This window comes from Bidens hawaiensis, unplaced genomic scaffold (genome assembly GCF_021521415.1).
Source record: "Bidens hawaiensis isolate Kalapana, Puna unplaced genomic scaffold, B.hawaiensis_p1.1 tig00029414_1, whole genome shotgun sequence".
NCBI classification, from domain to species: Eukaryota; Viridiplantae; Streptophyta; class Magnoliopsida; order Asterales; family Asteraceae; genus Bidens; species Bidens hawaiensis.
Genome location: NW_027494879.1, coordinates 31,610 through 163,902, shown reverse-complemented (window position 1 = coordinate 163,902; position 132,293 = coordinate 31,610). Strand labels below are relative to the sequence as shown.

The 132,293-nt window shown below is 36.3% G+C and overlaps 4 protein-coding genes and 4 pseudogenes across 7 annotated transcripts; 6 read left to right on the top strand and 2 right to left on the bottom strand.

Moving 5' to 3' along the window:
* Nucleotides 1-3,794: 3,794 nt before the first annotated feature.
* On the top strand, nucleotides 3,795-8,278 carry LOC143578982 (polygalacturonase QRT2-like; annotated as a pseudogene). The gene is made up of 9 exons (XR_013143373.1): nucleotides 3,795-4,052; nucleotides 4,178-4,309; nucleotides 4,626-4,793; nucleotides 5,637-5,657; nucleotides 5,875-6,082; nucleotides 6,546-6,627; nucleotides 6,731-6,839; nucleotides 7,837-7,953; nucleotides 8,039-8,278. The product of XR_013143373.1 is annotated as a polygalacturonase QRT2-like (transcript).
* A 9,071-nt stretch (nucleotides 8,279-17,349) lies between these two features.
* On the top strand, nucleotides 17,350-31,044 carry LOC143578978 (putative cytokinin riboside 5'-monophosphate phosphoribohydrolase LOGL10). The gene is made up of 7 exons (XM_077062406.1): nucleotides 17,350-17,496; nucleotides 17,656-17,753; nucleotides 18,435-18,465; nucleotides 18,560-18,659; nucleotides 19,383-19,453; nucleotides 20,160-20,303; nucleotides 30,994-31,044. The coding sequence occupies exons 1-7, from the start codon at nucleotides 17,350-17,352 to the stop codon at nucleotides 31,042-31,044; spliced, it is 642 nt and encodes a 213-aa protein (XP_076918521.1).
* Nucleotides 31,045-41,394: 10,350 nt separating this feature from the next.
* Nucleotides 41,395-43,678, top strand: LOC143578977 (protein neprosin-like). The gene is made up of 7 exons (XM_077062404.1): nucleotides 41,395-41,553; nucleotides 41,658-41,744; nucleotides 41,852-42,112; nucleotides 42,189-42,356; nucleotides 42,889-42,942; nucleotides 43,050-43,199; nucleotides 43,291-43,678. The coding sequence occupies exons 1-7, from the start codon at nucleotides 41,395-41,397 to the stop codon at nucleotides 43,660-43,662; spliced, it is 1,251 nt and encodes a 416-aa protein (XP_076918519.1). The 3' UTR covers nucleotides 43,663-43,678.
* Nucleotides 43,679-45,301: 1,623 nt separating this feature from the next.
* LOC143578981 (uncharacterized) lies at nucleotides 45,302-49,935 on the bottom strand (annotated as a pseudogene). The gene is made up of 12 exons (XR_013143372.1): nucleotides 49,545-49,935; nucleotides 49,317-49,443; nucleotides 48,705-48,832; nucleotides 48,551-48,620; nucleotides 48,344-48,446; nucleotides 47,508-47,625; nucleotides 47,331-47,412; nucleotides 47,191-47,252; nucleotides 47,011-47,083; nucleotides 46,836-46,919; nucleotides 46,665-46,746; nucleotides 45,302-45,655 (listed from the first exon to the last, which is right to left on the bottom strand). The product of XR_013143372.1 is annotated as an uncharacterized LOC143578981 (transcript).
* A 6,978-nt stretch (nucleotides 49,936-56,913) lies between these two features.
* On the top strand, nucleotides 56,914-59,375 carry LOC143578980 (DNA-directed RNA polymerases II, IV and V subunit 11). The gene is made up of 6 exons (XM_077062407.1): nucleotides 56,914-56,973; nucleotides 57,514-57,574; nucleotides 57,685-57,774; nucleotides 57,849-57,927; nucleotides 58,026-58,121; nucleotides 59,146-59,375. Exons 2-6 carry the CDS (start codon nucleotides 57,522-57,524, stop codon nucleotides 59,176-59,178), a joined length of 351 nt encoding a protein of 116 aa, XP_076918522.1. The 5' UTR covers nucleotides 56,914-56,973; nucleotides 57,514-57,521; the 3' UTR covers nucleotides 59,179-59,375.
* A 479-nt stretch (nucleotides 59,376-59,854) lies between these two features.
* LOC143578976 (disease resistance protein RML1B-like) lies at nucleotides 59,855-74,768 on the top strand (annotated as a pseudogene).
* Nucleotides 74,769-89,765: 14,997 nt separating this feature from the next.
* On the bottom strand, nucleotides 89,766-93,616 carry LOC143578975 (DNA topoisomerase 2-like; annotated as a pseudogene). Its single transcript, XR_013143371.1, has 9 exons — nucleotides 93,591-93,616; nucleotides 92,046-92,398; nucleotides 91,778-91,964; nucleotides 91,658-91,707; nucleotides 91,117-91,534; nucleotides 90,845-91,037; nucleotides 90,648-90,724; nucleotides 90,391-90,550; nucleotides 89,766-90,316 (listed from the first exon to the last, which is right to left on the bottom strand). The product of XR_013143371.1 is annotated as a DNA topoisomerase 2-like (transcript).
* A 16,047-nt stretch (nucleotides 93,617-109,663) lies between these two features.
* Nucleotides 109,664-113,014, top strand: LOC143578967 (putative zinc transporter At3g08650). The gene is made up of 5 exons (XM_077062399.1): nucleotides 109,664-110,211; nucleotides 110,306-110,590; nucleotides 110,681-110,809; nucleotides 111,122-111,219; nucleotides 111,836-113,014. The coding sequence occupies exons 1-5, from the start codon at nucleotides 109,750-109,752 to the stop codon at nucleotides 112,647-112,649; spliced, it is 1,788 nt and encodes a 595-aa protein (XP_076918514.1). The 5' UTR covers nucleotides 109,664-109,749; the 3' UTR covers nucleotides 112,650-113,014.
* The last annotated feature ends 19,279 nt before the right edge of the window (nucleotides 113,015-132,293 follow it).

Below are 132,293 nucleotides of genomic sequence, written 5' to 3'. Positions count from 1 at the left end.
GTAGGATTAAGGTTAAGGATTCTTATGGGCTAGTACTTTTAATATGCTATCGGGATTTATTTTGGCAACAAAAGTAAAAGTTACGATTATCATTGGTTACAGTGTAAATATAAATTATTAAAATTCAATTATTCTTATAATATAGATGTTTCTAACATTTTGTAAAATATGTGCCAACATTGACTTTTCTTTCGGTGGTGATCAAGATATTTTATGTAAAGGATCTCATGTTGAACTAAGGCCAATGAAGCGAAACATTGACAATGAGTGAACAGGTTAACCTTTTATTTTTTATGTTGTCATTATGGCAAAGTCGTGCACCAAACTATAAAGAAACCCCTCAAAGTTATCTAAATCTTTTTCATGATGTAAATAAAAAAAACAAGTTGTTCTTGAAGAGCATCCGTCTTAACAATTTAATGTTACCCTTTCCCTCTATATGTGGTAAAATTGATAAATTTATCAATAAAGGTAACACTCCGTTTATATTTAGGCTGAGCGATCAGAACATATCGTTGTATGGGAAGTCTTTTGCCATAAATTGATAACCAAAATTCTCTCAACTATACATATATGATACTGATAATGAAATTTTCAACAGGAGCATTCTCAGGTATGTTTTAACACATGCATTTGTTTTTTGTTTGCTTTTTTTGTTAAGTTCAATCTTTTTAAGGAACATCACTTCATGATACTAATAAAATCAATTTGTGTACAATAAAATTCAACACCTGGTCAGCATCATCTTTTGATTTGATGTTCTAATTTGTTCACATAATGATAGAAACATAGATGCTAACACATTTTTTCTACATACAATACAGACTTATTGCTTAATTTTATTATTTAAATAATCCTGTATATTACACGGGTTCTAAAATATGTAATATAGTATAGAAAATAAAGTAGACAACATAGACAGAAAAAAACTAAAATTATTTAAGAAATGATATGACGTCATTGAAAATACAACTTGATTAAAAATTTCTAATTTTTTAATTAAGTCAAGTATATGAACATACAATAATGCTTCTTAACAAGAATTTGTAATTTGTGAAGTGATCTTATGCCTACCTTTAGTCAACGTCAAAGTCAAAATTCAACCAACAGCAGCAAATGGAGTCTAACCCAACTCCTGGGCCGTTAATGGGATTTTGTCTAACGGCCAAACTAACACCGTTGACCCCTTATTTTCAAGTAACACGATCTATGTTGTATTTTTGTATACGTTTACAATGTATATCTAGATATTTATTTATCAATCATAAGTTAGGATTAAACTATTGATAAAATCCCATGTTAAAAAGTTAAAACCCTAAAATTATTAATATTAATATTATTATTATAGTCTAGGCCAATTTATTTGAATAATTATTACGCTTGATAAGCGATTAATTCTAAACAAGAAATCATGGTGTACTATACAAGTACTTTTATGCATAAAACCGTTGAAACCGACCGAAGTCAGCCAACTTAACCGTTCCATTCGGTTATGAGTAATTTTTTAAGCCCACCGTTTATTTGAAATTTGAAAGAACTATTGTTATGATTCCATGTAAAAAAGCCGAACCAAACCAAACCGAATTGTTTTGGTTGGTGAGCCTGTCTTGCCAACTTAGCTAATCAACAGGTTTAACTTAATTTTAGGTGAAAACATTTGCTGTTAAAGAATGTATAAGTGTATTGAATTGAATTTATTCTATCATTTAATGACGCGAACTTAACTAAAAATACTTTGATATGCATTTAAGGTAATAACAAGACGTTAATGAAATAAATAATATACAATTTAGTATAATTAGTTAAATTATATAAATGATTATTTCTAAGATAAATTACTAAGAAACTAGGAAATAACCAATGTAATACACGGGTGGTTAAAAAAATAGAATAAAAAAGTTAAATTTAATAACATACATAATAGCATACCTTATGATTCATAAGATAAATAATGATAAATAAAATTTTATAATTTATAAATATATAAAAACCTCATTTAATACAACATTTAAAGTTATATTTGTAACTTTGTTAGTAATTCTATAAATAGTAATAATATTAGGTGGTATCATAATTGACTACTTTAAGATTCTCTGTTATGGGGCGCGGAAGAGGGAGAAAGTGAGCGCGAAAGGGGGAGGAACACTGCCCCGAGGGGGGGGGGGGGGAGAGATTCTGAACGGCGTGAAAGATGTGTGGGTGGGCCATCTCTTTCTCCATCTCTCTCTCTCTCTCTCACACACACACACATATGTATATATATATATATATGTATGTGTGTGTATATAGGGTTAGGTTAGAATAAAAACCTACTTAAATTGTAAAAACTTTAGAAACTCATTATCAACCATATGTTTTTAATTAAATATTAAATTTTGTGGTTCACGATTAAAGTTAATAAAAAATGTAAAAGTTTATTTACATTTTCTCTCTCCTGAAAACATATATAAAAATTACTAAAAAAATGTAAAAAAAAATAGCAAAACATTTTTTTTATGTTTTTGATGTTTGTATTAAATGTAACAATATATATTACATGTAAAAAAAAAAAAACGATGTTATATAGGGTTTTCACGGGTTTTCTCAACTCAAAAGGGTTTTCAAACTATACTTCTCATATATATATATATATTGGGGCGCCCAAGGGGCTTCAATTATTAAACCATAGCGGAGCAAGCTTCGAAGCCCCGTGACTATAACATGATGATGATGTGACACTGTTGAGGTGCTCCGAAACCCTACCATAAAAACCAATCTAATTGAATAACACTTGGAATGTTTTTGTTTTAATAGAGGTAGATAGACATATGAAATAAATGACAACAAAAGTCTATTATAATTTCTGAATTATTAAAATATTAGGTATATTACAATTAAAGAGTTAATTTCCACACATAATCAACTTGCAATTCCACCCAAATCGAGTTGACCCAAAGTGCCGTAAACTATGTAATATGTATGCGTTGTTAGTAAAAATATTCAATTATTATTATTAATATTATTATTATTATTAATGTCTCACTAGTTTTTACATGTATCACATTTTTCTAATTCAAATAATTATGCAAGTTAAGCAAAAATTTAATTTTACAAAATTATATATACTTGAAGTGATCAATTTAGAACATTTATAAAAATATAATATTGCCGTTTTTGCCTTCATTTACATGATCGACACACAGTAAACTTTTTATTTTTCATTTTCTAGCAGGTGACACGTAGTGAATTCATCAACCGAAAATGTTGTTTGCTTATTATTCTTGATAAGATGCTAAAGTTTTAAGTTTTTAACACCTAACTTTTATATACTTGTTAATAATAATATTTATTGTGTGCGAATTTAAACTTTTGTTAAAACCTAATTATTATTATTAAACTTTTAAAATGAGAGAATAAAAAGTGATAAATACACTATTAATATTTTCCTTTTCCACCATTACCCCATCATCTCAACTAAACGCTTTCACATCTTTTATGGATAATAAAGGTGTAAAAAATACTTATTAAAGACTAAAAAGATCACCTTTATTGGTATACAAATAAATTCTTATTTTAAAATACCGAAAGAGTTAGAAACATAAAAGTAAACACAATTGCATAACATAACATTGTCCCTCAAGTTATTGCTAGCCTTTAACCACCTTACATTCTAACTCCATACCCTCATCATGATCCACATTTTCTTAACTAATAAAGCCATCATTTTTTCTTGTTTCACTTTCTCCCTCTCTCTCTCTCTCTCTCTCTCTCTCTATATATATATATATATATGTGTGTGTATGTATATATATGTCCATAACAACATAGAATTTCAACTCCATAGCTCTCTCTTTATATCTCTCTAAGTGGGTCCTTTGAGCCAAGAAATGTATCTACATAAGCACTTGGTTATACTACTAACAATGTTGGGGTCAACCTTCTTATGTTCTTCTTACAAAATCCACCACCCTATCAAACCAACAAGAAACCTATTGCCACAAGGCTGGTCCAAGCTGCGGCGGGTCAATGTCGACCATTATGGAGCCATGGCTAACGGCTACGATGATTCTGCGGTATGTTCGATATAAAATCCGTAGCAACAAAACACATGATGAAGCATGTGTTGCCCCTTGCTTTTATGATATATGGCATGTTCTCATAATTAAATTAAAATGGTTTTTTAATTTTTACTTTCTAGGCATTTATGGAAGCATGGAGGAGTGCTTGTAGTTCTTTTCAAGGCACTGAGTTTGTGGTTCCTAGAAACTAAGTGTATCATCTTAAGCCCATCACATTTTCTGGTCCTTGTAATCCTAATTTCAAAGTCAAGGTAATTGCATGTATGTATTTATGAATTATGAATGCATGTATGTGTGTGTATATGTATATATGTATGTAAGCATCCACATGCTATATACATTTAAACTTGAGTTATATGAAAGCTGATTAAATAAATGAACACACTGTTGTGATCAAAGAATATTATTATGAATAATACAACTGACCAGAACTGTGATGTAACAAATCCTTGTCAGATTTAATCTCGGAGCTAAACAATATCTGTTAGTGACCTAAGTTTTGAAACTGCAAATTCATGCCATTTTGATGATACAAAATGTTTTTCTTTTATTGGTTCAATAAACAAGATTTATGGGACAATCAAAGCTTCTTCGCATCGATCTGACTACGAAGAAGACCGAAGACATTGGATCGTGTTTGAAGATCTTGAAGAGTTTACTGTGGAAGGAGGAGGAACCATTAATGGAAATGGAAGAATTTGGTGGATTAAATCTTGCAAAATTGATGAAACTCAAGTAAGTAACGGTTAAGTTTCCACTTTTCATTATGTATGACAAAATTTCCAAGAAACCACCAATAATAATATTTTTTTTAAAACGACTAATGGGTAAAACCCGGCTACCCGGGATAGGGATAACCCAATGGCGAATTAATTGACTAGCTCAGTAATATAAGATGGAAATACTTAACAAATAGAATTCCGTTATAAACCAAAATTTTGAAATACAATATCTTGAATATATGTACACATCAAAATTCAAAAACCAAAATTTGATAGGAAAATACATGTGATGGATCCAAATTTGTTTTTTTGCAATTAATAATCATTGCAATTAATAATATTGATTTTACTTTTCAAGTTTATATGGCTTTTAATTTATATATTCCTTGAAAATATATCTTATTTAATTTTAGTAACTGAAGAGAACGGCATAATCCTTTATTTATTATGTAAAAAAGTGTTTAATTTTAGTAACTGAAAAGAACGGCATAATTCTTTATTTATTATGTAAAAATATTTAATTTTAGTAACTGAAAAGAACGGCATAATTCTTTATTTATTATGTAAAAATTACATAATTATAATATTAGACATTTTAGAGGAGTATAAACTATCTGAAAATTTCAAAATATAATGTTGATAAAAAATTCAAAACTACTGTGATTAGTTTATGTTAAAAGAAATGAAAGAAAAATAAACAATCAAGAGATAAGGTTTTCCAAAAAGGAAAAAAAAACATGCATATTTCTATAGTATTAGAACTCTCACAATAATGATTTTTATTCTATTTCAATTTGGTTGTACTATATTTCTCCAACAATATATAATTCTAACTATTTGATATATTTGTTTGCAGCCCTGCATAGGTGCACCAACGGTACGTTTGCAACCCTTCAACCACTATGCGAGCGTAAAATAAAAACGAGTATTATATTTTAAACACTAGACTAATAGATGTTTTAACACAATAAAAGTTTTTAACCAGTGTCAGTTGACACCAATCTTGGTGGAAGTGTCTCTGATCTTAAACAAAATATGCAACTTAGGATAAAATAAATTAATATTCTGGAATTGAAAATTGTATTTATTTGCAGGCAGTAAGTTTCAAGAATTGCACGAATTTGAGAGTAAATAATATAAGGATTAAAAATCCCCAGCAAATGCACTTAACTTTCCAGAATTCAGTAAACGTGATGGCTTCAAATCTTAGGATCATCGCACCTGCTAATAGCCCCAACACTGATGGGATACATATAACTGCTTCTCAAAATGTACGGGTCTTCAATTCTGTCGTGAGAACAGGTATGTAGCTTATTAATTATGCAATTTAAGAGTTATTTTTGGTTAGCATGTCACGCTCGTTTTATAACCAGTATTATTATGTTGAGAACTGAAAAAACCACATAACCGCACATACAAAATGGAGCTAAACTGTTTTTTTTTTTTTTTAATTTATCCGTACCCTTTATTTTATCTCCTCTTCTTATTGTTTTATATTTAAAGAAATTGTGCATATACATGTGTTAACATGTATATGCATTTAGGCAGAATACTACAAATACCATGTTATTTAAAAGTAATTAATTTGTATGCATATTAATACTGAATTATATGTACGCAGTCAAGTGATATAATATACAATATACAGTGGATTGGTTTAAATGGTTTTTACAATTCTTAACATATTATTGGTTATAAAATGCTATACGTTTATTTACGAAGGAAGGAGGTAATAAATGATTTTTGTGGATTACATCATTTGCAGGTGATGATTGTGTTTCAATCGTAGATGGATCACGAAACATCGTAGTTAATAAACTTACATGTGGTCCAGGTCATGGAATCAGGTCCAATATTTTCTTCAACGTGCTTTATGTCATAATATTTTAATGTTAGAAATATTTATTTATTTTAAAATCAAGTAATCATATATTTGGAAAATATTTTCAGTATTGGAAGTTTGGGAAAGAACAATTCAGAGGACAGAGTGTCAAATATATTAGTTGATCAAGCAATAATTTCAAATACCACAAACGGAGTCAGAATTAAAAGTTGGCAGGTAATCCACCTTTCCTCCTAATTCCTTTTATACTTTATATTAAAGTCAATAAATTTTTATGTTTATTCTATATTGTTTAAAAAACAATACATCTCATATACTTAAAATACTTTCTAAATATCATTAGGCAAACACAAATCCAATCGAGAAAGCAAAAAAATTTTGGGTCGAAGACGAAAATTTTTTAGGCCTTAATTAAAAGAAGTATTTTGTTGAGTTTAAACAATTTAATTTTGATATGAGCTTACTTGGTTATAATTTAGGGCGTGTAAAAAACTTTTTGTAGACTAGAACCCATAAATAACCTTTTGGTTGGGAGTAATACCCCTTTGCCACTAGACCAAGCTAGTGGTTATGCAATTAAGTTTAAACACCAAATATACATATTGTTTTAATAAAAATACATATAATTTAAAAAAAAAACGGGCCTAGCGGGGTGTCGGGCCTGTGGCCGCCGACCACCCAGCCCCCCTTAGGGTCGGCCCTGATAATCATGAGTGGGCTTGGATCAACTTCACGTCGAAATAAAAAATATGCTTAGCTAAATGAATCAAGTTTGGGTTAATTTGTGGGGTTCACAGATTTAGACACTCATAATTATTTTTAATGTGTTTTATGTACGACTGTTGGAAACTGTACACTAGTTTAAAGTCAAGAAAAAACGAGTATCAAGTTATAGAATTTTTAGTTGTATAGTTGTAAATTTACAGTAGTGATATACAAAAGGTTACAAAAAAAAATTTATAAACAACCATGTATGATGAGCTTGAGGATACATAAGTTGTGTTAATTCGTATTAATCATCAATCTATCATAATTTACGATCGAGTTCTTGGTGTATCCATCTTCCTAAAGTGACTTGTTCATGTAAAGATCTCTCTATAAGTGCAACCTGTTTAATACCCTTCAACTAAATTAACATCACTAAGAATATATTTGCAATTAACTTCTACCAAGAATTAATAATGTAACTAACTAGTTATCATTATTAATGCAGGGAGGGTCTGGATATGCCAAAAATATTAGATTCCAAAACATCATAATGCATAATGTGACTAATCCAATTATAGTAGATCAAAACTATTGTGATCGCGAAGAAGAATGCCCAGAACAGGTTACAACTCCGAGCCATAACACATTCTTTATCTTCTCATTCATTTGATTCACATATTCATTAGTTTATGATGTTTTGTTGGCAGTATTCTGCGGTACAAATGCAAAATGTTGTTTATAGGAACATAAGAGGAACAAGTAATTCGGAAGTAGCCATAAACTTTAATTGTAGCAGGACATTCCCATGCAAAGCGGTTTTGTTGGAGAATATTGTTCTAAATCGTCAAGGGAACGAGGGAGACATGAAAGCGTCATGTTCGAATATCATGTTAACGACAAGAGGGAAAGTTGTTCCGCGTTGCTAATGATTGAAAGTTTAGAACCTACGAAAATGAGAAGGATTTGTAAAATATTTAGGACATGTTTTGGATTAAGTTTGAAAACAACTTATTAACTTATTGGTTTTTTTCAAAAAGTCAATAAGTTAAAAAAGTATTTGGCAATCACAAAAGTCCCTTTTATTTTAGTTATTTTGACAATGTTAAAAATTTGTTCTCAAGAGGCCAATAAGTCAATATTTGTTTTCAAACTCAATGCCAAACATGACTTTAGTATACATTTATGTTTGTGATAAATGCGTTGATCCAAAGACTATTGTAATATTGTGTTAGTCATAATACAAATACTCTTAGCGACTTTTCTAAGTCTCACGTGCACACTAGTAAACAAAGAAGTACAATAAACAATGACTAAATCCGTTGGTAATGGTTGTTACTCACACAAAACTGTCGGTACATGGTCATCAGAAATATGATCGTGGGTAATGTCATTTGCGACAGATCACTAAGGACTTGCAAGAGGGATCAACGGAGCACAAGTTTGCACAAGGATGGTTGAAAACTTTTGTAAGATCATCCAAAATGATCATTCTTGATAGATTAACATTGAATACCAAAGCGACGGAGTGCCGACAAACAAATTACTCGCATGTTATCGACATAATCCTTTAAGTTATACTTGTTGGGAAAATAATGGTTTAACTTTAATCAACCTTTATTGTTTTGATAATGACTAAATTAGTCTAATATGATATTAAAAAGTATTAGTTTATCATTGATGCTATATGTCACACACATGTCCCTTAACAATTGATTAATCATCATTTGTCACTAATGTAGGTCCTCTAGATGGATCTCAAGACTTGACTCGGATCAATCCGTGTTGTTGGTTAGCGGAAATCACCAACGACACTCGGATCTCGGATCTTAGTTTGTTTGGTTTATTTTCTAAAAGAGAGAAAATGAGAGAAGTGGGTGAGAGAATTTATTTTCTTAAGTTGTGAAGAGTTAGAAAAGGTTATGGAGAAATGGGTAAAGTGCCCTTTATATAGGGTCCCTATTTCTCCAAAGTTTACACAATAAACTTACAAAATAAACGTACCGAGTACGTACTACACCGACTAAAGCAAAATAAAACGAAATATACAATCCTAAAAACAATATATAATATTGGCCTTACAATCTCCCTCTAGGATTAAGTATGTCGTGGAACATTCGTCAAGTTCTTTGCTTCGTCTTTATTTCTTGAAACTTAGTACTTGTCTTGATCCAGGATCTTGAACCAGATTGGATCTTGAACAGTTCTTTATTTTCCAGTCTTATAGACTTGAACTTCAATCTTATTTTCTGGGAAGGATCGGCAACAACAAATTTTAGAAACATCAGATGCGGGAGGCTCGACATCTAATTTTCTCTTGTTGACTTTCTTGAGCCGACTGGTTTCTTTCCTTGTCTTCAGATACAATCAGTTCCTTTTTAGGTTCAACCACCAACTTTCACGTTCTCGTTTTCTTTTAAGTGCTTCAACATCTGCAACTCCAAGCAGACTTGATCTACCTGTCCATGTATAACTGCACAAAACTTAGAACGAATAAGATTCGTTCACAGACCATCTCGAGGGTCAAAGAAGAATTTGTTCACAGACCCTCCCAATTTCAGTCTCTCAACTTGTAAATGATTTGTTTAAGTCCCAGATTTCCAACAAACATTGCATGGACGATCTTAACAACAAAACACATTATTTTGAATAAAACAAGGTTTAATAAAATATGTACGAACATAATAAAAACTTAAAATCTTTTTGGCATTTTCATATATTTTAAAATAGTGAAAATATATACATAATGTTTTGAAGTTGAAACATAAATAAAACAAAATCAAAATAAACAATAAAAGATAGGAGTAAAGATAAAATTAATATTATATATCAATAATATTTACAGAATTTTCTAACAAATTTAATATTTTTGTGAGAAAGATCACAACAGGGAATCACATTATCTGTTAACGTTCTAGATCACACTTCTATTTGGACATTATTATGCCAAGAACCCAAAGTCGATTGTAGATATAATTTGTCAACTTTAAACTTAACAAGTATTTTGATGTGAACATGATACGTTAAGGTACAATTAAGCACAATGCTTGTGTGGTCCCCATTTAATCCGACAAATTACGGACTCCATCATACCTCGGGCTTAATTTGCTTTCACATGTCACCTCAACTTGACTTAAACCTTTCTTAGTTGATCACAGTAATCTTATTAACACACTCAACACTTTGACTTTGTGCACTTGAAACTTTGTACACTTAACACGATCTAGAAAGATTAAAATAAAGCAGAAGTTCAGGCCATAACAATCAGGTCGGATAATACCATATTATCGCGCAGAGAAAGTCCAAGGCTTGAACAAAAGAAAGAAAATAAAACAAAGCAGAAGATTCAGGGCCTTAACAATCAGGTTGGATAATACCATATTATCGCGTAGGAGAAAGTCCAAGGCTTGAATCAAAATAAATGAAGAAATAACGCAGAAGTTAAAATTCCTAGAACTGACTCTTTTTCTTGATTTTTCTTTTTCTTTTCTGACTCTTTTGTTTTTCTTTTTCTTGCTTTTCTTGACGCTTTACTTGACTCCTTTCTTGACTCAATAAAAATTAAAAATGACACTAATTTTTCATAAGGCAACTGTGATAAGGTAAAGAGAGGCTTGGGTATGACATGTTTAATTACATTTTAGCCTTCATTAATATGACTTTAGTTGGAGTCGGCAACCGCTTCATAACCTGTAACCACTAGCATAGGCATATATTTAAGTTTATATCACTATGACACTTACTCATTTGTCAAGCCTATCTACACATCAAGCAATGATCTTGTTGGCTTTTTATCTACTCTTTTCATGTGCTAGAATCGTTAGAGATAATTTCTTATCATTTTCCAATGGTCAGATCAATTTCTCAAAATTTTAAAAATTTTAAATATCCGACTCCCTCTAAGCAGGAGCTCTCTCTAAACGGGACAATTCCTTTTAGATTTTCTTAAAAGTAAGATAAAGTCTTTTTGGTAAATCGAATGATTTGGTTTTGCTTTTCTTAAGATGAATTGAAAATCTTTTTGGTGAGTTAAACTTAACTCATTTTCTCCCTCTAAAATTGTGACATATTTGAAAAATATTTACAATTTTATATACAAAAAGATAGATAGTTTGCTTTAATCAAAATTGATCATGCCGATCTATTCGACCCGAAATTCAAATCGAGCATGATCGATGGTTTTAGTGAAAAGGTTAGCAAAGTTGTTGTCAGATTGACTATCTTAAGCATGCATTATCACATTGTATGACAAAGTTGAAGAGATTCAAACCGAGATCCAACAGCTGATGCTGGATCCATCACTTGAGAGAAGCAGTTGGACGAGGTTGGTTTGAGAAACGCTCAAAAAGTTGTTGTTGAACCATTTAAACCAGGCTTCCCTTCCATGAGGTTTGTCCTCCCATGTCGCTTATGAAAGACTCGAATCCGCCATCAAATGGTTTAGCATCAAATAACAAGAGTTCGTCTCCCATCATATGCCGGGTGCAATCACTATCTAAGTACCTAATACTATTGATAGTCCTCCTTGATTGACCCTGCATGCACTAAACGTTCAAATAGACATCGGTTCCCGGGATACTTTTGTCCCGGGAAGGTCAACCGTAAATCGACCAAACTTGATTTTATTTCCTGAAAACCATTTATTTCTTGTTGGAAGCTCACTTGATGAAGAGCGGTCCTTAGGAATCCAAGCAAAAACATGTTCCTTGGTTTTGGCAATTTTGGACTTCTCTTTTCTTGCTTTTGAAACTGTTTTTGGTAAATCCTCAGACTTTACAGTCTTTGGATCCTTTTTGATTTTATCCTTCTTGGTTTTCCAAAAATGTTTCTTTTTGTGTTTTAATTTATTTACTTTGGATCTCACATCCATTTCACTAGGTTCACTATCAGCTTGATCAGTCCTTGAATCAGGGCTACTAAAAGCTCTTTTTGGGGACTGACTAAGCCGCCTTTGAATATCAAGCTGTTGCTTGAACCAGTGCTTGCAATGTCTTGCAAGGTGAGAAGAGTGACCACACAAAAAAGCACTTTCTCCTAGGAGTGCCATAGAACTCGTCTGAACTATAATGTGGTTGGTGCGGTGGGAAAGGTGATCCTTGGAAAGGAACATGATTATAAAACACATTTGTGTAATATAGATCAACAAAATTTTTTTGATAATGACCATAGTAGTTGTTGTCACAGAAGTTGTATGACTGAGGATCTCTTGATTGATTGGTTGTTTGAGAAAATGATCGTTTATTTGGTGGAACATATTTACAAGAAGTACTTGCCTTTTCATTTTCAAAAACTTTGCTTTTACATGAATTATCCTCAGTCTCACAACTTGATGATGAACAACTTGATATGTTCACCTCAACAGGCTACTTTCGTTGACACATTTTTCAACAAAAGTTTCATCACAAACGGTTTCATAATCTGAGTCAGAAGAAGAACATTCATTTTCATTGCAAACATTTGTACAACTATCATCACTTGAATTTTCACAAAATACATAATTTGACCTTGACTTTAAACTTCCCAACATGGATTCACAAATTTTATTACAAACTGGATTGTTAATAGTTTTGGTTAGATCCACACATGATTCAAAACGTGGTTCTAACTTTCCTTTTAGCTTACAACCCAGGTTAACCGTCCCACATTCACCACCATTTAATCACCAGCTGCTACACAAGACACATTGATGTCAGATTTATCAGATGATGGGACTAGAGCAGCAGTTTGAGAGGCAGCAGGAACAAATTTCACAGGCTTTGGTATTCTACCAACCCCGTATTCCATTCTTCCTCTGGAAAAGTATTATAGCTAAAGTGGGGCAAACTAGTGTAGTTATCATTGAATGGTGGTGGTACGGCAGTGTAATCGTACCCCAACACCGCTTTAACTTTAGTACTTCTCTGGGCTCCAATAAGATCATCTAACTTCTTAGATGATGCCTCAAATCTTTCGACTTGTTTTTCCTTTTCTTTCTTATCAGAAACTTCGAGTTTTAATTTCTTAATTTCTTCTTTTAAATCATTAATTATGTCTTTATAATAAATGACATTATGCTTTTCTCGAAAAATTTCAAGTCTAAGATTAGCTACATCATCGTGATGAGTTTTAATCTTTTCAACGTAGATCTTGTCAGCTTTTACATATTCAGCATTTAACTGACGAAGTTTTGCATTTTCTTTCAAAACTTCGTCTTTATGATTTCTATAGTATGTGACTTTGTTGATGCATGCTTGAGAACAAAGATTGTGATTTACCTCATCAGCTGGTGATGTGTCGGGAATGATAGGACATGCATGACTACTTTTACCGGCAGCACTTGTCCCAACTTTATTACTTGTCCCAACTTTATTTTCTTTGGACTGATTGTTTATTTGGAGCTTATCTTTCATTATTTCAAAAGACTTGATGGTAGAAGCCAACTCTGAGAGTGTCATGGTATACAGATTTGTGGTTCTTTTGATGGTAACCACATTGATGCTCCATGTATAAGGCAGTGAATTCAACAGCTACATGTTGATCTGAAACAAACCATTGATAATACCGACACTTCTCATCTTGGTGACGAGTGACTCAAATCTGTTGATGAGAGAGGAAACTGATTCTCCTTTAATATGTGTAAACATGTCGAATTCTCTTTTCAATATTTCCTTTCGGCTTTCTCCCATATCCAGATTTCCTCCAAGCTTAGGTTCGTAAGACATTTTTTTTAACTCGATTAGATTTTTTTTTTTGAAAGAGAAAAAAATTTTACGTTTTTTTTTGCTACAGTACCGAGTTGCTACAGTGCCGAGTCGCTACAGTGTTTCGCATGAGTTGCTATAGTACCGAGTCACTACAGTGTTTCGCATGAGTTGCTACAGTACCGAGTTGCTACAGTGTTTCGCATGAGTTGCTACAGTACCCGATAAGAAGCGAATGCTACAGTACCCGTGCGAAGCGAAGCGGTTGCTACAACAGCCCCGTGCGAAGCGAAACGATTTGCTACAGTACCCCCCCCCCCCTCCCCCCCCGGCGATTGCTACAGTACCTCGGAAGCGACTGCTACAGTACCCAATGCGATTTTTTTTTTTGAGAATATAACACCCAAACTTCCAATAAGTCAAAAAGACTTTAGTCTAAAAATCAATAAATCGGCCTAGATCTGAGTTTTTAAGCCGAATCTGAGCTCAGACACAAAACTTAAAACACTAAAAACCTAGATTTGGTGATTCTCGTGTATTTCCAAGGAGTAAGGGACTCCAAAAGAGGCGAGTAACACGAAATCAACCTCAAATCCAACAAAAACTAAGATCAAAATCCGAAAAGTTTGACCCGAAAACCACAAAAAGTCAAGCCGAAAGCTCTAATACCACTTGTAGGTCCTCTAGATGGATCTCAAGACTTGACTCGGATCAATCCGTGTTGTTGGTTAGCGGAAATCACCGACACTCGGATCTCAGATCTTAGTTTGTTTGGTTTATTTTCCAAAAGAGAGAAAAGGAGAGAAGTGGGTGAGAGAATTTATTTTCTTAAGTTGTGAAGAGTTAGAAAAGGCTATGGAGAAATGGGTAAAGTGCCCTTGATATAGGGTCCCCATTTCTCCAAAGTTTACACAATAAACTTACAAAATAGATGTACCGAGTATGTACTACACCGACTAAAGAAAAATAAAATGACATATACAATCTTAAAAACAATATATAATATTGGCCCTAGAATAAGTATGATTAAATCATCAAAGTGTTTAATGAAGATTCTACATCAAGGATTGAAGTGTAAGGGCCTCGATCTAGGTTCCCTATAATAGGTGGACTTACTCATGAACACAATTATAATCAGAGAACACTTTCATTGCAGTAGAACTAATATTTAACATTCGATAATTCATACATAGAAACTTATCGCAAGAACATAGACATAAACAAAAAACTCTCAACTATGGATGGAATTTGTTTGTTTGGATAGTTGCCAATGGTCAACTCCTCACGTCCTCATGCATTAACCTGTGCGTACACTAAAAGTTAATTATTCTAAGTGAGTTCTGGTTTAACATAGGTGGACATGTTATCTTTATCCATTCGTTAACATTCATAATTTCATATGATAAAATATACATATGCTACATAAGTTGCCCTATCATGCACAACTTAACATATATCACACATTCAAATTTTTAGCATTCACATTCTAACCATGAGTACATTCGTAGTTTGTAGTATATCCCTATGCTCGTATTTGTGAAAACGTACAAGGGTCGTAGTCCTTCCATATGTTTACAGGTTCATGGTACGTACAAGATTCATAGTCATTCCTATATCACTACATTCACTTTACGGTACGCAAAAGGTTCACAGTCCGTCCCTATACTGGCACACACACACACATTGATGTACATAGTACATACAAGGTTCGCAGTCCTTCCCTATATCAGTACATACACAATAATTCACTATGAATCTTTGGGGACCTATTATGAGATTTATGGACACTATCTAATAGTAAGAAGTATAAAAAAAGAAATTCTTTATATATATATATATTCGAACCACTCTTGGTCATATTTCTCTTTATCAAGAAATAGAAGAAGCCATACAGGGGTTTTGGATTACACATTCACATTTATATAGTTTTCATGATACGTACAAGGTTCATAGTCATTCCCAACACCGGCACATACACATACACATTAATTTCATAACACCTAATTATCACACCTAACTAAACATTCATTGCACATTACTTAAAACATCACCTTTTCATTACAATTTCTTATTCATTAAATTTCAAACACAAGGCCAAAACCGATATTACTTTAAAAGTCATTTTGTGAGTATGCACAAAGCAACAAAACGTTAAAGGAAAAGGGGTCTAGAAACTCACATGAACTGCTTAACACGTTATCAAGTCTTGGAACATTTAGACATCTGAACAACTAACTGTACATGGTCTAAGTATAAGAACAAACATTACTTATCTCTATTTCGCATTTTTAGTCCATCACGCAAAACCCTATGATCTCAAGATTTACTGATCTCGTAATTATACTGCTCTCACAAACCTGGCTGGTCTCATAATAATTATCTCACAGACGACCATCTCGCAAAAGTCCTATATCGGAAATGCCCATCTCGCATATCATCCCATCTCGCAAAAGTACCTATCTCACAATTACCTAGTTTTTGCAAGATGCATGCTTTATGAGACGCCTAGTCTTTGCGAAATGTATAGTTTTCGAGATTGACTATTGTGCAAGATACTTACTTTTGCGAGCAACTTTCTATGCAATATACCTACTATACGAAATGCCATTTTTGAGAGATGCCCTATTTTTGCAAGATGCTTTTTATGCGAGATTCTAGCTTTTGCGAAATCATTAACTAAGCCTCGATTTGAATTCAAGTTTTATAGCTTTATGGATTAAAGGAGCTAGATCTATCACTATGCAATTTCCTATATTAATTCTTAACCAACAACTATTCCTTTTTAGCCAAAACGTACCTTACGAGACTTGAAAATGAGATCCGAAGGTTTTGGACCTTGAAACAAGTTGATGTTTTAATGATTCTTTGCTCTTGATAAGAGCTACACAATGATGAACTTGGGTCTTGAAATCGTGATTTTTTTAATCCATTAATTTTTATATTATAATAAAAAGGATCCGATTACAATAAAGGGGCAGGTAAGCGGGCAACAAGCTGCGCCGCCACGCACTTTGAATTGCAAAACTGATCCTACTGAACCAATTGAGAGAGTGTTGGATGCTTGAACCGACTGGGAGAGTGTTGGATAGGGGAGTAATGAAAAAATGATTTTACCCATACCAGCGGATTTGCCCTTGGATGAAATTTTACCATTGGTTTCCATGTGCTAGATGAGTATTGTTAATCAAGATTATTCCGGACCTACAAGGCTACAAGTGTACATGTTTTTTATTCTTTTCAGTAGACAAAGAGTTGTGTCTTCCTGCTGATAAAACACACAAACAACAAACTCTTCTCTCTCTTTCTCTCTGTCTCTATCTTCCTACACACAAAAATAACATATGGAAGGAAAAGGAGCATCTTCTATAGAAGAAAAAGAAGAAGAAAAAAAGCCAAGTAAATTGAAAAGAGTATGTGTGTTTTGTGGGAGTAGACCTGGTTTCAGAACTTCATTCACTGAAGCTGCCTTAGAACTGGGCCAAGAACTGGTAATTAATCCATTATAACCATACATACATATATATGCATGCCTATATTGATATATATTTTCTTTAGTTAGCCAATTGATACACACATAACTGATCGATCTCTTGTTCTAACAAATCTTCCTTTGGTGCTCATAAAGATTAATCTTTTGTTGTGTTCAGGTTAAAAGAAAGATAGATTTAGTGTATGGTGGAGGAAGTGTTGGTTTGATGGGTTTGATATCCAAAACTGTTTTTAGTGGAGGATGCCATGTTCTTGGGTAATATACATACACACCAATCTACAAACATGCACTAATTTATGCTTGTAAATTCTGCTTAACAAATCAATCAAGTTTGTTCGGTTTAAAAGTGTTATTAGCAGCACATGGTTTCTATTTGCAAAAAGTTTTTTATTTTATGCATGTTGAGCAAATCTATGAAAACTTGGAGGTATGTCCATTGATTCAACACATATATATATGACAACTGACAGTTACTAGACTCATCATTTACTTTGTTTCAGACACGTTTTTTTTATTTTATTTGAGAGGTGTAACATCTAACTTTTATCATTTATCAAACTACCTATCAATAGTGATCTCCTTTGTTGATAGGAGCTTAAGAATTTTTGCTTTTTATTATCTGCATAAAAATTTTTCACTCAAACACGATTAACTAGACTAAACACCGGTGTCCCAGAACACATTTGGGGTATTTGAAGTGGTACATTTTTATGTACCGGTATCACTTCTACGAACTGGCGATTTTAAGATTTACGTTCGTGCCACGATTGTTTTTCATATTGCATCACTATACCTGGCTTGTGTAAACAATTATCACATTCAACAACAATTTACTTTTTAAGCATTGCCTAGATTCTTTTCAAACAAGAAATTTCCTTAGAAAACAAAACTTAATTTATGTAATTAATTCACTTGCATTTTTATTTTTTCATGCAGGGTGATGCCTAAAGCTCTCTTCTTCCATGAGGTACTAATTTAACACTTCTTAAAAGTTAAAACCTCAAATAATTTGAATATAGATAGGTGCATAAATGCATGTGGTTTGAAAGTCTTTTGTGCAGGTATCAGGAGAAACAATTGGGGAGATAAAAGTAGTAGCAGATATGCATCAAAGGAAGTCGATAATGGCAGAAAATGCTGACGCGTTCATCGCACTTCCAGGTAAGCATACGAATCTTGGAGAACATATGAACAAGCATTGCATCATATATATGTTTATGCAACAAGCATTGAAAGTGCATGTAGTAATATATGAAAGAAGTCAAGAACCCATAGGTAAATACTTCAAAAAAAGCGAATGTTCGATAAATGCATTAACTCGTCAAATTAATAACTTTCTTAGACTCAAAGTGTTATGTTTTATTTTATCGTTATCAATAAATAAATAACCGAGTAAACAAAATATCTTTTACTTGACACAACAAGATGGTACGTTTTGGCGTTTAATGTTTAACCAATTAGTTAAAACGGATTATTCCAGTCCATTCACAATGTTTCAATTCATTTGACACGTCCAGATAAAAGGGTGCGCAATGTATAGTACTGTTCTAAATGTCTTTGAGAAAACTAGTATATAGGTCACATATATATGTTCAGATTCGTATGTGTATTTAACGCAACCTAATTAGGAAACAAAGATTACTCTGGACACGTTAATCCGATAATATTTAAATTGTAATGATTGTGGATCGTGTACTTTCTTCTGAATATAAAATGTCTTAAATATATATGTCTACTATATTTTATAGTTAATTAATGTGATGGTTGCACCATATCATATAAGTATATTAATTTTTAATACACTGATCATATCATTCTTGTTAGATTATTAGTATTTCATTTTCCTCATGTTATGCACTAATAAAAGTCAATATATTTGTTTAGGGGGATATGGGACCATGGAAGAGTTATTGGAGATTATCACTTGGTCTCAGCTTGGAATTCATGACAAACCCGTAAGTTAATTATTTGTTTTAAAAATCTCAACACTTGTTACTTTCTATTTATATTTATTAAAATAATCTACTTAACCATATAATATTACTAGTTTCACAAATAGTACAACTCAATATGAATACTATATGGATATAAGATAACAATTCTTTATTTATTAATAACTGGAAGCTAAAGACCTGTTTAACCAATCCATTAATTTGGTATCCGCTACCCAGTCATATAAATTCCTGAGTTCGTCACTTGTTTTTGATATCACTGACCCTTAGTCCAGCAGAAAACCAGCCCAAAGAAGCCCAAAGAAGAACTAGGTATCCTAGGTGATGTCAACACAATCATAAGCATAAAATAAAAGGGAATATAATAAAAAAAGGTGAAGAAAAAGAAATTAATAACTTTGGTTCGATAGACAATAATTGAATTGGTAATAACAAAAGTCCAGACACCTGAGATTATCCTGGCAAATAGATTATTCTTCTGTCAAAATGAATAGAACATTGTGACATGCTCCACCCACTTAGGAGTAAACCAACAACTGAGGAAACCTTCAGGTTGTGCACGGGGTGTTTCCTCCTAGGTGAGTAGGCGAGGTTATTTTTTTAGACGGAACGGCAGTATATTTTGCAAAGTGATCATGGATGTTCGGGGTTTGTTGTTCAGAAAATAATAATAATAATAATAATTAAACTAAAGAATGATTGATTACAGGTGGGGTTGCTAAATGTGGATGGATACTATAATAGCCTACTAGCTTTGTTTGACAAAGGAGTAGACGAAGGCTTCATTAAAGTTTCAGAAAGAAAGATTATGGTTTCAGCAATTACTGTCCAAGATTTGATCACTAAAATAGAGGTAGATTGCTTTATTTTTTCTATTTTATTTTAAAATAGAGATGGATTGCTTTACCTTTTCTATTTGTGTTTGCTTTGGTACTATATATTAGAAGAACTCGAAGAGAACCCGCATCATGTGGCAAGGAAACACAACACAATACATGAATCACACGATCATATAAAATACAAACAATTTTGAGAATTTAGTTAAATAAGAAATTGATTGTTTGCATAATTAGATCTCTAAAAGAAAGTCATTATTTATTGTGATAACTACAAAATCAAAGTTGTTTGAAGAAACGTGGATCGACTCACTGGTAGACGATCAACTTTCCTCGGGTGTGATTATGCTATTTCACCGATGGTTCTCTGGAATCTGGATTCTTCCACCTACAAAATGAACAGCACCGTAAACTTACCCCTCAGAAAGGGACAGAGGGGTCCTCTTTGGGGTAACCCTCCGGTGTGAGAATAAGAGATTGTAGGAGAAGATAATAATCTGAGAGTAAGGAATTGGAATGTATTTTCTAGCTTGTATTGCTTAATATTGCTTAATATTGCGTAATATGGCGTACCTCTCCTTGTGGAGTTGATGTGGTATTTATAGTGCTAGGGTTTCCAATGATTGGGTCAGACCCAATTAGGGCCTTTTTGGCCTCCTCCTATTGCTTTGCGCCACGTGTCCATAGGACACCTGGTGCTTTTTCATTGATTATTCTCTGACCCAGGTATTTTACCTGACCCATGTGCAATCACGTGGTAGCACATGGGTTTTGCTGAGTTGTCCACCTTTCATTGGTAGCTGTCAACATCAGCATATTCTTATTCCTTAAAGGATACCTTCTGGAATGTTGTCTGACGTGCACAATCAAGGTTGTCCTTATCCTGATTTGGATAAGGACGAGGTTGATTATGTGCATGTGTGATATGCACTTATCCTGAGGATGCGCGGGGTCTTCTCTTTATTCTCACGCGCAGATGTTTCATGCGCAGATGTGATATGCAAAAGCATATGTAATATACGCCACGCGCGGATGCGCCACGCGCAGATGTGATATGCGTGAGCATGTATGATGCGTGAGCATGTGATATGCGCCACGCGCGGATGCGCCACACGCAGATGTGATATGCGTGAGCATATATGGTGCGTGAGCATGTGATACGCGTGAGCATATGTGATGCGTGAGCATATGTGATGCATGAGCATGTGATATGCGCCATGCGCATAGGTTTTGGCTTTGTGCCTTCATAATATCTTGATTTCAAGCCTCTTGTCTGTCTTGTGGGTTGACCCGCCTCGCTCGGTGTTGAGGCGGGTACATACCTCTTCAAGCCCCCCCAGTCTAATGTGTGTCTTGTCTCGCGCGAGCGAGGTAAGATAGATATTAGACTTAATAGTTTGCTCTTTTAATAGGGTTTGTATTTTTCTTCTTATTGCTCATCGTTGCGCGAAATTCTATCCTTTTGGTTGAAACGAATCGTCCCTGTACGTGGTTGGTTGTTGCTGACATGCATCAGAGATGGAGACGTGTCAGACTTTTCGTGTGCTCGAGGTGCTACAGTTGCCTTTCATGTCCCCTCACACAGTGTCAGGAACACGTGTCGCGCTCGCGTTGGCTTACACCTGCGAGTGGTGGCGCGTGAACTCTGGCAGTACCTGTTTCGTTCCATTTCGTGTCCCCTCACACAGTGTCAGGGACACGTGTCGCGCTCGCGTTGGCTTACACCTGCGAGTGGGGGCGCGTGAAGTCTGATCAGTACCAATTTCTCTCTCTCCTGGGCCTATAAAAGCAAGCCCTTTGAGTTTTTATCCTTCATCTTCCTTGTTATTTCAGAGCTTTTTCCTTACATTTTGTTCCGATTGCCTGTCTATTGCTTCCAGACTTCCGTTCTTGAAGTATCCTCTGTCCGATTTTACAGTTGTATGTCTGATAGCCCAGACACCACAATCTCCCCCAGCCAACGCCGTGTGAAGTCGTTAGTAATGTCTACTTTGAAGAAGACCGGCAAGGGGAAAAGGGCTGCCGAGGCCTCATCGGAGGAGGTGGGGAAGGTCAAGGCAGTGAAGAAGTGGGATGAGATCCCCTGTAAACTGAGGCAGTCCGATTTTGACAGTCTTATCGCCTCTCAGGGTTTTCTCCCTGAGTATGGCTGCATGCTGCCGGCGGCTGGGCAAACGGCGACGGATCCGCCCACCGGCTATATCTCCCTGTATTGCCATTTTTTCACCCACTGCAACCTTCGTCTCCCGATGACAAGGTTTGTGGGTGCGCTGCTTCGATTCTATGGGATTCACATATCCCAAGTCCATCCGTTTGGACTTGTGCGCATGACTCACTTTGAGTTCATGTGCAAATCTCAGCGCGAGGAGCCTACCCCTCGGCGCTTTCAGTTTTTTTATAAGCCAAAGATCCAAGATTCTTGGTTCTCATTTATTCCTCGCAGTCAGAAGGTCAAGTGCTGCACTGTTTCCTTCAAGAGCCTTCATGACTGGTCTGAGAGATTTTTCTATATTAAGGCTGGTGTGATCCCCATCCGCATGACCAAGCGCGCGATCTCTTCTGCGCCCGCGGATGTGGGTGTCTTCAAGAACCCAACTGGCGCCTGGGTTAAAAAGTTGACTGCTGAACCATCCCCCGCCAAGAACATTTGCGAGGAGGCGCTGGTGGGGGTTGGTATGAGCAGGAGGTGGGCCGACAGCGCGACTGAGCCTGTTATCCAAGTTGACGGCTTGTGTAAGTTACTAACTCATTGCATTACTTCTGCGCGAATATAATTCGTTTTGCTGATATCATTTTGTTTTATGCAGTTAGCAAGGAGTACGTCCACGCCGCCTATGATGAGCATATGGAGGGTGGCTCTGTCGCGCTGGGCGCTGCGGAAGTTGGCTTCCCCGATCGCTTCGAAGACATGTTCATCCCTGTTGATCTGGGATTTTGTTTTGACAGCGACGCGCCTGGTAAACCCTTGTACTTATGCTTATGCCTTTAGAATACCAGATTTGGTTAACATTTCTGTTGCACGTATTGTAGATGCGCTCGAGAAATACGAGCTGGAGCTCGCGGAAGAAGAGGAGGAGGAGGAGGCTGAGGTGCCACAGCTCAAGCGTAAAGCTAAAGGGCAAACTGGCGCAGGGGCCAGTAAAAAACAGAAGAAGAATGATGCCCCTGTTGCTCAGGATCCTCCTATTCAGGCGAAGGGACTTAAGAAAACCAAGGGGTTTACCTCCAAGGTTTCTTTGTCTTCTTTGCCTAAAGGTGTGGGCAGTCCTCCTGTCCACACGAGGTATGGTGCCGCCACCTCCTCTCTTCGCGCGGCGGAAAAGGGAAGCGGCGCTGCGCCTGCTGTTTTCCCTTCAACAGGTATACTTTGTTTATACTTTATGTTTTATGAGCGCGATTCGGATAGAATTATTAATGAATCTTTGCTCACTCAAATGTTTGTAGAGCCGGCGACCTTGGTGGGTCAACCTCAGGCACAACCAGGTACCGAGGCTGCGCCGGAGGTTGCTTCGAAGTCCCTCGCTTAACCCTCAAAAAAGGGGAGAATGGACTTCATGGCGATGTTTAACTCGCGAACGGCGGTGCACCAAGGTATGTATTGCGCTTTTATTTTCTGACTTTTTTTCTCTTAGATCAAGTCATGAACCATTTCTCTTTGTTGATTTTTTCATAGGAGTCATAGCTGGCGTACAAGCTGCTGGCGGCACTGCTGGCGCCGGCGCCAGCGCCGTTGGTTCTGCTCCTGCTCCTGCAAGCACTGAATCTCCCCTCATTGGGATTACTAAGGAACAGGAAGCTGTTTTACGCGCTGATCTCGCGGCGTCGAGACCCCCCTCACCTCCTCCTGCGCGCAGCCCTCCTCGCGAGACTGGTTTTGATTCTTCCAGGTCGCAGGAGAAAAGGCCTGTTTCAGAGGAAGATGAGGAGGTTCAACTTGAAGACTCCGACGGCGGCCGCGCAAGCCCTGTAGCGCCACGAGATTTCGCGGCGCAATCTTCTCGTGGGGCTGGCGCTGACTTTTCTGCTTGCTCCCCGCAGGTATAAGTTCGTTTTGCTCCGCTGCGCGGACTTCCATATTAGCGTTTAGATGACTTAGAACATTACTTTGTGTTTGCAGGAAGCCGATCACATTTACCGCCCGAGATGGAATATTACTGAGGACAGCTCATTTCAGTCCGTGGGTGTGTGTGAGGACTTCTGGGCTCATTCTGTGCCTCCAGCTGAAAGGAGGTTTCAGGAGGACCGCGCTCGCGTGGACTTGCTCAATGACCATCTGTTCGCTGGGTCGGCTTTCTTTGCTGCCTCCCAAGAGCTTCGCTATGATTACGTAAAGGTACGTGATGCTCTTGCGGAAGCCAAGCAAGAGGCTAAAGTATCTGCTTGGAATCTTTCTGATGCTCGAGAGAGAGCTGAGAGACTCCAAGCAGAGCTCAGCGAAAACCGAGCAAGTGCCAACGCTGCCTTTGTGAAGCGCGGGCATGAGCTACAGGCTGCGCGGGAGAAGCTACAGGCGGCCGAGGCGGACGCGGCCAAGTACGCGCGGCGAGTGCGCGACTTGGAGCTGGACGCGGAGGCGCGTGACCAAGCTCTTGTGCAGTCTATAACTGACAAATCATCATTGGAGAGTGAGGTTGCGCGCCTGAAGAAGGAGCTTGCGGCCGCGCGGGCAGAGAAAGATGAAGCCTTGGCGACGGCAGCGTCTAGCCAGGAAGCACTCGATGCTGCGCGAGCGGAAAGGGAAGTGGCCTTGGCGGCAGCAGCGTCCGACGGAGAGGAGCTGAAACAGACCAAGGAAACTGTTGAGTTGTTAAACTCTCAGATTCCTGCTCTTGAGACGTCTGTTTCTTCCCTCGCGCAGGATCACCAATGGCTAATCTCACAGGGTATGACTCGTTGCGCTTACGCGATGAAATACTCAGACGAGTTTCAGACCCTTGTGATGGATTGAAACGCTGCCTCGCGCTTGGTGGGTCGAGCTGAAGGGTTCAAGGATGGTTGTGAATATAGCGTGCTGAAGAAGAACCCATCTGACTACCCTTATCAGCTCGACGTTGTCTGCGCGGACATGGCCGAGATGGGGGAGAAGTATTTGAATACTCACATTCCCATCCTTGGGCAGGTATTTTAACCTTAATGAGTTTACCTTGACTTATTTTCCAAGTCTTTTTGTACTCATACTTTTTCTTATGATTTGCATATAGCCGCGCTTGCTGACCAGCCCGACCTCGGCGCGCTAAAGAAGCTACTTGATGAGTGTGAAGGGGCTGGTGGCGGCGATGATGGCGCGGGGAATGCTGCCCCTGCTAGCGGCTCTGGCGTGGCCAAAGGACCCGCTCCTGACACTATTGTGATAGAAGACGACTCCATTCAGGACGAACATCTTGACTATGGTCAGTTTGGAGATGACGAGGAGCGGGCTGCGCCGGATGCTGAGGGCGGTGATGAGGAGGGCGATGAAGAGGCTGACGTCGACGTGGAGACTTGAGAAGCCCTTCATGTTTTTTTTTTTATTTGTAGTTTGTATCTCATCATCTTGTAAACTTGTAAACTTCAATGCTTTGGAATGAAATTTGTTTTTCCCTTATTCGCATCTTGCGCATTCCCGATTCATCTCTTTATATTGCATGTTTGCTTGTTGAATATAAGATATGCTTGCACGTTGAAATAAGAACAAGGTTGTAAGGAAATTATTTTACTTAATCCTTGTCATATTGTAAGTGATTTTGCAATATCCTGATTATGTTGACACGTGCCTTGGCGTTTCATTATTCCTCTTTTGCGCGACGTTATCGCGCATTTATTATAGGGAATTATGAGTTTTTTAGCCTTTACGTGTCAGTATGTGTTACTCAGATATCCATTACAATTTCATGCGCGACCTCGACCTGAGACCTTAACAACTATGTTTTGGCATGTGCTTTGCCTTAGTTGTGCTTAGGTATTTTTATGGTCAGGCTGCGCAGCATGTAGGATGGATGTTGTGAGTGATTTGAGCTAAGGCTCACATTATTGGGCTAAGGCCCTGAGCTAAGGCTCATATTATTGGGCTAAGGCCCTGACGTTTTAGAGTTAAGACTCGTTAACGCGTTTGAGCTTGAAGCTCGCGCATGTATGTTTTACTTCGTTTTATTTTTTGTTTTGATGTCAATACAATGTTGTCATATTGCTCAAAATTAATAAAGGGAAGTGTGAAACATGTATGCAAAAGGTAATAAAATCCACATTAAGAGAAGATAGCGCGTATCATTATTCATAATGGCTTAAAAAGCCTTGATTACAAACTTGACAATTTTTACATGAAACATTTTCTAAGCTGTGCCGCGTTCCATGCGCGCGGGATCTTCTTTTCATTCAAATCTTTTAAAGCGTATGCGCCTTTTCCCAATTCTTCCGAGACTTGATAAGGTCCTTCCCAATTGGGGGACATCTTTCCCGGGGGTATCGCGCGGCCAGCTTCATTATTTCGAAGGACAAAATCATTCTTCTTGAAGTGGCATTCTTTCACGCGCTGATTGTAGTATTTTTCCAGTTTTTTCTTGTTTTTGGCTTCACTGATGATAGCCGCCTCTCTGCGCCCTTCAAGTAAGTTGAGATCCAACCTCCTTTCGCGCTTGTTATCAATCTTGCTCATCATGAGCACTCTATGGGATGGGCATCCAATTTCTGCTGGAATCATAGCCTCCGTTCCATAGGTTAGGCTGAACGGGGATTCGCCGTTGCTGGTTTTGCTTAATGTCTTGTGCGCCCACAGGACATTAGGTAGCTCTTCGACCCAAGAATGGGATTCTCCCTCCAACCTTTTCTTCAGCCCATTTAGCAAGCTTTGGTTCGCGCGCTCCACTTGGCCATTCCCCTGAGGGTGGTATACTGAAGTGAAGATTTGGTTGATGCGCAATTCCTTAAGCCAGCTGGATATCTTCCTGTCAGTGAATTGTTTGCCATTGTCGCTCTCAATTTCCATGGGCAAGCCAAAACGGCATATGATGTGGCTCCAAATAAATTGCTTCATCGCCTCGGCTGTGATTTTTGCTAGTGGCTTGGCTTCAACCCATTTTGTAAAATAGTCTACCGCCACTACCAAAAATTTTACTCGCCCTTGCGCTTGCGGTAGGGGACCCACAATATCGATTGCCCATTTGTGGAAAGGCCATGCGGAGGTCACCGGAATCAAGTTGTTCTTTGGCGCATACCTCTTCATTGTTGTCTAATTATACATAAGATAAAAAGCACATGTTGGTGCCACAAATTGCCTTTTTAGATTGTTTTAAAGAAATAATTTCGGGAAATTTGTATGTTTGGAAGGTTGATCTGGTGGTTTTTTGAAACTTTTGAATGCTTGGCTTGCATTCTGTTGGATGCGCAGGTTCAAATCCTGTTTGTTTGTTGAATTGTTTCTTTTTTTTTTGTTTGTTTGTTTTTTGTAACCATTTCTTACATGTGTTAGAAGGTTTTTGCTTTTTGCATGTTTTTTTGTTTCACATATGTTGGAATTTAAATATCAACGGTCCGAAGCAAACCAAGGAGTCAACTCTCGGTGGCAACATCCGACTTTTACTGTTTGTTTTATTTTATTTTATTTTCTTCTGAAAATATGAACTTTTTTTTAGCTACGGTACCGAAACAAATGTAAAACGACCGAATTTGCGTCGACTTGTCACTGTAACGACCGTTTTTTACCAACGACTGAGTTTTACCTATTTTTATTTTTAAGATGCTTTTTTTGTTATCCTTTTGTTTTAAATATATATTTTTTACGTTAATGTCGGTAGCGTAATGAACCTAACCGATTGAATTCGCGCCGTTTTGATCATAAGTTATGCATGTGCCGATACGATTTTGGCAATTCACAGATTTATTTTTGGGTTTAGCGTCAGGACCGTAGCATGCTTAACCGCACCTGACCAAATTCGCAGATTTATTATTTGGGTTTCGTGTCAGAGCATTCATTGTTGCATCGCCGCAATGCAACGGGTAATTACCTGGTTGGTATTTATATTCAACAAGGATTGTCAATCCATTATTAAAGAAATGAAATACCCGAAGATATTATAATATAAGTAATGTAAAAGAAGAGAAAGCATTTACTTTTCAAATAACTCAAAACAAGGGGGGTTATGTAACTAAGGGTGGCAAAACAAATCCAAATGAGTTGTTTTGGGTTAATTTGGATAACTTTTAAAATTGAAATGGGTCAGGATGTATTAAAAGAATTTTACAAGAATGTCAAGATAGGTTGAGAAAATACTAGTGACTTTTGGTTATAGGTTAGAATGGGTTTGTTTATGGGTTAATATGGGAAAATACTAGTGACTAAAACAAGCTTTATCTAATTTTATTTCAAACAAAACCTACGGAATCGAATAGAAACCGAGAAATCAAAACCGAAATCATTGAAACCGAATATACACCGAAACCGACCGAAATGAAAAAAAGCAAAACCGAAGCGGAAAAAAACTGAAAAAACCGAACCTGAACCGAGATGTTTTTTTAATGAACGAGGAAGATGGGGAAAACATTTTAGTTATTTTACTTTTTACGTTTTTTATTTATATTTTGAGTTATTATTTTTTTATTAATTTTTTTGAATATTTTTTTGAAACCCTTTGTAATTTAACATTTACTTAGTTCAAGATGGGTTAACTTTACCCATCTTGACCCATACCCATTCTAAACCGAATAAAACCGAGAAATCAAATCCGAACAAAAACCGAAAACATTGAAACCGAATAGATAACGAAACAAAAAAAAACAAAAATGAACCGAAAAAAACCAAACCTGAAACCGAGACAAAGCTGAGTTTTTTATTTATTTTTTTATAAACGAGGACGACGGGTGAGACATTTTAGTTATTTTAGTTTTTGCGTTTTTTATTTATATTTTGAGTTATTAATTTTTCATTAAATTTTTTGAATATTTTTTTGAGAGGTTTTGAAACTTTTTGCATTTTAACATTTACTTGGGTTAAGATGGATTAACTTTATCCATCTTGACCCACACCCATCATAACCATCTATTTTAAAAATCGATCCTGACCCAAATTCATTCTAACCCATCATCCAAATCCAACCGAAGTACTCAACCCACTCATATTACCATCTCTATGTAAAACTTTCTACTAGACACAAAAAGTATGTATTCTTAGTATAAATTAAAATTAAAAAAAAGAAAAAGCATATACCCCATTTGCTTTTGCCCTGTCTTCGCCCCTCGTGGTCTTCAGTGGGACGCAGCCTTTTAATAATTCTAACTTAATGCAGTTGGTCGATAATAATTCTAACTAGAAAATAGTTGTCACCAGTCCTAACTTTCACACTATTTGTTTTCATTGAACCCTTATTAAAAAAATAGCTGTCACCGGTCCTAACTTTCACACTATTTGTTTTCATTGAACCCTCGTTAAAAAAAACTTGACGACGTTAAGTTTTTTTCTAAATTTCAAACAGTTAAACAAGAGTGAAATTTTTTTTTAAGTAAACTAACAAAAACTCGCATCCTCTTTTGAGTTTTGGAAAAACCCTTGCTTCATTGGATTTGAAAAACCAACCCTTTTTTTTGGATTTTAATAATCCCAACTTAATGTAGTTGGTCGATAATAATCCCAATTGAAAAATACCTGTCATGGTCCCAACTTTCACACTGTTTTTTTATTGAACCGTCGTTAAAAAAAACTTAACGGTGTTAAGTTTTTTTTCTAAATTTCAAATTGATGTTTTAGGGATTTCATTCGGAATGAGCATACGAGTCGGTTTATGTAAAACTTATCTTAAAACGGTGGTTTAAACGACTAAATGATACTTCAATTCCGGTGTGTAAAACTTTTAATAACAAAAAATGAGCACCATTTCGAGGTAAGTTTTACATCAATCAATTTGTATCCTTATTTCGATCAAAAGCCCTAAAACATCAATTTGAAATTTGGAAGAAACTTAATGTCATTAAGTTTTTTCTAACAGAGGTCCAATGAAAACAACTTATGTGAAAGTTGGGACCGATGACAGCTATTTTTTAAGTTGAGATTATTATCGGCCAACTGGATTAAGCTGAGATAATTAAAATCCTATTCGCCTTTTCTTTTTTTATGATGGGGAAATAGAGGGGCCAGGTTATTCTATAAAGTGGGACAAAAATGAGAAGAATGAGAATGATTTGTAGCATAATAATAATAATGAAAAATTAATAAAAAATAATAACTCGAAATTTAATAAAAAAATGTAAAAACACAAAAATATTTTCACCGTCTTCCTCGTTCTAAAAAAAATGTTGAGAAAAAAAAATCATTATGTATTTTTTTCTTTATCATTGTGTTTTTGTTTATTTTCGTCATTGATTGTGTCTTTTTTCTTTGATACTGTGCCTTTTTTTCTTAATATTGTGTTATATTACTCAACATTGCTATTGTTTCTTTTTTTTTATTTATTATTGTGTTGTTTGTTCATTTTTGGCATTACGTCTTTTTTCTGGGCATTGTGTCTTTTCGTCTTTTTTAGAATTTTTTTTGTTTTTTGGAAAAAGAATGACAAAGGAAACATTTTGGTTTTTAAAATTTTTTCATTTTTTTTATATTTTGAGTTATGATTTTTTTTTTTTGAAATTTTTTAATGATTTTTTGTGTAGCCATAAATCTTTCTCACACTTCCTATTTTTGTTTTTATTTGTATTTTAACCTTTTCATGAAATAAAGTGCATTCATATTTATGCATTTTGCAGGAATATGTAGCGGTGCATGAAGGGGTTGTATCAAAACAAAACTGGCAATAGTGCGAAATAGTCTACCCAAATAAATTTTATGTTGAATCATTAAATTTTAAACAATGTTGGCTTTCTCATGATCATGATTGAAATTATATAATCAAAACTGTATAGTATGTACATTATGAATAGAGTTTGTACAAATATTATACTGAAAGTTAAACTCTACTAGTGGGGCCTTGCCTAGCTTGGCACCCTATCATATCAATAGGGTGTGTTTAATTTGTTGAGAATGTACTTCTATTATTTTATAAGAGTTAAGTGTCATTTTGATATTCGTGTTTTGTTTAATTATGTAACTTATAATATATTTTTTGAATTTATTGTAAATGGCTACCTCATTTTTCTAAAACTTGCAATTTTAGTATTTTTTTCTAACCCGTCTATTTTTTTTGTTAAGTCGAGGATAAATTAGTAATTTCGATTATCAAATAGACGGGGTTAGAAAAAAAGTACTAAAATTGTAAGTTTTAAATAAGTGAGATAGCTATTTGCAATAAATTCAAAACCGGTACTAAAGTTACGTAATTAAACAAACCATGAATACTAAAATGACACTTAACTCATTTGATAAAAATAAAAATGATGTAAAAGCAAAGTTTATTTTATATAATCTAAAGTGGGAAGCCTTGTCATCCCAAATCATTAATCATCCACTTATTTTTTTTCTAATTCCACTACAATAGGAAGAAACTTCTTGTTTGTTGACCATTGACCAAAACAAAATCATATCGTTTTTCCCTTATTAAGTCTCATGTTTTTTATTAGCAAAAGATCCATGACATAAAACTATAAAAAGTTTCGTGTTAGAATTTGCATAACTTCATGGGACGGATTGCCTGCCTTCAAATCTTCTCTGCCGGGTATTTAGGTTATGATGAGAGACTTCAATGTTATCAGAACCGAAGTTGAAAGATTTAATTTAATTTCCATCCCCACCTGTGCTTCCAACTTCAACAACTTCATTTATAATGCTCGTTTTCATGAGTATAAGATAGGTGGAAGTAATGTCACTTATATCAAAACTAGGGGAAGAAAACGTAGCAAAATTGGTTTGTTCTTTGTTGACTTAGAGTTTTTAGAAAAATATCGGAGTCATCCTTAGTGGCACTTCAAGGAAATTTATCGGATCACTGTCCCATTCTTTTGAGTACGAGAACGAAGAACATTGAGCCACATGTGGCACGAAATCGATGGTTACCAAATCATTGAGGACATGAATACTAGCTTTGACTTTGTCCGAATCCTCCCGACAAGAATGTAGCTGCCAAATTGAAACTTTTTAAAGGCAAAACGTACAAAAAAATGGTTGTTGCAAACTAAGAGTCAAGGAGGAACCATTAACAGTTTAAAAAGAAATCATTGAGGCCCTTGAATTTATTAATTTCAGACACATAATTAACATATTGGAGAACCAAAGCATCCTTAACGATCATCTAATAGTTAACAAATCACCTCGTGGTAATTAAGTCCAACTCCAAGGGTACATACGATTTTAAAATTGACTTCAAAACGCTTTTGACTCTCTAAATTGGTCCTTCCTTGACTCTATACGCTCTCAAATGAACTTTCAGGTGCGTTGGAAATCATGGATCTCTAGTTATACCACAACACACAGTCTTATAGCAATATTACAACACCAACGTTTAAAGATGTCCATGTATAACCCTACATATTCATCTATAAGTGCTTGTATCTTTTTCATTGTAATCAGGAAGTAAATTAATACAAACCATTCTCATTCCTTTGTAAATACTTTTGATCAAATACTAAAATTTATGACATTCTCAGTCACATAATTGCAACAAGAAGACTCAGTTACACATAAAATTCATGACATTTTATGCCTTATAGGCACGATCTTTTCCTCACTTGTTGATATATATTCAAACAGTTGTCTAATGAGAAGCGGACAGTGAACGGTATGTGGGTATGGATGTTTGATGATGCATTGGACTTGGCAGTTTTAGTTATCAGTTAGGACTTGGGACAAAGTTTAAGGTAGCAAGTTGTGGAAGTGATAAAGTTGAACTAGTTGCGTTTACTCATTCATTAATATTCTTCTTTTTGATATTTAAATATCTTTCGAGTCATGAGAAATGTTGTTTTGACTATATATATGTAATGGCTTTTGCTAAGCATGGGTCACAACATGTCTCATTTCAATGTGTGTTATTTTAAATCATCTTGTTTACAAATTAAATAATATTTTTGATACTTGGCATCTACATCAGCATCAAGTCATCATCTTTTAACATTCACATTTTGATAAAAACACAAGATTTTAAAACCATTTTGATATTGTAAACTCATCGATATCTTAGATGTGCTGCCACCAAACTCTGATTTGTTTTCAGCCATTAAACATTGCCAAAAGGTTTTACATTTTGTGATCAAGATGAAAGGCTTGTGGATAGGGGCGGAGATAACCGAACCCAGTCTATTTTCAATTTTGTGTATATGTATAGTACCATATTAACGAACAAACGCATTCTTTTTCGACGAGCGAAATCATTATCATTTCAAAAAGAAATATTCCAGCCCACTGATTATGAAAAGTTTAGTTAAAAGTTTATTGCAGTGCAATCACCTGGAGGGACAATTTTTCATAACTATAGTAATTACTTGACTATTATAATTATATTTTAGTGCAACTATTTCAAACTAAAGTTCATCATATCATGAATTACTGATCAAACGAAACCCAGTCCCTACACTTCAGAATATATATCCCGAATACTTGCCCGCGTTCGATTAATTGTTCACATAACAAATCAATACATCAACACTTCAAGCCACTAGCATAACTAGTGGTAATGCAAGATGTAAACTTCCGGACTATGGTAACAAAGGTCATGAGTTTAATTCTCATAATTAGTGTTCTTTTTTTTTAAATAGAAAAAAAAATTTATTTGTGTTTTGTATGAGTCATTTTAGTAGCATGTTTATTATATTTATTTGTTTTGGGTTTTTGAAAGGTAAACTTATTGATAAAATTGTCAAATTATCTACTACATGGTTAAGAACGTGATTTTAGGTGCCCCCTTTTTAATCGTCCTAGGCCCCAAAATTTTAAGAGGTTCTCAGAGACGACCCTGATTACCTTTACAATTTTTCAAAAACTTATCTTATGTATTTTTTTTTCATTTGAATTGTTTGTTTTAATATAATTGGCCACCAAGTAATTTTATATTTTTAGGATAAAGGATTGCGGTAGCGCTTCATTTTTGATCATCGATAGTATGACACGTGTTGTAAAATTCTCTTCACTTGATACAAAACAATTGATCAGCTAACGGAAGACGAGTAAGACTTGAAATATATACCTAACTAGTGCTTAACGCGGCGGGTGGCATTACTTTGGGAAAATGATATAGTTTTATGTTTTGAAAGCACAAACTTATCACAAACTGATCACAAATTTACTTTTAACACATCTGCAACAACACTCAATGAACCCCGGTGTCCAACACCAATTTGTTTTGTGCTCATTTACAACAACACTAAATGAACTCTATGTTGCCCCAGACTCCCAGTAATGCTCCAACGAATCACTACTTAACTTGAAAAACATTTAAATAGTACTTTAGAGATTAAAAAACATAGATATTAACTATAAGAAAACATAAAGACTATTAAAAAGGTCTAAAATTGTCAAAGTTCGGCAGCAGCCACATAAAGGACACAAACCAAACGGACCTGATCACAACCTTTGAACACTATTCAAGCAATCAACACCCAAAAATCTCCATTAAAATGAGAATAACCTCATCTTTTCAGCCCATAATTAGATAAAGTCGAGAGGCTCACCACCCAGCCTTGAACACCATTCAAGCCATAAACCAAATCAGCCTTTTAACTTGCTTCAAAGGCCATATCAGCAAGTTCTTTCCGAACACTCAATTTTAAAAGCCTAGGGAAGAGGCATGAACAAATTTATCTGCAGGATATGAAACATCAGTTTTACTTTATTGTTGATATAATAAACAATATAATATATAAAAAGTAACCCGAGTCAAAGATCCTTTAATTATGCGATAAAAAAGTGTCTTCTAGTGTTTTTCTCCTGACATTTAACGCATCCGTACTATAAGTTCATAATTTAAACAATCCCAAATTAAGCCCACGAAACAACAACAAAAGCCTTATAAGCCAAACCTTCAAATTTTACACTTTATATGGATGAATAAAGTAAAAACCAATAATTTATAATTCCAAGTGATTTCTGTGTAATTCTATAATAATAAACAGAGCATAAATAAGAATTTTTTTCACCATTAAAATATTCTTAACAGTAGCATATTAGTATTCACAGCGTTACTAAAAAAATAACTCCTAAAAAACTGTTCTTCCAATGGGATATCCATCTATAGACACATCACAAATCCAGGTACACAAATGGGTTCTTCTTTGCTTAAAATAACTTTGGGTGAACCCATGATGTATCTTCTTAGGTTGGACTCACGAAACTCTTCCAGATTCTTATGAAGTATGCACAACATATATCATTTGGGTATGTAATAAAACCAATGCAATCTACCACCCTCTTTTGTTACTCAATGCCAAAACCCCCCTAATTTATAAGCATTAAGTAGTTAGCCAGTTATTTACAAACACTGAGTTTAGTTTAACCAATCTCTAGCTGAAATCGAGACTCTTTCCACACATATTTTGAGATTACGTTTAGCTTTGGCTAGAAATTGACTGAATAATAAATTTGTGATTCAATATTAAGTGAATATTCCCCAACATAGTGTCTAAATATGTGAGTAAGATATGATTTATCATAGAGATTAGAGGGAGTAACAAAATCTCAAGAACTTCGGTCTTTGCCTTGAGCTTGGAAGATTCAAGAGTCCAACTTGGCTGTACACGTTTCGTTGGTGGTTTAGGCCATAAATGAAATATAGTTTGTTCCATGTAGATCAGAGAACTTACTTGTATCCATTCGCTACATACATTTGACCCTACAAAACAGCAACAACTCCTAATCTAATTCAGTAAAGAAAAAGTAGAAACATAATATATATTTATTTTGCTATAAAGAATCCTAGCAAATGAACAATTTCGACAAAAACCTAGAGTCTAAATCCGCAATTCAATGAAAGAAGACAATAATCCCATCTAAATTAACACAACAAAAATCATAATTAATGTGTAGAAATAGAGAATTGAGGATGAATTTGGGCTGAGAGAAGCATAACCATCGAAACGATGGAGATGCGATGCAGATTCGACAAACGCCATGAATTAGGTCAAGCTATAAATGAAAAGCCCTATAATATAATGTCAAATACTATCAAACAACACTTGAAAGCGCTAATCTAACGCAGCAACTACACATATCAAATTTCATGAAAAACAATAATCAACAGAGATAGTTTGAGCCTGAAATCTGAGAAATTGGAGAGCAATTCAAAAGGTGAAAAAGGGAAGATGAAAGTAAAGAGCCGATATGGTGTCAAGTGGAAAGGGTAGAACACGTGTAGTTCAGAGAAATTAACTCATCATTAGTTCATTGTAGTGCAGTGGGGGCATGTAAATTACACATTAACACTTGCACACAGAAAGGTAATGAAAGCTTTTCAAAAAGTACCTTAAAATGAACGGTAATCATGAGTCTTAGCAAGTTCATAAATATATATATATATATATATATATATATATATATAATTTATTGTTAACTTACTATATTGTTTTTACAGCTCATAAAAAAAACCCCAAACGCTACCAAAGGCGTTCGCTATATTAAATTATTTTTTTTGCCATTCTAAGAATTTGATTTACTGTTTATAAAAAATCAAATACATACATAATGAAACCATCAACTTGATAACAACTAAATCCTACTTAATTGAGGGGGAAAATATAGCACTTTAAATTCTTAGAACCAAAAGCTAACTATACCGACCATAAATTTGGCTATACTAAAATGCTAGTACCTTAACGAACCAACCCCTATTGACTGAATCTATCTTTTATCCCCGCTGTGAAGCGCGGGCACATCTGCTAGTACATAATTTATGTATTAGTAATTTAGCTCTTATCACCTTGATAACTAGAGAACTACTATCAAAATTGTTTTAAATTCTATCAAGTTGATTTTGTTACCTTTATTTTATCTTATACTCATAGTAAAACATAAAGGAGTCATGATGCCTAGAATACATATACGCCTAAGTAATAATAATTTCTAAATGTAACAGTTCAAAAAGAACTAATGTGAAATAAAAAAATAATAATGATGATTTAAAATTGTCAATCAAGATTTATCCTTTACAATATTATTAAATAATTCGTTCGGTGACGTCACATTCACAAATATAGTATCTCAATTTGATTAAAAATAAATAGTTAGAATATTTAAACTCTTGAATAATGAGATTTATATTCTTTTATCCTAACATGAAAGTAAATACATGCTTGGTTAACTAAAATCCTTTTTATGGGCTAGCATATTTAGCAAACCTCAACATATAACAGAATTATACTAAACACGAGGGATACTTAAGAGAGAGAATATAGAAACACTAAGCAGGATAAAACTTAATTATCTTACCCTCAAAACAACAATATATTTTTAACAAAATAGGTTGATGCGTATATGCATAAGAAATACCGGCATACAATTTGAAATATAAATGTAAAATCTCCCTTTATTAGAGATGACAATGGATTGGGTTTGAGACGGGTTTAAGTATTCTCAAACCCATACTTGATTATTAAAAGTCGTCTCAAACCCAACGAGTATTTGTCAAGTAATTACCCGTCAAGTGTCGGACATACCTGACTAGTTTCTAGTGTATCCATTAGTTTATTAAAATATCCGTATCGTATACCCGACCCAAAACCCATTAGGTTTCTATCAGGTTTTGACAAAATACATCTAATAATTTCAAATCTGACGTGCGATTTATTATGTATTATAAGTACGATTATTAAACATGTCAAAATAATGAAATCATAAATTCCATGTTCGTATCTCAACCATCAAAATCAATGAATTCATATATTGAATACTGAATTTGCAAGTTTGTGTACATTCTTTCTTAAAACAAGTTTCTAATTTGTTTATGATTTGAGTTTTTCTTCAATAATCATTTCCAGCCCCTTTATTTTTTTATTTTTTTTGAAAGATTACAACACCCTTTTAAAATACCAAAAATACCTACTAAAATAATAATAAATCTAAGGTGGAGTCATTTCCCCTTCCCCGCCTCGTCTTGTTCCTAATAAAATTGAAAAACATATTTTCATGGCAGACACAATCACCCTCCGACCAACCATCACCATCTAACACCTCCGATTACCCTAACCGACCACCTTGTTCCACCATAGAAAACCCATTACCGAAACACTAACTCTCCACCACAAGCCACTACCATCTCCGCCGCTTTACCACCAGCTCTGTCTCTTCACCATTATCTTCCATCTCTGCTGCCATCATCACACCATAACCCTAACCAACCACTGAACCATCGCCACCCTCACATGACCTGCACATGTCATGACTTAACTGAAAATTTTAATGATCGTTAGTGTAAAGGACAAAAATCAAATAAACATGTTATAGAAATGTTATAGAAAGGACATCGGCATCCGTAAATCAACAATGTTAAAGGACAAAATTTGTATTTCTGTCTTGAAACAAAAAATCGGCCGAAAATATAACTTAACTTTCTAGTTTTTTAGTTTTATTTTTTAGTTATTTATGTTTACTTTTTATTGGTTTTTCTTCTAATTTTTTAGTTTATGATTTGTATTTTTTTAATTTATGTAATCGTTTCCACTATTTTAATTTATGCATGTTAATTTATTTTATAAATATTATAGAAGATATATTTTAAATATAAAAATTACATTAAAATAAAAAAAAATAGAAAATGAAGAATGATGCGTGTATACCCCTATGCTAAAGGGTGATGTTGAATACTGAGGGAGAAAGCTGATTGACGTGGCGACCGAGAGAAATTGAGGCCATTTACAAGCATCAAGGATAACAGTAATGTTTGATTTGATTCTTGCACTTGCTTTCATCAAGTCAAAACATATTAAGGCAAATGATGTCGTTGCTACACAACTTAGATTTTGATCTCGTTGTCGTTAAATAAGTATTTAGATACATTAAACTTTTAATACAAAACAATTATCAACATCGAACAATTATTGTAGATGAATTCAACTACTAGATATATTTAAAATAAATAAAATATATATGTGTGTCGGCAATCTCAGGTAAATGAGTCAATCTTATCGAGTAATCGGGCAAATTAGAAATCGCATACCCGTCCTAAACTCCAAAAAATTTCAAAAACTAATCCCAAACCCTATTGCCCTATTGGGACGGGTTTCTGGTATTCCCAGCGATTTCGAGTTTCACTAAGACCGTTGGCTATGGGTGCAGAAGAAGTAGGAAGGGGGCGCGGAAGGGGGAGGAAGACCGCCGGGGGGCGCCATCGGTGGGGGCGGGGCGGGGCGCGTTCTGGACGACCGGCGCGGAAGTCTCTCTCTCTTTCTCTTTCTCTTTCTCTTTCTCTCTCAACCAATTCCTTCACATTTCTTCTACATTCTAACGACGAAAAAATCCCTCTGGAGAAGATCTCAGTCCACCTCCGGCTGCTGTGTAACCTCAACAACCACCGGCAGCTTCTCCGGCAACGTACCTCACGGATCCGGCAAGTACATATGGTCCAACGGCTGTATAAAGGCGATGGAAACGCGGCAAAGCTTCTGGCAAGGGTAGGTTTTCGCGGAGGGGTTATGTTAAAGGGCTTCGATGGCCCCTCACCATAGAGTGGCATCATACCTTGGGCTTCGATGCCCCCGACGCCCACGTGGTGCTGACATGGAACTGTGGAGGGTCTTCAAAGCCCCCCACTATAGCAGATAGCCTAACATCCCTAGGTTTCTCACTTTTATATTAATTTAAATTAGTCGGTTTTAAAATTCCAAACCAAAGCGAATGATTCGGTTTACGATGCATAACAAAAACCGAAAAAAAATAGAAAATAAAAATAAAAAAGAAACTATATACAATTTTATACGCTAAATATCTTTTTTTTTTCGTAATGATAAACTTTTCAAATTAAGAAAATCACAATCAGTCTCAAAACGATTTTCTTAGGGTTATGATGCATTTGATTTTATTTAGGAAAGGTAGGCTTCCATGATATTAGTTTACTAGGTTAGTAACATGTGTATTACACATCCTGAAAAATAATATAATATTAATTAAAAAATGTTTATACATTCAATACACGTTATACATGAAATCAAACATGAAGTATATGCCATAGCATATGAAACAATTATAATTATTTAAAAAAAGTCCATAATGCCAAACAATTTAGTAAGGTGTAACAATTTCTCATAAATGATATTATATGTTACACTAAATATAATAGTGACAAAAGATTAGAACATAAATTGTTCATAGAGGAAATAATTCAATGGAAAAAGTTTCCATATAGTTTGAAAATACCGGTTGTTTCAACAAACTTGTAATTTTGAACCAAATATGAACCCGAACCGCTTGTTCAAAGTAATATAAAACTAAAAATACATGAATAATGAATTGGCCTTTAAGTAAGAAAGCTAGGGATGTGTCGCGTTGATTTCATGGTGTCCTTTGGCTAGGAAGGTATGGGATGCGTTGATGTCGTGGTGTATCCTTTGGTTTAAAAATAGGACAAAAAATCATTAAGCTGGTACAATTGGTGTAAATTTTCCGTGATATGTTCTTTTGGGTTTTGGCTCTCCTCCGGGATGTTGAGAGTGTTTTTGGTTTCGGCCTTATTAAAATAATGTTCACAGTTTAAAAAAAATGATAATAAAAAAAAAAGAGAGAAGGAAAAGAACGGTAGGCTTCTATGACGTACAATTAAAAGTAGTTTATTTTATGGTCAAGATAATTATAATTTAAAATTAAAAAAAAAAATACAACCGATTTAAACGATGAACAAATATAGTAGTTTTACTATCATCAAAATAATAAAATAGATAAGCGTTGCTGCTCTTTTCTAAGCATAAGTAATCAATTTATTAAATTAAATTACAGCAAATAAAGGATCATATAATGTAGCTTATTTTATTAAGGTTACAATTAAGCTACTAAACCTATCATAACCGTGATATATCAAAATAAACCTACACTTATCAACTTTATATCAAAATCATATATCACAATCTAAAACTATATATTTGAATCCTACTGATATTCCACTTCGATTTCCACCCTATATAAATACTTTGCATGGAAAAGTTATAAATACCCGTAAGTCAACCATACTTCCATAGCAACATACCACCATAGGCAGATACATACTTCCATAGCAACGTACCACCATAGGCATATACACAATGTATCTACGTACTTTCGGTTTCGTGGTGGTCTTGTACCTGTTCACCGTGGCATCTGTCTGTTACGCTGACAAAAATAGTTTTCCCGGTGCGGAGGAGAAAGTTGAAATTCTGAAGTATTTGAAGCGTGTTAATAAGCCCGCGGTTCAATCTATTAAGGTATATTATTCTTCTTCTTAATTTACTTTCTTAGTTTCATCATATTTTCTTGTTGTATGTTAGCGAACATATAAAGTTGTTATGATTTATAAATTCTTCGACAGAGTCCGGATGGTGATATTATAGACTGCGTCAATATTTATGATCAACCGGCTTTAGATCATCCGTCTCTCAAAAACCATACCATTCAGGTTTGTTTCCTTTTTACCAGCTACGAGTTTATGGGTATTCTATATAACAAGCAAAACAAACCAACTATTATGATTTAAAGACTAATAATAACAATTTGTTTTTACAGATGAAGCCAGATTTTCTTCCAAATTGGATCAATAATGACAAGACTGAAACGCCATCCATGATGAATGGATCAGAAGCTAGACCACCGATTGCACAATTGTGGCATACAAAAGGTAAATGCCCACAAGGGACTATCCCCATTAGGAGAACAAAGATGGAGGATATACTGAGAACGGGTTCGCTCAAAAATTACCAGCGCAAAAGGACCGGCTTTCTTACTGCTCACCCGGATATAGTTGGCCCTGATGGCGCCAATCATGAGGTAATTTAACCATATTTTGTATATACTTCACAATTTTCTTTTTCATAATTTTCTGGTATTGAATTGGTTTTTTTAGTATGCAACATTACATGCACCAGCTACTAACGGGCCGACACGTGGAACAAAAGTAACAATGAATATTTGGAACCCAAGGGTTGAAGGTGGTTCAGAATTTAGTTTGAGTCAGCTATGGGTAGTAGCAGGCTCTGACTCGAGTTTGAATACCATTGAAGCTGGTTGGCACGTAAGTTCTTTCTTTATTTATATCCACCAAGTAGGGGTACGTGTGTAAGAAACCAAAAAGACCGATTCGAAAACAAAAACGTACTTAAGGTTAGATTTTGGTTTTGCATGAAACAAAAAACCTAATAAAACAAACCGAACCGAATTTCAAGATTTTTATCTTTTATTTTAAGTAATTTATAAGAGTTTAATAGATATGTAACTCAAAAATTTGTTGGCCAAATGCAAAATAATCAATTATTTGATAATTAACAAAATTATTGATACCTAAATTTATTATTTTTGGACAACTTTTTTTCAGCCTAAAATTTTCAAGCTTAAATGGCAAAAACAAAAACCGAACTGATACCAAAACGAAAACAGAAAAAACTAAAGTGAAAAAACCAAAACTGAATTGTTTCAGAAATCCAAAAACCAAAGTTTAGGTTTTTGATTTGGTTTTAGCCCAAAACCGACCCGGACCAAACCATGCACACCTCTACTACCAAGTATTACAATATAAAAAACTTATTCTTGCAACCTGTTTAAAACAGGTCGATCCACCCCTTTACCAAGACTCCAGGACCAGATTATTCATCTTCTCGACTGTAAGTTTATGTAAATTTGTATTAGTTCAAGTATGAGGTTAAATTTATATAAATTTGATGTTGTATATGTATAAACATTCTTCTTATGAAAATTATATTTTTGACAGACCGATGGATATCATGGCGTAAATTGTTACAATCTTGCATGCAGCAACGGGTTTATTCAAAATAACCGTGACGTTGCGATTGGCGGTGGCATCACTCCAAGTTCACAAATGGATGATTCTCAATATGATATAACCATATCTGTTGCTATGGTATGTATGTATATATTATATATATTGTCTAAATTCTTATTTTCAAATAAAGTTTCATTTATTAAAACATAAAGTGCAATGTTTTTAATAGGCAACTGATGGGAACTGGTGGTTGGAAGTTAATGGCAAGGCAATAGGATACTGGCCAAAGTCATGGTTTACGTCATTAAGCGAAGGTGCATCCGAGGTAAGTTGGGGTGGGGAGGTGATCAACGAACGCTTAAACGGGCATCATACAACTACTGAAATGGGTAGCGGCCGTTTCCCCGCACATCAGCTAGGGGAAGCAAGTTATATCAAAAATATTCAAATACGTGATCCATACGACAACATTGTGGATCCTCCATATATCCAAACCTCAATTACAAATCCCACTTGCTATGATATCATTACCAACTTCGATCAGAAGTCGGGGAGATACTTTTACTTTGGTGGACCTGGTTATAATGCAAATTGCCCGTGAATTCGAACAACTGGTTTATTAGGTTTTGTTTATGTGCTGTTTTAGTTGTTTTCTTTTTTATGTTCTAAGATAATAAGTTTGTTTGAATTTTTGCTTGTGTCATATTTTTACTTTGTCTATTTATCAATTTATGCCATATTTTACTTTGTCTACTGCATATTCTATATTAAGTTTGAGTATACAATAATAGAACATTGTGATCATACATTAAAGGCAGGGCAACTGAGCGAGAACATGCTCGAACTTTAATCGGCTTGTCAGAGTTCATCAATAAGACGAAAACGAGTGGGAACCAAACATTCTCAACTAACAACCATCATTAGCCAAAGTTTGGTTCTGAAAGTTTAGCTAGTAACATTCTTTATTTAACAACCCATTGAGTCCATTGACAAAAAGATTGTGTACATAAACAAACACGAATCAAGTAACAAGATACTGCATAATGATTACTTTGTTCAATAGTTCTTTCTTAATATTTATTTCCAACTTTTTTTTACCATGGCTTGAAAGGAGTTGAAGCACAAATATGGGCCAGCTAGCATGAATCTATCTTATTACATCAACTCATCTTATATTTATACAAACCATTAAAACCAATTGGACCCAAAAAGAATATCACCCTAACACCTCATCACTAACCCTGCTCTTCAAATACAAAATTAGTTATTACCCGCACACGATTGCAATTTCAAGCGGCATTTTTTGGCTTGGCGGCCTCGGTTCTGACATAAGTGAGACTACGGGCGGTGGTCGGAGACGGGATGGCAGTTGGGCTCGAAATGCTATCTGATGACGGATTTTGAGCATCACGTTTCCACTGGAAGCTTCTAACACCGATTTTAAATGGGAGGCGGGACCTGTATACACTCGGGATCTCGCCTCTCGGGAATGAAACTCTACCAAATCTAGATGCTGCATATGGTAAGCCCCGTGTCCCACGGGCCCATGCATTGACCGGTGCCACAAGAAGTTGATCCGAGTTTTTCTTTACTACCTATAATAAATACACAGAAAAAAATCCCATATGACAAAATACTGTGACGCTTAACATAGGATTTAGTTTTCAAGGAACCTGCCTTTTAACACTCCTATATTATCTCAAGTGTTTATTATTGTCATCATATTAATTTTTAATATTATATTTTGTTTCTTGTATAAAATTTTGGGATGTTACATTTTTCTGCGTCTTCCTTTAGAACACCTGAACCATTTTCGAAAGTATAAAACCGCAATCAACTGAGTCGATGAAGATATTTATATTATTTCGTCATTGTATAAGTCGGATACATGATTAATAATCAAGTATTGTTGGCTGATTTTGAGTTTCTTTTTGTTGAGACGAAAAGCTCTATAGCATAGTTACAAGAAAACAAGAACTAAAGAACATATGTTAGATGCTTCTTGTGAGAAAACGAAGAGCTAAAGGATTACACTATTGTCCCCGCCTTTTATTTCTTACCTAAGCGTACACAAGTTAATTATGCGATTCTCACAATTCTCGACATAATATTGATTTCTAAACTAATGTCCTTTGCATACAAAAACCTGTGTGCTCGTATAAGTTTTCAGCAAGTTTGTTCCAAAACAAACAAAAACAAATTGCAATCATATCTTAATAGCTGAACCATTGTCTCTATGATTGATTAACATGCAACAAACATAATAACTGTCAATGAATTATAGCATTCGAATTTATCAATTTTCTTTTTAACTTGCAGGATCTATTTCCCAAAGAATGTCACCTAGGGAGAGAGCACAAACATGATACGAGTATGCTAGTAATAACTAACCGGTCAAAAGTTTATATTATGCTCACAAACTAAGCATACAACAGCTGTTCTTGTTCTTCCTTCACTATATAAGGCAACGGTAAAAGATTTTCTGAATCAGCAAATTTATCGATGCAAGTAGTCGAATACGCATCAACCGGGGTTGAATCCAGAACCGAATCAGGCATTGCTGTTATTGTCTCCTCCATCAATTCTTTGAACGTCTAAAAACATAATCAACCACATAAATAAATAAATAAATAAATCTCAGTTTCCAAAATGTTCATAAAAACTGTTCTAACATGTCAAATGGGTAAAAACTGAAATTGAAAGATCATTAAGATCTTCTAAACAGTTTATGAAGAAAAAAATTAATTTTAAAGGGCAATTTCATAATATCATATTTATCCAACCAGACTTCGAATTTCATACCATTGTTTTCGAGACCAGATCGGTCCGGCCAGTCCGACCGGTTCAACCGGGATTCGGTAGTCTAGCCTGTCCGAGTAGTCAAGAAGAACCGATCCACATAAGTTATGTGAAATTGGGAAATGTTAAATAAAAACAACTAATACTGCCCCAAAGGATACTCAAGACCTGTTAGATAATAGGAATGTATTAGGCCAACTGGGCTAGCAACTTGTTTGTTTAATTCGATAAGTAGCAATATATTAATACAAATAATTATTCATATGTAAACTAAGTTTACCTTAAAAAAACTTCACAATAGTTATTGTAAGAAACATTTAATCTACGGTATTGGACTATTAATATGTTCATAATTTGATTATAGTCTTTTTTTCAATTACATTCCTAAATATCTGGAATTTTTATTATATTTTACATATCGTGTAATTTCTATATAATTTATGCTGTTATCTGGTTCTTAAATCCGAGCAGGCCAGTTCAACCGGTCCGACCAATAAACCAGTGATGCATCCGGTCCAATGTCCAATCCGGTTATGAAAGCATTGTTTCATACTTATCCATTTTCATTGAATTTGTAACATGACCATTATACCCTTTCTCCAAACTCTCGTATAGTCGTATCCTAATATAAGTTTTAAAGGAAGGGAAGGGTATAAATATCATAAATTTGAAATAGATATGCTTGATATTGTGATTTGTCAATGGCTGAATATATGATATTGCTAATGTTTGTAAGGGTATATATGAAATTAATCCCTTGATAAAAGACCAAATCAATCGAGCTTATTCTCAAACTTTGGTTACCTTGCAATGATGGAAAGCTGAATCAGCTTTTCGTTTCCACACTCCATTTCCATGCTCCCCCCCAAAACAGACCATATAAAGGCTGCAGCATAACAAGAATATATATGCAAATCAGATATCTAAAAATGCAAAGTAATATTTAGGTGAAAATGTAACAAATGATGCTTGTACCTTAACCAAATCACGAAGACTTGGTTTATTATTCCCATATATTCCTATGACTGAATCAGCATACACCTGGTACTTTTCCAACACCTACAAAAAGTTAATGAAACCAGATATAAATGCATTTAAATACTTTGAAAACCGAGGTTATATAAAATTGAAAAATAATATTGCAATAAACCTGACGACGTGTCACACAGCTAGGTGGTGCGCCATAAATTGCAGTATCAACATTTCCTAACAAGGCCCATGAACTGTCAAAAGAGTTGTTAAGAACTTTAGTAAGCGTGAACTAACAGCACGTATACATATACATACATAAATAGATTCTTCATATAGAGAGAGAGCTAAATTTTCATACTTGTTATACGCAGCACGGCCAACCATAACACCGTGAGCTCCTTCGTTTTGTGCTGCACGTACCTAGTAATTCAATATCAATAAATGTAAGATTACAACTTTATCAACATAAAAAGAAAAACAGTAACGGTGAATGCTGACCTCATCAATGCTATTAATGCCTCCATTAATTGTAAACCGAAGGTCGGGAAAGTCACGAAGGAGAGCATAATAGTACTCGTATCTGTACCATATGCAGCCAAAACCTCATGACAATTATGAATATATATATATATATATATATATCAGCATCTTTAAATCAATTGACTAATTACATACTTTAAGGGAGGAATTCTTCTATTATCAGCAGGGCTTATTCCATTCAATAAAGCCTTTCTTGAATGTATTATAAAATGTCTAGTTGGTGATTGAGATGAAACTTTATATATGAAATCACCTGCAAAACAAAAGATAAAAAAGATCAGTCAGTTTCAAAGTTGGATTATTTGTTCAACATATAAATCTCCTAAAACATTTTACTTACAAAGTTAGATTATTATTAGAATTGTAAAATTCTTGATCATCATATTTGGCATACTAGTTATTTATTAGAGTTTAAAATTTTGAACAAAGAAGTGTTGTGTTTAGGCTTGTAAACAAACCGAACAAACACGAATGGAGCATGTTCGTGTTACTTCGTTTAAGTTTAACCGAACAAATGCTCGAAGACAAACAATTAAACGTACAAGGTTCTCCTGTTTGTATTTGTTTGTTAAAAAAAATAAATGTGTTTGTTTATGTCCGTTTGTTAATAGTTGTTAATGGTTTAAACGAACGGTTCACAAACGTAAAAGAATGAACATAACTGAGCTAAAACCAATTAAAAGTAAATGTGAACAAAAATATGTTGGGCCTAAAAGTCATTAAAACTAGACTAAATGGTAACACGCCTAAAAAAATTATATGCATATTAACGAATGTAAGTGAATGAACTTAAATAAACGTAAATTAATAAACATGGATGAAGAAAAACGAACGAACTAAAATAAAGTAGCGTAAGCGAGCACCTACAAACATAAATGAACAAACGAGGTATCTGTTCATGTTCATTCGTTAAACTAAATGAACAAAGAATCCTGTTTATGCTCGTTTATTTGATAAATAATATGACTTACAGAGTTCATTGTATGAATCATGGTCATCAACACCAATACGACATTTAACACTAACGGGAACATCCGTATTAGCAGCAATGACATTCATAGCCTCAGCAACAAACTTCCCTTGCAAATATTAACATAGTTAAAATAACACAAATAGATGTTCTGCATTAGTTATAAAGCCATGTGATGTAGCTAAAGAACGCGGGTCAAACTTCAAACCTTTGGGTCAAGCATAAGGCGCACACCAAAACACCCATGTCCTGCAACCTTTGGACTGGGACACCCACAACTGCCAGAAGAAGAAATTGCATCATATAAATGAAAAAAGAGGATGACATTATAAAATATATTTTATAAAATTAATTAAACGTACTTCAAGTTAATCTCGTCATAGCCATAACTGTTTGCGAGCTGTGTTGCTTTTGCCAGATTTTCCAAGTTATTTCCACCAATTTGAAGTACAATAGGATGTTGGTCTGGTGAAAAGGCTAAAAATCTGTCCTGATCAATCAAAAAAAAAATAAAGTTAAAAGTCTGCAAATATAGAACAAATCATGAACAATTAAAAGGTGAAAATCGTCACAATTACTTAAAAATAGATTAAACCAGATGGGCAAAAAAATCAAAAGTCAACCAAAGTATACCTTATGATGAATACAACTACTATTCACAAACTAGACTTACTGAAGTAATTTCATTTTGTGATCAAATCTGACGGACTAACTTTTCCTAAATTTAAAAAAAAAATGAAAAGAGCACATTGTGTGTGAACCAAGCCCGACCAGGTTCCAAGATGTACCAAAAAGTACAAATACCCTAAGTAATCACTCTTCACGTTTAACAATATCATACGCACACAAAACTATGTACACACACACACACATATATATATATATGTATATGTTTTATGTCAACATAATCTCCATTCACCGTATCATCAACTTTGCACAAAACACAAGCACAACCAACTAAAACACTCGCGTACCAAATTCTTCTCCTGGTAAACAATCGTCTCTGCAGCCAGCATTTCCGTATAAAGCCATGCGTGTTTCGATATAAGGCGAGCCATTTTCCTGTAATGATTGTCCGTCCACTCCATCATCGGAGCAACACTGTCAACAGATTAAAAAAAACAAATCAAATTTATTCACAAAAAAACAAAGCAAACTTCCAGCTCGTAAGACTATAACATATTCTTATCATCAACATTTACCTGAACCAAGGAGGTAAATACTGTTCCACAACCATGTCGAAATTTGAAAGGCGCCGATGCTGCTTCTGATCGTGTGTATGCAAGTTCCTTGGTTTAGCAGTAGAAATTCCAGAAATGATTACGTTGGGATGGAATCTGCGATAGGTTTTTGGGGGAAAAGAATAATAAGGAGGTTTAAAAGAAGAAAGCAAAGCATGTCCTGCAGACTTCATGATGGTAGCATGAACAACCTATCATCAATTGAATGAAACTACAATTAACAACTGCCTAAACCCTAACCTAACATAAGTGCTGCTTAAACCTAACTAATTGTCCCCAATTTCTAGTGTAAGATGCAAATAATAATATCTACTTAAAGGTAATGCTAGTTATCTACTTCAAAATTGATAATAATATGTAAACATGGAGTGATTATTGAACATCAGAGAGTGAAAATGAAGATAATAAATGAATGACTGTAAGGAATTAGGGTTTTACGTAGCAAATCTGGGGTTGATTTCAGCCCTTGATGGATTGGCCGCAAAAGTCGTTTTGAAGGCTGGATTTGGGTTTTAAAGTGATATCCTATAAATACGTATCCACCCAAGTATATTATTAGGGTGTATCGTTACGGCCCCTTTTATCTTTTAGTTCATATGTGTTAGAGCGTTGCGGCGGCTTAGACTTGATCTGTGAAGGGACTCTAACGTCTACGTTGGTTATCTTGTTAGAAATTTGAAAGGAACCGCACCCTCTTTTTTTAGCTGCTTTTAGCTGATGGTAACTCGGTTGGTATCATTTTGTTTCGTTACAATACCGTCAAAAAAAAAGTTATGTGGCCAAAGTTGAAATGCTAAAAGTATTTGTGTTAAAAGTGTAAAGGCGCAAAATTTTGATGACTAAAGTTTGAAGGAAAAATAACTTTAGTGTCCAAAGTTAAAAAACTAAGGGCATGTTTAGTTCACAGGAATTCATGAGATTTCATTCGAATTGAAATTTAGATTCCAATCCTTAGTGTGTTTGGTTGGGAAAAAGAGGATTTGGAATTGGAATTAGTTTCCAACCAAATCATATACTTGATGGAATTCAAATTACATCAATCTCTGGAAGGATTTCATAGGAATGTTGTTGAATACCATAAATAACCCCAGCCTTTACCACCCGACATAAATCGTGGCCGCACTAATCAACACCGCCACCCATTGGCCGCTACCAACCGACGCAGTAGCCACATCACCCACCACGGCCCGACACTCAGCGACACCGTCACAAATCAGTGAGTTTTTATCATGTTATTTGTAGTTTGTGAAATAGTGTGTATTAATGTGTGTGTGTGTGTGAATATGTGCATTAGATCTCTGCATATTATGTGTTTGAAGGGACAATTATGTCTGTATATTTTGTGTGTTTTAAGGGGCAATTTTGTCTCTTTGTGCATTTTTACATTCCAATTACATAAACAAATATACTAACCAAACACACTAGGGACTTCAATAGAATCCTTTCAATTCCAATTCAAATTCCAATTCCAATTCCAATTACAAAGAATTCCATAAGCCAAACACCCCCTAAAAGAATTTTCCATATGTCTCTTTAACTTTGATGGCCGAGTTTGCCAAACAACCCCCAATTGTGTTTGGTAAAGCAGTGCAAACACCACACAAAGTCGGTTCAAAGGATTCAAATGCCTTACAGAAGCTGAAAAAAAATGGCCATGCATTTGCATCCCTCCATCTATCTCCCTCCAAATTCTAATTCTTATGCATAATGATTAGCATTACCTAATTGTATTAGAAACCATCCATAATCATTACAAACTATAGTTACCATCAGTTACATACAAAGTTAATCGAAAATAGTGAAATTTATCATGAAAAAAACAATGGTAAAGGACAAACTTACTTGAACAAAAACACTTGCTCAACAAAAAACATTAATCCACATCACTGTTAGTCAAAATTAGGCATCAGCACTATACTAAATAAGTGCGACGAAAGGTGGTTTAGGGTATTTACTCTGATTCCAGCTACACATGTAATCATTAAGAGCAATTAACTACATTAATCAAGATTACTTTTACTACCGCGGTTTGTGTTCAATATTTGCAAATATAAATAGTTATAAAAAGTTTGTGTTTAAAAGTTGGTGTTTACCGACAACGTTATTATCAAGGGGGAAGAGGCGGTATGTTACGATCAAAGAGATGAGTGTTCAGAGGTGCAATGGCGGTGAAGATGGACGAGGTGGATTTGAAAGTGGGGGGGCTAGAGGTGGCAGAGATGCACATGGACGCAAACGGTTTGGTTGCAAAAATACCAAGGTTCAAAAGATTATGGTTTTCACGTGGAGGATGAAAAGACGCAAATGCCCTCGTTTTATTAAATTACTAGTGGAATATACGAACATCGTTGGAGGAATGGACGCCAGCAACCACAAGAACGCAAACTACTCATTTTTTTCTAAAGAAAAGGTGTAAGCAGTTCCGGCCTGTAACCACATGGAGACAACTACAATTAAAAATAGAGGATTTCTTAAAACTTATTTTCCCCTAATTGGAAACCAAACCAAAAGGTTATGTGCGTTAGTTATCAAACGTATATGCACATGACTTGTGTAACAGGCGAATGGCATGTCACATGTCGGATCGTATTGGGCACATATTTATTAATGAAATATTAAATGGTCATCCTAGAAGGTGCTATGAAATATCTAGACTGGGCGTGGGCATACTGGTTTTTAGACAGCTATGCGTAGATCTTGTTACTAGATACATATTGAAACAACCTCGTAATGTGTGCATTGAGGAGTTGGTCGGAATCTTCTTGATGACTTTGACTCATGAGTGTACTAATAAGTTTGTCCAAGAATCTTTTAATCATTCTGGAAAAACCATTCATCGACATTTCTATAAAGTTTTGGAAGTCGTGCTTAGGATGAGTGCTGAAATCATCAAGCCAACCGCAAGCTATAATGGATGATGTAACCACATATATATTAAATAATACTCGGTAGTATCCAATGTTCAAAGTATTATCTAATGTTCAAGGTTTTCAACGTTCTAATTCATTTTACAAATGATTTAATCAAGATATCTTGTTGTATTTATAGAACGACATTGGCGCTATTGACGGGACACACGTGAGGGCATCAGTTCGACTAAACATTTGTATGGGCCGGATGGGAGAGGACTGCACATGACGTGAGAATCTTCAATGAAGCCTTACAAAGACCTGACCTTAAGTTTCCACATCCAACGGGTGATTGGTATAATTTTAGTAATGCAATTTTTATGTTTTTATTACTTGTTTGAAACGACTAACAACTGTTTGTTTTATTTGTAGATAAATATTACGTTGTTGATGTTGGATACCCAAATACTAAAAGGTATCTTGCTCCATACAAAGATGCGAACATTCGTTAATTATATACCGGATTTTCGACGTGGACAAACTAGTGCTATTCGTGCTCCTGGCGGACCAAAAGAGACATTTAACTGTTTCCACTCATCATTGCGAAATATCATTGAACGAACTTTTGGAGTGTGGAAAGCCAGGTGGGCATTATTGAGAGATATGCATGTTAATTACACATACAATCACCAAGTGAGTATTGTGTTAGCGTCGATGGCGATCCATAACTTTATTAGAAAGGCCGGTAGGTTTAATGAATCATTTAACACGGCCCAACAAGAATCTTGCAATCCCACACAAGACGGTGCTAGTAATGAAGATGATGAAGAAGTTCCGGCTACAAATCATACGGTTGATGATGCTATGCTTATGGCAGCGATAAGAGATGTTAATGCGCAAGAAGTAATGGAATTATACGAGTGATATAGTATGACATTATTATAGTTACTATTGTGCATTTTGGTGTTTTTTTTAAGATTCTAAACGTTATATTACTAGCAGTATTATCCGCGCGTTGCGGCGGTGTATTTTTTTTACTTGGTTACTAATACCATTTATATTTGGTGCTACTTAGCTATTACGTTCAAATTTAGCAAATCCAATCTAAATCAGTATGCATTGACCAAGTATAATAATAGTATTCAGTTAAATCGCTCTGCACAGTGTTTGTAAACTACCATTAAATGTTTTTGCTCGCTATAATGTTTTCGCCCTGTACCTAAACACAAAGTCCCAAAGTATATCCTATGAATGCACACATGATTGTAGAAGATTATAAGATTTTTTTATGATAAGGAAATATTATGGGAAAAATAATATCACGTGATCAAACACTTGGCTTTACAAAACTGAAAGTGCTCTTTAGCAAATTTCCAATCTGCATACAATAAAGGTTTCATTTTAAGCAAAAGTCAATGAGCCCTCTAGGTTTTTCACTGAATGTATGTTTAGTAAATCTTATAAGCGATTTTAACATATATTAGATGGTAAGATTTAAAACAAAAAAAAAATTACAGAAATATAAAATGCAATATAAGCAAAACAGGTGCGGGGGCAATTAAACAATATGAGTCAAAATTGAGTCTAATGTTTGGGTCATAAGTTCAGGTTTTTATAATTGGGTCGAATGGGTAATATGTATGATTAAACAGTATCGTAGACGCAAGTATTGCAGACTAACAATCCTAAGTTGTTATAATTTAACGGTTTTAGTTATTTTACAGGGTTAATGTGAAATACACAGAAAGGAATAAAATTGGTTTCCACAAAGAGAGAAAACTCAGATGCATAAAAAATCAACCAACTTCGTTTTCAACAATAATGCGGTTCAGAGAATTTCAATGTCAAAATAGAGCATACATAAACATCAAAATCCATTAAAAATTAATAATTATCAATATAATCAGATTGTATGTGTTCCAAATTAGATAGATAGATAGATATTAAATAAGCAGTAACGGCAGACAGTAACGTACATATAAATAAGGGGAAACCTTTGAAAGTAGGCATAGTCTTTGAATAATTACAAAGGTACTAAATTAAGATAACAACAGCAATATGGATTAATTCCATGAATTATTTTTTATTTGTGCACATAGAAACCTAGATGGAGTAAAGTTTAGGTTGAATGTCACATTACCCCTATCGCGAAATACATATCATTGGGTCATGGATCTTCGTCTGTGATTCTTTATCATATTAACTTGTCAGTAACAGAGGACATGAATGTGCACTACTATATTATGTAGAAATTGATTCTCCTGATGAAACGAATTAATTAAACGAATCATTGCAACACTAAATCTGAATTGACCCAAAGAGGTTTACAATGTGGACGCGACTAAAATTTGAAGAAAATTAAAACTCCTATTCCTGAAAATTGAAGAAATTATGAAAAAAAAAACCCTAACCAACCAACGAATTAAATCACTAAAATCCAAAACGATTCAATAAACGAAACACTTAAACGTAAAAGTTAATAAATTCCGAAACACGAACCAATTAAAAAAACCGCTAAAATAGAATTAAACATACTGTGGGCGATGAAAAGTGAAGAATATTGGAAGAAGGTGTGCAGTGGGAGAAGACGGTTGAAGGGATTTAATCCTTGTTTATGTAGATGCCAAGGGTTTCGTTATGAAAAACCACCACATCGTCATATAATCGAAAAAGGCCGACGTAACCAGAATCAATTGGCCAGTGTTATATACTGGGTATGAAACAGTAGTGTAAATGGTGGTGACTGTTGGATTGGAGGTGACGCATCAGTGTTGGAAGTTACGACGGTTGGTTAAATTAAGATGCTACGTGGGGAGGCTAAAGAGATGCCACGTGTTTGCCCCAATTCTAATTGTAATATATAGCGTTGTTTTCCGCACGTTGCGGTGGTGCCATTTTTTATGGTTACAAATTTCATTTCATTTTGTACCAATCTACCTCTACCCAAGTGTACACGTTTTCATTTTTATAATTTCCCCTTCATAAATAATAAAATGAAAAATATATATTGGTGGGAATCAAACTCACTACCTTGCTTTTAAAATGTTTATGGCTTACCAACTCAACTATGATAAATTGATGTTAGCCTTCTCTTTTTCTTAATTGGTATAGATTCATAACCTTTCATTTTTTTTATCACATGAGCTATATCCTAGTTCTAAATGTAAGAATAGATAATATCTTAATACCGTTTTCAAATCTATTTTCATATAAACCCTTACTTTGATTTCTGTTTTCAATCCTAATGTGTTGGCCATGCGTTATTATTGGATTTAATAGTTGACATAATTGTTATAGTCCATGCCAACTCATATACGACAATATACATCCACAAAAAGAAGCATATATCCATGCTGAAAATGGCCTGTCAAAGTGCTACATGCAATACATTCTCTTCAATGTACGCATTTAGAATTTTCTATCATCCTCCCACGAAGTTCGGGGCTTGTAACGCTTTGGTGCTGGTTCATTATGATAGTCGTTATCCCATACCTGGTCAACATCCGTTGTGCATGTGCATTTAAAGCTTTTTCGTCATGGTAAGAATTCACTTTGGCGATGGGGGCGGCGGTGCTGTAGATGATGTCATGATCTGGTTGTGATAACCGACGGCCACCATTGATCGAATAAGTATGTATAGTAAGATGCATTAATATTGGAAGTTGGTTGAGGAGAATGGATGGAATCAAGACGTATTTATAGGTTTGAGAGGGGTGGTACGTAGTTAGCGGTTAAAAGGCAGGTATTGAAGGATGGAGAAACGATACAAAGATTGGGTTTATACGGTGTCTTGCATAATTAAATATCACTTAAAAGTTAGTTATGTGTATGAAATTTAACTTGATTCAGTTTTTTATTTAATAATTTATTGAAAAGATTTGTATCACTGTCTATTAAAAAATAATAATAAAAAGGACGTGTGTATAAACATTACTGCACCAATTCTAAATGTAAGAAAGAATAATAATAATTATTATTATTATTATGGTCTAATCAAGAAATTAAAATACGTAAACGAGTTTTATGTTATATCTTTCGTAATTTTTTGTTTAATATGCTAGAGATGAAAAAAAAGTATATAATGATAGTATAAATAAGTAAATCTCAATCACTTTTGAAGAAACAACTTATTTTGATTTTTAAAAAATTACATTTTTTAATATTTTACATGAATAAGCTAAACCAAACGTTTTTAAAAACACAACTTAGAGCATGTTTGCGATTGAGTTTGAAAAATGCTTATTGGCATTTTTAAAATGCCAATATATTAAAATGTGTTTGGCAATCACAAAAATATGTTTTATTTTAGTTTTTTAAAAGAGTTAAAAAGCAGTTTTCTAAAAGCTCCAAATCTTAACTTTTCAAAATAAATTTTTGAAAAGGCCAATAAACCAATAAACATTTTTCAAACTCAATCCGAAACAGCTCTTGTTAATCAAAATATTTTTTTACAAGCTCACTTTTTACATAAGGAATCGCAAGGACGCCAAATTACAGTCTCCTTCAGCCGGTGAAACCCTAGACCTCTCGGTTGTTAACTGGTAACCGCTCTCTCAAATCATCGATCAATCATCAGCGCATTACAGAAACCCTAGACTACTATTAATCAGTTAATCAACTGCTAGTTTTCTGTTGCAGGTTTTACTCGCTCCAGATTGCTTCGTATCAGGTAATCGTCTTTCACCTATAAACCCTAATTACTTGAAGCTTCTTTCTTTTTATATTCTTCGACTAGTTGTTTTAAATTCCTGTAATTTGAGTGTTGGAGTTAGAAATTGTGGTTTCCAGTAGACCTCGCCTCGCCTGTGAAATAAATACCTAAGAGTTTAGACCTAAATAAATACACTAGGCTCGTTAAGTCTAACCGATCTTCTCATACAAGCCTCGATAACTAATTGAGCTTTATTTGAGGCTCAGGATCAATAAGGCTCCGCTCGTTTTGAGCTTTTTGTCGATCTGAGCTCGAGTAGCGCCTGCGCTTGTTTGCACCCATAGTGGTTTGTGTGATTCTTATTTTGGTATTTTTTACGGATTTTGCCATTGTACTAAAATCGATTATCTGTTTTCTTGATTCTCGATAGAGAGAGCCATGAATGCACCAGACCGTTATGAGCGATTCGTGGTTCCAGAAGGCACCAAGAAGTAAACTTTCTCAATATCATAACCTTTATGTTTATGCATAGAACTGAAGTTTCACAATGATAATTTGTATCCTTATGCATACTGTGTTCTGTTAATGGATGAATTTCTAGGGTTTCTTATGAAAGGGACACAAAGATCATCAATGCAGCTTCGTTTACCATTGAGAGAGAAGATCACACCATTGGAAACATTGTTCGCATGTAAGCAATCATCTCAATTATTATATGTCAGTTCAATTGTTCAGTCTTGATTTAGTTCTGTATTATGTGAACAGGCAGTTGCACAGGGATGGGAATGTTTTGTTTGCTGGTTACAAGCTTCCGCACCCGCTTCAGTACAAAATCATTGTTCGTGTAAGAATTCTAGGGTTTTTTTAATGCATTTGATACACTATATAACTTTGGCTTATTCGACTTGTTCAGATAAGTTTTAATGGGCGTTAATTTGCCAGGTCCATACAACGAGCCAGTCTTCTCCAATGCAGGCTTATAATCTGGCTATCAATGATTTGGACAAAGAGCTTGATCATCTGAAGACTGTGTTTGAGGTGCGCCTTTCGTTCTATTTTATTCTGTTTTTTTAGATGTAAATTTGATACAAGAAGCATGTGGTTCAATAATTTGGACTTCATATTAGTGGAAACAACGAGAGAGTTTAAGTTGTGCAGTAAAGATGGATTAAGAACTATAATTAGAATCATTTAGCTGCTGAATTTGTTGATTAAATTATTAGAAACAAGTGACCACTGGATTTTGTCTATTAAGAAACAAGCAATTAAAAAGATTTACCATTCATATTATATTTGCCTGTTGTACTAGGATTTGATGTTTAGTTAGAAGTTTCCTTGTATGCATTTGCTTATAATCACTCTCACTGGTTAATTTGATGTTGCCTGATTGATTAGTATTATTATTATAGGATATGTATATGATTTGTGTTTTTCTGTTGGATTTATAGTATACTATTAGTCTGCAATTGCTGTTTTATTTTAATCACTATTTACTGCATATCAGATTTATTGATTTATGCTGCATTAGCCATTAGTATCAGTCTACAATTGTTGTTTTGATTTTAACAACTGTAACCCCTGTTCACCTCATCCTATGTTTTATTTTAAATCAGCACTTACATTCAACTTTTCTGGATTTCTGTTTGATCAGCACTCATTGATTTATGTTTTTTGTTTAATCAGCAATTTTATTGAATTATATTTGTCTGTTTAATCAGCACTTGCATTAAATTATTTTTTCTGTTTAATCATCATGTATTGAATCCAATCTTGGCTATGATCATGATGATTAGAGACTATTTTTTGGTCACTTACATATAATTACACAATGTAGAAATTGTCAAGTATGATTACTCTAGTAGTTTCTTTTAATACCAACGCCCCTCGCGTATGTGACACTAGTACCTTGGCTTTCGGGACCTAACTTCTTTGGAGTGCTTCATGTTCCTTAGAACTCACCATGCGATAATCAATCTTTGAAATTCTGTTACTTTTTTTCTTTTCCATATTTCAGTCGCGTGGCTTTTCTGCCTCTCATATCTGCTACATTCTATTCTTTCAGGCTGAGGTTGCAAGGGTTTCTGGGGAGTACTAAACATGATGATTATTATTAGGCGTAAGTGTAATGTTACTAGGTCTGGTCACAACTTATGAACTATTTTATTTTGGTATGCTATGTTGGTGTTGACTCCTACAACCAAAATCTTGTTTCTATGGTTGATTCGCCTGTCCGGGCTGCAAGTCAGAAACTGAAGTTTGAATAGTGAATGCCTTGTGTGCTTCCATTTTAAATGGTGATTTCTGCTAATTTTGATGCCGGTTATATTCTTTTATTATAGTTCTTTTTCTAAACATTCAGTGTCGGCTTTCATATACTTTTCAAAAATTATATTCTTTTCCTACACATAAACTTTGGGCAACTTTTGACTTTTTTTTTTATGAACTGCTTTTATTTTTATTTATAGTTTGGTTGTTTGTTCTCTTAAAAGGTATAACATAACTCGATTCGAACACTTAAATGAGTATTTAAATCAGTCAAAATAAGGAAAGTAAACATGCCTATGCATGCCCGTAGTCCTTTTTTTAACAGTTAAATGATACATTCTACAAGAATTGAACTTTTGACCTTGTATAGAATGAGAATTAATCATGGCTGTCCGGGGAAAACCAATGACAGTAAATAATAAGAAATGCTAACAAAATGTATTGAATCATAAAAGACAACCAGGTGAGTCATAAATTTACTAAAACTACCAAACAAAAGACAATTAGCCGGATTCGTTACGCAGATATATACATATATATTAAACTCAATATATCTCATCAATCTCCTCTCAAATCATTCATAACTTTCTATAATCCATAATGGTTGTTCTCACTGAGCTTCTACCAAGATCCTTATCTTCTTCATCAACTCATGATCATGGTTATAGATACGATGTTTTTTTAAGCGTTAGAGGTGCTGACACTCGTAACAGTTTCACATATCACCTCTACAATGCTCTAATGGACCACGGTCTTAACACGTTTTTAGATGATGAGGAGATTGAAACTGGACAAAGGTTAAAACCAGAACTGGAGGGTGCTATTACATCATCTCAGTCATCTATTATCGTGTTGTCTAAGAATTATGCTTCTTCCACGTGGTGCCTTGATGAGCTCGTTTTAATCCTTGAGCAGCGTAGGAACTTCAACCAAATCGTGATTCCCATCTTCTATCACATTGAGCCCACCGACGTGAGGAAACTACAAGGCAGCTTCGGTGATGCAATAGAAAAACATATCCTGAAGATGGATGCAGAAATAAATGCCGAGAAAAAATGCCAATGGGCTGAAAAGATGGAGGTATGGAAGACTTCACTAAGAGAAGTTGCTGATCTAAAAGGGAAAGACGCAAACGGACGGTAAGTAAAAATACAATCAGTTAAAAAAAAACATTTTATAGCTGTTCAATACGGGTTTTCTTGCTTTGAAAACGATCCATTACATCTATAATAGCAATTTTTGCCCATAACACGCCCCCCCCCCCCCCCCCCCACCAAAAAAAAAAGAAAAGAAAAGCTTTTTTTTCAATATAACACATGCAAGTTTCTTCACGAACACTTGTACTTAGCCAAATTTTCAGACTTTGACAAATTCATCTTGAGCACAAGTTTCTTCACGAACATTTGTACTTAGCCAAATTTTCAGACACCGAGCACATAGGCGAAATACTCGTGAACAAGTATTCACGAGTACATAAACTTAATCACATCCTCCCAGGATATACTCAAGACCATATAAGTACTCATGCCTTAAATAGGTACTCGTGACTATTTCAAGTACTCGAAGTAAAACTTCATTAACTCGCAACAAGTACCCGTAAGTAAATCTTGTATGCGGAACCATCCTTAGCCATTTCTTCAATCTTTGTCAAATACTCATCAAGCCTAAGTACTCGTGACTCGGTTTTGGTGAAGGTCGGTTGGTGACTATGATGGAGTAAATATAGTCAATTTCCTCTCTTGAATCGCAACAAAGTGTGATCCGAGACTTGTCCTTAGTCCACGAACCCAATTCACTCGCCCCCCTACAATTGGACTGATTCAAATGGGCTCTAAAATCAGTACCTTTCAACATACTGACTCCGGTCGTCTTATTACTCTCCAAATCCTCGGTACCATCAACGCAACATACCAACTCCAACGTTAATAACTACAACTAATATATTTTTTCTTTTTTATTTAAACCAGAAACGTTACACATACTCTACTTTACACCCGTAATTTTAATTTATCCTCTTGCTCATTTTTAAACATGTGACTCCTCTTTAAAAGGCATGTGACTCTACCTAGTGCGCTAACATGTTTAGTATATTTGCCATTCAAACCGATTTTCAGGAAAGAGACAGGGCTTATTGAAGAAATTGTTACGGAACTCCATCGTAGATTAGGTGTAGCTTTAATTAGTACTACTCCGCCACTCCTTATTGGGATGAAGCATGAGATTAAATTCATAACTTCATGGTTAACCGATGGATCGTGTCATGTAGCCGATGCTCTCACGATCGTGGGCATGGGTGGGATTGGAAAGACATCTTTGGCTAAACATGTGTTCCAGTTACACTCTAGAAAATTTGCCAAATGCAGCTTTATTGAAGGCATCAGTAGAAAACATTCTGAACAATTTAGTGGATTATTTGAGTTTAAAAAGCAACTTGCTGAAGACATTTCGGAAAAAATGCGGTCCAAAGTTAATGATATTTCTGTATACACCTCTAAGGTTGAGAATGCACTTGCTCATAAGAAGGTGTTACTAGTTCTTGATGATGTTAATTGTCTAGAGCAGTTGGATGCCTTACTTGGAGGTAGAGCTTTTCATCCAGGAAGTAAGATCATCATAACAACCAAGGACTCGTCGTTAACAGAGAGGTGTGCACTATTTAACCCTCGAGTTCAACCCAAGCACACAATGATTTTACTTAAAAGGCTTAAGTGACGTTTCATCATTAGAGCTTTTATGTCATCATGCGTTTAAGTGTAAGGATTGTATCAAGGAAGGTTATGAAGACGTCTCGAAAAATCTAGTGAAATATTGTGAAGGATATCCGTTGGCTCTTGAAGTTTTAGGCAGGTCTTTGTATAAGCGAGATGTAGCGTATTGGAAAGAATGCATCCAAGGGTTAAAGAAAGAAACCGATTCCCGCATAAACATGGTTTTGAAGACGGCTTTGAGTCTTTGCAAAACGAAAATGATAAGCAATTGTTTAAGCATATTGCTTGTTTCTTTGTTGGAAAAGATAAAGAGTTAACTAAGACTATATTGAATGCATGTGGTATATCTTTAAGTTCCGGGCTTACGAATCTGATTGAGAGATGTCTTCTTAGTATCCAATCAAATAATGAATTAATGATGCATTCGTTGATTCAAGAGATGGGAAGAGATTTAGTATGTCAGAAAGCTCCTACGAAACCATGGAAGCGTAGTCGATTATGGAGTCATGAGGAGTCACACAAAGTGTTGAAACAAAACAAGGTAAGACATATGCATGTTCTAAGGTTATGTTTGATATGAAAGAATGAGTGACCGAATGGAATGGAATAGACCATTGCGAATGAATAAAAAAAAAATGTTTGGTTGGTTAATAGAATTGAATCATCTGTTACCTCGTCAAATATTCCATTCTCTTTAAAACATCCCAAATTCATTCCGCCCACCATATTTTTTTTCTTTCCATTCTCTTTCACACTACATCAACTCCATCACTCGCCACCACCACCGCCATCCACCACCACCAACCTCCACCATTGCCACCTACCACGCCACTTGCCACCGCTACCACCGTGTGCCGCCCAACACGCCACAGCTCACCAGTCACCACCACCTACTGTTACATCCACTGCCACCACCTACCGCAAACCCTAGCCCCCACCGGCGTCACTCACCACCAATTTTATTTTATTCTTTAATTTGTTTTTTTTTTCTGCCTACCAAACAACATAAAGTAATGATTTATTACATTCCCACATGGTAACCAAATATGACAATGAAATCGTAATGATCCATTTCATTCATTTTTCTATTCCATTCTCTCGTCTGTTTCATTACCCAACGCAAAACAAAACCTAAGTCTTTTATATTCGTTTACACCGTTCAAAACATTTTTCTATCCTTTTTATTTCATAGGGGACACATAAAACTCTAGTTGACCTTACACTTGACATGAGAATGCTTGAGAAAATAGATGCATTTGAGCTGAAAATAGATGCATTGAGTAAGATGGAAAATCTATTGCTACTACAACTCAACTACGTGCAAATGAGCGGATCCAATGAAAACTTTCCAGAGGAACTAAGATGGTTGTGTATGCATGGATTCTCTTTAAAGTCCATACCCGCAGATTTACCGATGGAAAATTTGGTTGTTCTTGATATGTCATATAGCAATATTGAATCATTTGGTGTGTTTAATAGTAACCCACAATTAGTGAGTATACCAAAGGTATTATTATTATAGCCCTGCTTGCGGTGCGCACATATGATGTATATATGTGTGAACACTCGGGTGGGCAAAAGTGAAATTGCACTAATTTTGACGTTATTTTACTAATCTCGTGAAAATAACGTTAAAAGTGACGGACGGTTAATCAGTCATCATGTAGTGGCGTTGATAGCTGAAAGATAAGGGTACATGCACCGATCAGCCGGTGTCCCGATGATTGAGTGCTATGTGCCTTATGTCTAAGGCTTGATGCAAAACTACTATCGAGCCGGGGGTCTCACCGGAAGCAGCCTCTCTATCCCTATGGGGTAGAGGTAAGGCTGCCTACATCTTACCCTCCTCAGACCCTACCATAGCTTTGCTATTGGTGGGATATACTGAGTACGATGATGATGATATATGATGACCAAAGGTATTATTATTATTATTATTCCTTATGGAGTTGATGCATTTTACTAACTCGTCTCTATTTCAATAGTTGGCCTACTCACAAGATAAAAGGTTGCTTAGATCATTGAAGATTCTTGATCTGAGTTTCTGTGAACAACTTGCAAGTGTCACTGGTTTTTTCCATGTCCCTATACTTGAGAGGTTAATCGTTAGAAAATGCATACGCTTGCTTGAGATTTGCGAATCAATTGAAGAATGCGGTAAACTTATTTTCGTGGACGCAAGTTATTGCCACAATCATGAAAGGCTCCCAAGATCCTTAGGAAAGCTGAAGAACGTTGAGACACTAGTAGTAGACGGTTGTAACTTTGTTGAATCGCGGATTGTGGTGATGGATATGGATTCGCTTGAAATGCTCAAGGATAAAAACATGGGCATAAACTCGCAACCATCTTCTTCTGCACTTGTGGAGGCTATACCTAGAGAGTTGAAGAGGTAGGTCCCAGCAGAGCCCAGTTGGACCCGCAAGACTCACCTTAAACAGGGACGTCTGCGCAGAGACCAACTGGATCCGCAGGACCAACCATGCTCAGAGAAGTGACGTCCTTACGCGCAGTATGCAAGCTGGTCCCGCAGGAAATGCCTCCCATGGTGAAGGACTCCGCCTGTTCCCGCAGCCTCGGATACAAGCCATGAGGGAAGGCCACCCGCGCAGCATGGCTACACGCACTAGGCACTTAACTCTCCCCAGTGTCACCTGAAGGAATGAGCAAAGGCGGGAGGGGGAAAACTCCCGCCTAAATGAGCCAGTCCGTATGATGGAGGATCTTTTGTGTGATACCTGACGAGGTACAGACAAAAGATCTGACCAAGAATGCGACAGCTCACTGACAGCAGCATGGCAGACAGCACGCCACAGCACTGTGACCAATAGCCGCCGCCTACCCACCAACTCCTGCCATACCACGTGCCTAGCCTGTAGTTGGCAGAAGAGGAAGAGTGCACGACACGCCTGCTCTGTGTCAGCCGCTACCTATCCACCACTCACAGGCAGGGCACGTGCATAGGTTACAGTTGGTAGCGTGTTGGGCCGGCTAAACCCCTTGGAAACCTACCTTCGGCTATAAATACCCCAATGGTATGATCATCTTATCTTATCATATATACCTGATATCTGCTCTAGCAATCTCTTAATATACTTTTATATTTAAAGAGCAATCTAGTCTGATTCTCACGCCGGAGGGTGGTCACAAGGAGGAACCCCCCCCTTCTCAGTGACGAGCTCACGGTGTCTGTTTTGCAGGTTATCAGAAGAACCATCTTCCAAGGGTTTAACCCCTCGTGGGAAACAGCTCTCCAACCCCCAGGTTACCAGTAATCTGTCGAGGGTTCGACTGGTGTTTCTTCATTGGCGCCATCCGTGCATAAAGCTAGAACTACAATTTTCTCCAGTTTTTTCAAAACTTTCTACAAAAGATGGTTAGAGAAATTCCGGTAACCACAACCCCAGCTATTGGGGGGAATACCGGCAACACAGTTTTTACAAACACTACTCCGGCTACCGAAGCCGGAGCAAGTGAAGTAAATTTTACGAACACTACCCCACTTACTAAAGCAGGGGCAAGAGCAGTAAATGACCGCCTACTGGGATCCACCGATACCCAGTTTGAAAAACGAAGACTCCCCCGCCAGACTCTCGACGAAGTCAAGGCATGGGCGGAGGCACGACAAAAGGAATTCCAGGCTGAGTTGAACGAACGCTTGCGTTCCGTGCAACAGGCCGACGAATTCGAATACTGGGAGGATGACTCGGAGGAATCCGACTCCGACGCGAACCCTCGTCATAAGGCAAAAGGGAAGCGTAAAGAAACGGAAACCCAACCGAAAAGGCATTTTGGACAAGCCTTCAAACCAAAAAGCATAGATGGAAGTCCACGAGACTTCTCTAAAACGTTCAGACCAAACGTTACAAATGCAGGAACGTCCAAATTTGCAAGGGACATTGCTGAAGCAATTGCCCCGAAGAGTGCTAAACAAATGCCTAACATAGGCACATATGACGGCCTATCTGATCCAGACGATCATTTGAACAGGTTCATAGCGGGGGCAACCGTTAGCAATTGGACGGAACCCACGTGGTGTTACATGTTCCAAATGACGCTGGTGGGGGCTGCTAGGGCTTGGTTCGATCGTTTACCGGTTAACCACATTTACGACTGGGCAGACTTCCAGCAGAAGTTTAGCCAACACTTCAGCCAGCAGCGAAAGTATACCGAGGAGCAATGGACAATCCTCAAATGCACACGGGAAGAAGATGAATCTCTGCCAAACTTCATCACTCGCTTCAACTCAAAGAAGTTAAGTTTGGGCAATATCAGCGAGGATCTTGTTCGCGCAGCCTTCATCCAGGGCGCGCAGGACCCAGAGCTTATCCGCACCCTAACGGGTAAAGATGGAATGCCATCCACATGGGATGGCATCATGACAGCAGCCAAACGCTATGCGGAAACGGAGAAGCAACTGGGTAGAGACCTTCCGCAGAGCACAAACCTTTACACCCAGAGGACGAGAGAGGACAACGTCCTCACCGCCCGATTAAACAAAAAACGGAAGCAAGGCATTTGGCAGTCAAGGGTAAACTTTGACACCTCATCCGGCTTACAGCACCGATTGGGTGAAAGGGATAATGTAAAGCCGCACCGGAACTCCAGATGGACGCCACTTACCAAAAGCGTCACTGACATATTTGCTACTGAAGAACTCCCATGGCCAAAGCCTCCAGTAATCCGACATCGTCACGATGCTGATCGGAGCAAGTACTGTGACTATCACAGAACAAAAGGCCACAACACTGAAGAATGCATAGACGTAAAAGACATGGTCGAAACATTCGTCAGAGATGGGACGCTCGCGCACCTCGTGGCAAAATAAAAGCTAAGCAGGCAGGCAGGTGCGTGTGGAACCACGGCTGGGGTAAACACGAATAAAAAATCAGCTTCAATAGAGACTACATGCTGCGTAAAGAACGAGATCCCGAAACAGGTGCGTGTCGGCTCGATGGCACTCCTGTCCCAACATGGAAGGGAGTTCAATTACACAGTTTGCATGTAATCAATTCCAATTTGTAAAGAGAAGGCCAAGAGCCACTTCTAATGGAAATGATTCTCTTTAAGAATATCGAAGCTGATGATTTTACATTTATACTTTTCTGGACACTAATATGCCGGTTTTCACCGCATAATTACGTGAAGTCAGTGAATGGGAAGGCGGTCCTACCCGCACGAACCCAATAACGTGACAAACCTTCACGCAGGTCAGTTGAAGGGGAAAAAGTTCAGCACCCAAAAATGAAAGTGCCGGTCTATCCGCATGAATCATTAAGGAAACTGAATAATAACCGGTCAACAACCGCGCGTCGAACGGTTAAAACTATCCAACACTGGTGACGACATTCACATTACGTGAAGTCGTTGCGTGGGAAGGCGGTCTTACCCGCACGAACCCAATAACGTGGCAGACCTTCACGCAGGTCAGTTGAAGGAGTTCATCCCATTAAATGAAAGTGCCGGTCTATCCGCATGAATCATGAAAGGAAAATGAACACTAACCTATCGACAACCGCGCGTCGAACGGTTCAAAACAAAATTCTTAAAAAGGTAAGAAAACCTACACGCAGGTCAGGTATGGGTAAAGTTTTGCCATCCTAAGTGCAAGTGACGGTTCTACCCGCACAATCACGAAAGAGGAAGCAAAACTTCACACCTATTATCAACCACGTTCAAAGGTTAACTTATCCTCAAAAAGTAAGAAAAACCAGCACGCAGGTTAGATAAAAGTTAAAGTTTAGCCATCCTACCAAGTGCAAGTGACGGTTCTACCCGCACAATCACGAAGGAGGAAGCGAAACTTTAACCCACTATCAACCACGTTCAAAGGTTCTTATTCTAAACACTTGGAAAATTGCTATTTTAAACTAAGTATGCAAGTCATAAGTTTATAAAGCAAAGAATCCAATGAAAGGAATAACAATCGTATATTTCAATGATATATTACAACAGTGGCCGGGTAACTACCCGCCTAAAAGAAATCTATACAAAGCGAAGTCTATCTTAGCAGTGGGAAGGGACCTTCAGGATCAGGCTTCAGGGCCACCTCCGCTTGGACCAGCACCGTCAGAGCGCGGCTGCCCAAGGAAAGCCTTAAGGATGTTTAGCCCATCATCAGCAGCAGCAGCTTCGTTCACCTTCTCCACCACTGGATGCGGGAAGGCAGCGTACTGGTTCACAGCTTGGTCATAAGCAGCTTCAGTATTAACATTGAATAAAGGGAAGTTGGAGGGCGGAAAGCCTCTCTCAGCAAACCCTAGACCAAGCAGGAAGCCAGTCTTCTCCCCATCCTCATGAGAAGCGTTGAGGGCTGTGCTCATCGCATCGTCATAAGAGGTCTCTGAAAGGACCCGACGCACAACCTACAAAAGAATACAAGTTAGAACATTTTCTAATTACGAGCGGAAAGCGTAAAGAAAAAGATAAAGATACCTGAGGCAACGCTTCTCGAAGCAGCCATTGGAGGGTAGCTTGACTTTCTTTGTAAGCACGTTCGGCTCCGCTCTTATCAAGGTTGGCAAGTTGAACTTCCTTGGCGGCAGCCTCTTCGACGCTTTTGAGTTTCCTTTCAGTGCGGTCAAGCACCCCCCTCTGGTCAAGGATCTCCTGCAGCTTCTTGGCATCTTCCATTGCCAAGGCGTCATGAGCATGCTGAAGAGCCTTTAATTTGCATTTAAGCTGCTCATTCTCTTCGCGAAGCGGCTCAGCAACAGCTTCAGCCTTGGCAGCCCTCTCAGTTGAGTTTCGCGCAGTCTCCTTGGCCAGCCGAAGCTGTTCATTCACAGCTTGGGCAGCCTTGGAGCGGGCCTCGAGTCGCGCCTGGACTTCAACCTCGAGGGCCTTGAATGCCTTCTCCTTCTCGGCTGCGGCAGCGGCCAACTGCCGGTTCTCCTCCCGAAGAGCCCGCGCTTCAGATACATCTTTGGCGCGAGCTGCTTTTAACTTGTCGTTTTCACGACAAAGCAGCTCGACGCGGGGCTGCGTCCGGGCCTGGAGAACCCGAAGCTCATTGGTTAGCCTACCCTCTTGGTAGCTAGCCATGGCTTCCCCCAACGCACCATGAGGAGCAGCGTGGCGAGCCCAGTCCACGCACTCCACAGGGGTACGAAGGGTTGTTCCTCGGCGTATGTTCCATCTTGGAACATACACTTCATTGGAATCCGACACTGCAAAAGAAACAAAGGCAGTTAGGAAAAGATGATAAAAATATACAAAGGAAAAAGAACCCTACGTACCTGTAGGGTCAATAACAGGCCGATAGCCGCCAAACCCATCACCTGAACCTAAAGGAAATCCATCCAACAGGTCAGGTAGACGGGAAGGTGGCATAGATCGGCGGGAAGCCCGGCGCGTACCTGATGGTCCGGCCATCGGTGCCGGTGGCGCAGGTATAGTGGCAGCCGCTGTGGTAGCCATTGTTGGCGCCACCTCCTCAGCAACAGTAACCGCCGGCTCCGTGAAAGATGCTGTAAAAATTGCACTCACGGCCGGCGGAGACAACTTCTCAGCTGGAACAGCCTCAGGAAGGCTGGAACCAGCGGAAGCAGGCACAGACGCCTGGGTCGACGCCTCGGGAAGGCTGACCGAGCCTTCCCTCATTGGCGGGGGAATACTTGCTCCAACTCCACCCTGGAATGCGTCAACATCCACACCTGCACAAGCAAAAGTGTTAGAAAAATTTATTTGAAACAACAAATCTAGACAAGAATTATGGGGGCACTTACGGGGTTTCTTGAGCTTGAACGTACGGACGAGCGGGGGCGAACCCGATGGAGCCGGCCTCTTGACACCGGTAACCGTCGTCGTCGCTGCCTCCCCGGAGGTAACAGCTACAGCCTCCGGAGCGGTGGTCTCCTCACCACCGGGCTCCCCCGCCACCTCTGCACTATCTGACTCCGAGTCAGATAGGACTACCGGGTCGGCCGTAGAGGCCACCTTCTCCTTGCCTTTCCCGACGGCAGCCTTTTTCTTCCGCACCAGTGGAGGACCTTCTGCGGATTCCTCAGAAGAAGAAATGTCAACTCCAGCAGCAGGCACAGCATTGAGAGGTTCAGGGTAGAAGATAGGCTTACCTGGCCGTCGGTGGCTCAGGATCTCTTGGCCTGGCGGGTAAACCTCCACGAACCGACCCGCGGTCTGCTCTAAGATGGGCAACTCGTTCTCGTCCAGAGCACGAGTACCCATCCGCGCGGGACCATCTTCCTCCCGCGGGTTCAGGAGCGACTGAAGATCGTTCCCCTCTGAAATCAACAAGAAAGTTAGAAAAAATCGAAGTCAGCAAAATGAAACAAGACGTACCATAAGGGACAGAGTTCGAACCATATTCAAGAACGATCGGAACCTTATCCGCATTCGCCGCCTTCCACACCCGGCTCATCCCCAGCATCACCATCGCCGACTCCGGAAAACGGAAAACCGGGGACTGGACCCGGGATATCTTCGAGAACCATTCCGCCTCCTCGTAGTTGAGGGCGGGAAGGTTCGGAAGCGCCTGGCCATTCTTGAACTTCATGGCGATGGGGATGGCGCGAGCGGATATGAAGAAGAACTCTCTTCTCCATGAGCGAAGACTCCGCTCGGTGGTACAAATCTTTAAACCCTTGATACGGGTTGTAAGAGTATACCACCCCTGGATGCACCTCCAAGTGTAGAAGGTCATCAGACGGTCAACGAGGGGCTCAAGGCCCAGTATCCGGCACACCCACTCAAAGTGCCGGACCTTGGCAATGGCCATGGGGTGCACCTCTGTCAGGTGCACACCGTGCCTCTCCAGAACACGGTACACAAACTTTGTCAACGGAAACCTAAGGTTTCCGTAGACAAAGAATGCAGCATAAACCCCGATCTTGCCACTAGGGGCATCGTACACAGTATGGTGGGGTTCAGGAAACTCAGGCTCGAGAGACTCGAGCATGAACTTCCTGACGATATACTGGTACAGATCGACAGGAAGAGAGCACTGGCATTCGCCAGCAGTCTTCTGGTCATCAGCATCATGAGAAGGCATGGTGGAAGAAAGATGAAAAGAGATTTCAGGGTAATGCTTTACTGAACAGAAAAATTCGCCGGAAATTACTTGAGAAGAAGAGATGAAAGTGAAAAGTGTGAATTGCAAATAACCCTCTCCCCCTTTATATACTAATCGCAATTAATGCGGTGAATTTAATGCGAAGGAGAGAGAATTCGAAGGTGCAATGAAACTATGACACGTGGCAAAAAGCAGACTGGCAACAGCTGTTGACAGGACGTGTGCCAGTAATTTCGCGGCCACGCGCCCGAAAAATCGCGCCCACGCGCCTGAAAAAGCGTCTGGAATGACCATATAATGTCACGTCACCATAACTTCCTGCACGTCCTGACACAGTCAGAAGAAACCGTCGCGCGACGTTTCAGAGGTTTGGACTGTTCCTATCTTTCCACCAACCTTTCGAATTTCAAAATTCAAAATTTAAAAAGAAGCGGGAAAATACCCCCTTACCTTGGCGAACAAGTAACCATAAGACGGATGCGGGTACAGTGTTAAGGCAAAACCCTTCACATACCTAGCACCCGCAGGGAATTGAAGCCAAGAAAACCTTGGCGAACAAGTAACCATAAGACGGATGCGGGTACAGTGTAAAGGCAAAACCCTTCACATACCTAGCACCCGCAGGGAATTGAAGCCAAGAAAACCTTGGCGAACAAGTAACCATAAGACGGATGCGGGTACAGTGTTAAGGCAAAACCCTTCACATACCTAGCACCCGCAGGGAATTGAAGCCAAGTACCTCGGCAACCAAGTAACTATAAGACAGGTGCGGGTACAGTGTAAAGGCAAAACCCTTCACATACCTAGCACCCGCAGGGAATTGACGCCAGGAATACCTTGGAAGTAAAGTAACCGTAAGACGAGCGCAGGTACAGTGTTAAGGCAAAACCCTTCACATACCTAGCGCTCCGCTGGGAATTGAAACCAAGAAGGATCTTCTGGGCAATGCTTGCGGAAAAGGAAATAACATCCCCGCATAGCGGGAACGTCGAGAACTACGTTGTTTGAAGCTCTAGGATGGAATTGGTGGTTTTAACATAATTGATCACTATGTTCAAAACTACCAAAACCTCATGGAGAATCCACACAACTGGGACTCAATGCTCCTGACCTGCGAGGAGGTTACAGACCTACCCGCATCATACCCAAAGACCAAGCAGGAAACTCGGGCATTTCTGCAAGTGACAAGGACTTCCCATGGAAAACCTTACAAAACCCTTTTCAAAACCCTTTTAAGTCCAAAAGTTCACCTCACTTTATTAAACACGCATGAGAAGAACATTGGACTGGGGGGACTTGAAGAGGTAGGTCCCAGCAGAGCCCAGTTGGACCCGCAAGACTCACCTTAAACAGGGACGTCTGCGCAGAGACCAACTGGATCCGCAGGACCAACCATGCTCAGAGAAGTGACGTCCTTACGCGCAGTATGCAAGCTGGTCCCGCAGGAAATGCCTCCCATGGTAAAGGACTCCGCCTGTTCCCGCAGCCTCGGATACAAGCCATGAGGGAAGGCCACCCGCGCAGCATGGCTACACGCACTAGGCACTTAACTCTCCCCAGTGTCACCTGAAGGAATGAGCAAAGGCGGGAGGGGGAAAACTCCCGCCTAAATGAGCCAGTCCGTATGATGGAGGATCTTTTGTGTGATACCTGACGAGGTACAGACAAAAGATCTGACCAAGAATGCGACAGCTCACTGACAGCAGCATGGCAGACAGCACGCCACAGCACTGTGACCAATAGCCGCCGCCTACCCACCAACTCCTGCCATACCACGTGCCTAGCCTGTAGTTGGCAGAAGAGGAAGAGTGCACGACACGCCTGCTCTGTGTCAGCCGCTACCTATCCACCACTCACAGGCAGGGCACGTGCATAGGTTACAGTTGGTAGCGTGTTGGGCCGGCTAAACCCCTTGGAAACCTACCTTCGGCTATAAATACCCCAATGGTATGATCATCTTATCTTATCATATATACCTGATATCTGCTCTAGCAATCTCTTAATATACTTTTATATTTAAAGAGCAATCTAGTCTGATTCTCACGCCGGAGGGTGGTCACAAGGAGGAACCCCCCCCTTCTCAGTGACGAGCTCACGGTGTCTGTTTTGCAGGTTATCAGAAGAACCATCTTCCAAGGGTTTAACCCCTCGTGGGAAACAGCTCTCCAACCCCCAGGTTACCAGTAATCTGTCGAGGGTTCGACTGGTGTTTCTTCATATACCTAGAGAGTTGAAGTCAGTGCCAATTTCTTTACCATGCTCGTTACTACGTTTGTCACTTAAAGGTAGTAATTTGTCCACCGAATCCTTTCCCATGGACTTTAGTACCTTATCAATGTTGAAGGGTTTATATTTAGATGGTATTCCCATAGTTTCAATGCCTAGTTGTTTGAGAACACTACCAAGGCTTGAGACACTTAGTATGTTTGACTGTAAAAGGCTAATAACAATTGAATGTCCTCCTCGTACGCTAAGGGTTTTGTCACAGAATTCTTATAGTAACGCCTCGCAACGTTATCAACCTTCGTTACAAAAGGTTGTATTCGATCCAGAAATGTCACAACTTCAGTTATTAGTAGATTTGGGCTTTTCAGCAAGCTCCTCAATTGAAATCCAAGGCATTGTCAAAATCCAACCTCTAGCCGGTGTTGAGGAAAATGTATTGCGTAGTTTGGAGTGGAGTTATATGGAATTTATCAAAGAAAGTTGCATCAGAAGTTATAATCACCATAATGAATCAGATGAATCTCAAATCCAGGTTAATTTCCTCTAGCAAATTAACTCTATGTTTTTGTGTGAACATTTTATAATTTACATTGATTAAATTTATATCTGGCAGATGTATTATGAATTTGGAATATTCAGCACATTTTATGAGGGGAAAGGGATACCGCATTGGATTAGGCGTAGAAGTATCGGGAAATCAATATCATTTACCATCCCATCATCTTCTAACAAGCTAAGAGGCTTAAACTTTTGTTACATGCAGACGTTGCAATCTTCTTATGGGACATTTCGATTGCCTGATAAACCGTTCTTTGTGTTGCCAGTGATCAAAGTTATTAATAAAACGAAGAACCACACGTGGATATACAAGCATTGTATTGAAATAGTGTCTGTATTTGGAGCGCGTCTAATATTTTTAAGCCATTGGATGTTTGGGATGAATGAGATGGAAGTCGGTGACGAGGTTACAATTATTGTCACAGAGGATCGTGGACAAACAACAAGGCAATGCGGGATTGGTTTTGTGTATGATGAAGGAAGCATAAAAGGAGAAGAAGATGCATTGGGTTATTTCAAGTCATGGAATCACATAATCGGTGGAGATATATCTGCTTTTCAGTTAACAACAGGAGAGTACGTCTTATTCTTTAGGCATTTTGTGTTGGGTATGAACACATTACCTTCACACGTCTATATGTCTAATATATTATCAGACAAACCTACTTATTATAAAGGTACGTGCCATTTTTTTATTAAATTTTTTTGTCTCGTCACCACGCGTATAGTTTACTAAGGTTTGGATAAAATATAAATGATTTTTATTATGAGAATTTTACAAATAAGTAGAGTAATGGTGTTAACATTAGAGTAATTATTATTACAGCATATTATTTTTTATAACATAATTTGTCTAGTTTAAAACTATAAAAACTCTGGTTATTTGTAGTTTACTAATACCACTTTTTATCTCTTTATAATCAGAAGCAAATGTTCAATTTAGAGCTTTAACCCAAAGGAGGCCATGACATTCTGGAACTCATTAGGTATACTTTTTCAACACCCAAACCATATTCTAATAGCACGAATACAAATTACATTACAAATATATATATTTTTTTTTCTTTAAGATTTTAGTCACATGGTGTAACAAAATATAAGTTACCACCTTGGAATGGTTTCAAGGAAATGACAATATCAAATAAGGTTATCACCATTCCATGTGCTAGAGAAGATGTGTATGCATAAATGGTAATTAATTGTTTACATGAATCAAGAAGTAAGTTCCATAAAGTTTAACTTGTCTTTAGTAATTATTTACGAGTGTTTTGTTTTTTTCGGTTATCTTTGTTTTCCTATTTAAAGGTTTAGCAGTCCTCATTAAAACCTGTGAAATTATTTGAAAAAACTATGGTTTAAACTTTAATCAATCTTAATGGTTTTGATAATGACTAATTATTTTAAATGTGAATTGAAATGTTACTAGGTCATCAATAATTATATATATCACGTGCATGTCTATAAATACTTAATTAACCTTTTTTAGTGCAATTAACAAGTCAACTCGCTTCAAAACCAGAGATAATTAGATGAGGCATAACAAAAGTGACTCATCTAGTCCATAAGAGTGCGAAAATGGAGAGAAAATAAATGATATTCTATGAATTACTTGGACCGGTACTTGGAGAACAAAAGGGCTTGCTAGACCTTTTGAAAGATATGAAGAAGGCACCTCTCCACTGAAATTTGAACTACAACTTAAAGGACAAATTAGAGAAATGATGTATAGAGAATAAATAGTGAAGTGTAAATAAATGATTGTGATATTATCACTCCGAGGGAGATTGTTGAAGCCTGAAAAGTGTGGATGTGTCAAAGACCAAACAACTGATCATTTCTTCTTCACTTAAAATAATGAGTAAAAGATTGCTCTAGACTAATCTAAATAGCAATCAACTAATCTAGAAGTGTTGATACAACAAACGACTATTTTCAAGAAATGCTAATGAAGAATGAAGACTTAAAAGAATGACTAATGTGTCATTCATCGGTTGTTTCATTCTTTTATGTAGTTTAGTTTTCCTTTTGTATACGTTAACTCTCCCGTATAACAATAAACAATAAAAATACATTCCATATCGTTGTATAAAATTTTGTTTTCGTTTACAAACACTTGGCCTAAACTCTTGAAAATCTCAAGAAGAGTTCGATGTCAAGAGGTCTAATTCACCTAGTGATTTATTTCTTAAATTATATTTATATGAAATGTTCAAACATAAGTACCCTTTGCATAGCAATTTATTTCCTAAGAATTTTCCCATTCATTAAACATACCGTTTAAATAGGACAAATGGTATGTTGAATCTAACTTTATTATTCATTTTTGTTATTCTTTCACCTTTAACATAAAGTGAAAACAAAGATCCAAATAATTTTACTTTTTAAACATCATTACTACACTTAACGAAAATAGATACAAATAAAACAACAAGACTACTTTAAGAACTTGTGACTAAACAATTGTATCTTGTGCCCTTAAAAGTTGTAACTTTTCTTAATGGATGTAAATTAGCTACCAATGACGTTCAAACACATGCATCCAAGCACAATAAGCACATACAATCTTTTGAGATATGTACACATAAATAGCAAATGATAAACTCATGAGTACCAAATCCTTCCAATCCCCTTTGCGTTTTGGGCTCAAGCTTTCTTTCAACACTTTCCCAAGCTTCTTCACACCCTCAAAAACCTCCATGAAACTTTGCTTCTTATCCTTGCCATCTTTCGCCTGATCGGTTGGTGGATCGAACGGAACCCGCGTTTGGCAAGCCACAAAGGTGGGTCTAGTTCGGTGGTTCATTGGGTTGGCCACATCTTGAGTTATGGCCTTTGATCTTAATGTGTGGAATGGGGGGCTTATTGAGAAGGATGCCATATGGGTATGGAGTTAAAAGGATTAGAGTATTTGATTTCATTATTTTAAGATACTTGAGTGGGGTGGGTGGAAGGTGTTTTTAGTTGGCTTTTTGAAGAGAAAAGTGGATAATAAAACAATGAGTTAATGTGACATGTTACTTGTTAGAAGAAAATATCTAGGAAAGTGGATGTTGTTTGCACCATAGGTTTTGGAGATAGAAATAAATGGATAAGATGGCAAGTGAATTCAACTAGTTTGAGTTGTAATTAGTTTTATTAATTTCTGATCTATAAGTTGATTTAGTACATTTAAAAAAAAATAATCAGATTTTGAATTTATCATTAATTCATTAAAAGTTGGATTAAAAATCTAGTAGATGATTTGTGATGCGGACTATGTTTTAAAGTACGATTTTAAATTATGGAGCTTTAAACTAGCCATTAAGTCGGGAAGATTAACTAGTGCAACATGATTCGAGCAACCATAACTCAAGTTTCCTAAACACTTTGTTTTTTTAACAAGTTTTAAATAATACCACACAGAATTACAAATACACAAGGAAACAGGACTATACAGACATAACCCAAACTAAGAGTTAAGGAACAATCCAATTTTTGCAAATATTATAAACTTATTAACAAGCCAAATTTAGGCAAGTCACAAGATGAGCTTAAACTAGATTTAATTACACAAGTATTAAATTTCATAATAATCAAATATCTATTTAATTAAAAACTTATTTACAAAAGTAAGAAATCATTGCAGATTTAGTGATTCACCATGACAAATTTTACAAAGTCATTCTAATTAAGAAAAAAATGCAATTGTTTGTAATCCAAAAGCATTGGAACTACTGAGTTAACAACCTACTCACTACAAATGTTATCATTCATGAAGACAAGTTAAGGAAAACAAGTACAAATTTCCCACCACTTAAAACTCAAATTCAAACTCACAAACCAACTCATAGAGATGTTCAAAACGGTTTGGGACTAGGAACCGGAACCGATTCCTAACCGGTTCCTATATTCAAAACCCCATTATAAACCAGTTCCAGGCTCGAACCGATTAGGGAACCGAACCGGTTCTCCCACCCTCGGACCCCTAAACTATCTAACCGGTTCTTACCGGTTCCTGTACTGTAACCGGTTCCAACCGGTTACAGTGTAAAAATTTTTTTTTTTTTTTTCGTTTTTCGTTTGCAATTTGGATTCTAAACTACGATTCGTATTTGTATAGCATGAAAAATAAAAAAAACAATTAACATAAAATTCATTTTATTTACTTTAAGAAGTTCAAAACAAATAAAGGTTACATGTTTTAAAATCTTCAAAAACAAACTAACAAAACATTAAACTTATAAATATAAAGTTGTGACATATTATTTCTAGAAAAGCCTTCTTGTTCGTCGTAATTATTGAGCGGCGACTTCTTCCTCAGAATTACTTGTAGAAATGCCTTCTTGTTCGTCGTGCACTCGAACATCGAGTGGTGTTTCATCTTCGAGAGTGGTTACGTGTTGAATACGATCGATTGAGTCCAAGTGATCCTTTAAGCAAATGCACATCTCCACCGACTCCGAATTTAGTCTTGTTCTTCTCACCGATATTACCCTGCCACTAAGAGAAAAGGCGGATTCCGAAGCTACCGTAGAAGCTTGGACGATTAGTAAATCACGGGCCATGGTGGCAAGAATCGGAAACTCGGTTTCCTTTACCTTCCACCAAGCCAAAACATCAAAAGTGCCATATTCCTCTTCGGATAAACCGATAGAGTAATCATTTGCACTATACCTTCCTAGTTCGCTTGAAGGGGTGTTACCCCTTTGTTTTTTAGCCGTTACGTTGCGAACGGTGTTGGCTAATGTCACACCCGGCCCTAAACGGCGGAAACAGCCGGGCGCGCGCGAGTGGGAATTGATAGTCAAGCACGGGTCATTGCAAACATTTAAGAAAAATAAAATTTCCATTGCGCATGAAATGTCTAGTACAAAATACATTACATTTAGAATTACATAAAAACATCCAAGTATGAAAATCATTGAAGATTTCCGCGCCATATCCCTTCACACGGCGGGAACAACTGCACGTGTGGATGGGATAGAACTAAAATCTTCCAAAAAGCTAATTTTATGGATGTTCTGCGTGAAGTGCTCTATGTGTGACTCCTTGCGCTACTTACCTATCACCTGAAAGACACGTAAAAACATTTGAATCAGTATAAACTGAGTGAGTTCACAAGTTTTGGTGACTTGATAGATCGTATTGCATCATAATCTTGATAAAGCCATATTGAAACATATTTCCGATAACATTGTTTAAACATATGCTTGATAAAACCGTATTGAAACATAGTTTTGATAACATATTCTTGATAAAACCGTCCCGCGGGTCACGCGCAGACATTCCTGAAAACCGTGGCGCTGCCACTATAATAATTTAGATATACCGTCCCACGGGTCACGCACGGACGTTCCTGAAAACCGTGGCGCTGCCACTATAATAATTTAGATATACCGTCCCACGGGTCACGCACGGACGTTCCTGAAAACCGTGGCGCTGCCACTATAATAATTTAGATATACTGTCCCACGGGTCATGCACGGACGTTGTGCCGGAAAACAAGGCGCTCGTCTTTGTAAGAGGTGCGACCTCTACGAGCGGGCTCAATCCCATAGTACTACCCCGTGACATACTAGGCACCCGTCTTTGCAAGGGGTGCGACCCCTACGAGTGGGTTGATCAAACACAGTAGTCCCTACCCTTAGAGTTCCAATGGTAAAGTGATCACTTACTCGTATCGCACTCACATCGAAAACCATAGATAACCGTTTGCATTGCTCGAAAATATTCCATAAAGAAACATAATTTAAACACATAATCGTTTTCATTACTTGTAAGAGTACCATGATAAAGCATAATTTAAGTACGTGTCCCTCGCCCCGAAAACAGTTTAAAAACAGTGAAAATAGTGAAAATAGGGGCTGTGAGACTCACCTGTGATTCTTGTTAAGAGATTAATTGGGGTTTCGGGTTTCTTGGTGTTAGCCTCGAAATTGGGAGTCTAAAATATGATTAAATAACAAGAAATATGTATATTAAGATCAAGAATTCGAAGAATATAAGGGTTGGTCAGAAAAGTAAAGTTTCGGCTTACCTAGCGAAGGAAACGGAGATGGAAACGGATGCTTGGGAGAGAATTACAGATTTTAAGAGAGTTTGGAGTGTTTTTGTGTGATGTTTTTATTCAAGGATTGATACATATTTATAGGCAAATTCAAGGGAACACAATCCCTTGATTTAGGGGATTAAAATCTTATCATATCTAGGTGTAATGATGACAAAGTATGAGATTTATTGTTATTTATTTAGGGATGGGGGTGATAGTCCTAAGGAGTGGTTAAAAAGATTATGTTGATTTTGACTGGACATGCAGGACAGTGGTTGGTGGGAGTAGGTACGGCTGACAGCTGACATTTCGTGTTATGGTATACTTTTCCTGGTACTGTTGTCAGTGTGTAGTCAAAAGGTAAAAATATCTGAAATACGCTACTGGTCCCTTCTGGGCGGGGGGGGGGGGGGGGGGAAATCCCCTTACACTTGAGAAATACTGTGTTTTGTGCGTGTAGCCTTGCGCGTATAGCTTTCTGCGTGTAGGCTGTTTCTTTGCTGCGGGTAGGTGCGTAACCTTCTCGCAGTCAGGGACGTTGAGTTTCATTTTTAGATTCTCCATGAGGTCTTGGTATTTCAACATAGTGATCAGTTATGTTGAAGTCAATTCCATCCTGGAGCTTCAGACAAACTAGCTTTCAATGTTCCCGCCATGCGGGGAGGTTAGCCCCCTTTCCGCACGCGCATAAATGATTTGGGATGCACCCGCCTTAGCATCAGGCGGGGCGTCCACCCATATGGCAAAAAGTTAAGTTATATGAAAACATAAAGCCAAAACATCCGCGCATGGCGCATATAACATGCACGCGCTGATTCTAACATGGCGCGCATCGCGCAGGGCGCATATAACATATTTGCCTAATAATTAGGTTGATTACTTGGTTTATGGGATTGGGAAATTACCGGGTGTCACATTCTCCTCCTGTTAGAAGAATTTCGTCCCGATATTTAGGAGGCGTTGCTGGCGGGAGCTATGCTTTGAAAGAGGTGTGGGTATTTCTTGCGCATTTGGTCTTCTCTTTCCCAAGTGAATTCAGGCCCACGCCTTGAGTTCCATTGAACCTTCACTAACTTGATCCGGCTCCTTCGCAACTTTTGTTCTTTCCAATCGGTTACTGCTATAGGCTCTTCTATGAAGTGTAGTTGTTTGTCGATATGAATCTCGTCCAATGGTAGAATTAACGTTTCATCAGATAAGCACTTCTTGAGGTTGGATACATGAAACGTGTCATGAACTTCACTAAGTTCGGCGGGTAATTGGAGCTTATAAGCAACTGGACCGATCCTTTCCAGGATCTCAAATGGTCCGATGTATCGCGGGTTCAACTTTCCTCGCTTGCCGAAACGGGGGACTCCTTTCCATGGAGAGACTTTCAAAAGCACTTTATCCCCTACTTGAAATTCCAATGGTTTTCTTCTCACATCAGCATAGCTTTTCTGTCTGTCGCGCGCTGCCTTAAGGCGATCCCGTATCTGAAAAATCTTATCCGTCGTTTCTTGGATCAATTCTGGACCAGTCATTTGTTTGTCACCCACTTCAGCCCAACACAGCGGGGACCTACACTTGCGCCCATACAGGGCTTCAAACGGCGCAGCCTTGAGGCTTGTATGATAACTGTTATTGTATGAAAATTCAACCAATGGGAGATGAGTATCCCAACTACCTCCGAAAACGATTGCGCATGCGCGCAACATATCCTCTAATGTTTGAATGGTTCGCTCGCTTTGTCCATCCGTTTGGGGATGATAAGCCGTACTCATGTCAAGACGAGTACCTAAAGCCCCCTGTAACGATCTCCAAAATCTTGAGGTGAACCGACTATCTCTATCAGAAATGATGGACACCGGGACTCCATGCTTTGAAACTACTTCTCGAATATACAATCGGGCTAACTTTTCCATCTTATCGGTTTCCTTGATCGGCAGGAAGTGTGCTGACTTAGTTAGTCGGTCTACTATAACCCAAATCGTGTTGTAACCCCCAGGTGTCCTTGGCAGTTTGGTAATGAAGTCCATAGAGATCTGTTCCCACTTCCACATGGGAATTTCTGGCTGTTGAAGCAACCCCGACGGTTTCTGGTATTCAGCCTTCACCTTCGAACACGTCAGGCACTTACTGACATACGTCACGATGCCGCCCTTCAGATTGGGCCACCAATACAGCGCTTTAACATCTTGGTACATCTTGTCTGCGCCAGGATGTACAGAATATCGCGTTTTGTGAGCTTCGTTTAACACTTGCTCGCGCAATCCTCCCTTGAGAGGGACCCATATGCGGTTAGCAAAATATCGAGTATCGTTCTCTCTGAGTTCCAAATTCTTATTCATACCCCCAAGGGATTCGTTCTTGACAAACTCTGGTTTCAGGGCTTCTTGTTGAGCTTCTCGGATGCGGGTAGTGAGATCTGCGCGAATGGTCAATCTTAGAGCCTTAACTCGTAGCGTCCTTGCGCGCTCTTTCCTACTTAGAGCGTCTGCTACCACATTCGCCTTTCCAGGATGATACTTTATTTCACAATCATAATCATTCAATAACTCAACCCATCTTCGTTGCCTCATGTTTAAATCCTTCTGATCAAATATGTGTTGAAGGCTCTTGTGATCCGTAAAAATCAAACACTTCGTACCATAAAGATAATGGCGCCAAATCTTTAGCGCGAAAACAACTGCTCCAAGTTCCAGATCATGCGTTGTGTAGTTCCTTTCATTGGCCTTGAGCTGACGAGAGGCATACGCTATGACTTTGTTTCTCTGCATAAGGACACATCCGAGTCCTTGATGTGATGCGTCGCAGTAGACGACGATGTCATCCGTCCCCTCGGGCAGAGATAAAATTGGCGCACTACATAACTTTTGCTTTAACATTTGAAACGCTGCTTCCTGGTTTTCGCCCCAATCAAATTTCTTATCTTTCTGGGTTAGCGCGGTCAGAGGTAAAGCTATCTTGGAGAAGTTCTCAATGAAACGTCGATAGTAGCCAGCTAGTCCTAGGAATTGCCTCACCTCAGTTGGTGTTTTTGGCGCTTCCCAATTCTCGATGGCTTTGACCTTGGAGGGATCGACGTGTATTCCTTTCTCGTTTACAACGTGACCGAGAAAGTGAACTTCTCTAAGCCAAAACTCACATTTAGAAAACTTTGCATACAGCTTTTCTTTCTTCAGTAACTTCAAAATTAGTCTTAGGTGTTGTTCATGCTCAGCTTTGGTTCGGGAGTAAATCAGAATATCATCTATAAACACAATCACAAACTTATCCAAGTATGGTTTGCACACACGGTTCATCAGATCCATGAATACAGCCGGCGCATTAGTTAGCCCGAAAGGCATCACTAAGAACTCATAATGGCCGTATCTAGTTCGGAAGGCTGTCTTCGGCACGTCTTCCTCATGGACCCTAAGTTGGTGGTATCCTGACCGTAGATCTATCTTCGAATAATAACTGGATCCCTGCAATTGATCAAATAAGTCATCAATCCTCGGTAAGGGGTACCGATTCTTGACTGTCAGCTTGTTCAGTTCTCTGTAGTCAATACACATTCTGAAGGAACCATCCTTCTTCTTTACAAAAAGCACTGGAGCTCCCCAAGGTGAAAAGCTTGGGCGTATGAAACCCTTATCCAACAGTTCCTGCAACTGATTGGATAGCTCTTGCATCTCAGATGGAGCTAGTCGATAGGGTGCTCGAGCTACTGGCGCAGCTCCTGGGACCAAGTCGATTCGAAACTCGACTTGTCGCGGCGGAGGTAATCCGGGCAAATCTTCAGGGAAAACTTCCGGAAATTCGCGCACCACTGGTAAGTCTTCAATCTTTCGCTCATCTCCTTTCTTCTCTACTACGTGCGCCAGGAAGGCGTAGCATCCTTTCCTCAGGCACTTGCGCGCCTTTAGACACGAAATGAGTTTTGTCGCAACTCCACTTCTTTCCCCTTGAATTACCAAGGTTTCTCCGCTCAACAGTGGGATCCGAACCTGCTTCTCATGGCAAATAACTTCCGCGTGGTTCTCGACTAACCAATCCATACCTACCACAATGTCAAAACTTCCCAAGTCTATTGGTAATAAGTTAATATTGAATCCGTGACCTCCCATGACCAATACGCATTGCTCAGTCCTCTCGCTCGCGCATAACTGCCTACCAAGCTAGTTCTATAGTATAAGGCGTGTCTAGCCTACTGGTTGCTAGGCCTAGGGAGTTTTTAAACTCAGTGGATATAAAACTTAGGTCAGCGTCAGTATCAAATAAGACAGATGCAAAATGGTCGTTAAGTAGAAACGTACCAGTTACTACATTCGGTTCTTCTTTGGCTTCGCCCGCGCCGATCACAAAGGCTCTCCCGCGAGCTTGGTTTCTCTTTTGCGGGAAATCCCGACTGAAGTGTCCTGGCTTCCCGCATGCGTAGCAGCGATCGCTTCCCCCAGTTTCTTTGGCATGGCAATTCATCGTCTTGTGCCCTGGCTTGTTACATTTGGTGCATACAAGGCTTGCGCATTCACCCCCGTGGTGATACTTGCATCTGCTGCACCATGGGTGAGGCCCGTTGTACACTTTTCGTGGTGGCTCCGCGGCTTGAATTGCGTAAGCCCTTACGCTCTCCTGTTTCTTAAATGGTGGCTGCTTGGAGTCAGACCCTCGGTGGTGAGAGTTCCATTTCCTCTTGGGATCAGAGGTTCGTTGCTCGATTCCGCGCGCAGTTAACATGCCCGCACGGACCGTATCCCTTGTAAGGGTGATAGCCCGCGCTACTGCCTCATCAAAGGTTGGAGGCGCTGCGGCGTTGAACGGAACCCTAACAACATGAGGTAACCCAAAGATATACCTCTCGATCTTCTTCTCCTCCGTGTTTGCCATATCTGGCACCAACTGGCAAAGCTCGTTGAAACGGTTGTTGTAGGCGTCGATATCAGTTCCTACCATGGTGTGGTTCCAAAATTCCTGCTGTAGACTCTGAATCTCGGCGCGAGAGCAGAACTTTTTCATCATCATCTCCTTCAGCTCCTCCCAGGTCCTGTGGAGAGCAACTTCTCGCCCCAATGTTTTCGTTTGAAGCTTCCACCAAGACGAGGCCGCTTCTTGAAACATGCAGGTCGCGTAAAGGACCTTTTGGTTTTCACTACATCCACTAATGGAGAGAACTGTCTCCATCTTGTCGATCCAGTTGTAGAGCCCAATGGCCCCTTCGGTGCCCTTAAATGGCCAAGGCTTACAGGCCATAAATGTCTTATAGGAGCATCCTTTGTCCAAAGCTCCTGATTCGGGTTCTGGGGTTTCGGTCTCCTGACGACCCTGACTTGATTCGGCCTTGCTGGCCTCATGCGTTGCGATCGCCTGCGCGATTATTTCTGCGAGTTCCTCGGGCGTCATGGTAATTCCCTTGGCTCTGGTTGGAGGCATTCTTGTTTTTCTTAAAAAGAGAATAAAAATTTATCAAACTTAGCGCATGTACCCTGAGCACATAGTGTTTTTTCCTTAATGTTCACTAGACATTGTGTGACCCGTGTTCCTAAGTGCGTGTGTGGTTTCTTTTGAAAATATTTTCTTTGCAAAATATTTCATGCGATTCCCCTACGGTTATAGTCTAGGCTAAAACTTCTTTCCTAGTTCGCTATAACCAGTGCTCTGATACCAATCTGTCACACCCGGCCCTAAACGGCGGAAACAGCCGGGCGCGCGCGAGTGGGAATTGATACTCAAGCACGGGTCATTGCAAACATTTAAGAAAAATAAAATTTCCATTGCGCATGAAATGTCTAGTACAAAATACATTACATTTAGAATTACATAAAAACATCCAAGTATGAAAATCATTGAAGATTTCCGCGCCATATCCCTTCACACGGCGGGAACAACTGCACGTGTGGATGGGATAGAACTAAAATCTTCCAAAAAGCTAATTTTATGGATGTTCTGCGTGAAGTGCTCTATGTGTGACTCCTTGCGCTACTTACCTATCACCTGAAAGACACGTAAAAACATTTGAATCAGTATAAACTGAGTGAGTTCACAAGTTTTGGTGACTTGATAGATCGTATTGCATCATAATCTTGATAAAGCCATATTGAAACATATTTCCGATAACATTGTTTAAACATATGCTTGATAAAACCGTATTGAAACATAGTTTTGATAACATATTCTTGATAAAACCGTCCCGCGGGTCACGCGCAGACATTCCTGAAAACCGTGGCGCTGCCACTATAATAATTTAGATATACCGTCCCACGGGTCACGCACGGACGTTCCTGAAAACCGTGGCGCTGCCACTATAATAATTTAGATATACCGTCCCACGGGTCACGCACGGACGTTCCTGAAAACCGTGGCGCTGCCACTATAATAATTTAGATATACCATCCCACGGGTCACGCACGGACGTTGTGCCGGAAAACAAGGCGCTCGTCTTTGTAAGAGGTGCGACCTCTACGAGCGGGCTCAATCCCATAGTACTACCCCGTGACATACTAGGCACCCGTCTTTGCAAGGGGTGTGACCCCTACGAGTGGGTTGATCAAACACAGTAGTCCCTACCCTTAGAGTTCCAATGGTAAAGTGATCACTTACTCGTATCGCACTCACATCGAAAACCATAGATAACCGTTTGCATTGCTCGAAAATATTCCATAAAGAAACATAATTTAAACACATAATCGTTTTCATTACTTGTAAGAGTACCATGATAAAGCATAATTTAAGTACGTGTCCCTCGCCCCGAAAACAGTTTAAAAACAGTGAAAATAGTGAAAATAGGGGCTGTGAGACTCACCTGTGATTCTTGTTAAGATATTAATCGGGGTTTCGGGTTTCTTGGTGTTAGCCTCGAAATTGGGAGTCTAAAATATGATTAAATAACAAGAAATATGTATATTAAGATCAAGAATTCGAAGAATATAAGGGTTGGTCAGAAAAGTAAAGTTTCGGCTTACCTAGCGAAGGAAACGGAGATGGAAACGGATGCTTGGGAGAGAATTACAGATTTTAAGAGAGTTTGGAGTGTTTTTGTGTGATGTTTTTATTCAATGATTGATACATATTTATAGGCAAATTCAAGGGAACACAATCCCTTGATTTAGGGGATTAAAATCTTATCATATCTAGGTGTAATGATGACAAAGTATGGGATTTATTGTTATTTATTTAGGGATGGGGGTGATAGTCCTAAGGAGTGGTTAAAAAGATTCTGATTGATTTTGACAGGACATGCAGGACAGTGGTTGGTGGGAGTAGGTACGGCTGACAGCTGACATTTCGTGTTATGGTATACTTTTCCTGGTACTGTTGTCAGTGTGTAGTCAAAAGGTAAAAATATCTGAAATACGCTACTGGTCCCTTCTGGGCGGGGGGGGGGGGGGGAAATCCCCTTACACTTGAGAAATACTGTGTTTTGTGCGTGTAGCCTTGCGCGTATAGCTTTCTGCGTGTAGGCTGTTTCTTTGCTGCGGGTAGGTGCGTAACCTTCTCGCAGTCAGGGACGTTGAGTTTCATTTGTAGATTCTCCATGAGGTCTTGGTATTTCAACATAGTGATCAGTTATGTTGAAGTCAATTCCATCCTGGAGCTTCAGACAAACTAGCTTTCAATGTTCCCGCCATGCAGGGAGGTTAGCCCCCTTTCCGCACGCGCATAAATGATTTGGGATGCACCCGCCTTAGCATCAGGCGGGGCGTCCACCCATATGGCAAAAAGTTAAGTTATATGAAAACATAAAGCCAAAACATCCGCGCATGGCGCATATAACATGCACGCGCTGATTCTAACATGGCGCGCTCGCGCATGGCGCATATAACATATTTGCCTAATAATTAGGTTGATTACTTGGTTTATGGGATTGGGAAATTACCGGGTGTCACAGCTAATCATGGGATCTCGTACTCTAGTAGCACTTGAACTTGATGAAGACCCCCCCGGCATAGGCATGTGTATGTTTGACCCATATTTATTTAAATAAAAGTCATACATAAATTTAAAATTCAAGTTAAAATAATTTTTTGCCTCTGTTGAAAAGTTTGGTTCAACTTCATGCATATCTAAGGCTGAAAAAATTTCGTCTATCACACATTCAACCCCCGTAACATTTAACATTGTGTTTAAAGCGGCGACGCAAGTAAAAACCGGTGGCAATTCAAGAAAGTATTTTTTTAATTTAAACTTCATTGGTAATATGATGTTTGAAAACATTTAACTTTTATATTCAAATTCTTTAAGATTGTTAACCATTAAAAATAACTCCGAAAGAACCAAGGAACTTGTCGGATAATACGTTCCCGATAGTTTCGTAGTTGATGTTTTAAAAACTTCAATAAAAGTCGATAAGTCATTGATAATTTCCCATTTCTCATTTGAAAAGGGGATTGCCAAATCATTCTCGGCAAGACTAGAATGAAACATTTGTAAAGTTTCTCTTTGTTCCAAAGCACTTTGAAACATTATACAAGTGGAATTCCATCGATGAAGTACATCCCAATTAGCTCCCAAAGCTTTTCTTCCCGTATCTTTACAAAATTTTCTATAATCCATTTGTCTTTTTTTACTTTTCTTAAAAACTTCATGTATCATTAGTCTAAAATCGTTTATAACCGATGTAACCTCATCCGAAGCAAGTCCGTCTTGCACGATTAAATTAATGATATGTGCAACACACATTGAGTGAAAAAATACACCATTGCATCGACGTACATTTTAATTTTAATTTATCAACCGCCGATGTATTATTCGACGCGTTATCAAATGCCATTGAAAATATTTTATTTTCTAGTTTATAAGTTTTTATAACATAATCTAATATTTTAAACAAATTATCTCTCGTATGTGGATACTCAAAGAGTTCGAAAGCAATGGTGCGTTTCATCATTTCCCACGATGACGGGTCTACCCAATGAGCGGTGACACAAAGATAAGATTCGGGTAGACCATGTGGAGCCGACCAAACATCACTAGTTAAGTTTATTCCCGTATTTATATTTTCAAAATATGCAATTAGTACCTCTTTGGCCTTCTTCCACAATTTTAAACAATAACGTTTAAGAGTATGACGACTTACGTGAGTGTATTGTGGTTGAAGCGTATCTCGAATCATGGCGGTTAAGCGAGGGTTGTCGAAGTGGCTAAACGGCAAAGCTTATTGAATCACAAACTTCGCCATACGATCTTGAACTCGATCAATTTGGTATGTAAATATTCCGCCTTCACTATCCATTTGCGTTTGTTGCGAATCGACGTTCTTTTTCAACGTCTTGCAATACGGTTTTTCGATGTGTTTCTTCAAATTTGAATTCGAAAGTGGGTTTAAATAAACCCAACAAAACTTGCACCGAGCCTTTAATGAATGGTCACTCAATTCAACCAAATCCCAATTGCACCAAATCTCTTGATTACGATTATGAGGTACAATACGAACGAAACTTGGTTCGGCGTTGGAACCTTGACCAACCGATGATTGTGAGGCAGCCATAACAACAAATATGAATATAGAAGAAGAGAAAACAAGAAATTAGAGAACTCAAAACGTTGTAATAGCGTTTTTTTTGTATTTTTTTGCGTTCGGGTTTGCGTTTTGAGTGTTGTGATGAACCCATGACACCAAATACCTATTTATACTAGTAGTGGGGTGTTTGGGGGAGCCAAAAAACGGCTATTTTTGACCCCAACGGTCAAAAAACGGCCAAAAAACGATTTCCAACGGCTATACTCGATCCAACGGCTAGAACCGGTTCCTACCCGCCCCCACTCAGAAACGCAAGAACCGGTCACAGATCATCGGGTTGAATCAGATAGGGTCCGGTTTCTACAAAAAACGGTATGAACCGGTTCGGTTCCGGTTCGGGTCTACCGGTTCGGTTCCTGGAACCGGTTTGAATGATCATATCTACCTACTCATCATCATCAAAATCAGAATCCTCAGACACTTCATCATTAACCTCTTCATCTTCATCATCGTCACTAATCACGTAAGTCATCTTCTTTCTGTTAGCCCTCTGTGGCCTAGCCTTTGCAGCCACTTCACCACCACTTGGCTCTCCAACCATCTCCTCCTCCTCATCATCATCTTTCTTATTCATCTTATCCAACACCGACCCACTTTTCTTGTTAAACGGTGACGGCCTCATCTTCCTAACCTTCTTCTCAGGCGACGCTTCCACAGCCGGCTTTAAAACCTCAGTAATCAACTTCTGCCCGGCTGTTTGCTTTGGCGCCTTAGAGGCGCCCGCCCCTCTTTTCTTTGTGGCTGCCACTGGCGGCTTGGCGGCTGCTGCTGGTTTTCGGCCAACCTTCTTTATCCCCTCTGGTGGGGCTGCTACGACTTCGAAGTCTGAGTCGTCACTCAAGTTGATTTCGTCTTCGGTTTCATCATCGGAAATGATGGCGGCTTTCTTTTTGGCAGCTGCAACTCTCTTTGCAGGTGCTTTCTTTTTGGGAACCTCTGTAATTATGTGTTAATGTTAGTTACAACTTACAAGATTTGCATACAAATTAAAGAAATGATTGAGTTTTTACCTTCTTGATCTGGAGAAGATTCGATGTTGTGTCGGGCTAATCGATCTTCGAGTTCAACAATGTCATCATCATTCAGTGCATGATGAATGTTCTGTTTGGCCATACGTTCCGCTAGTGAAGGGATTTCTTCATCATCTTCATCTACCAAGGTAGCTTTTCCCTGATCATAATAATATTATAAACAGTTAAATCTAATCGCATGTAACAAAATGCATTGCAATAATATCATGAAAATATGAATGTCATGATGATCTTACTTTGATCTTCGCTGGAGCTTTCTTTTGGGCTGCTGGTTTGCCTCTTGGTTTAGGTACAGCAAAAACATTAGCTTTACCTATAAATATAAAGTTAAGTACTAGAGTTTCAAGTAAATAAATGACCGATATTCGATTCGCTTGCACCTCCATGTAAAAACTAAAAAGAGAAGGAAGAAGACCATTAATTTTTGACATACCTGTTTCCATGGCAGAATCTGCTGATGTGTCCATCGGTTCTATAACAACTGCTGGCGTGGCACTAGGCTTTTTAGCAACCGCCTTTCTGGGAGGCTTTCTAGCATTCCTGCCACCTCCAGGACCCTTAGACCTACCTTTTTCTTGCTGCTTCCTTCTCTCAGCTTCATCTTTAGCATCTCTCTTATCTTGTTCCTAATCATGCAAACAAAAAACACTAAATTTAAACAAACCAAAAAATAAAAATCAAATATTTTTATTAAAAAAAACTTACATCAAGTTGGTGACTAAGAGCATCAAGATCCCTTAACCACAAAGACTTTGAAGGCGTATTTGTGAGTTCATCAAACTCAGCCTTTTTTGCATCCTTTTCATTTATCAACTGTTGCATCTTTTCAAAAGTCAAGGTTCCAATCGACATTGCAAGCAAGTAATCGTACTCGGTTCCGGGAATGGTTTTGCTTGTGGTCCCTGCAGCGGGCTTTTCTTCAATAACCACGTCATCAGTTTCCTCTTCTTCCGTTTCTTCACTCCCTTCAACATGGTCAACCGCCTTTGACTTTCAGTTCAGCAAGCAATTCGGCTTTCTTTCGGTTGCTTACAATAAGTGTTCCTTTCACGACTTCACCGATGAAGCGCACTTTGTTTTCCAGCATCACTGATGCTTTTTCAAGCTCGCGAAGCAGAGCTGTCTGTTATACATAGCAAAAGTAGGGCCGTTAAAAATCTAACTTGTAAACAAGCCAGGGCCAAGCCTAAATAAGCGCAGCTCATAAGCTCTAACACTAATGTACCATACATGTTTATCAACTTACCTTCGTCTTCTCATAATATTCAAAACGAAGGTAAAAGAAATCCTCAAGAACTGACAATCTGTCAGTAAACCAATAAAGATTCTAAAAAAAAACCTTTTTATAAGATATAATCATACTTACTTTGTTCAGGGGTATCATACTTCTTAATCACACCATTAGCATCAAACAGATGCATGTTACTAGTGCTTAAAATAGTCGTTAGCTTAAACTTCTTCAACAACCCTTCTTGTTTTGCTTTATTAAATTGATCTGCAGTCATGATCACTTCAAAGTGCACAGTGGTATCATCATTATGAGCATTATATTCCTGCAAAATACTGCTTATCAATGCCAACACAAAACACATGATTAAAATAAACCATATTCAAGATTTAAAACTTTAATCTACCTCAATGAAAGGCTCCTTATCTTTCCCTGCAAGTGAAGCAACCTCCAAAAACTCCTTGTATTCTTGAGTCCACCTTCGGATTGGCAGCTCGGTTATAGAAAGGGTATTATTGTCCTCGTTTTCCTCGTAAACGCCAACAGTGGTGTATCCAGTATCCTTTGATGTGGTTTTCTGAATTGTTCCTCTGAACCACTTATACCATGGATCCATTGGCACCATTTCTTCTCCGTTTAACATGCGCTTGAGGTTAGCAATAATATCACGTGGATTATAATTTGGAATAAATGAACTCCACCCAGATCCCAATTCCTTCACTTCCATTCACCAGAACCATTGGTATGATTGGAATATACCTATTTAAAAAAGTGATCAAAAATCAATGATAAATACAAAAGTATGTTGTACTCGGTCAGACATAATGGTTTGACAAGTCAAGCCTGAGCTCAGCGTGTTTATTATTTTCTAAATCAGTATATTACATTTTTATTAAATTCTAACTAAAAAATTTACACATAAAATATTACAGAATATTCAGTTAATGTTGTCATAATTTATATGTAAATAAATTAATTTTATAGAAATATATATTTAATGTATTAGATAAAAATATAATATAATAAAAAATGCACTCGTTTAGAATTGGAATGTGCCTGTTAAGAAATACAATCAAAACTAGTATAAATGTTAAATTGCGCAGATGATCAATGTGGTTTTGCAAAAACTATGGATTCAAACCCTGAGATTTAAAAATTACAGATATAATTCCAAACACTTAGTTTGCTTTCATGTCTAAAACGTTTGCAGGGTTAGATTTAGTTGTTATCAATAAATGCACTCATTAAGGAAATGCAGTGGCGGAGCCACATCATTACCATCGGGTTCGGCCGAACCCAGTTCTTTTTCGGTTTTATATATAACCCGCAGTGTTGAATTAATGAGCGAACCCATTCTTTTTCGGCGAACGAACCCAGTATCGTTTTAAAAAAGTATATTCGAACCCATTGATTATTAAAAGTTTTGTTATATTTTTTTAGTAACGAATATTCTTTTTATAAAATATAAAAAGCTTTTTAAAAAACTATAAAAATGATAACAAACATTATGGGCCAACAATACCCTATTATATATATACATATATATATATATATATATATATTAATAAAAAGCCCAAAATACTCATAGAATGGGTCAATAAGCCCTACCCAGTTAACATTTTTAAGACATCGGTCATCAACTCAGCAACCGATCAGCTTCTTTCTAACGACCAGATGACCATCGCCTCATCGCCTTCGTCGTTCGCCTCAAGGTTTCAACCATCGCCAACAACCAATACTTGTTGGTCTATCGCTTGAGAAATGTTTTCTTCAATGAAGCATGTGAAGTCGGATTTGCGTAATCATTTAGGCGACGATTATATGAATGATGCTTGTATTTGTTATATTGAGAGTGGGTTACTTTTCAAAGTCGCGATTGAAGATACTTTTCAAAACATAAAAACGCGTAAAAAACAATTATGATAGTAATATTGCATTTTATTTATCTAACCGAATGATCGACCCGACCTGACCCATTTGGGCCCAAAAACTTTGACACCGGAATAAAATCAAACATCAAAAAATTCTGAACCCGTATAAAAAAATTCCTGGCTCCGCCACTGAGGAAATGAATGTTTTCATGAACACAACTAGGGATGAGATTGGGATGGTACCGGTACCGATCCCGAAAATCCCGATTCCGAAATTCAGAAATTGTTGGTACCGGTACCGAAATGTTCGGTTCGGTACCGGTACCGTACCGATACCGAAAACTCAAAACTTGGTACCGACGGTACCAAATCGGTACCGAATTCGGTACCCGTACCGAAAACGCTCATCCCTAAACACAACTAAAATCAACGGAGCCAAATACTGAGACAGGTATATCAATCAATATGAATAATAAGAAAGGGAATGGAACAATACAAAAACATTGTGATAATATAATTTTCTATTTTATGTTAGGGGTATGAGTTAAACAATATATGATGTTTATATGAAATAAATAAATCTATAAAAAGCTTTCATGAACAACATATACAAACGAACATGAGCGAAAGTTAATTAACTTGTTAACGAATGTTCACGAACACAATTGAATGAACAGGGGCTTTGTCATGTTTGTTTGTTTAACTAATCGAACAAAATTTATTGTTCATTTCATTCATTTATTAAGCAAACGAACATAAATGAACTTCCCGTAAAATTATATTAATCCAACCATGGCCGGCTGGAGGGTGGCGCCGGTCGGACCGTCGGCCGGGGCACCCAATTTTTAGGGGCCAAAACTTTTTGTATCTATATTTTTTATATATACATTTAAAAATATAAAACTTAGAAAATATGAATTGTTCTTTACCATTTTATAATTATTAGGCCCAAACTAAAACTAAAAACTAAGTTTAAATTCTTTTTATCCATAATCCATTTAATCAAGTTTAAATTTTTGGGCCCAAACTAAAACTTAAACTAAAACTAAAAACTACAAAAATTATATAAAAACCCAATGCAAAATAAAAGAAAAGGCGGTCGATTGAAATTTCTCTTTGGTTCCTTCCTTCTTTACGAATGTTGAACAACGACCAACCTAGCTGACCTCCACTGTTGGTTCGTTGTTAACAACCAGGCTTCTCCACGGTTGACCAAGCTTGCCACCAGGGACCAAGCTATTTTTTTTTCTAATGTTAGGAGAGTTTCAAAAATCATTGGTTAATCGTTAGTTATTATGGTATTTTTTAATAATATATTTTTCAATGTTATTGTTATAACATTAAGCCTCGTTTAAAAAAATTAGCTTGTATATTTCTTTTCTCGTTAAGGCTATGGGCCTTTTTATTTCGGCTCGGCCGAGGTATTCAAATTCTCAAGACGGCTCTGAATCCAGCCTTCAACCTTTATTAATATTCTGAAAACCTATAACACACTCCTTCATTCTCATTTGAGAGCGTATCACTTAAACAATGCTCAACTGATGATCTTTTGCATTTACACTAGTCACACAGGTGAATATGTTATATCAAAATGGCGAAGAGCCTGGTATTAAAAGGGGGTGATCAAGTGTTTTGGTCATATTTATATGCAGTGTTCAAAATATGTCTTGACTTACTCTGCATGAAAATAGTGAATATAGTGTTCAAAAGATGCCACATACCATCAACTTGCACTGCATGGCTTTCAAACCATCTTTGCGTCTTCAAATGAGTACACTCGTGAGTTTGCAATAATTAAAAATATGGAGTTCAACCCGACTATCTCATATGGCGGCTTTCATCGTACGCTGCCACATGACGAAACGTTGTTTAAGGGAATAAACTTGGATTCAGTCATTTGAGATGACGGATCTAGTCACCACAAATGTAAACGTTGCCGCTTACATTGAACACCATTATGAGAGATAAACCTAGTTCTACCATCTTATATGGCTGTACACCTAAAATCCATGTAGCCCATTGTCAAGGACCTATAAGTCGTTTTTCTCTTAACAAACCTATTACTTTAGTAAAATAAATCAACTACTTCACCGATATATTTTGCTTTCGTCACCTTTGATTTAGGTTTGTATTGATGATCAATGCAAGGCAACCGGGGTTATGTGCAAAGTGTGCAACCGCACACGACCCACTCTTTCGAGGGGCTTTAATTTTTAGAAAATATATAAGTATTCTATATATAAACTTATCTTAGAATAAAAACTACAGAATAACCATCTAGCCCAATCAGTAAGGCACTTATCTACAAGATAACGGATATCCGATTCGATACATTGCATGTATATTTTTTTTCCATTTCTTTTACTACCTAGCTACATATGTATACTTTAGAGAATTCACACCATATCCATCATTTCTTCCCTATAATTTAACTAAAATTCATAATTTTTCAAAATTTTGTCTTTCGTTTAAAAAACTCTAACTTCTTATTCCTTATTTTTATCTGTATTTTGCTCGTAAATATTTACTATTTTGTCATTTTTATGCGTGCACAACCAGCAGGCCAGTAGAGATAATACACAGTCAGCTATCAAACAAATTCTATGGCTATTGTAGACCTTTAAATTCACTGTTTAACAACCCTCATGTGTGATTCACTATAAACATGTCACAACAGCTGTTCACAAGTACAAGACTTGATCAGCAACAGGTATTCACCAAGTGGGAGACAGTTTTTCCAAGACCATCTTCTCTTCCTAAAACATAATTTGATGGAGGATTAACGAAAGCCCTTTTTTTATAATTTAGTGCACTGCAGAGAAATGGTTGATGAGATGTAATACATTTTTAAAAAGTTTTTTTTTTTTTTTTGAACACAGAGGTGAGGATGGTGAATGCTCTTGTAGCCTGTATCATCCGGACTTGAGGTGTACAGAACCGTTTTTTTTTTCAAACCGAACCGGTTTGTGTTTGGCATATTAAAAATCGGTTTGACCCAAACCGGTTCAGTTTAGAAACCGGTTTAATCATAGAACTAGTCAAACTGTTCTGAACCGGTTCAGTTTTAAACCGGTTTAAGACAAAAAAAACCGGTTTGATTGTGAAATAACTAAACCGATATATGAACCGGCGGTTTAGTTCGGTTTGGGAACCGGTTTTAGAAATGAACCGGTCTGGTTTGATTTCTGGTTAACCGGTTCTGGACAGCTTTTTTTTTTTCTACACAATCTGGACGCGGTAAAAGAACAGGCAACACGTTGGGCCTTCTGATCCACAAATGCAGCCTGCTACCACCTCACAATTCAGCTTCATAGCCCACCATTTCTTTTAATCCCAAAGTTAATGAATTGAATTAACATATTTTACAAACACTAAAACATACCACCTTTAGTTTTGGTTCATTTAAGAAAAAATAAAGAAAGTAGGTTCATCCATAAATGATAATATATTGGGTGTCACAAGATAAACAAATAACTGAATAAGTACGAGAGATCTTATCTAATAGCATTTAAAAACAAATACAAGATAGATGAGTATAATAATAGTTTATAATAATAAAACAAGTCTAGTAATTGGCTAACAAACGGCAGAAGACATTAAGGTGCTGTTTGTTTTTTCAGAGGTAAAATGTCTGCAGTCTGCGGACCACATCTGCAGACATCTGTAGCATAAGAGGAGGACCAAACCTCTGCACTCTGCAAAAAGAAGACTGTTTGTTTTTTAATGTCTGCAGACTACTAAAACTTTCAATATAAGCTTCTATACCAAAAACACAAATTATCCAGCAACAATTAAAAATATAAATCCAAATTTTATATCTCTGAACTAGCAAATTATAAAACTTACATAAACAATTTTCCACATGAATGTTTTTTCCTCCAAAAGTTTCTTCAATTGTTTTCGAAAATAGATAGTTCATATACAAACGAATGAAACGAGACAAAACTCGAGCTTAAAACAACTCACAAGCCGATGACATAAACCTAAACTTTCTATAAACCTTTTTCAACAAAAACTTTCTATAGACTTTTTATAATCCTTAACTTTCTACAAACTTTTTTCAATTAAAAACTAATAATACTTGAACAATTATGCAAAATTATAATTGAACAAAAAAGAAAAAAACCTAATCAATTAACAACTCAATTGAACAAATCAATTAACAAGAATTCAATTAACAAAAACTTAATAACTTAATTGATATCTGATGGAAATAATGAGTTTAGAAGAGGTTGGAAGACTATGGTCCAAGTCTGCACCAAGAAGAGGGCGCGCAGACGTTTTTTAATGAAACGTCTTCGAAAAAACTGTCACACCCTCAAAATCCACTAACGGAGTTTTACCGTCAGAGGGTGTGAACTGGCAGGATCGGAATCATTAGTTATAATCAAACCAAAGAAAAACGTTTAAATGTAAATAAGTGCGGAAGCGTAAAAACCTTAATTCAAAAGCTGCGTCACGCAGGACGACTTAAAACCAAAGATAACTGTTAAAAGTATGTTTGCAGAATAAAAGTGTTTTCATTTAATGCATGCTCCTAAACCGCGCGCCCGCCTCGGCTACCTGAGAATAACATACTAAAAGTGTCAACACAAGGTTGGTGAGTTCACAAGTTAAATAAGATAAATCGTTTAGCGTTTTGCGTAACCTCGTACGACGTTTCAGTGTTGCGTAACCTCGTTACGACGTTTAAGTGTTGCGTAACCTCGTTACGACGTTTAAGTGTTGTGTAACCACGTTACAACGTTTAAGTGTTTTGCATTACCAGATAGTGTTATGTCAAATTATATATCGATAGGTAGCTAATCTATACAACAAGTATCGCTAAGTGGTTCGCGACCGAAGCTGACTGTTTATCAAGTGCCCGTCACCAGGTCAATCCAGACCATGGTAAGTGTTAGCCAAAATTACACCCACTCAACCTCCAGTTGAGCTTAACGTCGGGTGGGGTTTGTCAAACCCAGTAGTACTACTCAACAGTGACTCGCTATTCCAAATATTAACCGGTCCGATGTGTGGGACTTCAAATGTTACGTTTGCCGCTTAGCCCTTTACAAGTGATATATAATTTATAACAAAATCTTAAATATGCGTTTATCTCAGAAAATATGTTTATCGGAGTATGTTATCTCCCCCAAGTGAAAAACGTTTGAAAACAGTTCAAAGAGCGGGGTAAGTGAAACTCACTGTTTGCGAAGACTATCCCGATCTAGATCACCAAGTGATGCGCGTCGTAGAAACTCTCTAGCGTTCTAAATAACAAAGAGATTTTCTAAGTATCGGTACGTTTAACGAGTCTCTAGACTCGGCACATAATTCCTATGCACGTAACAGATTTCGTGTTTCGTTTGTGAGTCGTGTGTGACTTACACAAGTACAATTGTGATACGATACATGAGTGAGCAATTACTTTCGTGTCACGTACTAATAATGTATATCACTAGCAATTTCTCCCCGTAAAGGCAATTTGGTCACACACAACAATTAACTAGCAATTATTCCCGTAAGGGCATTTTGGTCAACAAACAAAGACTAACTAACCATTATTCCCCATAAAGGGCAATTTGGTCAATTCATGGCAATCAACTAACAACTATTCCCCGCAAGGGTATTTTGGTCAAAATACAACAATTTTATAAAAACTATCATATTTCATGCAATCCTACACCATTCAGCAGCTAGTTTCGTTATGACAGAATTTCTACTTGAAAGATTGCACTAGTTCACTGATTATAACGTCTCAATTAATTCACCAAAAATTACCACAGAAGCATACATATCTCAGGTTTCCAGAACATATTTTATCTTATCTTTATTCCACATATTTTTCTTATAATGACCAAAACATTACAGCAAACTCTTATCAGTCAGATTTATGTGCAACAGAATGTTATTTGCAATTCCCGTTATACGAAAAATCCAATAAATGCAAGACCACTTGGGTTTGGTTCCTAACTCAATGAGTCAACTTCCAGAAGTGGAACCAACCCAATTGGTCTCGTAGTTCATGAGATATAACATTTACAACATAACCTAACAGCAGGTCTAACAGCTCAGCTTTGCATCACGTTTTTGTAAAATCATAAAAGTATACTTCCACTTATCCAAAAATTACGAATTTATACTTTATAGAAACTAGACTCAACCTAGTTTACTGCAGTACCCACAATCTCAATCAATTTTCACGTTTACACTTCGTTACAGTCAGTTAAACATCGTATATACATTCTGTCCAGAATCTGTTCACATCAAAACTCAACATAATAACAATCTATGAACTATCATGCATCCATATAACCCTCTAGACACTATAACTACTATCCATGCATATCAATCACACCATACATACAAGATTAGGGTTTGTGTTCTAATTCAAATCAAAGACAACAATGAATCATGCAACAACATCAATCTAGTTATCAATCCATAATCCAACTAACAACAAGCATATTAATCACCTACATGCACATGATCGGCCGATTAGGGTTTACACACAACCCATTAAACATCAAAATTAAACAACAAAGAGGTAAGAGGTGATCAAGTATACCTTCCTAGCACCTAGTTCTTGGATTAATCTCTTGATTTGATGTGTGTATGTGTGATCTTGGTGGACGGCAGCCGTGAAGAACAAGGAGAGAGAGAGAGGCGATCGGGTGGGGGTGAATGGGTTAGGGTTTTGTGAATAGGTTATATTTATAATAATACAAGTTACACTCTAGCCCCTAATCTTTCAAGTGTTACATCTCTAGCCTAAACTAGTTGGTTCTTGTTTCTTGTTTAACATTCCACATAACAATCAAGTAACACACATATATCTAACACATAATAATCACATAATTAGTGTTTTGACGTTTGTCGTTTATTTATCAATCGTTCGCGTCAACTCGTTTGCGTTTCGGTGCAAATCCCGAAAGACTACACATATAGTAAGTGTTAAGCGTCATTTAAACCCTAGTTTAAATGTAATGAAGTGTGCGTTATAGATTCAACGATCTTAAAGTTTGAATTGACGGAGTTGAGTTAACGGGGTTAACCTGAAATTGACGATTGTCACAAAAACAAACAGTCTGCAGAGGGCAATGTCTGCGCGTGGTCTGCGCGCTGCAGACAAAAGAGGCCAGGAAGATCTTTTGTAAAAAAACAAACACCACCTAAGACTTAAGAGCTTACTATGTGCAAAACTTGCAAAGAACACGTGAAGGATCATCTTTTAAGAAAATGTTATGCACAGGAGTACCAATAACGATGTTTATGAGATTCGGTCGATTTTGACGATTGAGACAGAACCATGAGCTATGAATTTGGGGGATGACAAACCAAATCGACAGGTATAGATGGATAGCCCAAATAGAGTCACCGAACAATTGAAAGATTTGATTTTACGGTTTTGAATTGGTTTTTTTTTTTTAAATTCAAAACACTGGTTTGTATTAACAAAAGCTCGAAGTGCTAAAGATGATTAATGATTATAATGCATATAAGTAAAAAAAAACTATAAGGTAATAAAGTAAAGCAAGCAGTTCGGTTTACATGATTTGTTTGAAGATCCAAACCTGACTGAATCAATAACCGACAAAACCATTAAAATTAGGGATGCACATTAAATCGAAAAGCACACCGATAGCCGAAAAGACTGAACAAAAACAAAAGCTAATGGTTTGTTTTGTTTTCGTTAAAATCGATTTTTCGATTCAGTTTCAATTGCATCTAACTAAAACTGAGAGATAATTCATAACTGAATTTAAGGATTTTTATTTTTAACTTTGAATGTTAAATAATTTATAAAAATTTTATATATAGCAACCCAAATATTTTTTTAGCACAAATGCATACCAATTAGTTAATCATTAATGGAAAAAAATGCCAAAATTCATTATTCATGCTACTTTTTTTCGGCCTAAAAATTGGAAACCCGTATGGTAAAACCAAGAAATCAAAGATCATACCGAAAAGTGAAATATCTGAAAAGAATAGTTTTAGAAAACTCAAAAACCGAATTTTTGGTTTTTATTATGTTTGAGACCAAAATCGACCCAAAATAACCTATAGACACCGTTGATCAGACTTAAACAGTTGGGCCCTTCAATTGTTTCAATTTGGGAGCTTTAAATGCTTTACGAACACTACTACCAAATATTGTCAAAGCTAGGCTCACGTTTTGTTAATAAGCACGTCAATTTTTGTCAAGCAAGCATATCACAGCTAGGTAAACATTAGGTAGCATGGACATTAGTTGTTTGATACGTAATTATTCTATATCAAATTAATTAACAGTTACAATGCTTTAAGGAATAATAATGAATAAGTAATAATTATTTATTGCATAGGCATAAGTGGTAATTTTATTTCAAGTAGTAACATTTGTGACAATTAGATCTCTATCACTAAACCACTGGCATGAAATATTTTAACTAAAGTGTAGAGCCTTGATCACTTTATTCCAAAGACGACCTTCTTCTTTTTAAACCTTCATTGTCATTTAGTAATTAGGCTAAGATTAAACTCTTTTAAAGCGATCTAACCCAAACGTTCTTTATCTTTTGGTAGCAACAATATGTCCCAACAAACCCAACGATTTTTTTCCCGGGCCCTCCACGTTTTAAAAGTTTTTTCTCAAGATATCATGTTTCTTGGTAGCCTTCTCCGAGCCTTATACAAAAAGTTGTAGACTTGAACTCGAGATAAGAGGGATTACAGTTACTCAAGCTTCTAGAGATAATATCGAATGTTTCTATAAATTATTTTATAGTTTCAAACAAGTAATTAATCAAAGTGAAACCTTTGCGACATACTAAAAGTAGTGAATTATACTCGAATGAATATTTAAAAGTTACGCTTTAATTAAAGGAGAAAGGAATCTCAATATAAAAACCTAAAGGCCACAAGCACCACACGAACCATTTCATTTACCAAAACAAGCTTACAAAATATTCTTGAGGAAATTAAAGAAAACCTTTTTAACATAATGTATGATTCAATTAACATAATGTATGATTCAAGTGCAGGATGCTATCTGTTTCGCCGAACAATCTTTCATTAATTTTTAACACGGGTCTATATGGGTTGTATAGGGATGACTTGTCACACCCCGACCAATGAAGGCGGAAACGTCGAGGCGCGACATGATTGTTCATTGCACAATGGCACTATAAAGTTAGAATATTTAAACAACTCATTTAAATTCATATCATCATAAATAATACAACAATTGTTCATAAAAAATGCCAAATAGATAGATAAACAAATAACTTGTTCTTTTATTTTCTAATATCCTAAAGCCAAGATAATAAGTTTCTTCAAGTAATCCAATCAAGCTAACATCAAACCTGTAACATTGCCTAAAATAAAGCTTGTCAACACGAAGGTTGGTGAGCAATTTTCATAGTTTTGGACAATCCGTCAATAAGAATACATTGACGAACCGTCAATAAGAATACATTGACAACAATAATGAAATCGTCAATAAGAATACATTGACGACACCTTTCTATATGGGGATACCATATATACTCGGAATTAACGTATGATCATACTTTGATGAGGCTACCCGCCTTAGCATTCAAGAGGCTACCCGCCTTAGCATTCAAGAATTTGCACATAATCATGTAAAGCATATAACACCAAATCGAGCATTTATTTAAGTAAACCTATACAATACGTGTTGTGGTTTAAGACTCAAGTATAAATCATTTGAATTTGAATAAGTATGTAATGCCACCCCCAAAACGAAATATGGAAAACGGGGGATGAAAAAGTACTCACATTAACAAGTAACTTGAAAGATAGTGTCGTGAATAATCGGAGAGATCGGTTTAACGAGCAAGACCTATATTAAACGGGTCTTGTGTTAGTAGGTAGTCTTGGAAGGGTTTAAAATAAAATACATGACAAATAAAGTAAATAAATAAAGTTTAGGATTTAAAATGTAAATATTTGAGAAATTAAAGAAACGAGTTTTGTAAAATAAGTTTACTCGAAACCGGGTCTCGGTATTCTATTCATTAGTTTCTTTCTTTTTTTACTCAACCTATGTTAAGTAATAATATGGGTTAAAATGCGATATAGCAAAACCTTTGGTTATAAGAATACCAAAACGAGGTTTAAACGAGTGTTCGGGTTTGTCGGTTCGAGACTTGATAATTGACCAAGCTCACAGTTAACTTCCCAAAATAATAAATGTTATGAGATAACTCAATAAAATCAAAATAGACTTAACCAAGTATGTAGTTCTATTGTGAAGAACCTTAACGTTCGTTAAGCGAGTATACGACCTTATCGGTTCGAACTTGTTATAAGATCAAGTTGGTTACCGACATGCCAAGTATGTTTAGAAATTAACTAAAATTGATTTAAAATATAATCTTGAAGAAAAATATGAGTTTTGGTGGCTAAAAACACACTTGTGTGTCTTAAGCGAGTGAACTCGATTTAGTTCGGTTTTTTTTTGTTCGGTCCTTGAATCGGAATAAGACCGAGGATGGTTACCACATACCCAATTACCAAGGAACTTGTAAAATAACTTATAAATAATAATACTCAAGTTTTACATTCAAAAAGTTAACAATAAAGCTTTTAAACAAAAGTTCGGTTTTTGGTTCGGTCCTTGACTCGGAATAAGACCGAGGATGGTTACCACATACCCAATTACCATGGAACTTGTAAAATAACTTATAAATAATAATACTCAAGTTTTACATTCAAAAAGTTAACAATAAAGCTTTTAAACAAAAGTTCGGTTTTTGGTTCGGTTCTCAACTCGGGATGAAACCGAGGCTAGTCACCACATACCCAATACCATGGAACTTGACAAATATGAAAAATAAACTAAAATATGTAGAATTTAAGCAAGTATAACAAGTTATATGGTTATATTTGTTAAATATATAAACAAGGACTACAAAGTCCTCCATGTAACCTTGCCTTACTAGTCCGACATTTCAACCGCCCGAGACCGGAGAAATGAAAGACCGAAGGTAAACAAGGAGTGTATATTATATATATGTTGTAACATCAAGCTTTAAGTATTGAGAAGTTAATTAAAATGAAAGATTAGCTTATGAAGAACAACCTTAGAATTCAAGAATTTGAGAGAGAAATGAAGAAATGAGCAAGCACAAATGAAGAAGATGGGTGTGTGTATATAGGGTAAGTTGAATGGGTCTTTCATAAAGGGTGTTTCATGAAAATGGGTTGGTTATAGACCCAAGAAAGCACAAACTACAAATGGGTCCTTCAAGTCTCCATTTTGGTAGTTTTAGTCCCTGGAGTTCGTTTTGAGCGTTTTCGGGGAATTTTAAGAACCGAAAATGGTGTTTTTTTTATCCAACAACTATAAAACAAATATTTAACATACAATTCATCATTTTGATAATATCGAAAGGTTCGGGATACAAAACGGGTCGGGTTTACATTAAGAATACATGTATAAAATAACCCGAAATTGACAAATATCACATAACTTTTGTCAGACATCGTCAAATTTTGTTATCGATAGGTTTAATACGAGGCGTGTATAGGCACATTTTTTTTGAATTTTGTTTAATTATTTTTAATAAGATCCTGTTTTTAATTAACTAAAAATCTAATAAAATAAATATAAAATTTAAGAAATAACATCCCACATGGTTATAAAATAATAACACGTCTATCTATTCTAATAAAAGACTACTTAATTTTGCCACTTATCAATCTCATAGCCCTCCACGTCTTTTTTTTAACCTATTTTAATATATGGTCCCTTATCTTTAAGCCATTTCAATATATGAATTCAAGTTTATTTTTATTATAGGTAAATTCTAACCGATTCATTCATTAACATTAATAGTGAAATAAGAAAATAATGAAATTTCAACATTAAAGTTGCAGATCAAATCACAGATAATTGCAAATTTAAGAAAATAAATGCACGTCTTTGTCAAAGAATTTGGATTTGCATGGTAATAAACTATAAACTAATTTTAAACTAGGATTCGAACAACAATGCGTAATATTTTATATAAGGTTGGTTTTAGATCTGGATCTAAAATTTTCTCATATGCATTTGAACTCACGAAAATGTGTATTTTCTTAATTTTTTCTAAATATTTTGTATAAATATTGCAAACATGGATAATACCTATTACATAATCATGGTGTTTTACAATCAATATGTATAACGATTTACTATATATGTCATTTATTTATTTGACTTTTTATTTAATATAAAATGTTTTAATAATAAGAAAATCAATATTTAGTTTTCAACATTTTCTTCCATAGTCCACAACAAAGTGCTTCAAAATATATATTTTATGACTTCATTTATACCTTCTTTATAAATTTTAAATATATTTAATTTAATATGCCTTATAAGACAAGTTACTTAATTAAAAGTATTTAAATTCAAAATTTTAAACCAAAAAATCTATTTCAATCTCATCTCACTATTTTTGCTTTCCAAAAATCATTTAGGATATTGAAACCTAGATTCATAGAATATCGTTTTCTTTGGTTTTTACATATTTTCAATATTATATTAACTTATTAATTTTATTTTTATACATATATAACAAATCGGGGTTATGTTAGTGTTTTATGTTGGTTATTACATAATTAAAGTGTTTATTATGATTTATATTCAAATTAATAAAGCTATACACAAAATTTTGTAAAATTTACAATTATAACACTTATTATTAAAATATGTTGTAAAAATTCATTAAGATTCACACTTTAATTATAGTGTAACTTAATAGAGATATTCATTATTTTTTATTTTTCTTATCGTTTTTAACTTAATCATGCTCCTCATTACATTTCAAGAATATTTCATTTTTATATTAATTGTAAAAAAAATAGTTAATTAGGTTAAAAGTGATTTACCATACTTTTATAAAATCCGAAATCTTTGCTTCTTCTTCTTTTTTTCTATAAGTTGTTAAAATATATATATCGATTAATTAAGTATTTCAACAACTTTCCATAATATTAACTAATAACACGGGATTAATATTCAAAATTTAAGCATTCCTTATCTAATACGTCGAACTATTATAAATAAAAATCACTACCTTCACTTTATGCAATTTTAAATCTTCTAATATTCTCCTAACTCATAATAATAACTGTTATTTGAACAATGACTTTAAAGATAGCATGTCTTTGTCATTTTCCCATGATAAATTACATTCATATGAAATAAAACAAATCATTTTGTTATATTTTAATTTTTGATTTTATATGTTGCTCGAGTATACAACTTTTAATTGTAAAATATAAAATCAATTAAAACTTTGTTATACACAAAATATTAGTGACAACATATTTATCATTATCAATCAATTTCAGATTCTAAAGATTCTAAGGATGATTATATTATCAAAGTTTAGGTAATCTGGTTTTTGGGATAATAATGTTTTTGGATAAATATGAACATATGATCTCAAATGAGATCATATTAATTGTTTAAAAAGTATGATATTTTATATATATGAATATTTTTTTGTTAGTTTCATGTATATATTTTTCATTATTTAGGGTTGGTATTTACTTGAACGAACCTTATTTGTCACACGGACAACTATACGTGGCTAGATCTAGAGTTACAAGCAAACCTATATTTTATTTTATCAAGAGTTAAAAGAACACATAGACTAAAGATTTTGATTTTGATAAATAATGTATATCGACCAATACAACAACTAGTGTACAAGGACATTTTTTTTACTTATTTGTAATATATTTGTGCAATCTTAGTTATGTAATTTTTACAAATTTAAGGTAAATTGTAATTGTATTAACAATATATAATCATTTTGTTGACTGAATTTCACTTATTAGCTAGTGTTTAAATTATTCATCAATTATCCGTGTAATACACGGGTCTCAAGCTAGTAATTTATAAATAAAATAAAAACTACTCATATTTTAAAAGTATATATTTTGCTCTATACCAATTAAACAACATGAGCGTTTCAAGCAACGAGCCTGAACTTATTGTACATATGTTGGACTTTAGTGACGTACATGCATAGAGGTGGGTAAACAAACCGGTTAACCGAACCGACCCGAAAACCGAACGAAACCGAACCGGTTTGAAACCGATTATGTAGAAACCGGTTTAGAACCGATTAAAACCGTAGGTTTGGACCGGTTTGTAATTTTCTCCATCGAAACCGGTTAACCGAACCGAAACCGGCCAAAACCGGGCAAAAACCGGTCAAAACCCGAACCGAAACCGATCGAACCCGAACCAAAACCGATCATAACATTGCAAGAAACCGGTTTCAACCCAAACCAAAACCGATCATAAACTGATTTTGACTTTTGTTGACCAAACCAAACCGGTTTTAACCCAAACCGGCTTTTGAGTTTTAAATCAGGTTGTGCACTTGTGTATGCCTATGCAGACATAAGCAAGTTATGTAAACATAATAAAAGAGTAGGAGCAAAAACGTAAGATAAGAATAAGAAAACAATGGGTTGATCGATCCTCCCACGGAATCCGTCAATCACAACCGCGGTTTTTGTCTTCCGTTATCCGTGGGCTGGTTAAAGTCTCCTCCTCTATAATAATACATACATACATACATATATCTATCTATCTGTATCTTCTAATTCGGGATTTCTGAAGCCGTAATAGTAATATTATTATTAATCCTAAATCTCCCATGACGGCCCATTTCTCCTATTAACAGGTTCCATCAATCCACACTCCTTAAATCGTTAGGGTTTTCATTCGTTCACCAGCTTCCGTTTCAATTCAATACATCAATCGGTTATTCAATTCCAAACGGATCATATTTATTGTTTCTTTTCCAGCCCTAATTTGTTCTCAATTGCTGATCTAACTGAAATTGTGAAATTCTGATCGAATTTGTGCCCTAGATTGCATACTTAGCTGCTCTGTAACATGAATTTAGGAACTGTGTAGTGCATCATCATGCATCAGCTAGGTTAAGTTCAGAATTTTATAAATAACTTTTGAAATTGTAGGCTACATGATTAGCTGCTCTGTAAGGTGAATCTAGGAGTTGTGTAGTACATGACATCATCGTTCATCAGCTAGGTTTAATTCAGATTTTATATTAATGTAACTGTCAGTGTTAATTTTATGTTTTAAGAGCTTTTATGCTCTTTTTGACTGTCTCTCTTGTAACGGCTTTATGATGCCTAATTTAAATTATAGATTTACAGAATCTCCGAATTTATCGTTTATTTGTTGATTGCTGATCTAACTGAAATTGTGGAATTCTGATTGAAATTTGGTGAATATATGCCCTAGATTACTTAGCTGCTATGTGAGATGAATTTAGGACTTGTGTTGTGCTGTGCATCATCATGCGTCAGCCAGGTTAAATTCAGAACTTTATATATAAATTTTGATATTGTGTGCTTTTAATTTTATGTTTAAAGAGCATTTATGCTGATTTTGACTATGTTAACAACTTTATGATGCATAAGTTCAGATTTTTACAAAATAGTTTATCATTATCACCTCATAAAAAAATTGTGTGTTTTAATTTTATGTTTAAGAGCATTTATGCTGTTTTGACTACGTGCGCCTAATTTAGAGTGGAAAGCCCTAAGTCTATCCTCTTTTATGTACAATCATTGCTTAATATCATAGTCATACAAACATATCTTGAATTACAGGCAGACACAAATGCAAGTATTTTAAACAACTGATGCAGATTTGTGTTTACATTCCAAAACTTGAAGCCTGTGGTATATAGGGCATAACTAAAATTATAAAATTCTGTTTAAAAATTGTTGCTTATGATTGAATTTTGTGCCCTAGATTACATATGTGGCTTCTCTGTAAGATGAAATTTGGAAATGTATAGTACATCATCATGCATCAGCTAGGCTAAACTCAAGAGTTTTACAAAAGGGTTACTACTACTACTACTACTACTACTATTATTATTATTATTATTATTATTATTATTATTATTATTATTATTATTATCAGCATCATCCTATAATTTCTGAAATTGATGAATCTGGTTGTTTTAATTTTATGTTTAAGAGCATTGTTGCTGTTTTGACTATGTTTTACAGCTTTATAATGCGCATGCGTTGTGTGCCTAATTTTGAGTATAAAATCCTCAAATTTATCTTCATATGTTTACAATTATTGCTCAATATTATAATCATGCTAACTTATGTTGAATTACAGGTGGATACAAATGCAAGTGTCCTAAACAGCTGATGCGGATTTGTGGTTATATTACAGCTGAATAGGGCACGGTTGAAATGGGTTCGGGATTCAAACAAATCTTGTTAATCTTGTTATTACTAGTGCAATATAGTTCTGGTACAGCGGGTTCAGAAAACAGTACTTCACAGAGGTTAATAACCGCTCCATTGAAGGAGACGGTAGAAAGTGTGATAGATGGCAACAATTTAGGGGAAGTTTTTAGGTCTGGTGTCACAAGCGATGAACCTGTTGGGAAAAGCAGTGGGACCAGTAGGGTTTCAGTTACCACTGTTGCTTTGTTTACTTTAGCAATGGCTGCTGCTACTGGTTTAGGTGCATTACCTTTCTTTTTTGTGGAACTTGATGCTCAGTGGGCTGGGATATGTAACGGGATGGCTGCAGGAGTTATGTTGGCTGCAAGTTTTGATTTGATACAAGAAGGACGGGATCATGGTAGTGGTAGTTGGGTTGTTACGGGCATTTTGGCAGGTGGCATTTTTATTTTGCTATGTAAAAAGGTAATTTAATCATCGGCTTACTTTTGCTTGCGAAGGTTTTGCTCGGGAGTCGGGTATCATGATTGACATAAGCTTTCTTTTTTAATGTTTTTAGTTTCTTGAGCATTATGGTGAAGTCAGTATGTTGGACATAAAAGGGGCAGATGCAAACAAGGTTATTCTTGTAATTGGAATCATGACACTTCATTCATTTGGGGAAGGTTCTGGAGTTGGGGTGTCTTTTGCTGGCTCAAAAGGTCTTTCTCAGGGCCTTTTGGTAACTTTAGCCATTGCTGTTCATAACATACCTGAAGGTTTAGCTGTTAGTATGGTGCTTGCATCAAGAGGAGTTTCTCCACAAAATGCCATGTTATGGAGTGTAATTACATCTTTGCCCCAGGTATTATTTTGCATTGGTACCTTTTTTTAAGGATGTAAGAAGAACATTAATTTATTTTTAGGGTATCTTATATTGTCCATAATCTGGCAGCCCATTGTAGCAGTACCCTCTTTTATATGTGCTGATGCCTTTAACAAACTGCTGCCATTCTGTACGGGCTTTGCAGCAGGGTGTATGATCTGGATGGTTGTTGCTGAGGTTCTTCCAGATGCTTTTAAGGTACCACGCTTTATGAAAGATCATGATTTTTTTTAAAGCAATGATAAGGTAATCGACTTAAACACACTTGGACTTCACTTTTGTAAAGGGCTGTCTTTTAAAAATAACAAAATGTATTGATGGTCTACTACTCTACTTTTGTCCACCTCAGTTGATGAAACTTTTTTACTTTCAGTAATTCACAATTCAATTTAGTATAACCAATAATTTGGAACCTAACTTTGTCTCTATCTTCCGAGTTCATTTTTATTTTTGATAGAGAAACGAACTTTATATTCTGGACTGTTGTAACAGTTTCTTATGGTTCTACAGGAAGCATCGCCGTCTCATGTTGCCTCTGCAGCTACAATTTCAGTCGCCACTATGCAAGCTTTCGGTGCCATGTTTCAGAATTTTGGTCTTAATTACAAGTAAGTTAATGCAAAAAGTTGCACTCACTTTTGGGTCTTAACATGTTATTTCATAATGTGTTTATGTTGCATGCATGGTAAGCTAATTTCTTAGTGTTCTTTGTCTTACTAATTACTATATGGAAGTTAATTATAAAGTTATACCAAGATAGCTCTTCTTGCTAGATTAATCTGTTCAACATTAGTCAGTTAACTTTGATCTAGTAAATGACACTTAGTCAGTTACTAGAAAACGATGCGTTAAGTTGGACATTTTCTTAGAAGAATGGCTCACTTTTCTTGGGGGAAAAAAACAAGCTGCAACAGTTTTGAGCATGCAATATTTCGCTTCCTAAAAGGTGCTTGGATAGCAATTGATTCAATCTTGTCTCTGTTTTTTTTGTCCACCCATATTTTTATTTTATGGGATTATATTTCATGTTTTATGGGTCGAACGGTTGAAACTAGTAAAACTAAGAAGGAAACAGGCGGGTGGAATGCTGCCCATAGTGTCTTTAATGAATATAATAAAGTCCTTAGTCATTTCCTTTTTCAAAAAATTCTGGATTAGTGGATTACCACTGTATTAATTAACTTTTTGGCTATTGCCTTTTTGACTACTTTTCATTGCATGTAGTTCAGAAGGCGCTTCAGGGTTCCTGGTTTCATTACTTTTCGGTCTCGGCCCATTACTAGGTGGCAACATTCTAGTTGCTTTTGCACTCGCGTTCCATCTACAACACTCGCTTCTCACCGGTGTTGCATCCGGTATTGCATTTGTACTCGGTGCATGGCGACCACTTCAATTACTTTTCTCATCCAAAATGTCATTCCTCACACTCACCGCCCTTTTGGCAACGGGGTCCACATTCACCCACATCTCAACTTCCACCGCCAACAAACTTGCCACCCAGAAAAAAACATCAGCGAACACCTTACCTAACCCGACTGCCTTTTCAATAAGTGCACTCACCCTTCAGTCAATACTCTCATGTCTAGCCGTGGCCCTACACGCACTAGCCGAAGGCCTTGCGCTAGGCGTGGCTGCACCAAAAGCTTACGGGTTTGGTCGACACATGGTCCTGCCCGTTTCTCTTCACGGGCTCACCCGTGGTGCTGCTGTTGCCAGCTGTATATTTGGAGCGACTGACAGTTGGTACGGGTCCTTAGCGGGGTCCGGGTTGATTGGGATTGTGGGTCCTGTTTCAGCTATTGCAGCCATTCTTGCTGGGATTGATTATAGCGGTTTGGATCATTTGATGGTGTTTACGTGTGGAGGTTTAATCCCGTGTTTTTGGAGCATGCTTAGAAGGGCAATGCGATTGGATACACGGAATAGCACGACGGGTGTCTTGGCGGGAGTCGGGTTTGCCATCGTTTGTCTCATGTGTACAAAATTGGTGTGCTTACATACGCCTTACTGCAACTCTGCACCAGAAGCTGTGAGATAATGGATGGTTAATCATAATAGTGCTTATTGTTACGCGTTAAAACGGGTTTTGGGGAGAACAAAAAGGCTCGGGAAGCATGTGTATGAGGATTATGAGATTATTTCTGTGACAAAGGTAAGATTTGTTTTCATTATGCATCTAACACTAATTTGTAACAGTTATTAAATGCATAAAACATGTAGTTGAAAGTGTCTGGGATGTACTATACCACAGTTATTATCAAGTATACAGAATTGAAAGTTTACTCTTTTTTTTTTTTGGGTATGATGTGAATCACTTGCGTTAGTGTTTTGGATTTATGATTCTTAATTTGTTTCATATGGCATAGAAACTGTTAATCATCATTTTGGTTCTTTATGATTGAAGTTGCATACCATAGGAAATTTAACCTACCTTAAAACACATTTTTCTAAAAAGAAGATGATCTTCTTAGATCCTTTTGTTTTAAGGTTGTTTTAAATTTTATCATGTGTTATAAGGCCGTGTGTTATACATTCTATTCTTCATTCTTCGTGCTTCGTCATTTTATTAACTTCACCATTCACCCCAATCATTTAACCTATATTATGGGTATGTTTGGCAAGGAGCTATTAGGAGCTTCAAGCTTTTAAAGAAAAAGCTCCTACCTAACAAAAAGCCTTGTTTGGTTCAATGGGCTTGAAGCTTTTATATTATGAGAAAAAGCTCTTTTTCTAAACGCTACTACTACTAAGTTTAAAAAAAAGCTACAAGCTTTTATAATTGAATTTACAATTTTGTTACTTAAACTTTCATCAACTTTTGTTAATTTATATAATGGTTACATATTTTACCCTTATTCAAAACTAACTATCCCCGTGACTCTTTAAAAGTCCATAATTTTTTCACACGTCAATATTTTTTTAAACACATTACATCATAAAAAAAGCATTTTATTCTCTTTAATTTGAGTATGATATTGATATACTTCTTTACCGGTTATGATTGGCAACAAGTCGAGTCAGACGAGCTTGGGTCATGTGTAGGACCAAATTAGAGTCGGAATGAGTCGATAAAAAAGAGTTAATTTAGTTCGGTTCGTGTCGATAAGGTTTTGGGTCGAAAGGGGCCAGGTCATAACATGTTTCAGATTAAAACGGTGTCGGGTCGGAAAGGGTTTCAAATCAAAAGAGGTTGGTTTAAAAAACTATCTATTTGAAATTACTGTATATTTTAGCTTTGTTTCTTGGTTTTCGTCACGATTACACGCTTGCTGCCTTTGCACGAAGTACACGTCTGCATTCGGGTTATGCGTGCACTAATATCAAGTGAATCACGTACCGACACTGATTATGCGGTTGACCTCAGGTTGCACGCGCACTCCGCCGCACCACGCTGGCACCTAATTAGTTTTATTAAAAGCTTCAGCTACTCTGCCAAATACCTAAATATATCTAAAAAGCTCCAGCTACTCTGCCAAACACCTAAATATATCTAAAAAGCTACAGCTACCAGTTACAGCTACCAGCTTTCAACTTCCAGCTAGTTTTGCCAAACATTGGGTATGTTTGGCAAGGAGCTTTTAGGGGCTTCAAGCTTTTAATAAAAAGCTCATACTCAATTAAAAGCCCTGTTTGGTTGAAGGAGCTTAAAGCTTTTAGGTCATGAGAAAAAACTCCTTTTTTAAACGCTATAACTACTAGCGTTTGAGAACAAGCTACAAGCTTTTACATTTGAATTTACAAGTTTTGTACTTGAACTTTCATCAACTTTTGTAAATTTATATAATATTTACATATTACCCTTATTTAAAACTAACTACCCCCATGACTCTTTAAAAGCCCATAACTTTTTCACATGTTAATATTTTTTGAACAAATTACATCATAAAAAAGAGCATTTTATTCTCTTTAATTTGAGTATCATATTGCTATACTTTTTTAACTTTAAAAAATTATCATACTACGTAATTACCGGTTATGATTGACAACAAAGCGAGTCAAACGAGCTTGGGTCATGTATAAAACCAAATTAGGGTCGGAACGAGTTGACACAAAAAGGGTTAATTTAGTTCGGTTCGTGTCGGTACGGTTTTGAGTCGAAAGGGGCCAGGTCATAACATGTTTTAGATTAAAACGGTGCCGGGTCAGAAAGGGTTTCAGATCAAAAGAGGTTGGTTTAAAAAATTATCTATTTGAAATTACTGTATATTTCAGTTTTGTTTCTTGATTTTCGTCATCGGTTACACGCTTACTGCCTTTGAACGAATTAAGCGTCTGCATTCGGGTTATGTGTGCACTATTATCAAGTGAATCACATACCTACACTGGTTATGCGGTTGATGTCAGGTTGTGTGCGCACTCGGCTGCACTGCGCGGGTGCCCAACTAGTTTTATTAAAAACTCTAGTTACTCTGTCAAACACCTAAATATAAAAAAGCATCCAGCTTCCAGCCACCAGCTAGTTTTGCCAAACATACCCTATATCTATCATTCATTATTGTCCATTTTTTAAATAATTTTTAACATTAAAAAGTTTAAAAGAAAGGGGAAAACCAGTAAATGCGTACACCTCGTCCATTGCGGGAAATGCGAATCATCCGAGACAAATATCATCCGCGTGGCGTGGACCATTTCTGTGCTTCAAAGGGGAGTGGTGAATGGAGGGGTGTTATGTTCCATTCTTATGCTTTATTGTCTTCTAGGATTACGCTTCACCTTGTTTCATGTATACTCGATGCCTGACCGTATTTTTTAAACAAAAACAAATTTAGAAACTAGAAAAATACAATTTTCAATAAATATTGTACTTTTTTTCTAAAAAGAAAATTATACTTTTTGATGGTTTCAACTTTCAACTAGAATGGAAATAGGCAAATTTAAATACCATCATATGAAAATTAGTTCTAGAGAACCAGATACTAAGTTACCAACGATGCCTTAGTTTAAGGTTATTTATGATAGAATCTTTTCACTTAGTGAGAATTAGATATCAGTCTTAGAACTCATGTTTGTACAAACGTATAGGGGAGTAAGACGACAAGATGAACCTACAAGTTGTTGATGGAACACAAGTTGTTGCATTAGTTGTTTGGTCAGCGGTTAATGGTTTGACTGCGAATGCAATACAGCTTGATCTTTTAACCGACCAAGATTTTACTATGTTCCTAAATATCAAACAACACCTGTTCATAGAAATGGATTTTATTAGACGAATGTGGATTCACATAATGGTTGTTTTCGTTATAACTTGGTTTCGAGTACTTATACAATAACATCTAAAAGATTCATGTATGATTTGAATCAAACATGCTTCTAACATGATCATCTTAGTTATATAAAAGCATTTCAAAGCTAAAAAAATATAGACTTTTGAATTAATTTAACTATGAATCATTTGAAACATACAAATCTTGTGTTAAGGAAAGATGACCAAGAAGCCTTTCAATAGCTAACAATGAGAATGCCCAAATCAAATAGTTTCAGATCAAATTACAATAGTAAGTTAGAAACCCATGTATTGTACGGGCTTGAATAAATGAAATATTAAATAAGATATGTCTGAAATTATGTTTAGGGTACTCGGGTAAACGTACTCGGGCCGCATGCTGTACAAACCGAACAAATTTGCACGCGCCATAAGATTTTCCATTACTTTGTTTCACTACCCAAATGATCCGGGCCACATGCCTACGAAACAAGCTAAACCGATGCTTGATACTCTCACACATAATAAAATTGCGATACGTGATGCAAGAGTTATTTGTTAGGTATAGATTATCTCAAGAAGAATTAGGCTATTCAAATGGATCAAATGATGAATATTTGAGTTAGCCATTTGATGACTATATTTGGAGTTGTGGAAAACTTTCATGCCATAATGTAATGGTGTATTTTAGATTAAGAAAAAACACAATATTTTATTGGATGTAGCATCTATGATGTATCAAAGATCCCTTTCATCAAATTATGTTGGATATGAAAATCTTTCGGAAAATTGATATTTTATTTGGTTAAGAATGACAACATGATTTTATCCCCCTTTAAAAAGGGTGAAAACACTTTATTGTTGAATCTTGGTCGGTAAATTGCGACATCAAAGGTAACGCTTACAATTTAATATTAAAACCTTTGGAAATAATTAATACTGTAGATTACTTTTTATGCTACCTGTAGTAAAATTTATCAAAGGTTTAATTATTTATTTAACTTTTTTTTTTGTCATTTTATTGGGTTTTTTTATACCAGACTGAAAATAAAGAAACCAAATGCATACTTAAGTGACTTATAAAAGAAATAAAATAACTAAATGACATTTTTATACATTATCCTTTCATTTTTAAACGACCCTTTTTTAAGACTAATGAATGAAGCTCAGCTACTCGAGGTAACCCAATGAAAAAAAAATGACTCCATGTGTCCATGATCATAGACAGCGTGGGCAGCCTAACCCTTACCATTTCCTACTCTGGGGAAAACATACCGTCGAAGGCCCGTTGTGGTAAAATCCTGTTGAGATCGGATTTGAACTTGAGACCTTGTAGTCTCCAACCCAAATCTCCACTTCTCCCATGCCAGTTGAGTTAAAGCTCATTAATTGAAAAGAAGTTGTTTCATGGCTTATTTAAAAAGTCTTTTTGGAATTTTATTATCAAAATGAAAAAATAAAATGAAAAGTGATAATATTCAATGACATTCTGACCATTTAGGAAATATACAACTAAAAAAACAAGTCAAGACTCGATTCAATCAACATTAGTTCTTTTATGTGACTTTTGTGTTTTATCATTCGTAATGATCTCTTTTGTATTTTTGTGTGGTTGAGCATATTATTGTTATTTGCTATAAAACAAAATTAAATTCAAATAAAAGTGTCATATTTTTAATTATAATCACGTATACACGTCTTTTTTTTCTTGTTAAATCTGAAATATTTTACGTTTCGGTTATTACAGTTGAAAGAGTATAATAAGTTAATAACGTATGCATGATTAAGAATTTTATGAAAATAAATATATTTCATGTGTGTTACCTTTTATAATGCCCTTTCCAGAAAAAAAAAGTTAACTTTATATTATTATTATTATTATTATTATTATTATTATTATTAAATGGAGGTATAAATTGAGGTCGCTGTTGGTTTTATTCATAAAACTAAAGCAATAATTGGTGACGCGTGGTCCGGATTTGGTGGCTTCAGATTTAAATTTCAGTGGGTAACATGATTAAATTGCAAATTTAATTTAAACCAAATAATACACAAGAGTAAATCACGCAAGACTTTATACTTTTTTTATTTATAATTTCAAATTAGTTTTTTAAGTTGCTTGATTTTAGGGGGGCGAAGGATTAGATACTTCTAAGTTCTACCTTTCTAAGTTAATGGATTAGAAATAAGAATCAGACCATGGGGCATGGTTATCACGGTTCACGGACTCACGTGTGAGTAGGTCGTGTCCATGCGTGAAACATTGCGCTCCTTAGGCATGGTCGACGGCTGTGAACGGTTGGCGTTAGCAACTTCACGGGGGCTCACACTTCTAAAACCTTAATGTTGTTTAACGACGAATTTATAAACAACTTTCAATTTTCAAATGATTTAAAATTCATGTATTCTACTTGAAATGGAGTGATTCTCTTCATCACCTTCTTTATTGGGTGGCGCCCAAAAAAGGGCTATTGAACGGCAGATATGTAGCGGCCGGACACATCATAATCTTCGCACAAATTTGATGAAACATTTTCCCACACTTCAACCCAACAATGAAACATTTATTTTAAATAATTTATGGTGTGCTTTTAATTAGCATGAGCCTTTTATAATTAGGATTACATAATGTTTTTATTTATTAATGAAAATCATGTATTTAAGTTGCATTTATTTATTTTTTTAATTGCAAATTGTAAGAGCATAAGAATATAGTTATGCTTTTGAATAAAAATATCTCATAGTGAAACTTCATATGAGGCTATGAGCATCAAAAACCATTTCTTCATCAAGTGATGAGAAGTGAAAACTAATTTGACACTGATACACATGTAAAAACATGTGATATTTGAGAACCACTCTTGATAGCCTTAGTGGCTAATGCAAATGACCATCACTTATATGTGAGTTTTTTTTAACGACAACTAACACATTCTTTACTCTACTCTTAAATTAACATTTTTATTTGAAAAGACAACTTTATCAAACTCCTTAGTACCATTAAGATAGACAAATAATAAACTATAATACATATGCACTTTAGACTAGTCGTGTTTCATGACATGTCGGTAATTAGTAATTGCGACTCTAAAGTTACAAGGAATAATGAGTTCTCACCAAATATAGTTAATAACTTAAACTTTAAAGATTCTTAAAATGGGGTTTCAAGATATATACGCTATAGGTACTTATACAAGATTTAAACTGAGTTAGAGCATGTACTGTTCTTCATTTCTTCCACATGCAATGATGCAAACGAAAACAAAATTTCTTCCCATTGTTGCATGTAATATTACCACCAATCACGAAAAGTTGTGTTCATAGTCATACATTAGATATGTATAACTAGCTAACTACGACTCTTAAGAGTTGACTAATTATTCAATTCACGCGGCTTATAACATTATACTTGGCATTTCACGTTGTTATGCGAATATTAGTAATACATGTTGTTCTAAAAAGGTAATACACGTGACTTAGTAATAATATAAACAATAAGTGACTCAAGATTAACCGAATATTTTTTATACTTGATGTTTAATTTTAACCATTTAGTCTGTTATTGTTGAAAGTGATTCAATTATAAACATACAATTCAGATTGTTGTTCTAATGTTCTAATGTTCGATTGTTAGCATTGTGTTCTTAATGGCGTTGATATAGACTGTGTAGAGGTTATAGTTGAGTCACACATAAGCAAGGTTGGCTAGCAAAATAACATCAAACGTTGTATACAACTAAACTTTTACTAATTTGTTATTTATTACAATATTGTTTCCTTTTATTATTACTACTATATGATCATTTTATTGTTTATTGTATTATTATTATGTTTATAATTTCTATTAATTTTAATTGTTTATATGTTATGCTTTCAAAACCCATGTAGTAAATTTACCTAAACAAGAGCAAATATAATACGGTAACCTATTAGGGTATTGTTTCTTTTAATTATTTTAAACACAATTGTACGACATATGTTTCTTAACAATGTATGATACGCTAATTGTTTTAATATTTTTCTTAGTTATGAAATATTGTTTTTTTTCATCGATTATATTTGTAGTGCATAAGTCTCAAAATGACGTGATTTTGATTAAAAGCAACTAAATGTCTCATTTTAATCTAATCTAACCATACTATTAAAGCAAAACTATCTTTCCACATGTCATTTAACCAGGTTATCCACATAGGATGCCAAGTAATACAATTTCTATAAATAAATATCCACTTCATAACCACTTTAATTTTAAACATTAACTCATAAGTTGGAGAATGTTTCAAAATAAATGGTTGCAATCACCATTTATTGAGTAATAAAGGCAATTAATTGTTTTCATTGTTATTTTTTTAAATTTTGAGAATTTGTTATTTTAGTTTATTTTATTTTTTAATTTTGAGAAACTGTTTATGAACGTTTGGACCGGATGTATAGATGTTTGGATTTGAAATGATGGTTTAAGTCACGAGGTTTGGATTTTTTTTGTTGCTTTATTAAACGTTTTAATAAAAGTTATAATTGTTATAACACATTGTTATATTCATATTTGTAGCATTATTTATGTTGTGTACTTATATGTTTTATGATTTTAATAAAAATAGATTTTATAACACAACTTATGTTACAACGTCTACATGTGTACGTTCATAGTTTATAACATATGACTTTATTAAATGATAAAATTTTATTTATTTTGTCTCCAGTTACAATAAATAAAGTTAGAAATATGTGGTATAAGTTATAAATTTGTTTTAAATTGTCATTTTTCTCTGTTTGTCTTTATATGTTGAATTCTTTTAATTAAAACAACAACGTGATACCTTATAATAATAATAATGTTATAATAATAATAATAATGTTATATTATCTGACGTTTACAATTTATTAAAATGTTAACACACACACACAGATATATTTTATATATAAAAAATTTTATATATTTTTTGCCCGTATGTAACACGGGATCTAACCTAGTATTTTATATATGTATTCCACTCTGATCTTCCAAATTCCTTTTCGCATGTTTGCTTGTGCACCCCAAAATAGATTTCTAACCGAGGCCAAAATTAGTGGAGATGAAATAGTCAAATAGGTAAATAGGAAATTTAATTGATTTTAATCAAAACTACGTCATGTTAAAGAGTTTCACATCTAAATTAGATGCCTAATAGCCTCATATGTACTTTACTACGCACACACATTATTTTCATTCATATAATTTAACTAAAAAACACCTATATCTATCATCTTTTTTATCCTTCTAAGATAAAATATAAGAGATAATTCATCTTATGTAAGCAAGTTTAAACATATGATATAATATATATAAGTGTTTAAGCAGTTAGGGTTGACAAATAAACCCGAACATGAACCTAAGGACAAACCAAAAGGCTAAAACATTCTAGACTCGTATTGAAACGAGAAGTACTGTATGAAAGCAAACATAAGATTGGTTAAAGTTTTCATGAGTACGGACCAATATGGTATTAGGTTGACCCACTTACTCAAAACATCAATACTTGTTTATTCGAATCATACTTATAATCCACACACTTTTTAGTATATATCTAATTTCAGTAGATGATAAAATTATATAAGAAATGGTATCAAATGCACATGATAAATCTTAATGAGCACCCATTAACCAACTAGTAATAACTAACGGGTACCATACGCCACCAACTTTTATGTTATCAATATCCTTCCTAAAAACAATTGCATTGTTGTTATCTTTAACGTTCTTTATTTTATTTTGTATGACTCCTTTTCAACTCTTATTGATCACTTATACTTGCATTTTTCAGTATTTAAACCCTTACCAACAGCATATGTAACTCAAAAGTTCAGTCATTTCTTGTTTTACAATATTTTTCTTCTAAATAATATTCCGAAGAAGCGTACCATGGTTATGGCGTGGTCAACGATAACAGCAGCGGTGCCCCATGTTATTGGTGTGGCCACAGCATATGACTATGGCTTATCCATGTGATCTGTTTTCCTCATTTTTTAATTATTGTGTCATGAATTTATCATATTTTTTAACAGTATTTAAGTTTACCAAATATTATATTATTTTTAAATAATAACAAAAATTGTCCATAAAAGATGACTACAGAAACATTATTATTATTTGATTATTTATAAGAGTTAGGAGTGGAAGTTTTAGTTTTTTTATAAAAACATAAAAGTGAGAGCATACTTTTTAATAATTTAGTGACCCAAATAATATTTTAGATTACTTTTCTATACTTGTTAAAACTAAACGTTTACATATTATAGATTGGTCCAAAACGTTCCTTTATCGAGAGAGAATAAATTTGCAAACAACATATTATTGTAAGGAATATTTTTAGAAGTCAATTTGGGGGCTGGTTTTAAGGATATATTGGTAAAAACAAAATGAGCATACAAGTATCTGTATTGGGGGATCCCTCGACTCTCATGGGCGTTGGTGCAAAGAGGAGAGGGAGACTACAAGGGTCATGAGCATAAATCATTCGTAGCATGCACCGACCAATTATTGTAAGACGAAGAGGAGAGAGAAAAAGTGTGGTCCGTGAAAGAAGATAAAGAGAGTGAAGTTCATGACATAACTTCCGGAAGTGATGATTTGACGGTCTGTTGCTTCCCTTCGTTAAGTCTTTATGATGGAAAGTGAATTAATGTGTATTTTAGTTGTCTAATGTCAATTGTTTTCTCTTTTATAACATTTTAAACCTTAAAACACTTATGTTTAGTTAAAAAGTTTTTGTTTATTTTAATATGGGATCATATCAAGCTCAATATCAACTAATTTGATAAGAACAAAGTGATTTAGCAACGTAATAGTAATACAAGCAATAGAACAACAAAATCACATATGAACAAATGAAAGCATAAGCCAACAAAGTATTGCATTCAACTTAATCAGTCAATTACAAGTATGAAACTCCCCCTCAACATTATCACTCAATTCTTTCTCTTCAAATTACACCAATAACATACATTGTTTATACACACTTCGATTGATACAGAATGAGAGAATGTCGCACACTAAAATCAAGTTACAAATGGTTAGAACCTCGTTTGACATAATGACTGTTGAATCACAGGGCAAACCATTTCATAACAGAATTGGTCTTCGGTGGAATCGCTATGCACAAAGCATCGGCGGATTCCTTAGAGAAAGGTTATATGTGGAAGTACAAAATTCTACTGATAAGAGGACCCTTTAACATCAGCAGATTATTCATTATTGTAACATGATCCAGTTATCTTCATCAATTGATCTTCTTCTGAGTATTCTTCACCTCAACTAGTTAATTTATAGTTCTATACTTGATCATCTAAGTGGATGATACTTTGGTTGTTTCTAACCTCGAGGATCTTTTAGTTGTACTTGACTTGATCACTAACTTTTCAATCGATCAGAGAAATCTAATTAGAGGATAGTCTTCAAGGGATAATAACAAATCAGTTGAATATGTTTTGCATAAGACGCTCAGGTTACAATAACGAGACAAACTAGTATTAGATATGTGCACACGTGGCTAGAGTGAAAGTATAAAATAAAAAAACACTTAATAAAATTTATTACACATTATGTCATTATATAAATAGACGTAACACGCCAACTAAGTGTTAATGTGCAAGTCATTGCAAGATACAATGGATGGCTAGAAGGAATACTTAAATTGGAAGTCCCAAGGTACACTCTATGTATAAAGAGTTCTTTAAGGAGTCATTATGAAGGAATGGTATATGGCACTCGAATTAGCAATCAATGTGGATGAAATTAAACATAACATATTGGTAAAGCCGGGCTTAACACTCCGGCCTTGACCAACTGGGAAGCTTAGACTTTTATGTAAGGGGGCTCGAGACCTTGTTCTGAGAGAGAGAGAGAGAGGGGGGGGGGGGGGGTGTTATGGGTCCCTTTGATGCTTTGATACTGTTACCCACCCCATGAGTAATTGAACATTTAATACTAGTAAGAATCAAGGACATTAACTTACTAAAGATCAGAAGTTTAATTGTAAACTATGAAAACTAGAAATTGATAATACCAACCAATATTAGTAATAAAGATTAAATTTCTAGAGATTACTCTTTTAGTCTTTAACAAGCTAAATACGTGAAAGGATCTTATGCTGTCCAATAATAGTATTTGTTATAATGCTACTAATAATTCTTTTTTGAAAACCGAAAATGTTACTTTGTGTTGTATATAATAAAAAATTTGTTAAATTAAACATGTATATAGATATAATTTGCACATATTATTTCAGGAAAATGTTTCAAAATAAATATTGTAAGGGTGGAGGGGTGGGTTACGGGTACATGGCTCATAGGTATCTCGGGTACAATGCCGCCACCAACACCCCCCCCCCCCCCCCCTCTCCCCACCAACCAAAAAAAAAAAAAAAAAAAATCCCACCCTAGCGGGTGTTAGTTCCTGGTTAAATCACCCGATGAAAGGAGATGAATCAATTCGTTGAACGACTATTTTTCTTTTACCGGAATTGAGCATTTTTTTTTAAAAAAAAGATTATTTTGTTTTTTTCTCTTTATAAATAAACTCATACTCTCAGCTATTTTTCTATGCATTATTCTACAATCATTTTTGCTCTCCTTTCTATCAAAGTTTTAAAGATTTCTCTCAAACATCACTTTACGAAGCAACTAAATCCTAAACCGAGAATCATGAGAGGGTCATGAGCACGAAGCTATGTAGAAGTATTATTAGTAAATGCTTGGGTCCATGTTTCCGAAGATTTGGATCCTATGAACCAATGACGATGCTTAGTTAGGGCCGGGGGTGCCCCCCCACCCCCGGTTTTTCGCATAGTAGTGTAAACTTACCCGTTTTCGTCCGAAATTTTTTATGCGTAGTGTAAATTTAGGCTTTTTTCGGCTGAAAATTTGAGTCTGGCCCCCCGTCGTTTGTGAATTTTTGTATACATTTTGAGTCCGCCCCCCGGTATCTTAGTCCAAGCTTCGCCACTGCTATGAACCAACGAACGTTGGGTTTTTAGCCACAAGTTTGAACTATTTGTGTTAGAGAGGGGATCAAGCGACTATAATGTGCACCAAGTGTGTTCGAAATGACAAAATATGATGAGACAAATTAACCCTTGTGATAACGACACGTTTAAAGTGAAAACAAAAGCTAAAAGCTTATGGAATTTGAAAAGTATTTTTATATAATTTCCTTTAATGAATAAAGGATTGTTTAATTATTTATGTATTTTTAAAATGAAACTTATGCGTTTTCTATTTCATTATGTGTTTTTAGATTTATAATTTATTAGTAGTTTTTAATTAAAAATTAAAACTCTTTAAGGTGATTAAAAGAGTGGCGCCGCTAGTCCTTAGAATAGTTCACAGTAAAAATATGATAATGACGAATTAGTCGGGTTTGAGGATAATTAGAAACTAAATTACGCCTCCTCCACCCTAATATAATGATTCAAGGTGTGATAATCAATTTAGGCTGAGGGGTGCGGAGCGCTAGTCAGGACGCGAGAGGGAGTTCGCTCGCGCCCCGGGGCGCGAGAGCCACACCACCGGGGCGCTAGAGGGGCGCGAGAGGGGCGCGAGAGCGGAAAACGAGGCTGGCGCCAGGAGGCTCGCGGGACAGGTTGAGCGTGAGGGGTGTCTTGGGATGCAAAATAGAGCGTTGGGGTTTAAGCTGGGTGTCTTGGGAATGTTTCAGCATATATATATATATATATATATATATATATATATATATATATATATATATTCGTGCAGAAAAGCTTCAATTCAACCACCGAGTGTAGGTGACGCCGATGGTGGTGGAGGTTACGGTGGTGGTGAGGAGGAGGAGAGAGAGTGAAGGTGCCATGGTTTTGACCGGATTCCGGTGGAGGTTACGGTGGTGGTGAGGAGGAGGAGAGAGAGTGAAGGTGCCATGGTTTTGACCGGATTCCGGTGGAGGTTACGGTGGTGGTGAGGAGGAGGAGAGAGAGTGAAGGTGCCATGGTTTTGACCGGATTCCGGGTTGAGAAATTCCGGTTTTGACCGGATTCCGATTGAGTTTTTGAAGACCGGATTCGTTGAGGTTTTGACCGGATTCCGATTGAGTTTTTGAGAAATTCCGGATTCGTTGGGTAATACATTTATAAAAAAAAAAAAAAAACCGCTCGCGCCCCCTCTCGCGCCCCTCCACACCATGCCCCGGGGCGCTATCACCACTACCAATACCCATCTTATCAAGTTTCTCTCTCTGCCACACGTCACAATATTATTGGATGGCGCCCCCACTCACGCCCCCTCTCGCGCCCCCCACACCCCTCAGCCTTATAATTCAAGATATCTCTTTTCCATAGTTGTCAATCTGTCATGATGGTGATGAATAGTCACTTCAATCATCAACAAACACTATAGGATAGAAACAAATCACATGTAACAATTCCACAGTTAAATCCCTACATTTAATTAACATTAGCATGGAATCCCCATTGTACAAGAATGATGATGCCATGATGGTAGCGATCCACATGCTAACAAATAACAATATATATTTTCATAAATTCATATTCAAAATATGTCTACGCATTCACGTAGTGTAATATCATCTAGTTTATGCAATTATACGACCTTTTAAATGAACAAAAATTTGGATAGTTATATATTGAATGATTCTCTACTTCATACAACATTACTAATTTGAGTTAATGGCCATTTTCGTTCATGTGGTTTGCTACTTTCGCCACTTCAGTCCAAAATTTTTAATTTTGTCAATTTAGTCCTCATAGTTTTAAATATTAGCCAATTACGTCCCATCCGTCTAACGGCATCCAGTTATGCCGTTAGTTTAAGGGTAATTTTGTCTTTCTTATTTTAATTTTGAGTTAATGGTCATTTTAGTCCCTGTGGTTTGATATCTTTGCCAATTCAGTCCAAAGTTTGAAAATTTGTCAATTTAATGTTTAGTTTTCTTTTTATTTTTTATGTTTTTTGTTTATAACCTGCAGAGCATAATTCAAGCCCAAAACCATCGAGCAACCTCAAATACTGGTATGCATTTACTCTATTGTCAACAGTAATCATACCCCCCCCTTATATTTAGTTTCTAGACATTACCTAAATCTTCTCTATGGTGGAATTCAATGGTAAAGTGGTCAAGGTAATTCCCTGAAACCGAATTATACAGAAAAAACTAAAAGTTGTTTTGTTGATTAATGTATAATAGTTGATTACGACCCAGATTTTCGTTATGATATGTTAATCTCTAAACCCTAAATATTATGCATTCATCAAAGAAACGTTTTTTTGTTTTTTCCGTACAATTCGGTTTCACGAAATTGCTTTGACCACTTTACCATTGAATTCCACCATGGGGGAGAGTTTAGGAACCGTCTAAAAACTAAATACGAGAGGAGGGGGTATGATACTGTTGTCGACAGAGTAAATGCAGACTTGTTTTGGGCTTGGATAATGCTCTCTAGGGTTATAGAAAAAAAACTGACTTAAATTGATAAAAGTTCAAACTTTGGACTGAATTGGCAAAAGTATCAAACCACAGGGATGAAAATGACCAATAACTCAAAATAAAAAGGAGAAAGACAAAAATACCCTTAAACTAACGGCATAGTTGGATGCCGTTAGACGGATAGGACGTAATTGGCTAATATTTAAAACTATGAGGACTAAATTGACAAAAATACAAATTTTGGACTGAAGTGGCGAAAGTAGCAAACCACAGGGACGAAAATGGCCATTAACTCTACTAATTTTATATGAATGTGATACACATAAAACATGTCCCAAAGATTTGCATAAAAGTATAAATCCATATTTTTTATTTGAATACCTGTATAACACATATTGCTTATAAAGTATTTTCAAAGAAAGAAGCTAATATCATCAAAAAAACATCGATCAAGACACAATATCATAATGTTCTTAGACCATGTGTTGTGATTGCAAAGGGAAGCGCCAACCCTTGATCAAGTAAGCGCCAAACACCATTTCCGATGAGAGAAAACGCCACTCCCCCCCACCCACCCAAATGCCATTGCAGTGGCGTTGACCAATCCACCTTCCCATAAATACTACTGTTGTTACAAATGGTCACCTGTGGTGAATGCAACATATTAAGTTTCTAGTAATTATTAACAAAAATATATATCAATATTTTGGTTAATTAACCATCATCAATTACACACAATTTAATGATTTATAAATTTGTTAGTTAATGTCACACTATTTACGTGACAATGATGTGACATCACTTTTTATTTACTAACCTATCATCAAAAACATAGCTTTTATAAATTATATCAAGCCAAAATCATGACATATTGAGTAAAATATTTAATTATCATTCTTTAAGTCAAATTCCAACAATTTAATTATTTAAAATAAATTCTGAAAATGATCCAAAATAGGAGAGAGAAATCCAAAATGATCCTTGAAAATCGCAACTTTCAAAAATAGGCCTCTCAAATCTATCGGATCCGATGCTTTGGGAATCCATCTGATGGATTTCAATACCCACTCATAAATTGCCAAGTGTCCCACTACTCACATACCCAGTTGATTTTCCCTTCAAATTAATCGCTCCAGATAATGTTTGTATGAAAACCATCTCCTCTAAAACCATCTACCCAGATACCTTTCATGTTGTTTTTATCTCTTACGTGAGATTTCAAAAAAGTTGAATTTTTTGTTTTTTGAAATTCATCTTCTCAGATGAATTTCAAGTGAATTGGTCTTTTGACATAAACCCATATTCATTTTCATCTTCTGGCCATGAATGTAAAACCCACTGTCCGGCCACCGTCACTCTACCACCGGCAAAAACACACCTTAAAAACCACCACCATTCCACCCGTCGGCAAAAACCCATCACCATCACTCCACCTGCCGGCAAAAACCCACCACCACCACTCCATCAGCCGGCTGATGGAGTGGTGGTGGTGGGTTTTTGGAGTGGTGGTGGTGGGTTTTTGCCTACGGGTGGAGTGGTGGTGGTTTTTGAGGTGTGTTTTTGCCGGCGGTGGAGTGACGATGGTGGTGCCAATGGCCGGAAAGTGGGTTTTACGTTCATGGCCGGAAGATGAAGATGAAGACGAAGAAGATGAATATAGTTTATGGTTTAAGATACAAATCATCTGCGGAGACGAACCTCACTTGAAATATATCTCCTCGGATGTATTTCAAAAAAAACACAAAAGTCATCTTAATTGGAAAACCCACGTTGAAGATGAAAACAAGGGGAAATGATTAGTAAGCTGGGGAGATGGCTTTAAGAGGAGATGATTTTCATCCAAACATTATCTGGACCGATTAGTTTGAAGGGAAAATCAACTGGGTAGGTGGGTAGTGGGACACATGGCAATTTCTGAGTGAGTATTAAAATCTATCGGATGGATTCCCAAAGCATCGGATCCGATAGATTTGAGGGGCTTATTTTTGAAAGTTGCAATTTTCAATGATCATTTTTGGTTTATCTCTCCTATTTTGGATCATTTTCAGAATTTTCCCTTTTTAACTCAAAGAGGCCACAACTTATAGTTTACAATTTTTCAAGGGTCATTTGTAAGTCTCATAAGATTTTAACGGTACTTGACATCGTGGCAGAAGTATAAACCCTGAAAAGTTTATGGGCTATTTTACAAATAGCATAAGCCTCAATGATTATAAAATTAATTTTTAATTTGATTAGTTTTAAAAAGATCAGTTTGGTTTTTGAACCCATCACTAGCCCCATACCCGATCATTTGAAAAGCATACTCAATTACAAGAGCACACACTAGGTGTAAGGAGTTTGGCATGATGAGGGTCATTATTAAGGAAGGCTAGAGGACTAAAGCGTGGATAAATTAGCGACTAAAGCGTGGATAAATTTCAATATGTTGATTGCAAGTGACTAACTTAGCTGTTCTCACTGTCAGCGATGGAATGTTCATCCACACCCAATAGAAAGTAAAAGTTTAATAGCAATAAGGACACGAACTTAGTGAAGATCAAAAGTTGAAATGATTATATGAAAGTTACAATTGATAATACTAACACTAAGATTAAATTTATATAAACTGGATATGAAACTAAGTAAAATGTACCTTGTTTGATCTCTTATTCGATATGATATTGAGAAAAGATCTTGTATTATCCAGCTTTGTATGGTACTTATTGTCACTCTTTTCCTATTTGTGTTGCTATAATGTACTAAAATCTAATCAAATTCTAACTTTCTGAAAACTCATATTATTACTTTGTGGTGCACATCAGCATGCTAACTATTCGTTATGGGATATATAAAAGTAATCAAATACCGATTTTAAAGGACCGATATCAGTCTTTGAAATGGGAACATAGCGGAAATCACCTCAAAAGTCGATTTATTGTTAGTGACTTCCAGATAGATGAATAAGAATGACTGCTTACACATAGATGAAAAATAAATGAATCGAGCAGTGGGGCTGTCTGGTATCCTCGACATGTTGGATTAGTAACTTGGGGAGATTATGTTAAGAATGGTTAGGAAAAAAACATGTATATTTTCATGAAGTTCATATTATATTTTCATGAAGATTATATTCAAAATATGTTTGTGGCCTCACATAATATAACGTCTATTATACTATCAACTTCATATCAACCCTGAAATCTATAGGTTACAAAATTTGAACGTCCATTTATAAATTTCATAAACCGTAACAGTTAAAAGTCATGGCAGAAATATGAACTCCAAAAGTCTAGGGGCTGTTTTGTAATACAGCAAACCCAATAATTTTAGAATTATTATTTATTTATTTATTTGGTAATATTTAAAGAGATCAATTCGGATTCCACCCATACTAGCTCCATACTCGATCATTTGGAAGGTAAGCAGACCGATAAGTTTTTAAAGAGACCGGTTCCTTACACTGCATTCTCGGGTTTAAAATACAAAGAAAAAAAATGACAAGACTGGATAAGGGAAGAAAGAAAAATAAATTATATACTTAAAAGACATTATCGAGTTAAAATAAAATAATTAAAAAGAAAATGTTAATTACATTCTTAAGTTAGATAGGAAGAAAAAGATAGGAAAAAAAATTGTAACTTAACAATTATGTTCTCATTATTAAGCTAGATAGGAAAGAAAATATAGGGTAAATTAGTAATATTGTACATAGCTATAAACTTTCCTTCCGATCAGGCCATATTTGGCTGGAAAGTTTTGGAGGAAAAAAGTTATAACTTTTCTTTTCATTCTCTTTTTTTTCCTTTAATGAAAAAACTCAAAAATAAGAAAAGAAAAAATTTCTTATCTTTTTTTTTCCAAACCCTTAAATAAAAAACTCAAGAATGCAGTGTTAATTTTTCATTGGTAATACCCCAAAAACTAATATATTTTTTGTATTCTTGCCTAACTCAGTTAACAACTTTTTACACATAAAAACCAATCTGTTTATGTTTTTTTTTTCATGTAAAAAAACCTTAACCCACATGTTAAACTTGAACAAAATTGTGATTTTCTGTACTTATTATACATTTGTATAGTTGTAAATGAACTGCACCCGAGCTTGACTAATTGAGCTAGCCAGCTAGGCTCATTTCGAGTTTTTTTTTCCTAACGACCGACCTCGGTTCTCGGGTTGTACTTTTAAAGTCAATCTCGGCTCCTTAAAAGTTTTGATTTTTATCGTTATTATAATGTATGCTGTAAAATAATGTTTTCACTATTCCTGTAACACCCCGGCTTAAGCGGAAACGCCCGATTGTGAAGTACAGATTGCTCAAACACACGTGGCACTATTATGTGACCATAATAACATTAATTCATTAAATAGCCAAGTACACAAGTTCAATCAAGTAAACAATACGAGATTAAATCAAAGATAAACAATAATAAAAACAAATGTCTCGTTTATTAAATAACCTAGGTAATCTAAGTGTCTTCAATACTTCAACCTCTAATCACGGTACCTGTAACATATGTATAAAATATGGTCAGCTATAAATATAGCTGGTGAGTTTCCACAGTTTAAATACGTACATAAAAACCATACAATTCATAGACATGTGGTAAACGAGCAAGTAAGTTCTTTCCAGTTGGTACAACCAACGTACTTGAATAATCGCGCAAGTAGGGTCCTTTCCAATTGGTAACAACCAACGTACTTTGATAATGAAGCCCTTTTCCACTCGATACAAATGGACCGGAGTGCAAAGGGGGGCGTATGATCATACTTAATGAGGCTTCCCAATCGTGCAAGTAATACAAGTAACACACAAGTCCATATACGAATTGTAGTTTTGTAATAGAAGAAATAATACTTGAATATTTATAAGGATACATATGCTACCCAAAAACATTAAAACATTTAAAAAGGGGTGGTGAAAAGTTCACCTTAGTAATTGAAGTGAAAAAGGAATAAGAATAACTTGAAGGCGTCAAAGGAAACCGAAGCGGTCAATCCGTACGAACTATAAATAAGAATAAACACGACTTTTAACGGCTATTCTAGCGGGATTTTATGA

Coding starts and splice junctions, on each gene's coding strand:
- LOC143578978 (XM_077062406.1), top strand. CDS start 17,350: ATGGAAGGAAAAGGAGCATCTTCTATAGAAGAAAAAGAAGAAGAAAAA. Junction 18,466..18,559: donor AAGCTCTCTTCTTCCATGAG/GTACTAATTTAA, acceptor TCTTTTGTGCAG/GTATCAGGAGAAACAATTGG. Junction 18,660..19,382: donor CGCGTTCATCGCACTTCCAG/GTAAGCATACGA, acceptor ATATTTGTTTAG/GGGGATATGGGACCATGGAA.
- LOC143578977 (XM_077062404.1), top strand. CDS start 41,395: ATGTATCTACGTACTTTCGGTTTCGTGGTGGTCTTGTACCTGTTCACC. Junction 41,554..41,657: donor CCGCGGTTCAATCTATTAAG/GTATATTATTCT, acceptor ATTCTTCGACAG/AGTCCGGATGGTGATATTAT. Junction 42,113..42,188: donor CTGATGGCGCCAATCATGAG/GTAATTTAACCA, acceptor TGGTTTTTTTAG/TATGCAACATTACATGCACC.
- LOC143578980 (XM_077062407.1), top strand. CDS start 57,522: ATGAATGCACCAGACCGTTATGAGCGATTCGTGGTTCCAGAAGGCACC. Junction 57,575..57,684: donor GTTCCAGAAGGCACCAAGAA/GTAAACTTTCTC, acceptor ATGAATTTCTAG/GGTTTCTTATGAAAGGGACA. Junction 58,122..59,145: donor ATCTGAAGACTGTGTTTGAG/GTGCGCCTTTCG, acceptor CTATTCTTTCAG/GCTGAGGTTGCAAGGGTTTC.
- LOC143578967 (XM_077062399.1), top strand. CDS start 109,750: ATGGGTTCGGGATTCAAACAAATCTTGTTAATCTTGTTATTACTAGTG. Junction 110,212..110,305: donor TTATTTTGCTATGTAAAAAG/GTAATTTAATCA, acceptor TAATGTTTTTAG/TTTCTTGAGCATTATGGTGA. Junction 110,591..110,680: donor TAATTACATCTTTGCCCCAG/GTATTATTTTGC, acceptor ATAATCTGGCAG/CCCATTGTAGCAGTACCCTC.